Raw genomic sequence first — 144,179 nt, 5'->3', positions numbered from 1 at the left:
GTTGGCCAAGAACCCAATTTTTCATGCTCGCACGAAGCATATAGAGGTCCACTACCATTTTGTCAGAGAAGGTTTTGGCAGGTGACGTTGACCTTGTTTATGTCAGCACACAGGATCAGGTCGCTGACATCTTCACCAAAGCATTGGGTACAGAGAAGGTCCGCAGATTCAGGGATTCGCTTGGTGTACATGAGATGGAGTTGAGCTCGAGGGGGAGTGTTGAGATATCGAGCTCATCTAGTGATGCGGTGGACACTGATGACCCGCCTGGGGGATAGGCCCCACACTTACACCACTGGCATGGTTGGTGAGATCATGGGTGATATGCGGCCAGTGGGATGACAGGCTGTGTGATAGCCATTCTAGAGACTGGCATAGTTATAGCGCCAGCTCATTTAGTTGGGTTCACACTATAGAGAACCCTAGTATGTATTTGGTTGAGAACCTTTTCATATCGTGTGTACTCTTATCTTTGTATATATATGGTGTGTTGAGTGTTGTGAGAAGAAGAAGATTTTCAGCCTCTCACCTTGTGTGTTCTCTTTTAGGGTTTTGTGAGTGTGTGTGTGCTGTTGTAAGAGCTCAAGCTCTCTTCTCCCCTGTATCTTTTCAAAGAAGTGAGGGAGAAATTCCAAACTTGGAACCCATAAACAAGGAATCCCAGAGCGGAGGAAGGGTTTATAACCATAGAAGAGGAGGATAACCTAGCAAGAGTGGCGGGTGAAGTAGAGGACCATTTGTACACCAAAAAGGATATTGAGTAGATGATCAATCACCGTACGTTCCTACAAGGCATGGAACTTCTGATTCTGCAAAGACGTACGGAGGCGACTAATGATGAGTCACTCCAAGGTATAGCAGCTGGACCATCCCATGGACCATAAATACCTAGAAGATCCAATACAGGAAGGGGCGAGGTCTAGGAAGGGGGGGAGAAATTCCTCAAAGGTCTAGGATAGATCCAACCATGGACCTTAATGTAGCCACAAGGACAGACCTCCTAAATATGGCAGCAGAGATGGGACGGGGGATGGTTAGAGAACTAGGCACTACTTTAGAATCCCGCCGATGAAACCACATATCATTTCTAAACTTGTCCAAAAATTCTCTGGGGACGGGGATCCTATCCAATGTAGAGATTTTTGAATCCACATGTGAAACCTACGGGCCAGTTTTTTGAGGTGATAATGATTCATGCCTTCTCCACTGACCTTGGAAGGAAAAGCTCATCAGTGGTTTTCCGAACCCTCAAGCCGCCTGAGGATAAGGTTACTTCACAAGACTCAAGAACGTTTTTGTGCCAAGTTTTGCCCGAATTGGTGACAGATGGAGCCTTGTGGCACAGTTACATAATATCAAACAAAAGGAAGTTGAGTCGATGAGAGACTATGTGTCCGTCTTAAGCACTTAAATTCAAGGTGCAAACTTTGGGAAAGGTTAATTGATGATCAGTTATTACCTTGCCTCCGGAGAGGGGTTAGAGACCACAAAATACATGATTACTTGTGGTACTAGCCCGACCTGCTACTCTTGATGCATGTTTCAAACTGGCAATCGAATATGAAGATAATCTGTTGGAATTGCCGCAACCAGAATATGTCAAAACATCTTCAGCAAACTATGACTTCGCGTGTCTCGAGCCACCAAGAAATTGGAACTCGAAAGCAAGAAAGTCAGAAACATGACGGTGGATGAGCTCAATAATGCCATATTAGAGAAATTAAAAGTAAAAGAGGGAGAGAACCAAGCGGATGCAACTGTTTCCAAAACTGGCCGCCCGCAGGAGAAGAGTGAAAAAAGTGGGTAAGGGTGACACAAGGGGGTGACACAAGGGTCACAATCCAAAATGGATCCAAAGAAGATACAATCGACACCGGATCCACCCAATCAAAGGAAGATGGGGATCAAAGGAGCAATCACAAGGGGTCGGACCAAGAAGAGCAAAGAGAGAAACCAACTCCTAAGGGGGTCGGTGAATACCCCAATGCCGACGAGGAAATAAGAAAGCTCAAAGACGCTAGGGCCTTAGTCAAAGAGTGCCAACAGCTTCATGAAGCCAAGCTAGGGGCCTATCAGGTCATGGATACAGTTTATCCATGAAACGAGCCAACCAGGGATAGGGAATTGGACATGCCTACCCCAATTCCGAAAAAAATAGAAGAGGAGTCCCAAGCAAACACACTATATCCAGAATGTTTGAAGAAAATGGGTTGGGGGAGTCCATCCATTCCTTTCCTATGGAGGAATACGAGACACATACATGGGAAGAACCCTGTATCTCTAAAGAACCCAGAGACATAGGAAGTCTCGTAGAGCTGTGCTATCCACGCTTGTACAAATGACATTAGGGCAACTGTTACACAATTCACCAACCCTATGGACAGACGTAAAAGAATGGGTGTAGAAGGTAAAAGAATGAGGATCTACCACCTTTGGTAGAAAGAACCTTGAGACATACAAGGAAAACCTAAGTCGTTAAGATACCAGTTAATCAACTGGGACGCTACTACGAAAGCAATGACACAAATGCTACAATCCTGATTAATCATAATGGGTACTAGGCACTGGCTATCCTGGATGGTGGGATGGGGGTTAGCATCATCACAAAACATTACTGGGAAAACTGGGAGAAACCTGATCTAAAAAAAGCAAATCTAATCATTAAAATGGCTGACAGAACGTCTTCGAGGTCCATTGGGCTTATGGAAAATGTTAAATTCAAACTCTTTACATTTCTCTACCATCATACATTTGTGGTCATGGACTTCTTGCGCTAACCTAATTCATATGACATAATATTGGGGAGACCCTTCATGAGGGAATCCAAATTGGTGCATGATTGGGCCTCAGATCACGTGTATGTGTACGTAGGGATTCACAAATTTGAAATATTGATATGAGAACATGGAAAGCACACCCCATGGAAGGACAATTGTTCGGTAACGATTCGGTCACAAACGGAGCAGACCAGCTCTATACAGATATGCTAGCCCTTGGTGGGAGATCCCAAGGATGAAGAGGAAATGGAAATGTATGCGTCACTTCCTCCTCCGGATTTCAGTAAAAACTAGATGCGTGTGTTGGCCACCATTGATGTGATGCAACCCAGGGGGACCCAGTATGTGGAATTGGGAACCGTCCCCACGACCTCTATCTGTATAATTGGCAGACCATTGATGAAGAATCAAAAGTGTAGACAACGAGAGTACAAAAGGTACCATAGCACAAAGCCGTACTAGTGCTTAATGCCTCACACGGTGGTGAAAGTAGAAACGATATATAGCCCGACAAAATGCCCTGTTACGAAGAAAACCCATGGATGCCTAGTGGATGAGATACCTTGAGGCCACTAAGGTACATGATGAGTTCTCAAAGGATTGGGGTGAGGAGTTGAGTAACATTAGGTGAAATATGGACTCTCATTTTGGCCCCTTAAGGATTTCTACACCTCCTCTCTCTAGAGAAATGGGATTATGGTGGTGAAATTTTTACAAATCAACTCAAAAGTGAGCGGAGTTTGGACATTTAGAATCTACTCTTCGAGACCTTTCCAATGATATATAGCATGATAAGCAATTTTGAATATTCAAGAAGTCCCCAAATTGGTGATGCCACATCATCACCAATTTGGGGACTTCTTGAATATTTAAAATTGCTTATCATGCTATATATCATTGTCGAAGAGTAGATTCCACATGTCCAAACTCTGCTCACTTTTGAGTTGATTTGCAAAAAAATTCACCATGAGCCCATTTCTCTAGTAGAGAGAGGAGGTGTGGAAATCCTTAAGGGGCAAAAACATATTTCGCCTAATGGATATCGGTGGAGGGAAGGCACAAGGAGAAAGTCATCCTTCAAGAGCTAGAAACACCCAAGCTTACAAAAGCTGGGCACCAAAAATGCAATAAAGCCTTGGTAGAAGCAGAACGTGAGGCTAGAAAGATCATGGCTAAAACCAAAAGTGAAAATGAGGACAAACCAGACTTGCTCTCAGTACCCGATCACTTCAAAACCTATACTGTTGGCGAATGGAAAGTGATCTAATTGATAGCAATAAGGGAGAAGGAGGATGGGCTATCCACATCATATGATGGCTCGACATAAGTCAAGGAAGTGGATATTGCGAGACCAGGGGATGAAGCTCGTTCCGTATAAATTGCTAAGGACTTGACTTTGGCTGAAGAAGATGAGCTCATCGCTCTCCTTAAGGAATTTAAGGATTGTTTTGCCTAAAATTATAGAGAGATGAAGGGGGTACCACACCTGAGGTAGTACAACTTACGATTCCAATCATGGAAGGGTTGAGACCAACTAGGCAGAAACCATACCAAATGAATCCTAAGTATGCAGCAATTGTAAAGGAGAAAATAGACAAGCTCATTTCTCTAGATTTCATCTATGAAATCGAACATACAGATTGGATGTCACCAATCCTGATAGTGCCAAAAAAGAATGGAAAACTTAGGGTATGTGTTGATCTTAAAAAGGTCAACGCAGCCACTAGGAAAGACCATTATCCCCAGTGCCTTATACAAAACATGTTTTGGAAAGAGTGGCTGGGAGAGAAGCTTACAGCTTCTTGGATGGATTCTCCAGTTACAATCAGGTGTCCATAGCACCAGAGGACAAGCACAAGATAAATTTCAATACAATGGAGAGACATTTGCATACAAGGTTATGCCGTTCGGCCTCACCAACGCCCTAGCAACCTTTCAACGGTTAATGTGCACAGCCGTCAAGGACTACTTACAAAAGTGGTTGGTCAATTTTGGGTCAAGCATGGTGTGATATTGGGATATATTGTCTCAAAGAATGGTATATCCACGAACGATAGCAAGGTCAAGCTAATACTAGAGCTGCCACACAGCCTACCAACTACAAGGGTGTGCAAAGATTTATGGGCCATGTGGGGTATTATCGCTGCTTCATAATTTTCTATGCTAAAAATAGCCAGACCCTTGTACAAGCTCCTCATTGTCTTTGAGTGGAATGAGGAGTGTTAGGAAGTATATAATTGACTAAAAGCAAGCGTTGGCTAGCGCGCCAATTCTACGACCCCCCAATTGGGATCTCATATTTCATGTGCATATTGATGCATCAAAGTTTGCTATTGGTTGCGTACTAGCCCAACCTAGTGAGTTTAAATTGGACTATCCAGTCTGTTTCGCTAGTCATCAGCTAAATGATGTGGAGGTGAACTACACCACCACAGAGAGGGAAGGATTGGCCATGGTTTACGCCGTCAAGAAATATCGACATTACCTCTTGGCCAACAAATTCGTATTTTTCATGGACCATCAAGCCTTACTATACCTAGTGAATAAACCTTGCACCACGGGGAGAATCACACGATGGTTGTTATTGTTGTTGGGATTTGACTTTACAGTCACGATAAGAAAGGGAACAGAGCATGCGTTAGCCGATCACATGTCAAGAATTCTAAATGGGAAACTAGAAACAAGTGTTGATGATGATCTCCTTGATGCTTGTTTATTCAAGTTGGACATGGTACCCGAATGGAGTGAGAAAATCTCAGAGTATCTAGCTTATGGTTTTCTGTAGTAAAATACCTTTGTGAATAAAGATAAAATGCATTGGCTTATCAAGCTTGCTGCACCTTATCAACTGATTTACAGGAGACCTATATAAGCTAAGAAAAGATAATGTGATCAAAAGATGCGTTAAAGAAGATGAGTTCGTCTCACCATATTAGAAGAAGCTCATTCAGGGATAGCAAGAGGACATTTTGCTAGAGAAATCATAGCTCGAAAAGTACCTCACAGTTCGAAATGTGAGCCGCGATCACTAACTAATTCTAATGGGCCACGGACTATTTCACAAAATGGGCAGAAGCCAGAGTCTCAAAAAGAGTTGATGAACGAACAACATCAAAATTTTAATACGAGTAAATCATCTCAAGGTTCGGTTGCCCATTAGAATTGGTTAGTGATCGCGGCTCACATTTTATCAATGAGGTGATTGATCATTTACTTGTGGGATTCTTAATGATCCATTGAAAATCATCGCCTTATTATCCATACGCCAATGGTCAAGTAGAGAGTAAAAACAAGATTTTGTGTACTATCTTGACAAAAACCTTGGAAGCAAGTCAAACAGACTTGGAACACAAGCTAACAGTAGCCCTATGGGCCTATCGAACATCATATAAGGTAGCAACATGCTACACTCCCTTCCGTCTAGCTTATGGAATACCTCTTCCCAAGCTTAAGGATTGCCGTACAAGAGCATCTTGTAAGATTCCTCCCTCTAGCTTTTGAGGTGTACTAGTGTAAGAACCTCCCCTTTTGATCTTGTAATTATTCCCCTCTTTGAAATAAAAGAAAGATTTTGTTTTACCCTGTTTTAGACTAGAGAGAGAAAATGTCTAAAGAGAGGTAATCCAAAATTGAGATATTTTTGGATATGAAAATCCTCCTAGCGTCTAAAATGGTTTCCCTTGAAACATAAATTCAAGAAGAACTTTCAAATGTGCATTTCGAATAAATTAAAAAGAAGTATAAAGGACCTTAGCCTAAGGGTCTAGATTTTCAGAAATTTTTGGATTATGGTCCAATTAAGGTTCCTATGGGCCAATAGGATCAATCCAAGTGTGGGGAGGAGATAAATCCAATTTATAAAAGAAAAACTCCAAAAAATGAGTAAATTCTCACATAAGATGAAGAGTTGACTAAGGACAAGGTTTATTAGTAAAAAACTATGAGTATTACTAAAAAAATGAGATATTTTGGGTATAATGATTCAATTTTGACACCTTGGTAAGGAGAAGGGAGCTCTTCAAGGAGGCACCTATTTCACTTGTGTGGTGGAGTTTTAAACTCAAAAATATTGTGATATTTTTTTTTATATCTCCTCTCTCCTAGATCAAACCAAATCAAAAGGGAGCCAAACTAGGTCCAAATCTTGTCCAAACTGAACCTAAAAAATTCTAGAAACTAGTTGGACTTGGTTAGAGGGACTCCCTCACCTATAAATATATCCTTAGCCCTTTGTAAAAAAATATGAGAACTATACCATGCCAGTATTATACTGAAATAATGATATTTTCTATTATCCTCTAAAAATCCTCTACAAATTGAAGAGATTGGAGCTTCTCTCTCTCTTCAATCTTCCTTGGTGGCTCCAACAACATACCAAACCAATTGATTGGTTGGGGGCCTTTACTGTGATCAAAGAATCAAGTAATTTAGGAGGCAAAGTGTGGATTACTGTCTTCTTTTTCTTAAATCTCCAAATGTTTCTCTTCTCAACCCCTCTCAAGCTTGAGAAGCATTAATTTGAATGGCTTTTTAATACTATTGAAGTTCTTTAATGTATTGTAATGAAGATTTAATACATAAATGTCCATTCATGCTTAATTTATAATGGTTTTTAAGCATTTGTCTCTCCCCCCCCAAAGAATGGTCATTCCTATGACCTATTCTCAATTCAAATGAAGCTTCTCATGAAGCATTTCTCTAATCTAAAAGTAATTTCTATGCTTGTCTAACTGGAGGCCAAAATAATGGCTTTTAATACTTTTATGCTATTTAATTTATGGTAAAATTAAGAATCAATCCATAATTAGATAATGATCCAATTAGTGGTTATTGTAGTCACATGAATAATACTAAAATTTATAATTTTAAATTTATTGAGAATTATCAGTAATAGCACAGCGGAGCTATGGCAAAATTTTAAAAAAATAAACACATAAATCATTTTCATTTATATTATGAAAAGAGGACTTCCTACCATATTCTAGGATTAATCATCCTAGATTAATTGAATGATTCTCATTATAATCATGGAAAATTTTATTTTTATGTTTATGCATAAATAGTAATTAACAAAAGAGAAATTTCTAGTAATTCATTTTTAATGTTAAAAGAGGAATTCCTATGACATTTGGAATTCCATCATTGAGATGGGAAAAGAGAAATTCCTAGCATATTGGAATTAATGAGTATTTTAATTAAATTCAAAGATGAAATTTAGATAAATTTATTTTATCTATAAGAAATATTTAAATGTTAAAAGAGGAATTCCTATGACATTTGGAATTCCATCATTTAGATGGGAAAAGAGAAATTCCTAGCATATTGAATTTATGGGTATTTTATTTTTGATGAAATTACTTTATGAATGAAAGAGGAATACCCATGACATTGGAATGAAATTAATTAAATTCAAAAAGAGGAATTCCCATGGTATTTGAGATCCAAGAAATTAAATGGGAAGAAGAGGAAATTTTAGTATAATTCAATTTTTTTGATTACTTATCAAAAGTGAAAATATGGGTAGAATTGATTTCTGTAAATCCCATGAATTCTTCTATTCCAAAAGAGGAATATTGAATATAATTCATTTGAGAAATTGAGAATGAATATGGAACTAATCGTCAAGAAAAAGAACCTTTAATTAGGCCAAGCTATTGGCAAAAATTTAGAAGAAGTCCCATTATCGGGATCAACCTAGAAAAAGCTATTAAATGGAAATAGCATGTGATAGGATGTGATAAGATGAAAATATGATATGATAAGATGTGATGTAATGAGAATGGATGTGGATGTGTATATATGGATGTGGATGTGTATGGGGATGTGTATGTGGAAGAATGAATGTGGATGTGTATGTGGAAGAATGAATGTGGATGTGTATGTGGAAGTATGAATGTGGATGTGTATGTATGGATGTGGATGTGTATGAATGGGGATGTGTATGTGGAAGATTGAATGTGGATGTGTATGTGGAAGTATGAATGTGGATGTGTATGTATGGATGTGGATGTGTATGAATGGGGATGTGTATGTGGAAGAATGAATGTGGATGTGTATGTGGAAGTATGAATGTGGATGTGTATGTATGGATGTGGATGTGTATGAATGGGGATGTGTATGTGGAAGATTGAATGTGGATGTGTATGTGAAAGAATGAATGTGGATGTGTATGTGGATGTGAAAGAATGAATGTGAATGTGTATGTGAAAGAATGTATGTGGATGTGTATGTATGTATGGATGTGTATGTATGGATGTGGATGTGTATGTGGAAGAATGAATGTGGATGTGTATGTGAAATTATGAATGTGGATGTGTATGTGGAAGAATGGATGTGGATGTGTATGTGTATGTGTATATATGGATGTGGATGTGTATGTGGAAGATTGGATGTGTATGTGGAAGATTGAATGTGGATGTGTATGTGGAAGAATGGATGTGGATGTGTATGTATGGATGTGGATGTGGATGTGTATGTGTATGTGGAAGAATGGATATGGATGTGTATGTGGAAGTATGAATGTGGATGTGTATGTGGAAGAATGGATGTGGATGTGTATGTGGAAGAATGAATGTGGATGTGTATGTGGAAGTATGAATGTGGATATATGTATGTGAAAGTATGTATGTGGATATATGTATGTGGAAGAATGGATGTGGATGTGTATGGATGTATATGTGGAAGAATGGATATGGATGTGTATGTGAAAGAATAGATATGGATGTGTATGTGAAAGAATGGATGTGGATGTGTATGTGAAAGGATGTGATAGTGATGTGAGTGAATGAATGAGATGTGAATCGGGATGTGAATGAATGAGATGTGATGTCATGCGAATCGGATATAAATGTATGACATGGGATGTGAATGGATGAGATGTGATGTGATGCGAATCGGGAATGAATGAGATGAGATGTGAAATGAATGAGATGAGATGTGATGTAAATTGAGACAGATGTGAAATGAACGAGGTGTGATGGGATGTGAATATGGGTTGATGCGAGTGGATGAGATGTGATGAGAATAAATGAGGAAAGATGTGATGAGATGGAAAATGATATGATTGGATGAGAATGGGTATACATATGAATTGGATATGGATTAAGTAATGTGGATGGATGTGAAACAATGTGAAAGACGAGAGTTCATTATAGGAACTATATTTATGACCTGTTTTTAAATGACCGTTTTATGTCAAAAATGCTGGGGTAGCATTTTGACCGTCTTGTGAATGAGGTCCTGGTGACCTAACTGATAAAGTTACAATAGCTGACGAAGAGTCAACGGAGGACGTCTCGCGTAGCAAGGTCAGCTGAGGTCTTGACCAGCCTCGGTTTGATTTAAATGGTGAGCTTCCGATACGGTGGATGAGGGACCAAGGAAGCGGCCTATGAGTGAAGCGCTAGGTCACCTGCAAAGGATCCTAGAGGGTGCCGACCATACGGTGCTCGGGCTCTGGGTCGTCAAAGATACCCACACGTGCGTCAGGGAAGATATTGGAACAAGGAGTAAGAGTTGTTTTCTGAAACCGAGCATGGATCTGGTTGATTGACCTTGCTACTCCTCAATGGATGAGTCCATGGCTCTTTTATATGGAGCTATTGGTTGATCTTGCTGATCTTCAACGGAGATTCCATCTTGATTTTTATAAGTGATTATATTGTCGGGTACTATGAGCTAGGAACTATCGAAAAGGCCCCTGAGGGACAGGTGGTGAGCGTTCTGGTTGCCAATGATGCCATAGGTACACCGATGAAGGAATGATTAGAAATTAGGATTCAACCAGATATTTTGGAGGATTATGATCAGTGACACTATAGTTTCATTAAATGATTGTTTTAAAGATAACTGAATCTATGAAAAAGGTAATTTCATATTGGGTGTGTAAGTGGTGTGACTGGCGTTAAATTTGCATGAATATCCGGCTAGGGGGCCTGGGAACTCTTTTCCTAGGTACCCGGGACAAAACCTAACCAAATTCCTCATTGGATCCCATCACTACAGTGGTTGGGCGGTTGGCTAACCCATGGGATTGGATGGGGTTAGGCTAGACTAATGGATCCGTAAAATGAGACTCAATTCTATTATAGTACGATAGATGAAGGAAATCTCGGATAGTAATTGTTCTATAGAAAAAGAATCAACGGCTGTGCCTCTCGATGGGAAAAAAGCGTTGGTTTCTATGATCCAAGTGCAAGTTTCTTCCTTGATCTGGACGAAGAGACTCACACGCTCGGTTGGATCAGTTTGGTCAGTAATGACCCTGACTACGTTAGAGTAAAAATATCGTGGAGGAACCGCCCGTGCTTTCTGGGCGAGGAAAGTTTTTCCGGGTTCGGTTTTTAAAGAACCGAGGGATCAGTCTCTTGTCCGGATATCCGTGGGCGAGGCCTCGAGTGAGGGATCCTACCCCACATAAGGAGTGCTACTTCCGCTGCTAGCACCCTCGAATCCATTGCGCGGAGGGGGCAGGGATCTTTCAGCTGGTATTAGAGCGAATTCACTAAAGTGAATCAACTGAAAAGTCAAAAATGACAAAAAATTGTGAAGTAACAGTAAAAGGTTGTAATTGTGTGATGAAATTCATACAAATTGATATTTAGAATGAAGATTCATAAAATTGAAAGTGGGTCTTCAGATGAAGTACCGCAATTGTATGGAAATCCGTGACTTACTTGAGGCCTAGTCATGATGGTATTTACCTTATAATTTCAAGGACTGTGACTACTCGTATATACCGAGGGTATAACTGCAGCTCTTTACTGGTAGTATATATGAGTAAATATAAGACCTTGAAACTATAAGTAAAAATGCTATCTAGATGATGAATTCGAATGTGGTTGATATGATTTTAAGATTTTGGTTGAGAATTGATGATGAGTTGATTTGGATTCTGATTGAGATTATTCCTGAATTTTGGTTGAAAAGCGATTAGTTGAACAAAGCCACAATGAGGATGAATGGGACGAGTCCTTGTGATGATGTTCATAACTGGAATGACGATAAGGACTTCAGCAAATCACTACGAGATTAGTGGATTGTGCTGATAGATTGCTACTGTTACACTTGACCTAGTGGTGGATCCAGTTAAGGGATGACAAATTAAAAACCTGCATAACTGAAACCTGCATAACTGAAACTTCCATGGAGGAATGTTCAGATGGAATTTTCGATCTGATGGACCATTATTGTGTCGCTCGACGAATATTTGCTTTTACAGATTTCTAAAACATGATTTTCTTATGAGGAATAAAATAATCATTTATCTTGATCACCGACTTCGATAGTTTAATTGAATTTTCTCATTACCATCTTAGTGAATATGAAACGGTAGCATTTTTTCTCACAGATTATCTACTTATTCATTTTTCTAATTTTTGCGAAAATTAAACAGAGGATTAAGGAGAACCCTTATTTAATTATAAAGATTCTATATACATCTAATTATGCATAAAATCCAATTCTGATGAAAGTCACACTTTTATTATCATAAAAATTATTTATGTTGAAAATCACTCTTTTATCATGAAAGAATTTCTTTTATGCATATAAATCATTTATGATGAAAATCACTCTTTTAATATAAAAGAATTTCTTTTATGCATAACTATCATTTATGATGAAAATCACACTTTTAATATAAAAAAATATCTTTTATGCATAAAAATCATTTATGATGAAGATCACACTTTTAATATAAAAATATCTTTCATGCATATATTTATGCATAAAAATCATTTATGATGAAAATCACACTTTTAATATAAAAAAATATCTTTTATGCATAAAAATCATTTATGATGAAGATCACACTTTTAATATAAAAATATCTTTCATGCATATATTTATGCATAAAAATCATTTATGATGAAAATCACACTTTTAATATAAAAAAATATCTTTTATGCAGATATTTATGCATAAAAATCATTTATGATGAAAATCACTCTTTTAATATAAAAGAATTTCTTTTATGCATATGTTTATGCATAAAAATCATTTATGATGAAAATCACACTTTTAATATAAAAAAATATCTTTTATGCATATGTTTATGCATAAAAATCATTTATGATGAAAATCACACTTTTAATATAAAAAACAAATATCTTTTATGCATATGTTTATGCATAAAAATCATTTATGATGAAAATCACACTTTTAATTAAAAAAAATATTCTTTTATGCATAGAATTCAATAATGATAAAAGTAACACTTTTATAATAAAAAAATATTCTTTTATCCATACTTTTATGCATAAAAATCAATAATGATAAAAGTAACACTTTTATAATAAAAATATTCTCTTATGCATAAAAATCAATAATGATAAAAGTAACACTTTTATAATAAAAAAATATTCTTTTATGCATAGAAATCAAAGAAGTAACACTTTTATAATAATAAAATATTCTTTTATGCATAGAAATCAATAATGATAAAAGTAACACTTTTATAATAAAAAATATTCTTTTATGCATAAAAATCAATATGATGAAAGTAACTCTTTTATAATAAAAAAATATACTTTTATGCATTATTTTATGCATAAAAATCCATAATGAAGAAAGTAACACTTTCATAATGATAAAAAAAGTATTAATATGTATCTTTCTATACATAGAATTTAATTCTATTGAAAATCATTCTTTTATAAAAATTAATCAATATACATCTTTCTATGCATGAATGAAAATGACACTTTTAGAATACTCTAACAATGGGGATTACTCTTTTTGATTAATAAAAGATGAAATTTTTTTCATAAATTTTCAAAAAATTTTGCCATAATCTCCTTTGTATGGCTGACCATTTTTCAAATTTTAACTCTCTAAATTTAATTAGAAGTTTACCAAGAGTATTTAAATCATTCTAATGTAAACATTTTCTACTTATTTAAGAGAAAAATTATGAAAAACTTGATTTTATCCAATAATCAATCATCTAGGATAAAGAATGGTTGGATTTACTAAAGAAGAGAGGGGAATGCCTTTTTTCAATGAGCATAACATCATTTCATTTTAGAGAAGACAAAAATCATTAAAAACCATAAAAGAAATAAAAAAGAGAAGAATCTCCAACTTACATAGATAATTTGAGAGCTTTCCTTTGGCTTGATGGTTTGAGGGTTCTACTCTTGTTTGAAACAAGAGTGGCCACCAATCTTTTAGAAGAGGGAAGGTCAAAAACTAATGAATTATGAGTAAAATTTATAGTTTTTGGCACTTGGGAGAGGCAGGGTAATAGTGCAAAACACTATTGAGTTTCAACAAAGGAGAAGGCTTCTATTTATAGTAAAAATTGAGCTTCTAACCAAGCCAATTGATTCTTGAATTTTCCAGATCAGTTTGGTCAATTTTTGACCATTTTTGGGTCAGTTTTACTCACTTTTTGGATCTAGTTGAAACAGGAGAGAGGAGAGATAAAAATATCTCATTATTTGGGAGTTTAAAACTCATTGAAGCATGTGAAATAGGCACCTCCTTCATGAGGGGAATTCCCCCATACTGAGGTGTCAAAAATGCATCATTACTTCTAAATATCTCTCTTTCTTAACTATTAACCTTGTCCTTAGTCAACTCTTCATCTTATGTGAGTATTTACTCATTTTTGGGGGATTTTCCTTTTATTCTTCTATTTATCTCCTCCTTACATTTGGATGAATCTTATTGGTCCCATAGGAACCTTAATTTAAAATTTAAAAATAATCTTGACCCCCAGGATAATGCCTCTTGAACAGATTATACTTAATTTCTAATGCACCTTCTGAAAATCTTTTTGAACTTCTGTTTTAGGAAAACTTATTTTAATAAGATGAGGTATTTTTCTATCCAAAAATATTTAAAAACTGAATTACCACTCTCTAGAAGATTTTCTCTCTCTAGGCCAAAACTGGTAGAAACAAGATCTTTTATATTTCTGAAGAGGGATTTGATTACAGGGGAAGATGCTGGACATCTTGAGAGGCTGGGGAGGAATCTTACATTCTCTTCCACTTGAAAAACGCGAGATGCCCTCATCTCGCAAACTGGGGGTAATCCCGCAACAACAGATCGGCTTCATTCTCCCAGGTGGCATCTTTAAAAGGATAGAACTTCCATTTTACCAATAATTCTCTGAGAATTCTATTCCTGAGAATCTTTTCTCGAACATCAAGAATTTCTTCAGGTTGGAGTTCCATCTGCCCTTGGGTTGAAGAGGTTAGGATTTCATCATCAAGTACATGATTTGGGCTTGGCACATATTTCTTTAGAAGGCTTACATGAAATACATTATGAACTTTGAGATGAGGAGGCAGAAGAACCTCGTAGGCTGTCACCTACTTTCTTTGTAATCTGATATGGCCCACAATATCTTTGGGATAACTTCTTGTACTTCCCAAGAGATAAAGAACTTCTTTTGGGCCGTACTCGAATGAAGACCATATCTGCTTCCCAGGGCAAAACCACTTGCATCAGTTACTACCTCAAAGGGTAGAGAGAAATCTGGTAGCTTCAGAACGGGACTGGTTATCAAGGTGGTCTTCAGCTTATCAAAAGCACTCTGGCACTTGGCAGACCACTGAAATGGGGTATTCTTTTTGAGAAGGTTAGTCAGGGGGAAAGCTATGAGAGCATACTTTGGTATAAAAAATCTATACCAACCAGTCAATCCCAAGAATCCTCTGACTTCTTTCACTGTTTTTGGTTCAGGCCAATTTATGACTGCTTGGACTTTTGCCGAATCTGGAGAAATTCCATCTTTGGATACCAGAAAGCCCAAGTATTCAACATGGTCGGCAAAGAAAGTGCATTTGCTCTTTTTTGCAAAGAGTTGGTGCTTCCTTAGAATCTCAAGGACTTTTCGGACATGAGTCTCATGGTCAGCTGTATTCTTTGAGTAAATCAAAATGTCATCAAAGAAAACTAGAACAAAATCATCCAAGTATTCTCTGAGGATATCCTGCATTAGGCGATTGAATGTAGCAAGGGCATTAGTTAATCCGAACCAGTAAATTCATAATGCTCATAGTAGCGAGTATTGATGGCTGTTTTCGGTATATCTTGATCATTGATCCTAATCTGGTAATACCCAAATTTGAGATCTATCTTTGTGAAGATCTGGGCTCCATTTAGCATGTCCAGAAGCTCATCAATTCTTGGGATAGGATACTTATTCTTAACTGTCAGAGCTGATTTAGACCTCTGTAGTCCACACAGAGTCTAAGCGTTCCATCTTTCTTTTTCTGAAAGAGAACTGGCGCACCCCAAGGTGAAACACTGGGTCTTACAAACCCTTGTTCTAACAGCTGTCTAAGCTGTTCCTTGAGTTTGATGGCTTCAGGAACTAGCATTTTGTACGTGCGTAGGGCTACTGGTGGCTGAGCTCCGGGGGTTAATTCTATCACATGAGCTACTTCCCGAATTGGAGGCATCTCTGTTAATTCTGCTCTGGGAATAAATCATCAAATTCATTTAACCATTCTGGTTCTTTAGCCTTAAGCTTTGAGTCTACTGGGTTAATTTTGACAACATAAATTTGCTACTTCTTTTTAAGTCCTTTCAGCAACCTAGAAGATTTTACTAACTGAAGGTCTGGGGATCCAGAAACTCTAGTTCTTTGACTGTTGTTACCATGAAGGTCATGGAAGGAAATGGTTCCATTGTGGCAGTGTATGTCACCTTGATTTTTGTGGAGCCAATCCATTCCAGGATCCCGTCAAAAACTCCCAGAGGTCAGACTTTGAATTGACAGTCGGTTACATTACCATCTAGATTGAACTGGATAAGATCTGTCTCATGGTGAGTGAAAAGAGTCTTCCCACTGGCCAATTCAACTTGCATAGGTTTCCCTGATTTCTGTTCTAAGACTAGCTTACGCAAGCATCCAGGGGAAATGAATGAATGAGAACTTCCTGAATCAATCAAAAGCTTAAAAGGCTTACCCTGATATTCTGCTGGAGTATGGATGACTGAGAATTGACGGTTAGGTCCTTGGTTTTCAATTGCAGCAAAGATCTGCCCTCTTTCCTCTTCTACTACATCTGAAATTGTGACTGCTCTGCGTTGTGAGGTGGAACTCTTTCTCTTTGGTTGCCCCAGTTCTGGGAAGGAGTTTTGAGGTTACTCTAGATAGAGGTAGATGGCTGAGCTGGAGTTCTTCTGGGGTTACGCTGGCTTGGGCGAGACGAAACTGGTATGAAGGGGTTGGTCTCTGAACTCGGGGTCCTTGACTTCCTTGTCCCCTTGACATGGCAAGAGTCGGCGGGCAGTCTTTCAGTTGGTGACCAAAACCTTGGCATCCAAAACATCGGTTTTCACTTCTGAGCTCATCCCTCTGATTTCTTGAAAGAGGTGGGGCTCCTGAGAAAGTATTCTGGGGGAAGGGTCTTCCTTCACTTCGGAATCTTCCTGAATCCTGATTCTGATTTGGGCCTTGCTACCTCTTCGAGGGTGGAAAGTTTGAAGTACTTCCCTAGGCTTGGAATCTTTTAAAGTTAGAGGGTGCAGCTTTCGACGGACCTTTACTACAAAGGCTTTGGCAAAATCCTTTGCCATTCTTACAGCTTCAGCCATGGACACTGGCTTGGCATTTTTGACCAGTGTGTCCAAGGGTTCGTTCATTCCCTGAATGAACCTGGCCATGAGTTGTTCTTCATCTAGAGGTGGTGAATATTTGAGTAGAAGAGCAAAGGCCTGGTGATATTCCTCGATGGTTTTGCTCTCTTGCTTTAGCTCTAAGAATTCGTTCATTTTGATTTCCAAAAATCCAGGGGGACAAAATCTCGTTCTTAAATAGGTTTTTAGGTCGTTCCAGGACTGAGTATTTCTGTCCAGACTGTTGGTGTCACAGTGGTTCCTCCATGCTACCCTGGTTGTTTCCACTATTTTAAGCTGGGCAAGAGCCATTTTGCTCCGCTCATTGTAGCCTGTGACATCAAAATATTCTTCCATGGCTTCCACCCATTTCTCCACAGCCTCGCCCAGGTTCTCCCCTTCTCCTTTGAAGGGTTCTGGCTGAGTCCTATGAAGAGCCTTGCGAACATCACGATCAAGCTCGTCATCTTCAGAGAGAGGGTCTGGCTGACGGCCACGGTTTTCTCGTCTCATGATTCTACCAAAAATTTATATATTATTAAATTTTTATTTTGATATCATCCATGAGATCCTAAGACATTATGAGGTTCGAAAAACAATTTCTTAAACAAGACAATGATCTTATTGGAGATCTATGACATATGTCCGATAACAGATTTTTCTTTATCAGATCGTTCATCATAAATAATCACTTATACAACAGGGAATTTTTCTCCGAAAAACATTTCTTTATTTATATAAAAGTTGCAATATGTACATAGAGCAGCTCGGCTCCAGAATTCAAAATCTCCTCGGGAGTCGCATAAGACGACGGTACTGGGCCATAGCCATGCCCTGATACAAACGTTCACTTACTGACAAGGGAGCTATTATTTTCTCCTTAGGAATAAAATAACTAAGGAGTCTGTAGACTTGGCATGAAAGTCTGAAATTCCGAGGCGTCGAATGATATAGAATGATATAGCTTTAACAGAATCATAGCCAATGAGAGGTTCTGCCACAGCATTGCACGGCGGTCGCAAGAGGCGTGGACATACTGCCCTGCAAACCACTTATGCTGTAGTCTCTCCAGTGGGTTAGGAAAATATAAATCCTCGAAATGGCGTGCAAGTCTTGCTCGGCTTGTTCGAGTTGAAGTGAAAGAAATGAGATGCTCGAAGGCGAACGCAGTCATATCTTGAGACTGGGTGAGGTCGAGAATACCAAATAAATAGGGAACTTCCATCTATAAAAACAATTTCTTTGATTAAAAATTCTTCATTAAAGAAGCTTACGGAATGAAAATACATTATGATAATGCTTTTTCTGAGTTTTTATTATCAATTTCTGATAAGAATTTATTTATCTTTATTAGCTTTCAACAAGGCTTTGATACCAACTGTGAGATCCCTCTGCCCCCTCCGCGCACCAGACTCCCGGTAGAGCCGACAGCAGCGGAAGTAGCCCCCTCATGTGCGGGGCGCGGTTTCTCACTCGGGGCCTCGCCCACAAATGTTCGGGCACGAGACTAGGCTGGTGGTCACTTCGAAAACCAAAACCTTTTTGAATTTTCTTAACGAATTTTTCTAACGAGATCAATTCTATACTATCCTTCACCTGAATAAACCAGATAGAAGGAAACTATCACTGATATAATTTGATCATCTGAGTAATTTTAATGCTTTTTTCCTAATCAAGATCGAATCCTAGCGTAATCCTAAGATTTTTCAGTTTGATTATTAAAACTCCACTGATTCCAGCCTCCCATCCGGCCCATGGGTTAGCCACCACCCTACCACTGGAATCGGTAGAACCAAACAAGTACTCACCCACCCATAATTGAAATGCCTTTCTTAACTTTAGCTTTAGAAAACAGATATGCACACACTCCTCTTTAAAACTTTAATATAAAAATAATCCATTGACAAAATAGATATGATCACAGATTTCATAATTCAAAATTTCCATTCGATCCCTTGTTTCACAAAAACAGTACCACTCTGGACTCTCCGTTGGGACCAGCTGGTCAGCAACGAGATCCAGTAACAGATTATAATAATCACTTCGCCAACATACATATATATATCTTCCTTGACATACGTATGGGTTTCCTAAGCACTGCGAGCCCGTGCATCGCCTGGTCAGGACCCTCCAGGATCCTCCTTAGGTGTCCTGGTACTTCACTCAAGGATCGCTTCGTCGGCCCTCGCCCATCGTACCGGAAGCACACCATTTTTCACCATACCCAGGCTGGTCAAGACCTGGGCAAGTTTTTGCCACGTGAGCTGTTCCTCGAACACTCCTCACCAGCTGTTTGCAACGGAACTTCCCTTAGATAAACATATATGCCAAATGCTCCCTCCAGCATTCGGGCGTAAGACAGTCCTTTAGAAAACAGGGTTTCTATGCAAGTTTTCAGTTTTGGTTTTGATTGAATACCATGAATAAATCTTAAATCCGTATCCCAATACTTCTAGATCCAGGTCTGAATTCAAGACAGAATTCCTCAAATTCTGTTAACTTGATCCTCAGATCAAAATCAAAAGTCTTAACTTAGTTTCGGATTGGTGGGTGTTTTGAGTGCATTTTTCCTGAACTGGGCACATCATCATTGATTGAAACTGACAAAGGAATTAGGTCTTGGTCAATAGTCTGAATCAGAGTTTGAGTTTGGAAAGGTTCTTCTTAGACTATCATTCTCGAAAGGTACTATTTCAATTTCTCTTTTTCTAAAATTCGTTCGATGAATATTTGCTTACAGATTTCTAAACATGAATTTCTTATGAGGAATAAAATAATCATTTATCTCAATCTCCAACAAAGGGGAAGGCTTCTATTTATAGGAAAAAGTGAGCTTCTAACCAAGCCAACTGATTCTAGAATTTTCCAGATCAGTTTGGTCAATTTTTGACCATTTTTGGGTCAGTTTTGCTCACTTTTTGGATCTAGTTGAAATAGGAGAGAGGAGAGATAAAAATATCTCATTATTTGGGAGTTTAAAACTCATTCAAGCATGTGAAATAGGCGCCTCCTTCATGGGGGAAATTTCCCCATATTGAGGTGTCAAAAATGCATCATTACTTCTAAATATCTCTCTTTTTAACTATTAACCTTGTCCTTAGTCAACTCTTCATCTTATGTGAGTATTTACTCATTTTTGGGGGATTTTCCTTTTATTCTTCTATTTATCTCCTCCCTACATTTGGATGAATCTTATTGGTCCATAGGAACCTTAATTTAAAATTTTAAAAAAATCTTGACCCCCAGGATAATGCCTCTTGACCCCTAGGATAATGCCTCTTGAATAGATTATACTTAATTTCTAATGCACCTTCTGAAAATCTTTTTGAACTTCTGTTTCAGGGGAACTTATTTTAATAAGATGAGGTATTTTTCTATCCAAAAATATTTAAAAACTGAATTATCACTCTCTAGAAGATTTTCTCTCTCTAGGCCAAAACTGGTAGAAACAAGATCTTTTATATTTCTGAAGAGGGATTTGATTACAGGGGAAGATGCTGGACATCTTGAGAGGCTGGGGAGGAATCTTACATATAACGTTTTCATGGCTAGACATTTTCACGGCCAGACATTTTCACGTATAACTTTTTCACGGCCTGTGTCTTCACGCATAACGTTTTAACGGCCTGTCCTTTCACGCTTTTTCACGCTTGACATTTTCACGACCTCGCGAACTAACTCTAACCATGTACCTCCATGCCATAGCCTGACTATTAACACAACCCAAGATTGTTCCTACACTAACAAACTCTTCAATCAACTAACCTATTCCCCATTAAAATTTTTAAAAAAGGAGAAAAGAATAAGGAAAAGATGATATCAGCCCCACCAGTCATTAGACTGATCCGATGTGCTTGTATAGATGTTAGCCTCGGAGTTAGAAGCTCACGAGACACCAGCTGCAACTCAAGCCAACAGCACTACTGGATCCCTAGCAAGTCGAAGAAGGAGGACAACACAGTGGTCAAAGATAAACTTTTTGGGTCCTTATGCCCAAACCTTCCATGGGACCATCATCAGTAAGGAAGCTCACACCACCCAAGGAAAGGTAGCCCTTGAGTACCGCAGCCCGGAATGCCTAAAAATACTGGAAGAGGCCAAAGTTAAGGCAAAACTGGACAAAGTTGGTCTAGGTCAGAGATGGCGTAGATACTCCCAAGAAGTATCAAACAGAACTATGCGCAGAGTACCTCAAGACCTACAACAAGGGGACCAAAAGAGGAACAATCACCAAAGCACACGGCACCATCGAGTAACTCCTCATCATAGAGGAACTCATTCATGAGGCACTGCAACTTCCAGCCGCCGCAATCAAGGTCCACATACACACCATTGACAAGATGCCTCTCGATACCATGCTCCAGAAAAGTTCATACAATTTGAATGGGGTCGAGTATGAAAATATCCAAGATGAAGCTACAGAGAAAGCTTGTAGGGTCATGTCCTTGATGATGCAAGTAAAGCTAGTCGATGGATACAACAGAGTTGGTCTCAACAGGATTGCCAAAGCACATGAGGAGAAAGAAGACAATTGGGCATACTATCTACATATAAGGAGATAGAGAACTACTTGAAAGCCCACAAATCTAAAATATGTAACCCATACCTCCTCACGCACAGGTTCTCAATCACATAGCAAAAAGGCCTCTCAAGGAGCCCAAACCAGAGGAACACATGCAATTGGCACTAATACTAGAGCAGCCCAAGTTAGCTGAAGATGTGTAGGAAGGGCAGGCTATCTTGATGGGGACCAAGGAAATCATAAAGTAGATCAAGAAAGAGTGCAAGAAGAAAATAGATAAGAAGATGAGGGGAGTGCTTCCGGATGTGGCTGCTGAGTCACATAGATTAGAGGTAGAAGTGGCCAAGGAAATCCACACTTACCAAGAGGCAATTCAAGAGAACATTCTAAGCCATACAACACAGGATCCCCTGCAACAAATCACTCCTCCGACAAGCCCAACACAACTCATATTTACATATCTATCTCCTCTCAAAGAATCAAATCTCGTAGACACGCCAACAGAGATAGTTCCCGAACAAGCAACACCAATACAGGCTAAGGAAAGACAAGGTGTTAAGGGGGCCACAGATCCAGTATAAGAACCAGAGGCCTCAATGGACGTAGGAAAAAGACAAAGAACTCTAGAGCCATCCAGTCTAAGCAAGAGAAGAAGATTGGAAGACGAAGAAAGACTACCCCAGTTGGCCTCCCTAAAGAACATAGCTTATCAACAATTCTTACAGGAGACCATGGAAGGACTTGACGAGTTGCTCAACCAACCCCACAGACTGGGTTGGAAGTCGAATCAAGCACAAATGCAATGTGGGAACAAGAACAAAAGGTTTGGCAGTGTCACCTCTTGACAACACATATGCTCCCCGACCATAACGTCGCCCTTTGGAAGTAGGTAAAAGATGTATCCACACAAGTACAAAGGTTAAAAGCCAACTTGGAAGCAGCTGAGGCTACCCATAAGGATGTCATCATGAAGAGTTTGAAAGCTATAGAGGAGCAGGAGAAAAGGTATAATGCCCTATAAAATAATAACATGGTATTAAGCCAAACAATAGTGTGAAGAATCAAGGCGAATGTTGACCTCAATGCCAAATTGGAACAAGCAAAGGAGCAGCTCCAGAAAGAAGTCACCCACACAAAGGAGCTCACTACACTTCATGCACAACAAATATAGGAGTTCCAAGCCAATGCCAGGGCCAAAGAAGAAGAATTGCAATGCCAAATCCAGCAACTAACAGCACAGCTAAAAGTAGAGGAGGAAAGAGCAGACCATTTACAACATGAAAGGGAACAAACAAACAAGGCCCATTGAGAGAAGATGAGAGCACTTAATGAAACAATAAGTGCAAGTTAGGCTGAAGCACAAAGAAAAGAGTTGGCACACCAACAAGAGGCAGTGAGACAGAGCTTACACAACAACTACACGACACTCAGAGACTGGGTACCCAAAGGCTCCAACAGATTACCAAAGCTCAGGAGGAAAGAGAAGCAACGGCCCGGTGGGCCCAAGAAGACATAACAAGAAGATTTGAAGAATTAGATGCTGCAAGGATGGTTAGAGAAAGGTTTAGCAACACAGACTCCTGCCTACAAGCGTCAGCTGGTAGTCCAAGAAAGAAGTCAACGGCGGCCGGAGCCTAGTGATGATCTCCGTCTCCTCCTTGAGCATGCCTTCGAGTTGGGTCAGCTTGCCAATAACTCCTTGGGCCCCTCCTCAAACTCTTTCCTTATTTTTATCTACACTAACACTCTCTCTACTTTAGTATGACATAAATCTATCTGAAGATATAGGCCTAGGAGAACTAACATTAATCAAACAAAATAACTCTTTCCTTATTTTTATCTACACTAACACTCTCTCTACTTTAGTATGACATAAATCTATCTGAAGATATAGGCCTAGGAGAACTAACATTAATCAAACAAAATACTGAAAGAGATCCTGATCCTACCCTAATAATGGGAATTTTGAGGGGAGAATTAATATTAACTAATCCCCAAGACATCTTTTTCTACCCTCTACATCATATAGTGCTAAACCTTTGTAGTAGTTGGTGTCACATTCTCCAAAATTCAAAAATTTTGGACAACAATGTCGAAAAATTATACCTATTTGTCCCAGATGACATTCCAGAGATGCCCGCCAAATATGAGGTAGTAGCACATAGTTACCAATGGGTTATAAGTCATAGGTGGCTAGAGGTATATAACACTCACCAACGTCTAAATTTATGTGAGTTCACTCTCTATCATCCTTTTGGCATTCTAAAGCTCCACTCTAATATCTACAAACATTTAGAAGCCATGCTAACAAATGTACAATACAATTTTGATGCTATCCACATCGAATATCCCACTATCAATGCCGAAGAAATTCCAAACTTACAAGAATTTATTAAGTCTCATAAGACCCACCCCCTAGCATAGGTTAGAGTCAAGAAGAATCCTCTTCTTTATTTTCAAAATCAACTTACCTTGTCTATTCTAATGTCGCTACTAGTAAGCTACTTAACCCATATCCTAACACACCACCTACTAACACCTCTCAAGCTGACTGCATTTTCTCATCTTTCCATCCTCCCGAGATAGATTTTTCCACTAACCCTCTCGCCCCCGAGGAGGTACTGGCACCTCACCCATCTCCACCTCGGCACTCTCAAGAGTTACGACATCCTATCCTGCAAGATAATCTTGAAGCATTTATTGATGATACCATTTTGGATTCTTTATCAACTATAGAGTACAAGGGGTTCATTCATGCTGGCAACCATCTGTTGAAGCCAAAGTAAATGTTCAAAGTCCTCATGCAGATAATTCCATTTGAGCCCACAAGACAAATCATGCCAGAAGCTTATTCAGAAATCACTCCAATAAAATAACATAATGTACCATACTCTCTCCGGGCTCCATGCCCTGACTTAGAAGAACTACGTCCATTGGCTGGAGAGGGTACATTATGGGAGAATGTGGTGGCAAAGCACACAAAGCTGGAAAATCCTCAGTTAGCTGATTTGCTGGAGATACGGATCGTTACATTTATGATCTGCTTTTGAAGGTGGAGGAAAGCAAACCCTATGCACACTAGAGGTGGCTATGCCACCATAATCACCAATGAAGAGCACCCCCGAGAGTGGAAGACTTTGGAATACAATCAGACTAAAGAAAGGAGTACCCTGGCAATTCTCGAATACAGCCAAGTGTATATGGGCACACCACCAACACTGTGGGTCGATCCTTTATACATGCCAGTTAAAAGAAGATGGACACTGCTGGAATTTCAAGAATCCAAGAGGCGCGACTTACATGTGTGCTATAACTTCCCCATTTTCATACCAGCAACATTTGCAAACATTTAGGAACTGTTAAAACCCTAAGATCTCTCTAGATAATTGTTATGCATAAACATGCATAAATCAGGCATAAACTCATCCACCTGCTGACCACCCCAAGCCCAAGGGATGCACACATGAATTATAATGAAGTACATCATACCTTTACCTTAATGTCCCATACCATCAAGAGGTATAACTCCAATCCAGTAGCATGTAGCTATAGTGTGAAATGATAGGTGAGTAGATATAATCCTCTATACGAGAGAACATCATATCATAACCTAGCCTCAAGATAACAAAGCCTTAGCCTCCCTTGAGTGTTCCCCATGCCCCTATTATATAGGAGGTCCTCAAGTGACTCTTGACTCTCCATTTCCCTTAGAATGTGGTGGTTAGTAAAAATTACAAATCCAATGGTTGGATTTTTAATGATCTCTTTTCCAAAAAAATTCCAGGCTATCAGAAGGCCTGTAAATATTAATAATCTAATTAGTAAAATAACATTTTTGATGTAAATCATCTAAAATCTATAAGGACTAGTGTACCTGTAATGGTGCATCTATGGAAAAAAACATTGGATCACTGTATGGAAAGATCAAATTTTTATCATTTCATCATATTTTTATTTAATTTTAATTAATTAGACTAATTTATATTAATTTAAGTTATATTGAGCTAATTTAAGTACATGTGTACTTTCTATTAGTTGCTTGATCTCATTTGAAGTATCTTACCCCCCCAAATTTGCTCTCCAAGAATTGTCCCAGTCCAGCATAAACTAGACAAAACTGGACACCCTGATCTTGCAACAACCCTTGAATGTAATCAGTTTGATTTTCTACATCAACAGCGAAGTTTGTTGAGTACTTTGGAGTATCTGGAACACTTATTAGAGTGTGGTTGAGCTAAGGAAGGCTCGTTTATAGAATTGGACGTGTGCAAAAGGTGCATTTGCATTGAGCAAATATGTCAGACAACCCAGTACAGATTGTTGGTGAGAAGTTGGACAGAAAGAACTTCCAGGCATGGAAGTATAGGATTAAAAGCTTTCTGAAGGGATTGGACATGTGAACATACAAAGGTTAAAGAACATGCAAGCAAGAGGCATTGTTAGTGGGCTACCTGGATTCAAGTATGATGGGAATATGCATGTCTATGATGCTTGCCAATTTGGAAAGCAAGAAAGGTTGCCATTTCCTAAAGAAGGCAACATGAGTAGCAGGCCACTTGAGATAGTTCATAGTGATGTATGGGGTCGTGCACAAAACCCATCCATTAAAGGCAGCTTGTAGTATGTGACATTCATTGGTGATTTTAGCAGAATGACTTGGATTTACTTTCTCAGAGAGAAAAGTGAAGTGTTGGGAAAGTTTATGGACTTCAAAGCTTTTACAGAGAAGCAATATGGCTCTTGGATAAAATGTTTGAGGACAGATAGAGGTGGTGAATACACCTCACATGCTTTTGAGAATTTCTTGAGAAAACATGGCATAATAAGGTAGCTAACTTGTAGGCACACACCTCAGCAAAATGGTGTTGCTCAGAGGAAACATAGAGTCATTTGTGATGTGGCCAGGGCAATGCTCAATGAAAAGAGCATGCCAGACTATTATTGGGCCGAAGCATGTGCCACATCGGTGTGTGTACTTAATAAGACACCCACAACAGCCATACATGGAAGTACGCCAGAGATGCGTCTTATAGGTTTTAGGCTAGACATTGGACACCTCAAAGTGTTTGGTTGCATAGCCTATGTGCATGTGCCAGACGAGAGAGGGAAGAAGTTGGATCCTAAGGTAGAAAAGTGCATTTTTGTTGGGTATGCACAGGATCGCAAGGCATATAAATGTTACAATTCACAAACTGTGCATGTGAACTTGCCATAAGAAAGTTTTATTTCTATGTCTGGGCCAGCAGAGTTTGAGAGTAGCACTATACGTCCATGGTCAGGACGCTTTGAGACATGAGAGTATGAGCACTGGGAGTAGTGTTGTGGATATTAAAGGGAAAAAGAAGGTTGAAGGAATTGGCATTATAGGTTATGAGTCGTCAAGTTCAAAAAGTTTGGATGAGGAACTTGGGATACTAGTTTTACGCACACCAGGTGCAAGGCAGGATAGATACAGTAAAAGTTTCTCCTAGATTGGAGCTTTTTAAGTGTTCATCGGAATGCTGAGTGTGATCTCCATAATCCTGTATCCACCATGTCTTCAAAAGTGATATGCATGTAGCCAGGAAGACATCGCAGTCGGTGGTAGTAAAGAATGATACCCCTGTCAGATGGCCCTTGGTTCATTTTGAACTTCAGGTGTTCTGCTTCATATAGCCATCGTAGGGCTCCTTTGGTTGGTCTATCAACACCACCACCAATTTCAAAAATCTGACGCTACCCACAATAGTGGGGTCTGAAATTCTGTGCCATGCCCTTATCCATGTAAGCATCTGATGTCTTTGCTTTTGTTACATGCACATTATGTGTGCATATACTAGGAGGCTAACCCACATTAGGCCTGTGAGCATGGGAGCATGGGAACAAGCTCTAGTGGAGCATGGGTTAGGGTCAGGCATCCAAGGGTCACACATGGAAAATGGAGAGTAGAGAGTCACTCAAGGACCCTCCTATATAATAGGGGCATGGGGCACACTCAAGGGAGGCTAAGGCTATGTTATCTTGAGACTAGGTTATGATATGATGTTCTCTTGTATAGAGGATTATATCTACTCACCTACCATTTCACACTATAGCTACATGCTACTGGATTTGAGTTATACCTCTTGATGGTATGGGACATCAAGGTAAAGGTATGATGCACTTCATTATAATTCATGTATGCATCCCTTGGGCTCGGGGGTGGTCGGTCGGGGGTGGTCGGGTGGATGAGTTTATGCCTGATTTATGCATGTTTGTGCATAACAATTATCTGGAGAGATCTTAGGGTTTTAACAGTGGTATCAGAGCAATCTCTAGTTAATTGTTGTTGATTTTTCTTTCTTATTATAATTTCTGGCATTTTTTGAAGTAAATTTTAATATTTACTAAATAAAAATATTATTTTATTGATTTTTTTAATGATTTTACACGTGGATCATCGATATGGCAGTTGGAATGTGTGTTTCTTCTATTCAATGGATGAATCAACGTTGCGGGAGAATTTCGTGAATTTAATGCTATTTTTTTCTATTTTTGTGATTTAAACTAAGAATTAATGAAAATTTTTACCAAAATACCACACATTTTATTGTAGATATTTTTGGTAGAATGAATTCCTTGAATTTCTACAATTTTTAAGAATTTTTTCTAATTTTAAAGAAATTTTTAGAGCATTTTTATGGTTAAAAATGTATTTTTTATACATTTTTACGGGTTTTCCACGGGTACACTATCAAATTTCTACCAATTTTTTTACTAAAATGCAGTAGGGGGTAGCATGTTGATGCACAGAATGCTCTCCCATGTGCGTGGGACCCTCTTTGCCTCTCAATTCTGATTTTTCCTTCTTTTTGCATCTCCCACATATGAACGCCTCTTAATAGGCACAAGTTGATTAATTTTTAATCATACTTAACTTTTAATTATAATTAGTTAAAAGAATAATCAAATGTAATTAAATGGTTAATCCTCCTTTCTGATTACAGAGGAGGGGGTGGAGAGAGAATGGAATGGAGAAGAAGAAGAAGAGGAGAGAGGGAGTCCTCTCTCCCTCTGGTTTTTCGCGCACGTGGGGGGGGGAGGGTTTCGCTCTGCAGGTAGGCAAAAATAGCCACCCCCCCCAAAAAAAATTAATTTTTGTAAAGTTTTTTAAAACCTTAGTTAAAAAAAGTTTTTTTTAAGCTTTAAAATATATTTAAAAAAAAAGTTTTTTTACCAAAAAAAACTTTTGAGAGTTTTTCAAAAAAGCTTGGAAAAGCTTGAAAAAGATTTGAGAAAATATGAGATTTGAGAAAAAAAAATCTCTGAAATTTCTTAAAAAATTTCTCTTAAAACCCTTTGGCTTTTCGCATTCCCGGGAACCTATTGGCTTTCCGAATTCTGGAAAATCTTTTGACCTTTCAGATTCCGAAAACTTTTGACCTTTCACATTTCGATTTTTTTTTTGTCTTTTCATTTTCCCAAAACTATTGGTTTTCTGTATTCCGGGAAAACCATTAGGATTTCGAAATTTTTTGACCGTTCATATTCTAATGCGTTCGAGGTAAATTAAATTTTTTAAAAAAATCCTAAAAATTAGTGAAAAATTAGACAAAGGTTATTTTAAATTTCTGGAAAATGTGGGGTTGGTGATTGGCATGTGGTGTGTCCATTCGGGCACCGATGACCATTCAAATTCCTTTAAAAATATATTTTTTGACCCAGAAAATTAGAAAATCCATTCAAATTGTAAATTTTCATTGGATTTGAGAATTGTCGGGGCGGAATTGGAAATTTTGTGAACGATGGGATTCTTAGGAAAAATTAGGAATTTTTTAGAAATTATTTTTAGAAAACCTAGAAATTAATATTTATAAAATATCAATGGTATTCTCGCAAATCTAATTGCTAAAAATTTTCTAGAAAAATATAGGTTTGGAATGTCATAAGATAGGTTTGGTGGAATTCAAAATTATCATATTTTGAGGCCCAAGAAAATTAGGAAAAATTAGGAAAAAAATCATGATAGTTCTTTTTCTCGTCGAGAATTTAAATAGTTGAGGGTTATTTAATATTGAAGTATGTTTTCTCGTGCTGACATTAGATAGATGCGGATTATTTGCATATTATTAATACGATTGTATCTCGTATTAGTAGATATTTCTGTCTGGATTTATTCTAAACGATGTTTTCATGATTTTTTTACCATTGTTTAGCCATTATTTTTAGACATGTTCCATACTTTTGATGGCTATAATTTGTGTTCAAAGTGTGTCTCAACTTTGACACTTTTCCATGATAGTTTATTTTGCACTTGATTAAGTGTGGTCTATGCTTAATTTCTTAAGCCTAAGACAAATTCTATCATGGGTTAGTTGATCTCTTTGTTTTCATGGATTTTATTGGATGGTTTTCCAAGTTTTATTTGGAGTCATCAGGTTCTGCCTAAATCACTTATGTCTAGGGATTTTTTAATGAGTGTTACACACGTGTTTCACTTGCTTACTTTGGAGTTTTGCTTGAACGATACCACGTTCATATACTCTCGATTGATGAGTTAGCCACCAATTTGAATGCTTCTTTTGGCATGATTAATGTCCATCAGATGGTATGCATTGATTTTTATGATCAACTATGGTTTTCATGGATTCGAGGAGCTTTTATGCTTTTATCCATGGTTTTATAAGGATCTTTTGATCTTCTGGATAATTTCATGTGCTTTGAAGGTAGCATTTGCCTTCGTTTTTTGCATGTAATTTTGGAGTATATTCCTTGTACTCTTGTACATATTCAAACTTAGATACCTAGTTGCTTAGTGTCTAGGTGAGTTATTTTTCTACCCTAGCTTTATTGTGTTTATTCGGTAGTTATCATTAGAAAGGCGCCAATAATTCAATTTCTTTTCTAATGATGTACTCAGAAAGAGTTATTCCTTGATGTAGTCTTAGGTATATAGAGACAGGTTTTAGTATGTGAACGATAAGGCCATATTATTCCTTTTATATAGGATTTTATTTATTTTTCCTAGATGGCATACTAGGGAGTTTCAAATTGGTAAGGTATGTATGGGTGGTATCACGGTGGTATGGGACGCTAGCGATTCCTCGCATATATTATCTTATGGGATAATTTGGACTCAAGATTGTCGCTTTGCTTACATCACTTGGCATGTTGACCTCAACATTCAAAGACAATCTCATTTTCTTAATTCACTTGAGGTTGTAGTGTAGGCATTCTCTAGATAAACTTCTTTTATCCATAGCCTGCATGTTTTGATGAGTGTAATCTCATCGGCATATTCGCTTGTTGAAATCTCTTTCTTTAGAGTTCAACTAGTTTATCTTGTTATGTTCGAATTATGGAAATTTGGATTCTTCCTTTGTTGTTGGCATTTCTTTCTCTAGTTCCATACTTTAGGTGATTTATATAGTCCACCTGATGGTTTACAGATGTACATATGTGACTCATCGAGACGTTGATGACTCTCTATGTTGATATGGGTAACTCAAGCCGCCGATAATACCATGTGTAGATGTGGGTACGTCGGGTCGCCAATGGATACCTAGTTCTTGCCGTTATAATGCCATGTCTTCCTACTTTATTCTGAATGGTTTACAACGAGGAAACTACTTTGAGTATGAATTCCTCTGATCATCCGCAGTCTGATGGGCAAACAGAGCATATGAATCAGATTATAAAGGATATGCTTTGTGCACATGTCTTTGGAAAATCATCATATTGGAAAAAATATCTTTCAATGATGGAATTTGCCTATAACAGTTTTAAATATATGGCTATTGGTTTTAGTCCGTGCATACTTATGTATGGGTATCAACCTAGGGCACCTATTGATGTCGGTCTTAAGGACATCAAGCTTGATGCATCGAGGGATTTCTTGCATGATATGTAGAAAATGCTGACCGAAGCTTAGGATTCTAACAGAAGTGCTCAAGATAGGGCACGGTTCTTCTAATAGAGGACGCTCAACTTGGTCTTTTGAACCAGGAGCATTGGTTTATTTAGAGTCTCGAGGTTAGAGTTCATCATCCAGTCTTTTATATCAATAGATTGAAAGGGAAATTGGGAGGTGAGGATAACACAGTTACTCCTCAAGAACTCGTTGAAGTCAAAGTTTTATCCTATGTTCCACATGAACCTAATAAGGTACTTGAATTCAGGGAAAGGAAACTTTGTAGTTGACTAATCCCTGAGGTTAAAATTACGTGGAAAGATAGGGAAATAGAGGATTCGACAAGAGAGTCGGTTGAGATTGTTTAGCGCAGTTCTCCTTCTTTTCATTGCAAGAGTGCAATGTTTTGAGAGAGGGGAAGTATGTTATATGCACATTATGTGTGCATATAACAGGAGGCTAACGCACATAATGCTTGTGAACATGGGAGCATGGGAACAAGCTCTAGTGGAGCATGGGTTAGGACTAACCTTAAGGGTTAAGGTTAGGGTCAGGCATCCAAGGGTCACACAAATGTCTCACTATCTGCCACTCTTTTGATCTACAAGATTGAGCATTTTAAGTGGTAGTTATTGTGGGTACAAAAAATGGTATATATTATAACACTTTAAAGACCTTGAAATATTTAAAGAAAATAGACAAATAGCTAAAATTTTCTCAAAAAATCAAGTTAAGCTCTATATTATGTGAACATCTAAGGTACAAAGTGGGAATCACATATGAGTATATATGTAAAAGATATTAGCATTTTATGAAATCAGTCCAAATTTGGGATAGCATGTATACATTGACTTTGTACCTAAGGAAATGAGGACTTTTGACTATCTAATGCTTAATCAGATTCTGAAACTATATTCCCAACTTTGAATGTGATGTTCCAACAGAAGAACTTGAAAGGAAATTCCTTGATTTTCTAGGAGAGATTAGCCACTAAAGGTAAACAAATGCCTGTTTTTTTTACTGTTCACAGGGTGCCTGAGTGGACAAAACTGGGCACCCTGATCCTGTAACCACCCTCAAATTGAACTGGCATACATACATAGTTCAAAGTACCCTGTTCTGGCGCACTTTCCAAGGTTTAAAATTGTAATGTAGTGGTTCAATCAAGTTTGGATAACTTGCATTGACACCTAAACAAGCTCAATGTTGCATATCAACACCAACCAAGGTACGTATATACCAAAATTATCAAATCTCCTTCTCTGTTTTGAGAAAAACAAGTAAAACCAGGAAAACTAGTATAGTAAAAGTGCTCTAATTCCTTTGATTCTTGTCCAAATTAAGATACTAGGCATTCATTAGCTTAGCAATGATGTCTACTAACTCCATGTAAAAGGAACTAGACCAATTGTTTAAGTTGAGAGAGTAATTTGCCGATTAATAACCCTCTGTTTCACTAATCACTATAGATAGCCTGTTTAATCAGCTCATAATCAGCTCCATAATGCATAATTTCTCCAACCAACCACATAGCAACCTTCTCAAGTATGTGTATCACAAAATTGCTAAGCAAATTCCGAATTTAATCAATCACACCAAACTAGCATTTGACCTCCACTTTTCAAAATATTGAAAAATCTTCTCTGTTTCTTCCCCACAGGCTGCCCTGCCTACTCATGAGGAGAACTGGGTGGTTTGTTGTGGTATTTGAGGGTATATATAGTTACCCAACACTCCAAGGCATGTGCACAATCCACCAATTGCTTGATTTTTGCAAGAGGCCAGCTCCAATTTCATCAACAATGGACCTCACTTCTATGTTTTTGTGAGGGCTTCAAAACAGCGAATTCCAATCACTTAAATGCATCATCTTTGCTTCAAATTCATTGTAGGATTGCACATGAGTTGCCAATACATTCCCATTTGCTAGATACATGATTCTTTGTCAGATTTGCAATCATTTGTCTCATACATTCACCACACTCAAGCTTCAATGGAGAGCTTGCAAAACAAAATTTTTCTTTGCTTTGGGCAACTCAAATCTGGTGTTGTTTATGTTTTTGCACCTGCAATCCGCTCAAGGATGTTTAGTAGTCCTTACCCGGTAGGCCAAGCTCTCAGATTTGATGAAAATTGGTGTGCTCCAAGCTTCACAGCTCCAATGGCAAGCTTCACAACTTTTCTTCACAACTTCTTCTCCCTCTTCTCTCACTCACTCATAAACCCTAATAGAGAGCACCAGGCTCTGATACCATGATGAAAAACAGGTAGAGGGAGAGGAGACACACACACAAGAGCAAACCCTAATGTATTAAGCAAACCCTAACCATAGAGGGAAGCCATCTCCCTTCTCACACAATGCATAAAGCCATAATCCATAATCTACAACACACTACATGTGTTGTGTCCACACACTGCTATCCCTAGCTAATGTCCACACACTATGACTAGCTAGACACAGTCATTTATGTCTCACACATGTTACTACCTAACATGCCAGCACATAGTGAAATTGGCACAAGCTGACATCGAGCTTAAATCTCAACAGATGAAGCTCGGCCTTCAAAATAGCATGACAAAGAACTGAGGATGAAGAGGAGGCAAGGCTAAGAAAAATTCAACGAAGGTTCCAACTAAAGGGCATGCCATTGTAAATATTAGCCCTTGCCACACAGAGTTAAGCTTGCATAGTTACATGTCAGCCTGAGAGCATTGCTTGGGGGAGAAATATAGAGATGTGAACTCATATAGAGAGGACAAGGCACACAAAGATGAAGACACAAGCTCTTCTCATTATGTTTATGGGTTACTCTATGTGCATGGGTGTCTAGTGAAGTTCACCACTAATTGGTTCTTGCATTGCTTCACTTGTGGCAAGGGCATGTAAGGGAAATTTAATCAATATCAAGTCCCAAACCAACTTCAAATATATGTGTGCATGGGTGTCTAGTGAAGTTCACACCATTATTGGTTCTTGCATTACGTCACTTGGTGGAAAGGTAAAGTAAGGGAAATTGAATCAATCTCAAGTACCAAATCTATGTGTGGGAGAGGGTCTATTGAGATCCCATCCTTAGATAGAATAAATCCCAACTACTCTCAATGCGATCAGTGAAGGATGTATATTTACTTTTTTTTTCAAAGAGTGTGTTTCCTCAAGATGTTCATGACTTTTTGAACATGTGCCTCATGATCTGAAATATTCTTAGAATAAACCAGGATGTTATCAAAGAATACCAGAACAAAATCATCTAGATATTACTTAAAAGTTTATTAAATTACCTGATTGAAGGTAGCATGTAAGATTCCCCCCCTTTTCCCTCAAAATGTTAAGTTTCTCCCCCTATAATCAATCCCCCTTTTCAGAATAATAACAGATCTTGTTTCTATCTATTTTGGCTTAGAGAGAGAAAATATTCTAGAGAGAGGTAATTCAGTTTCTAGATATCTTTGGATAAAAAAATATCTCTTCTTATTAAAAGGATTTTTCCTTAAATAGAAATTCAAAAAGAACTTTCCAGTATGCAATTGGAATAAATTGAAAATAGGTAAAAAGGACGTTATCCTGATGGTCCAGATTTTTAAAAAATTTTGGATTAAGGTTCTTATGGACCAATAAGATTAATCCAAATGTAGGGAGGAGATAAATCAAAGAATAAAATAAAAATCCCCCAAAAAATGAGTAAATACTCACATAAGATGAAGAGTTGACTAAGGACAAGGTTTATTAGTTAAAAAAGAAGAGATATTTAGAGGAAATGATGCATTTTTGACACCTCAGTGTGGGGAATTTCCCTCATGAAGGAGGCACCTATTTCACATGTGTGGATGAGTTTAAAACTTACAAATAATGAGATATTTTCATCTCTCCTCTCTCATGTTTCAACTAGATCCAAAAAGTGAGCTAAACTGACCCAAAAATGGTCAAAAATTGACCAAACTAATTTGGAAAATTCTAGAATCAGTTTGCTTGGTTAGAGGCTCATTTTTCCTTTAAATAGAAGCCTCCCCCTTTATAAAAGGTTAATAGTGTTTATGCACTCTTACTCTACTCCTCCCCAGAGTCAAATACATTGAATTAAATTGATAATTCAATTATTTTTGACTAAATCCTCTCCAAAAGAACTGGTGGCCACTCTTATTCGAAACAAGAGTAAAACCCTCAATCCCTCAAGCCAAAGGAAAGCTTACAAGTTCCATGTAAGCTTAATTCTTACTTATTGTGAATTTTAAATCTATGGTTTTCTTAAATTTTATACTTTGTAAATGTTTGAATTAAAATCTGAAGTTATGCCTTGATGGAAAGGCCACCCCCTTCTCTTCTTTACAATTCAGCCCTTCTTAACCCTAGAAAGTTTAATTAAAAGATTGATTAAACTCTTTTCATTGTTTACTCTTTATTTTTAGAAAATGGAGTGGATTAGAGATATTAGAATTCGAATTGGATTAATTGAAGCCATAAATTGAATGTTAAAATTGCGAAATGGTCAGCCATACAAAGGAGGTTATGGCAAAATTTTCAAAAATTTTGTGGAACTGAAGTTTATCATTAGGCTATTCTAAAAGAGTAATTCCTTCCGTTTGTGCATTCTAAAAGAATTATTTTTATTTCAAAAGTGTTATTTCCATGAAAATTGAATTTATGCATAGAAAGATGCATAAAATAATTATTTTTATTTCAAAAGTGTTATTCCAATTAAGATTGAATTTATGCATAGAAAGATGCATAAAATATTATTATTTTATTTCTAAAGAGTTATTCTCATTAATTTTGATTTTATGCATAGAAAGATGCATAAAGGAATTTATTTTTATTTCAAAATAGATATTCTCATTAATTTTGATTTTATGCATAGAAAGATGCATAAAGGAATTTATTTTTATTTCAAAAGAGATATTCTCATTAATTTTGATTTTATGCATAGAAAGATGCATAAAGGAATTTTTTTTTATTTCGAAAGAGTTATTCTCATTAATTTTGATTTTATGCATAGAAAGATGCATAAAGGAATTTATTTTTATTTCGAAAGAGTTATTCTCATTAATTTTGATTTTATGCATAGAAAGATGCATAAAATATTTTTTTTTTATTTCAAAAGAGATATTGTCATTAATTTTGATTTTATGCATAGAAAGATGCATAAAGGAATTTATTTTTATTTGGAAAGAGTTATTCTGATTGATTTTAATTTTATGCATAGAAAGTTGCATAAAGGAATTTTTTATTTCAAAAGAGTTATTCTCATTAATTTTGTTTTTATCCTAGAAAGTTTAATTAAAAGATTGATTAAACTCTTTTCATTTTTTACTCTCTTGATTTTTAGAAAATGGAGTAGGTTAGAGATATTAGAATTCAAATTGGATTAATTGAAGTCATAAATTGAATGTTAAAATTGAGAAATGGTCAACCATACAAAGGAGGTTATGGCAAAATTTTCTTAAATTTTATGGAACTAAAGTTTATTATTAGGTTATTATAAAAGAGTAATTCCTTCCGTTTGTGCATTCTAAAAGAATTATTTTTATTTTAAAAGTGTTATTCCCATGAAAATTGAATTTATGCATAGAAAGATGCATAAAAGAATTATTTTTATTTCAAAAGTGTTATTCCAATTAAGATTGAATTTATGCATAGAAAGATGCATAAAATATTATTTTTTTATTTCAAAAGAGTTATTCTCATTAATTTTGATTTTATGCATAGAAAGATGCATAAAGGAATTTATTTTTATTTCAAAAGAGATATTCTCACTAATTTTGATTTTATGCATAGAAAGATGCATAAAGGAATTTATTTTTATTTCAAAAGAGATATTCTCATTAATTTTGATTTTATGCATACAAAGATGCATAAAGGAATTTATTTTTATTTCAAAAGAGTTATTCTCATTAATTTTGATTTATGCATAGAAAGATGCATAAACGAATTTATTTTTATTTCAAAAGAGATATTCTCATTAATTTTGACTTTATGCATAGAAAGATGCATAAAGGAATTTATTTTTATTTCAAAAGAGTTATTCTCATTAATTTTGATTTTATGCATAGAAAGATGCATAAAGAAATTTATTTTTATTTCAAAAGAGATATGAACTCATCATTAATTTTGATTTTATGCATAGAAAGATGTATAAAGGAATTTATTTTTATTTCAAAAGAGTTATTCTCATTAATTTTGATTTTATGCATAGAAAGTTGCATAAAGGAATTTATTTTTATTTCAAAAGAGTTATTATATTAATTTTGATTTTATGCATAGAAAGATATGCGCATAAAGGAATTTATTTTTATTTCAAAAGAGTTATTCTCATTAATTTTGATTTTATGAATAGAAAGATGTATAAAAGATTTATTTTTATTCCAAAAGTGTTAATTTCATTAAAATTGATTTTATGCATAGAAAGATGCATAAAGGATTTTTTTTAATTTTAAAAGTGTTATTTTTCTTAAAATTGAATTTATGCATAAATAGATGCATAAAAGGATTTTGTTAAAATTGTTATTCCCATTGAAGTTGATTTTATGCATAAATAGATGCGTAAAGAATCTTTATATCAAAAATTAGAATTCTCTTAAATTCTATGTTTAAACAAAGAATAGATGAGATGAGATGTGATGAGAATCAGATAGATGTGAATAAATGGATGGATGGATGGTGGATGTGATATGAATAGAAGTGATGTGGATAGATGTGATGAGATGTGATGTGAATCAGATAGATGGGAATGAATGGATGGATGGATGTGATATGAATAGAAGTGATGAGAATGTGATGTGGATAGATGTGATGAGGTGTGATGTGAATAAGATAAATGGGAATAAATGGATGGATGGATGTGATGTGAATAGAGGTGATGAGAATGTGAGGTGGATAGATGTGATGAGATGCGATGTGAATCAGATAAATGTGAATGAATGGATGAGATGTGAGGTCATGTGAATCAGAATGTAAATGAATGATATGGGATGTGAGTGAATGTATGTGATGATAATGAATGTGAATGTGTATGTGAGGAATGGATGTGAATGAGTATGTGAAAGAATGGATAAGGATGTGTATGAGAAGAATGGATGTGAATGTGTATGAGAAGAATGGATGTGAATGAGTATGTGAAAGAATGGATGTGGATGTATGTGAAAGAACGGATATAGATGTGTATGTGAAAGAATATATGTGGATGTGGATGTGATGTGATGTGATGTGATGGATGTGAATGGATGTGATGTATGAGAAAGAACGGATATAAATGTGTATGTGAAAGAATATATGTGGATGTGGATGTGATGTGATGGATGTGAATGGATGTGATGTCATGTGAAAGAATATATGTGGATGTGAATGTGATGTGATGGATGTGAATGGATGGAGGTGATGTGATGATGTAAAATGGATAGATGTGAATGGATGTGATGTCATGTGAATCGGGATGTGAATGAATGATATGGGATGTGAATGGATGTGATGTCATGTAAATGAATGATATGGGATGAGAATGGATGTGATGTCATGTGAATCGAGATGTGATGTGATGTGATGCGCGAAACGGGTAAATATGAATGGATGAGATGTGAATGAATGTGATGTGATGAGATGTGGATATGGGTAAATGCGAGTGGATGAGATCTGATGAGGATATTTGAGGAAAGAAGTGATGAGATGGAAAATGATGCGATTGAATGAGAATGGGAATTTATATGAAATGAACGTGAATTAAGTAATGTTGATTATTGTGGAAAGACGAGTTCGTTATAGAAACTGTATTTATGGCCTATTTTTAAATGATTGTTTTATGTCAAGAATGCTGGGGAAGCATTTTGACCATCTTGTGATTAAGGTCATGGAGACCTAGCTCATAAAGTTGCAACAGCTGACGGAGAGTCAACGGAGGACGTCTCGCATAGCAAGGTCGGTCGAGGTCTTGACCAGCCTCAGTTCGATTAAAATGGTGAGCTTCTGGTACGGTGGATGAGGGACCAAGGAAACGGCCTATGAGTGAAGCGCTAGGTCACCTGCGAAGGATCCTAGAGGGTGCTGACCATACGGTGCTCGGCCTCTGGGTCGCCAACGACGATACCCACACGTGCGTCGTGGAAGATATTGGAACATGGAGTAAGAGTTGTTTTCTGAATTCGGGCATGGATTTGGTTGATTGACCTTGCTGGTCCTCAACGGATGAGTCCATGGCCCTTTTATATGGATCCGTTTGTTGATCTTGCTGATCTTCAACGGAGTTTCCATTTTGATATGTGCATATATTGCCGGTTACTATGAGCTAGGAACTATCGAAAAGGCTCGTGATTAAGTGGTGGAGCATTCTGGTTGCCAATGATGCCATAGATACACCGATGAAGGAATGATTGGAAATAAGGATTCAGCCAGAGATTTGGAGGATTATGATCAATGAGACAATGGTTTCAGTAAATGATTGTTTTTAAATATAGATGATGCTGAGAAAAAGGCAATTTCATATTGGGTGTGTAAGTGGTGTGACTAGTTTTAAGTTTGCATGAATATCCGGCTAGGGAGCCTAGGAACTCTTTTTCCTAGTACCAAGGACAAAAACTAACCAAATTCTTAATTGGATCCCATCACTACAGTGGTTGGGCGGTTGGCTAACCCATGGGACTGGATGGCTGTCCCTAAATTGAGACTCAATTCTGTTATGGTACGATAGATGAAGTAAATCTGAGACAAAAATTGTTCTATGGAAAAGAATCAATAGCTGTGCCTCTCAATGAGAATAAAAAGCATTGGTCTCTATGATCCAAGTGCAATCTTCTCCCGGATCTGACTATGGGACTTATGGGTTCGGTCACATCAGTTCTGTTAGATAAGGCTTTTGACTACGTTAGAGAAAAGTTATCCTGGAGGAATCACCCGTGCTTTTCGGACAAGGGAAGTTTTTTCCGGGTTCCGTTTTGGAAGAACCGATGGATTAGTCTCTTGTCCGGATATCCGTGGGCGAGGCTCCGAGTGTGGGACCCTGCCCTGCGCAAGAAGTGTTACTTCTGCTGCTAGCACCCCTGAATTCGTTGCGTGGTGGGGACAGGGATCTCACATAGCAAGCACGTTTGTCAGACCAAACGGCATCATAGTAAACTCATAGAGCCCATATCTAGTTGTAAATGCCATTTTTGGTCTATCCTGTTTCTCTATCTTGATTTGGTAATACTCCAATTTTAAATCAATGTTGCTAAAAAATTGTGCTCCATGCAATCTATTTTGGTCTATCCTGTTTCTCTATCTTGATTTGGTAATACTCCAATTTTAAATCAATGTTGCTAAAAAATTGTGCTCCATGCAATCTATCCAAAAGTTCATCTATTTTGGCTATGTGAAACTTATTCTTAACTCTAACCTGATTTAATCCTCTATAATTGATGCACAGTCTCACGGTTCCATCCTTTTTTCTTTGAAAATGAATGGGTGCACCCAAAGGAGATACATTAAGCTAAATAAACTTCTATTCCAAAAGCTACCTAAGTTGTTCCTTAAGCTAAATTACTTCTGGGATGACCATTTTGTAAGCTTTTCTTGTTTGCAAAGGGCTCAATTCTAGGTACTAACTCAATCTCATGGTCCAATTTCCTTGGTGGTGGCATCTCAATTAATTCTTTCAGAAATATATCAGCATACTCACTAAGCCATTTAGGTTTATATGAGCCTGATTCTTTTCCTGTGGAATTCAACTTCACTAAATAGATCTCCTCTACTTTCCTAAATCCCTTAACATCTTGGATGGCTATAAAAGGTTTAGGGTTGGAGATATTGTTACTCCAATTCCTTGGAACTTATTCTCATGAAGATCTAGGGAAGAGAGAATCCCTTTCTAATAATGGATATCTGCTTGATTCTTGCTAAGCCAATCCATCCCAAGGATTCCATCATAAATCCCTAGTGATGAAAAGACCTTAAACTTACGTTGAGTTAGATTCCTGTCGAGAGAGAAATCCATGTTTTCATTCTCATGGGTGAGTGAGCAGTATCTTCCCATTGGCCAATTTGACTTACATTGGTTTACTTAGCGTTTGATGTATTTGTATTTTTTGCAAGTATCCAGGCAACATGAAGAAATGAGTGCTCCCTCAACCTAACAAGAACTTGAATTCCTTACCTCAAAAATTTCCTAGTAATTGAATGACGAAAAATTCTTGATTCTCACCCTGATGTTCAATAGCAACATGAATTTTCTCTCTATCTTCTTCTTCTATACAGCCATAGTAATTGCTTTAGAAGCAGTAGGTGGAACTACAAAGTTTCTCCACTAATTTTGCTTATTCTGGGGTAGAGGTTTCTCAAAACTTGGAATTGAGGGAGTAACTTGCTCTGTACAGATGCTATAGGCTAATAACGCAATCCATCAATATTTTGTGAGGTGAAAGTAATAGCTAGTTGCATTCAGACAATGATTCATAGTATGCCCTAGCTAATGGCATCAAAAACATCTTCTTTCCTTCTCTAGCTGTTTGAATAATCTCTCTAGGAGATTTAAATCTTTCCTTCTTAGTGTCACACTTGGGGTTCTTGGCTTGCTTCTTGGATTCCACCCCTCTTCAACCTTGAAGGGTTTTGACTTTTCCTCTGACTTATAGGTCTCTTTGGCCCAAGAGGAGTAAGATCCCTTGGTTGACCTATTTTTTGGGGGGAAAAATCTCTCAAAAAATCCTCGACCATGCGTGTACTGCTTCAACGAGATAGAATTGGGTTTTGCATTCTAGACCAGGAGGATCCAATTTCCTAATGAACTTGTTCAAGAGAGTAGTCTGATCAATAGAAGAAGGAGAAAAACACATGAGATTCATATAGGCTTGGTGATAAGCCTCAAGATGATTCTCTTTTGGTTAAAGCTCCAACAATTGATTCCTTTGGTCCTCTTCATACCCTGGTGTCTTCATACCCTGGTTGATAAAATCTTCTATATAGGTATGTCTTCATGTCTTCCCATCTCAACTGATCTTGATTGAGATGAATTGATTCTATATGGTTCTTCCATCCAACTTTTGCAACACTTGTAATATTCAGTTAAGCAAGTGCCATTTTTCTCATTGTATCCTAGAAATATTCATCCATGGCATCCACCAAACCTTGGATACAAGACATGATGATTCTGAGATAAGGCAAGATTGTCGTTTTTGATATAGTTACAACTCAAAAATTTCTCACCGCCACCAGATTGCTGCCCAGACTGACCATTGTGCAACAAACCAAGCCTTCTTGTTTTGTAACAAACTCGTAACAAATTCTTGATGAACGGGTAGTACTCGTAGTTGTAAAGAAAAGAAAGCGAAATTAGTGGGATAAGGGGTAGGAAGAGACTACTCGGCTAAGATTGTAGGGAAGGAGTGCATTCCTATATGGGTAGTGAAAGACTCATGTCGGGTCTAATTGGGCCCAAGGGAGAGGAATAGTATGGAATAAGGGAACATGAGAGTTGAGTGAGAAGTTCATGAGAAGCGTTCATAGTAAGGAATTGTACTATATACTATATTACTCAAGAATGGATTGGTCTTTGTCTTACTGTTGTCTATTCGAAATTCAATATTGTGTTAAGTTTGATCCTGTTTGAATGTGGAGTACTGTGCATATTTAGGGGAGCTTTAAGAAATGACCTACTTTGCATTCATAATCAATCTCCTCGTGCTTAGGCAAACATGTAGCTCAATGACCTATCGTTGTATTATTGTATTGGGCACAACTGCATTAGTCGTTGTGCTCCTTCAGAGCCAACTAAGTGGTCCAAAACCACGTCAGTGCCAAAATCTTGACCCGACACCAACACTTTTGACCATCCTACTAGGGAACTGGTACGCCAGGTAGGAGAGTAGGAAGATAGAGATTAGTTCTAGGTCAGTCCTCCTACACAGTGAATCAATAGAGTGAAGCTAGTTGAAATAGATTTGGAAAGGAAGTGTGCACACATTGGCATTAGGAATGTTAATGAGAGAGTCATAATAAGAGTACAATGGAGTATGCATGGAGAATGAAGGTAGCTTAAATAGAGAGCAATGTGGCACCGCCCATAGATAGGCCAAAGCTACAAAATATGAAGGATAACTGCATCATCCAAGAAGACTCCTAGAAGGGATTCCATGCCAGATGGAATGATAATTTTAGGAACCATTGAGAAATCAACAAAGAGATCACCAAGAACCACAAAATAGGAGGTAGGAAGCTCAAGAATAAGAAGAACCAAAAACTGTTGGAAGGATGTCTCTCAAGTACCCTAATTTCAAGGGCAAGAGTGAGGAGGCTCCAGATGCCCACATCTTTGCCTTTGAAACCACATTCATTGGCCACCAGAGCTATGTTGCCACAAAAAAACAGAGTATTTTGGGACAATGTTAGGTGGCAAGGCCACTAGCTATGTATGCACAATATGGTCTACAACACTTCTAGATATTTGAAGATTTGAAGAAAGTCTTCTTGAAAAGATTTAGGAAAAAGAAGACCATAATAAAAGTGATGGAAAAGTTGTAGAGGCTAACTCACAAGAAGAGGCCAAGAGAAGGCTATGCAGCTGAATTTCGAGCACTCCTAATGTACCTGGATTAGCCCAACCGACCTGCTCTAGCCACGCTGAGCCAGTGGTTCATGACAGGATTGAGGAAAAATCTCTAGACACCAGTGGCCTCATATGACTTAGATGCCCTCACCTTTGAACAAGTGGTGGTGGGAGTACCAGAGTTGAGGGGATCTTGAAGCAAACAAGCAAAGACCCCAAGAAGAAGAAAAAGGACAAAAGGAAGAAGGAGGAAGAAAATTCCAAATTAGATTTTGGAGAAGACACCTCGGAATTAGAGTCCAGTAGTCGAATGCCAAAGAGTGAAAGCCCTGAAAAAAAAGGCAAGAAGCAGGTGGTAAATGTTCAAGGAAGAACTAAAGGTTTTCCTAGCCAAGATTGTTGGAGGACACATAGGATCCGGACTCAGACCAGATATCTGGTGCACAAGGTGTAGCAATTAAGGTCACATGAAGGAGGGGTGCTAGTTGAAGAATGTGCACAACAGATATGCACTATCTGTGGGAAGGAACAATCACACTATAGAAACATGTTTCTACAATACTCAGAATAGGAATCCAAGAGTGATAGAAAGGTAGTAGCAGCAGCCCCAACTGTCAACCAAGTTGCAATAGGACCTAAAATAAAGAGACCGTATGGAAGAGGAGGTGGTAGATTGGGCCAAGGGGAGCTTGTTTCTACTGCCATGGTCTAGGACATAGACAAAATTACTACCCCATATTTCAGTGCTATCAACACAAATTGCAAGAGGCAAGGCTACAAAGGGAGGTGAACCTAACAGGAGCTGATGTAGCTGTAAACATGGTAAATGTGGACCATGGGGTAGGTAAAGAATAAGAAAAGCCACCAGAGGTGATGGTTTTGTGACAAGGTCACAAGGGCTTGCCAAGACGTGAATGGGTAGGAATGCCAAGATAGAACAAAAACAAAAGCCAGAACAGTGGGCAGGGCAATAGAGAGTCCGTGAACAAATCACCAAGTTGGTGCACAGTGCACAAAGAATGGTGGAGTACAATGTAGTAAAGCCCACTCCTAGGAGAGCATTCTGAGGACAACTCGGATAGGTTAAACCTGGTCAAGGAAAGAGAAGAAATCGAGCACGAAAGAAGCCGGTGTGCAATGGTAGAGCAACCAAAGAAAGGATGGTGAAGTGTTGATTGGAGCCAATTAAAGCCGAGAGCAGCGAAAGTGTCGCGGGTGAGAAAGGAAATGGAAGAAAATCTAGAAGGAATCTGGATAATGAAACTGACAAGGGAAAGTCATGAAAATGAAAGGGAAGCAAAGGAGGAACAAGGAAGAATGTACAAAGGCCAAGGAATCACTGACAAGGAGAAAAGTAGCAACTATGTAAAGGAATACGACCTATGGGAGGATCTCAGTAAGATGAAACTGAACATCACACTAGACCAGATGTTGAATCTGGTTTGTAATTACAGGTAAATGCTACTTCAAGCCATAGTACCAAATGAGAAACTGATGTAGATGCCCTTGCAGGAACCAAAACATCTGGCAGAAGAATGCAAGAATGTGCAAACAGTTCCAAGACTGTGACATGTCCATTTCGGAAGTGACCATCAAGATCAAAGGGAAGATATTGGGTCATTCTGGATGGAGGATCAGGATTGAACATAATATCAGATAGCCTGGCCAAAAAGCTAGGTATCAGAGACATGCAGCCATCTGTATTTCAGATCCACTAGGGTGACCAGAGAAGAGTCTCACTAGTTGGTATAATTAGGGGAGAACAAATAGAAGTGGCAAGATGTATGTACGTTGCCATGTTCATAGTCCTCAAAATGATAGATAGCGGGTGCATATTCCATGCTATTGGGACATTAGGAGAAATTGGGACTCATTTTTGGGCCCTCTAAGAAGTGCCAAGTCATCATTCTATTGAATAAAAGGAGCTTATGGATAACTCTACTCTTCGTACCTCAAAACTATATCATGTAACCTATCATCCGAAAGATTTCAATGAGAGGATTCTAACGCACTGACCTCCGACAAATTTGGACTTCATATGCTCAAGTTATGACCATCCCACCAAAAAGTAATCTCAAAAGTTCCGTAACGGAAGCTTCATCCTCATTGGTCCTCATGGAATATTCCTTAGAATCCCCAAGGGCTTAAAAGGCCCAAACTTGAGTCCAAGTTTCCCCTAATGAGACCGTGGCTCTGACATGGAAGGATAAAGTGTTAGTATACACTCAATGCCCACCTCTCAGCATGTATCTCACTTTGATGTATAATGCATATTTGTTAAGCCCCCATTATGAGGAGTAGCCATGGTGCATATGTCTTTAGTGGGAACCTCAGCTTAGAGGCCGATGGGGTCATTATTATGACCATTGATGATGGTTAGGAGATGGTCAGGGGTATGAGCATTAGTTGGGGTCCCAGGGGGGCTAGCAGCCCCCCTGTTCGTCGAGGGTGGGATACCAGGTCCATCATTAGTGGGTAGTGGTCAATAGGCTGCGTTCTTGATATGCGGGCGGTGACCATGTCTATGTAGTGCAACCGCCCTCGTTGTATACACGTCTACCACACCGCCTACAATACTATATATGGACATGGTTACCATGAGCTAAGGCATCCAATGCTTGTGAGTATCCATCCCCTTCTACACTTTGTACATACTCCATCTAGAGTCTGTCTAGATTGCCATCTAAGATCTACTTGAGAGTGCACGGGTGGACAACACCATCACTTGTACCTCTTTGGTATAGTAAAAATTTTAAATTCTCTCCATTTTGTATCTATTGCATTGTCTATTGTGCTTTGTCTTGCTATCTCTTTTCGTTGTGCCATATTCTTATATGGTATCAGATCTTAGGTGCGCTTAGCAAGAATAGTTCATAAAGTTTAGTCTTTCTTTGCATAAAACCCTAGGAGTGATGGCTTCTACCTCTGTTGTTGCTGTTGCTGCTCCAGTCTTGCGCATTCATCCACCTGCCTTCATGGAAGGCAAGCTTGATGGGATGAACTATACTCTTTGGAAATTCAAAATCAATGCCATTCTAGACTCTTATGAGCTCCTAGAAATTGTTCTGGGAATGGATGCAGAACCAGTGGTGGGAAGTCCCGACCCCAACAACCCTGCAAACATGCTTCCGCTAGATGCTACACCTCTTTGGGCATGGAGAAGGTGCAATGCTGACGCACTTTGTGCCATTGTCACTAGCATAACTGATTATGTTCTCACTCTGATTCAACATACTACTACCAAGGCTACGGAGGCTTGGATCATATTGAGAAATCAGTATAAGACTCACAATCAAACTAGGATTTTGAACCTGTGCCGTTGCTGAAAAGTTTGCTAAACGAGAAACTACTGAAGGGTGAAAGCATGGTACGGTGTACCCATTTAGTAGTGTTTTTGGCAAAACATTGACGGGTACTAAGCATATTTTTAGTACTAAATAAAGATCCATGGCAAGAAAATTTAGAACTCAAAAAATAGAGATCCTCTCGCAATTCAAAATTTTTTGGACGTGCATGGTAGTTTGCTTCGACTTCATTGCGTGCTCGATCTTCCCTGATTTGCGTGATCCTCGTTTCTCAAAAGCTCTCTCCTACTCTGCCACTACCACACTTCTGTACCTCCCCCCTCTCTCTCTTCCTCTCCCTTTGCCTCTCCCCCTACCCCGCTCGTTATCTCTCTAGATATCTCATTTGTATGGAACATTCAATTGAGCCATGCATGTCCACGGGATCATTAGGTGCTCGGACAAGAACAAGCATGGTCTTGCATTGTCTAGAGTGCGTTACTTCCTCAACGTTACTAGCAGTTTTGATAGAGAAGGACGATAAAAAATTCTTGGTAGGATTTTACGACATCTAGAACTACAAGAAATTGTGAAGAAGATAGTGTTTCCTAATCAGATGATTTCGGAGGCGATTTTAGAGAACATAAAGACATCACTGAGCATAGTCAAAGGCATGGAAAGTGAAGATAAGCTAGCTGCAAAGAGAGCAGCACAGTAACCCATCAATGTTGTTATTGGGAATAATTCTAAATGTCTAGACAAAGGGTCTGGAACCATATCTCTTATGGCAGCTATAGGTGAAGAGAAGAAGCTGTTAGATGTGCTCTATGTATCCCAGATAAAGAGAAATCTACTATCGATGCTGCGATGACAGATTGTGGGCTTGAAGTATGCTTCAAGAAAATTGAAGCAAAAATTCTAGATGCTATTGGTTGTAGGAAAATGAGTAAGGTGCAACAAACTCTACGAGCTAAGTTTCCTTTCTTACAGTGTCTGTAGATAAGAGCACAAGCAAGCTTTGGCACGAGTAATTCGGTCACATTGGATTTGCCATGCTAAAGGAGATGCAAAAAAAGGTTATGGTAGCTAATTTGCCTACATTTTCAGAATTGCGGGAACCATGTGAAGCTTGTATGATGGGAAAGAAACAATGCAGGCATTTCCACAGGAAAGCAGCCAATCGGGCAAATACTCCTCTAGAGTTGTTACATGTTGACCTTTGTGGTAAAATTTCTACTACTGCATTAGGGGGATCTTCTTACTTTATGCTGTTAGTCGACAATTATAATAGGAAGATGTGGGTTTATTTCCTTCGGGATAAGGCTGAAGCTTTTGGCAAGTTCAAACAGTGGCATAAGCTTGTGGAAAATGAGATAGGAAAGAAGGTGAAGAAGTTTCATACAGATCGAGGAGGAGAATTCATTTCAATGAAATTTGACAGCTACTACAAGGAGAATGGCATCAAACTACTAACCAGGAGCTGTGCCCCTTCATTTCGATGCATATCCGCTTTGTACTTGTCAACTTTTCTCGTAGCTTCATTGAGCTCTGATAGGGCATGAGCATATTTGCTTTCAAGCACCTCAATTATTCCGTCCAACACAGCAATTGCCTCTGAGTCCACATGCATGTTTTGTATTGTCTCCGATTGCTCAAGAGGCTTCACCTGTTCAAACCTGGGGGTATGCGGTGCAGAGGAAGTATGGAAAATAGACCATCGGTGCTTCTTTGCATCCATAGCCGCTATCATGCTCTCAGAAAATAAAGCCCAATCGACTGGCCCTTTTGTACACTCATGCAGAAAACCTCTTGCAAATGCCTTGGTCACCTCCATCCCATAGTTGCTGGGAGGTTCGTGATATACCGAAGTAAAAAGGGTGTAGAACCTCGGCCACAACTCTAGCTTCAAAGTCCTACATTTTACTTTACTGCCCCTTCTTGGCACCTCATCAAAACATGATAGCCAATCTGCATCATCTGTAAAATTAGCCTCACCTAATGTTCGCGCATCCACTCCAAAATTTGAAAGACCGTAGACTTCATGTGCTTGGGCTTTGGTCATACAGAAAATTGACTTTCTTTCAAACTGGACATATGGAGGGTACCAATGCGATTTGCCCTGTTAAAAAAAACATGGATCGAGGTCATCATGGTGGGAATGTTAACCCCCAACTCAATGAGGAAGAAGAGCATGATGGATCTTGAACCTTGTAGAAGCTTGGGTTTCTTGGCTCATGGGAAAAGGGAGAAAAATAAAAACTTCCCAGCTTCAAAAATACCTCAACATGGTGCTCTATGTGTTGCTAAAGATGAGCCCGACCAAATCCCCAAGGTTGTGTGTGGAAAACGGCTATTGTGTGATGAACCCTAGCCATGGAAAGCTTGAAGAAATTGGAAGAGAAAGTAAAAATTTGATTATCAAAAAATTACCACTAATCACTCCCACTTAGTTCAAATTTGGTCCACAATCTTTAAAAATTACCACTAATCACTCCCACTTAGTTCAAATTCGGTCCACAATCTTTTAAAATTACCACTTATCACTCCCACTTAGTTCAAATTTGGTCCACAATCTTTTAAAATTTGGTCATGTGCTCAAATTTGGTCCAAAAGATTGATCTAGTGCCCAATTCTTGCCCAAAAACCTTAGAAAAATTTCTAGATAAAGAAAAATTATGCAATCTCATCATTTTACATCTTCTTGATCAAGAAAACTCAAATTTTTTTAGAAAAATCCAAGAAAGTGGATCAAAATCAAAGCTTTGATACCAATTGAAATGGATCTAGATCAAATATCAAAGAAATCAACACATAAAGTCCACATATAGCATCCATTTAATGAGCATCAAAAAACATATGAGAAATCCTTATGAAAAGAGAATATATCCACATGCACATGTACCAAAGAAGGTATGTGCATAAGGCCTAAGTGGTTTAACCTCTCACCCCATGAGGATGGATATCAAGCTTGCCACCATGAGCCCTAGACCATGAAAGGCCGTCTCCATGAAAGAAGCCATGAGTACATGTAAGTTTCCAAGATAATAATGATCAAAAGATCTATACAATGAACCCAAGGCCCTATTTATAGTAGCCTAGCCCATGGCCCATTATTTACATATTTTGGACCTTAGTTTTGCTACATTACAATCACTATCCCTTACCCTTCACAAAGCACATGCTCGAATGAGTTGCAAGAAAGGAAGTCTACAGCTGCTTCTTGGATGGATTCTCTGGCTTCTCTGGCTACAATCAGGTATTGATCGACCCCAAGGATATAGCTGGATTCATGTATGCCGATATAGCTTGCCCTCTTACGGACTCCTAATCCTCTTTGAGTGGACATCGACGCCTCTACCTTTTCTATTGGGTGTGTGCTAGCCCAACATGGTGAACATAAAATGGATTTCCCCATCAACTTTGCTAGCCCAACATGGTGAACATAAAATGGATTTCCCCATCAACTTTGCTAGCCACCAACTAACTAAAGTAGAACAAAATTATACCACAATTGAGAGGGAAGGTTTGGTCATGGTTTACATGGTTAAGAAGTTTTGCCATTATCTTCTATGATTAAATTTATATTCTTCGTAGAACATCAAGCTCTTCTATATCTAGTAAAAAAGCCATGTGCACACAATAGGAAGAATCACTAGATGTTTGTTGATATTTCTTGATTTTGACTTCACCGTCACACACAGTGTAGACGGGCTCACAACATGTCTTAGAGGACCATATGTCATGCATCCCCAACAACGAGCCAGCAAGGTGGGAGTTGATGAAGATGATTTACCAAATGCCACCTTGTTCCAATTATGTTTAATTCTAGAATGGAGAGAAGAGGTTGCACACTTTCTAGCCAATGGATTACCAGTTGACCCCCTCCTCAACAAGGATCATTCCGACGCCTCATTAAACACGCGCCCCCTTTACCAACTGATTGTAGGCCAACTCTACAGGCAAGGAAAGAGAAAATTATCAAACACTGTGTCCGAGAAGCTAAATATGTCTTTCTTTTAGAACATTCTCACTATGTCTATGTTGGGGGGAACTTTGTAGAAGATATCACTGCCGCGCAAAGTCCTCATAGCTGGGTTATGGTGGCCCACATTAATGGCCGCAATGGAATATGTCAAGCGGTGTAATGAATGCCAACGAGCGGTAATTTTTCGCTTTAAGGACAATATGCCCCTGAACCTGTTGTGTCCTTATAACCATTCTGAAAGTGGAGCATTGATTTCATTGGACCCATTAGTCCTACGGTGGTGGTTAGATACACTCAAGCTCGATATATCATTGTAGCCACAGACTATTGTACAAAATGGGTCGAGCAAGGGCTACCAGTAAAGCTCATGCACGATCTACTGTAAAATTCATGTATGAATTAGTAATAACTCACTTCGGATTCCCCCTTGAGATTGTGAGTGACAAAGGAATACACTTTATTAATGAGGTAATCCAATTCCTCTTACAAGAATTCCTTGTCATTCATAGGAAATCTTCCCCGTATTACCCCCCAGCCAATGGCTAAGCAAAAATCACCGATAAAGTTATATGTGCCATTCTCACCAAAACAGTTGAAGCCAGCCACACAATTGGAAAGAAAAGTTGTCAAGGCAGCACTCTAGGCCTATTAAACATCCTACACTGCTACCAATGTGACACCCTTCAGTTTGACCTATGGTACTAAAGCGGTTATGCCAATGGAGTTCTTGGTCCCGATTTTAAAAATTGCTGTAAAAGAAAAACCCATGAGCAATGTCCTAGGATGTTGCCTATTAGATCTTGAAAAGCTTGACAAAACACACCTCCTCACTGTTTATAGCCTGATTGTAGAAAAACTAAGGCATAAACAATGGTTTGATGACTAGCTAAAGGACTAACAAACGAACAAGGGCAACATGGTCCTCCTCTTTAGCACAAAAAACCATAAAAGCAAACTCAAGCTCAGAGGCTTACGACCTTTCCTAGTCACTGAGATCACCTTGCAAGGCATAGTGCACATAGAAACTCTCGACGACATCGAGATGGCATGATATTTCAATGGTAGCAAATTAAAATTCTACTATGTCCCACTAAGCAAAACAACCCTCAAGGCCATTCATGACAAAAAACAAAGAAAAGATGACCACCACGAAGAAATGAAACAAGTAGTCTAACAAGAGGCAAAGGAGTGGCAAGCCAAACTTTAGGGGGAAAAAATTATGGTCAACATGGCCCAAGTTGTAGACCTCGAAGAAGAAGATTGGGAGGGGTGAAGCCTGCTTAGTTATGGTTAAGAATGACCAAAATGACAAACTTCACCCAAAAATTGACTTTTGTAGATACAAGGGCTAATTACAACTTAATCTCTTATGAGACATGGCTTTCTCTTGAGAAACCTCCATTGAAACAGACTCTTGCCCATGGTCACAATAGTGTCCTCTCAAGAAGTTCACTATTTAGGCACAATCACAATCTTGTTCCACATTGGAAATAATCCCTTGGAAGGGAAGTCTTATGTGATGCCTGCAGGAACCATGCAAGAGGAGAAGAGGTTGGATGGGACACAACTGTTGCAACATTGACTAGGATGCAAGGACTACCACCCTACAACTGACCTCTGGCCAAGTTACAGTCCTAATGACGGACGAAGAACCCATGCCCTCTGCTCCCTCATGCCAAGATGATACTCCTCCCCTCACCATCGTTATTCCACCCTCCAATCCACACCGATCCATACCGCTCAAAAAGAGGCCGCTCCCCGCTCTAAACACTCCACTACCTTGCGTATCCTCTCAACTACTCCACTTGGATGCAACCCAATCCGAACTCTCAAAGTCCACCACCACTATTGACACTCCAAAAAAACTAACAGCAGTAACCCTCCTAACAACTCTAAGAAACGCACACAGGGTAAGCACTCTTAACAATGGGTACATAAAATACTTCTCACAACTTAAGCGTATTATGAAGGTACTTCCACTCTATTGATCCCCCAACAATCCACTTCCCATACTCATATACTGGCAACACAAGCTCCTCGTCCCTCTCGAAGGCAACCAATTTGACAACCCTAAGCCCAAAGGGTACATGAACTCTTCGGCCCAAACACTCCACAAGGCCAAACCATCCTCACTCACACACTAAGCCTTGCCCAAGAACAAATTACCGGTCCATCCCAAAACCCCTGCTTTAGGCTCAACATTACTATGAGGGCAATCACCAAATTTGGGTCCCAAAATCACCAGGTACACACACCCTACTCTTGTCATTCCACAATTACCAACCTTCCAATGGAAGCCCAAAGTGGCCTCCACCACTAATATTGCACAGAAGAAAGGGAAGAAAAAACTTCGCGACGATGACCCCTTGTCCCCCAATGGAAGCCCATGGTCCATAACAATTGTATACCCTCAACTTCGGCTATTCCCCCACCCATCATTATTAGGCTACCTCTCAGAGTACTCCCACTCAGCCCTTAACCTCTCCATTCTGAGCTACTCCCTAAACTCCCCAGGGAGATACCACCCTCACCATCCCCTACCAATTGGAACCGTCTTCTCCATTTGGTGAATTGGGCACGAAATCAGTATAAAACCCGCAATGGGGTGCTAGCTACATAGGCCAAGGGTAGAAAACCTGTTTGCAGGGTTCCCAAAAAATAAAAAAATCAAACAATGCCATGACTGTACTAAAAGAAGCCACGATCGTACCATTCTCATCCAACTTTTCCCAGGGCCATACCAAAAGAAGCCACAGCCATACCATTCTGCACCTCAACTTTGCCAACGACTGTACCAAAAGAAGCCACGGCTGTACCATTTTCATTCAACTTTGCCACAACCATCCCAACTCAAAGCCATGGTCGTACCAACCTTAACCTCAACTGCCACACGGATGTACCAAACAAAAGACATGGCCGTACCAAAGGAAGCCATGACTGTACTAACCTCTACCTCCAATGCCACACCCGTACCATTTAAATTGTATGCCCATACAAATTCAGAAGCGTACGCCCATACCCTAGAGTTTCCATGCTTGTATCAAATTTTGCCATGGCCGTGTCCTTCTGAAAAGCTATAAATATGGGCCCATCAAAAAGGGCCTCCTAAGGATTCCTAATTTTAACGGATTAGAGCTTGAAAAGCTGGGCTTAAGGGAGACAAAGGCTATGATGACCCCCTATTTTTTACCTTGCCACATCAGCCATTTCACTTTTTAATAAAGGGAATATTCTCATACTCTCTCTCTTACTTTTTGACTTTTCTCATACTTTCTCTCTTACTTTTTAAATTTTTTATCTTCACTCTCTACAAATTGAATCTTTCTTGTCAGTTTGAAATCTCCTTTCTCATTAACTCCCACCATATCTTCCTTCCACAACATCAGCAAAACAGTCTCGTATTTAGGTGGGCCCCAAAAAGTGAATTTTTTTTATTTTTTATTTTATTTTACATTTTGAGGTGGAAAAAACACCACCCAACCAATATGTATGATGAAAATAAATTTTTCCCTCCAAAAAGCTTGTAGTTCAAGGGTCACGTTAGAAGCATGTCAGGAGCCAGTACATCCATAACTAACTGTCAGGTCCCCACAACCCCATAAACATAACTAACTGTCAGGAACCATTACATCCATGTGAGATCCCGAAATTGTGGGGACCCCAAAAATTATTATTTTTTAATTTTTCTCATAAATGTAATTTATTGAGATGAAAAAATCCATGTTAGTATATTTGTATATCAAAAATATCATTTTCTACTTAGAAAAACGGATTTGTGTTAAACCTGCAAACAGCAAAGTTTTACAGTCTCTCTCACTCACTCCCTCTCTCTCTTTCTCTCTCTCTCTCTCTCTCTCTCTCTCTCTCTCTCGCTCTCTCTCTCTCTCCCTATGAGGATCTCTTTGCTTTAGCTTCTTCCTCTACTTAGCTATGGAGCCTTTGCAAGCTGTGTGTGTAGCCCCTTTTGTGGAGCTAGAAAACGGAAGGTTGGTTTACACATTCGTATTCCTGAAAACTGTATGGTAGCTCTAAAAAAACCCATCCTACTGATGCACAATCTGTCCAAGCTCATAGGATAGCTAAGGAGAAAAATGTAGATATTTGGGTTGATGGGCATCTCTATCTAGGTGACCCTCCATTAAGAGTAAACCCTCCTTTCCACAATTTATCATCTTTTATGCAATTTGTTGGTGAAGAAGAGCTTGGCTTGTTAAGATACTCCAGAAGATTGACTACAAGTGGAGCTTGGCAAACCCATATTCTCCAATCTCAATTGCAAGCATCAAAATTCAGCCTTTTACAATGTCAAGAAGGACTTAAAACATCATCAGATAAAATGAAAGAGATCCTCGCAGAGAATGTGGAGAAGGATGCAAAGATTCAAAGGTTAGAGGAACTTATCAAACAACTCAAAGCAATGCCAAATGGTGATCGTGAATGCAAAAGTGTTCACCAAAAGTGTGTTAGGTTCTTGGGAAGAGAGAGTTAAGTAACACACTATATGGTAAGTTGTACAGTAAAAAAATAAACTGGTGTTTTAACCTTGACTTTTTCTAATTAAATTCTATTGTCATGTGTATAGCACATAGTTTATGCGCATGGTGCGTATTTCATGAACAAGTATGGATCGCTCGACATGTGGAGTATCCAAGGGATGGAGAAATCACATTATAAAGCAAGAGGAGTTTATTTCAAAAATACAAGACATGGAGGTGAAGCTTCTACAGGAGGAACACGTATAAACTATCTACAAGAGATGTTCAATTGGTTTTATCGCACAACCTTTGGAAGGGTATTGGTTAGGGAGGAACACTACAAACTATCTACAAGAGATGTTCAATTGGTTTTATCGCACAACCTTTGGAAGGGTATTGGTTATTAGGGAGCGGGCCCAATAATCTAAGCTTGCGTAAGAGGCACGCAAGGCTACAAAAAGTCATGCTCGGCTTGAATGGTTGTAGACCAATGCTCCCCATAGGCTTGGTGCTTGGTGTGCACGAATGGGGAGACAAGGGAGGTGTTGGGTTGTGCACGCACCAGCATAAATCTAGATGTAATAAGGCTAAGAAAATAAGTTTAGTAAGTTTTGTTTTTCCCTTAAAACAAACTATTAATAGTTCCTTCTCTCACTTCATTTTCATTTCACTTTTTTAGAGAGCTTGAGGTCAAGATCTACCTAGACACCCACGTAAGGACACCAGCACATCACCACGTTAACATAGTTGTACATGGATATGGCATGCACCAAGAACACCGCACATGTTACCATGCCTTCACAAAACACAGTCAAGGCACAAAACGACCACATACTGGGCGATACCACGGAAGAGAGTGACCCCTTGGATTCCAGGACATGCCCAATGGGATCACCAGAGTCCACCAACCCTCCTCCCACAGCAACACCAGCGCACACACATGTAGGCCCTTCTAGTGGGAGCAAGCGTGTGAAGAAGACCCCACAATGCAGCCACCCCAGAGATCAAGAGAGAGAGGTTGATGATGAGCAGTTCGACTGGGTTGGTGGAAACATTCCTACATTGCGCAGCACCATAGGTGGCAAGACCCTACTACTAGGAGAGGGTTTCCTACCTACCCGGGAGGAACTTGATACCACAGCAACAGGAGGAGGAGGATTCAGACTATGAGAGAGACCAAGAGGAGGTTCCTTCAAGTGCATGCAAGCGTAGAAAGGTCAAGCTCTTCAAGCCAAGGAAGTCCCAACCTCGCCAACGCACTAACACAACACAGAGAGCTCCAAGGACAAGGATGCGCCAAGGGCATAGGGCTCTACAAGAAATCAAGTTTTATCAGAGGAACACTGAGTTGCTGATAAAAAGAGCCCCTTTTGCTCACACACTAATTGTGAGAAACAATAGTTTATAAGATAAAATCATCATTTGTAAAATTATAGTGTTTATCATCCAATGCATCCGAATTGCTCCTAGAGGACTGGGAAAGCTATGCTTGAAAATTGCAAATTTAGGCTCTGCAGAGCGGGCGGTGCAGGCTCAAAATTCGCATTGTTCTGGCACTGCTCCCCCAGCCACTCAGGATCATTTCTGATGCATTTATAATGAAGTTGAGCACACTAATTGTGAGAAACAGTAGTTTATAAGATAAAAACAACTTTAATCATGTGTAAAATTACATTGTTTGTCATCCAATGCATCAGAATTGCTCTTGGTAATCTGGAGAAGCTATGCCAGAACAGTGCGAATTTAGGCTCTGCAGCGGCGGTGGAGGGGCTCAAAATTCGCACTGTTCTGGCACTGCTCCCCCAGCCACTCAAGATCATTTTTGATGCATTTATAATGAGAGTACGGTAATTGTGAGAAACAATAGTTTATAAGATAAAAACAGCTTTAATCATGTGTAAAATTACATTGTATGCATCAGAATTGCTCCTGGAGGACTGGGAAGCTATGCCAGAACAGTGCGAATTTAGGCTATGTAGTGGCGGTGCAGGCTCAAAATTCCCAGTGTTCTGGCACTGCTCCTGCAGCCACTCAGGATCATTTTTGATACATTTATAATGAAGTTGAGTAAATTAATTATAAAAACAGTAATTTATAAAATAAAAGTACATTTAATCATGTATAAAAATACATTATTTGTCATCCAATGCATCAGAATTGCTCCTGGAGGGTTGGGGAAGCTATGCCAGAATAGTGCAAATTTGGGCTCTACAGTAGCGGTGCAGGCTCAAAATTTGCACTGTTCTGGCACTGCTCCCCCAGCCACTCAGAATCATTTTTGATTCATTTATAATAAAAAATGATTCTGAGTGGCTAGGGGAGCAGTGCCTTCAAGAACCTGAAAGACACTGTAGAATCTACTACATTGCACTTATACACATCACCTTGATGTGACCCCTCATTAGCCTCCCAACCCTCTCCTAGTAATCCTTGAATGAGGTCTGACCGTACCTCCTTACAAATATACATTATTTTTGTTTGGTGCATTGGCATGGAATTGAACATGTGCACAAAAACATGTAAAGGACAAAACCAATTTAGCCCTACTGACCTAGATGCCTTTGAAAACTTGAGTGATGTCTTGATATCACTTACCATCTTAAACTTTAAGATAAGATGGTAAGTGATGTCTTGATATCACTTACCAATTTAGCCCTACTGACCTAGATGCCTTTGAAAACTTAAGTGATGTCTTGATATCACTTACCATCTTAAACTTTAAGATAAGATGGTCCAAGCATCAGGTTTGGGCCATTCAAGATTGTTAAGAGGGGGGGTGGGGATCTCTTCTAGCTTGCCAAATAAACCTGGTTTTTTATCTACAAAATATGAGTGAGAAAAGAAAAAGATATTGTTCTGTACAAGATCACTTGGGCTTTGATATACAAACATTGCCTCTCCAATGGATGCATACATAATAGTATAGAAAACTCCAGTGAGGCTTTGGAGTGGTTGTTCCCTCAACATAATTAGAGGGGAAAATATCTACAGAGACATAAGAAAATGGAGTCATAAGAAAATTTGAAACAAAAAAATATCTACAGTCATAAGAAAATTTGGAACAAAAAATCCAATATTAGCATGTTGTTAAAGCTGTGTTTATGTTACACTAAAAATTTGAAGGAAACCTTGGTCGTTGGCCTTGAATGTACAGGTCTCCAAGGGTATACACATGTTGCACTATGGCAACGAGTCCTTCCTTCTTAGTATGCTTGAAGCCACCCCTTCCAATGATGTAGCATATTCCCGAGTTGATGCACTCGATGTGGTCCCTTAGAGCTTGGCTGCATGTAGACCCAAGCCCCAACCCTGAATCTTGTTGGAGCCCAAACTCCATTCTCATCTCTTGTGTTATGCAGCACAAGCTCTTCCAGCTTCTCCCTAGGTCTTCTCACATTACTGGAAGAGGCCATGGTGGTAAGAAAAGAGAAGAAGGGAAAAGAAAAGCTTGTTTTACAACAGAGGAGTGGAGTGGAGTGGAGAGAAAGTTTAGGGTTTTCAGTGCAGCAATGGAAAGCTTAAAAGAGGGTTAGAGTTTGAGAATAGGCTTCCTAAACCTAGAGTAGACTAAAGAGGGATAGAGTTTCTACAACAATGGAGAGGGAGGGAGCTTGAGAGAGAGAGAGAGAGAGAGAGAGAGAGAGAGGGAGATTGAGAGGGAGATTGAGAGGGAGGGAGCTTGAGAAGGAGAGAGAGCTTGAGAAGGAGGGAGAGCTTGAGAGGGATGGAGTCTCTGCAGTAATGGAGAGCTTAGAAAAGGAAGAAAGAGGGAGAGGGAGAGACTGAGGGAGCTTGACAAGGAGGGAGAGCTTGAGAGGTATGGAGTTTCTGCAGCAATGGAGAGCTTAGAAGAGGAAGAAAGAGGTTCAAAATGAGATTTCCAAACCTAGAGTATGTTGGGGGGAAGTTTGAGAGGGAAAACACACTTTTGGAAAAAAATTGAAAATTTTCAATTTTTAGGGTTTTTAATCTGTGCAATTCTAGGTGGAGGGACCTCTAAGTTTGGGCCCAAGAGGTAGGAGGACAAGAGTAGTAATTAGGCCCCATTAGCAAACCAAATCCTAGGCCCCCTAGGGTTAAAGAAGTTAAAAATGTGCACCCAGCCCTCTTCCTATTGGTCCATTCCTAATCAAAAGTTAATCCAAGAGGCCCTCTTTGGGTCCAAAAAATTCCTAATGGATGAGGACGACAATGACAACAATAATGACAATAGCAAAGGAGGAGCCCCAGGTATCCAACCCTCTCAATAACCACCACTCTCATCTCCCCCCCATCAACCTCCTCCTCCCAGTTTCTTTGACCCTAGAACAAGCACAAACCCACCCCCACACCCACCTGACACCATAAAACTAACTCTCTTCCCCTCACATTCCTTTACACCCCCCGTCTCCCCCACTTCACCTCCCTCACCAATGCTACCCTCACCTACCACTTTATGCCTCTGCTGCCCAAAGCCATCACTGCTTTACTCTCAACATTGGCCATGCCTCCCCCATTACTTACTGCCAGTCTCGCCCCACCATCTCCTTGATATCAGCCATGCTTCCACCCTTGTCACACAAGCACCAACCAAAATCCCCTCCCCCCACCCTTGGAAGAAGGAGAAATCCCTCCACCACCACCATGAGAGTAGGAGGAGATCGACCTTTTGTTGAAATTTGAGCATAATGATGAGCTATGGTGGATCAAACACTAGAATCAACATCATTAATAAAGTGATTAGCAAATAATTAAGACATGTAATTAGTGGGTAATTAACAAATAGATTAATGTAGGCATGGATACTCAAAAACCAGCAAATTATCATTAGGGCTATGCCTCAATTTATAGAGTTTACATCAAGCATCTAATCCCATTGATTTCTCCATGATTCACTCCCAGAATATCTCCACCTTTTGCCTGATTCTCTCCACCTCTTCTCTTTTCCTAGAATATCTCCCAGAATATCTCCACACTCCTAAATTCTCTCATGCTACCCTTTATTCTCTCCCAGTAGATTCTTCTCACCTTTTCACAGGTTCTTTCACAATTACATCTCCTCTTTTACAGCCTCTATCCAAGAGCTTGTTCCCGCACACACCCTATTCACTTGTATATTTCAACACCTCCCCTCAAGTGAATACTCCTAGTACACCTAGACCCTATACCAAGTTTGCCTCCCCTTACTTGATAGTCCGCGACTAGTGTCTAGCATACCTCCCCTCAAGTTATCTTAGCACACGTGGACCCTATATCAAGTTTCTCTCTTACTTGACAGTTCGCGAGTGACCAGTGCCTCAAGTCCCTAAACTCCATAGTCCTTGACACTCTCTCTCTCTATGTGTCCAAGGCTACTATAAGTGCCCGCGACCTTGACTAAAGTGCTAACACATACATCTATCTACCACGTGGCCTACATCATCGGTGGCTCAGAGGTGGTTTTACTTTGTTGGGGCAGGTTACATTGGGTTGTGGGGTCTCTCTCTCTCTCTCTCTCAGAGATTTTCACATGGCTCCTTACTCTTTGGAGCCTCACATCTTCTCTTTTCTTCAGTCTTCTTCTCGTGGGAGCATCTCTCCACGCGTCCGTCTCTTCTTTCAGTCTTCTTGGGGCAGCTTCTCTTCTCATGGCAACTTCTCTTCTCGTGTCCATGTCTTCCTTTAGATCTTCTTCTGGTGTGGATCCTCTTCTTGGAAAGAGATATTCTTCTTCTTTCATGGCTGGGGCCATGAGCTCGTCCGTCAGGTCTTTTTGCTCCATGTGAGCAACATGTTTCAATGTTTTACTCACAGTTCCTTTGGGCTTTTGATGTTCATCTTTTGTCATTATGCAATGCAAACCCAAAAATATGCGGGAGGTCTTACCACTTGCCTTATTCTGGACAAGGGCAGTGTCTGTTCCCATTTTTACACTGATGCAATGTGCCCAATACATAATGTGTATAGCATTCATTCTCATGCACATTCCAAATGCAACTCTAGTTGTGAAGAATCTTGAATTTGAGTGAGATTTACAGGCATTAACCAAGGGTTAAATGCAAAATGATGTTTTTCACAATTTTATCAGCACAATTTTACCAGAAATTACATTAAATCAAGGGTAACCAATTTGTACGGGATGGTTGGAGTATCAAACCAACTCCGATTTGCAATATGAAGCTATAGGGATCTGTATCAGATACCTAATGGTTAATTTGAACCCTCAATTGCACCAAAGTACAGTGATTAGCACTGATTAATCACTGATTAGCAAATTAATGTTCTGTTTTGTGTGCAAAAAACAGAGTATGCGGGGAGTCCAGATCTGGTGCCTTCCACTTCAAATGAGCTCAAATGCTTTCAAAGGCATCAATAGCAATGAGTCTAGTAGAGGATTAAGCCAAGAAACACAAGATTTGACCAAATATTGAAAGCTTAATCTCTGTTTTACCAAAGTCACCTGCAGATTTGATGAAGAGCTTGGATCTCATTGTAGACTTGTTGAAACTGAATTCTGTCTTCACTAGCTTGTAGAGCATGCTTGAAAACCCCCAAGGCTAAGAGGAATTAGAGCAATTTGATTTGATGAAGTGGGAATTAGTGATTTACTGCAGAAAAACGTAGCCTGCTAAAATAGCGATTTCTCCCAGCTCCGTTGACGGTTTGCGCTTCTTTCTTAATGAGCTTGAAGAGCACTGTGATAGCTATCATGTGCTAGAAGGGTTTGGCCTAATTTTATGTGTGCAAGGAGAGGGAGCTCCTCCACTGGCTGGGGGTATAGAGGTGAGTTGAAAAAAGAGGGAAAATTATAATTTTTTACTAATCTTAATTAGCAAAATAATTAGCAAGATAATGGGCTCACAAATTAGCATGGCTCTGATACCATGTTGAAATTTGAGCATAATGATGAGCTATGGTGGATCAAACACTAGAATCAACATTATTAACAAAGTGATTAGCAAATAGTTAAGACGTAATTAGTGGATAATTAACAAATAGATTAATGTAGGCATGGATACTCAAAAACCAGCAAATTCTCATTAGGGATATGCCTCAATTTATAGAGTTTACATCAAGCATCTAATCCCATTGATTTCTCCATGATTCACTCCCAGAATATCTCCACCTTTTGCCTGATTCTCTCCACCTCTTCTCTTTTCCCTGAATATCTCCCAGAATATCTCCACACTCCTAAATTCTCTCATGCTACCCTTTATTCTCTCCCAGTAGATTCTTCTCACCTTTTCACAGGTTCTTTCACAATTACATCTCCTCTTTTACACCCTCTATCCTAGAGCTTGTTCCTGCACACACCCTATTCACTTGTATATTTCAACACCTTTTGCTCACCCCCCCTCAATTGGCACAATCCACTTGATCGCATGGATTTTGAGCAAGCCATATGAATCCTACTCGATTGACAACTCTAGGCAGTGCCCATCATCAAAGTCACTAATTTCATGGACCTCCACGTCCTGTGACCATACCTCAATGCCAAGCATTGTGGGTTAGAAGTGTGAGCACCCCCCTTGACAACGCGGAAACTACCAGGCCACCCGCCACATTGCTCCTCCCATCATGTTTGATCTCATGGGTGCGTAGCTGGCTTGGGGGTGTCCATTCCTTCTCAAACCTTATATCTCTGACTAATACTATAAAGCACTGCGTTAACTCAGGATCAACCCTGAGTATCTGTCGATCCGTCGCCCCGATGAGCACGAAATCTCTTCCACAAGGAGTAGGCCAAGAACCCAAAAATTCTTTACAATTTCTAATGGTTTTCTCCTACAACATCACAGAACTTGTGCATTGAAGCCAACATGCGCAAGTGTCTACATGAGCTCATCGGGTAGATACAAGCAAGCACCAGATCCCACTGTGGTCGCCACGATTAGATTCTTCAATCTGAGCATCATAGTGTTCGAGACCTTCCCATCTTGGAGCCATTACCATGAAGGCACTAAGGGCTTGACCTTTGACATTAACAAGGGCCCAACACTGAAGCAACTATTTGGCTACTACAAGCGCATCCAAGTGGATGCCTGCCTAATGCCTCCCAACCTTCGCGGATATGATGGAGACAACTTTCTAGATGAGTTACCGTGTCTTTCATCTAGTCCCCCCCCCACATCTTACATGATGGCGATGTGACTTTGTCCGGACATACTCAATCTGCCTACTGTTTGATTCTTTGGCAGCTCCAAGGATAGACCTGAATTAGGGAGGGGGGTATGTTAACTGTTCCGGTTAACATCATTTTCAAGCATGGACACGGTTCTTGTAGCTTATCCTTTGTAACCTTACAAAGATCTTATTGATAAAATATATTTGGGATGATCGAGCTTACGGCTTGTGTAGTAATACTAGTTGTAAGAATGAGCTAGATGTAAATAGAGCCCCAAAGGTAAATGGGTGGCCGGCCATTGTAAAAAGTGAGCTCATGTATATAAGTCATTTTATGGAATATGAAAGGGAAAAATACCATTTGTCTGAGTCTTTCTCTCTCTCTCTCTCTCTCTCTCTCACACACACACACACACACACACACACACACACACTCTTGAGCTTATGGTTGCATGCTTGTGTTGTGAATGCTCGCTTGCTTGATTGTTGTGTGTGCATGGATGGGATGGTGTCTAACTTCTCTTCTCCTCTCCCTTCTCTTGTCTTTCTACCAAGATTCCTCTTGCATGCACATTGGCATTGAGTGGAGGTAAAGATTTCCATAACTCCCTTCTTCTTTTCTCTTTGCCTAGCTTGTGAATCTCCACACTTAGGTGACACAAGTGGTGGTGGAGTGATCCCCTAGTGGCCTCACATATAGGGGAGTTAACCCTCATGAGGGTTGGCTAGATGCTAATCTGTGAATCGACCCTTGCATGGTTTCATTCTCTTCTTCTCCCCATCTCTTGTGCAAGGTAGTATGTTTAGGTTAACACTAGAGAAGTGCAGGAAGGCTAGAGTGAGCCTTAATCCAGCCAAGTGCACCTTTGCTGTACGAACTGGATCCCTCTTAGGGCACATAGTATTTGCAGAAGGGCTAGTTCTGGATCCGGCCAAGGTCAAAGGTCAATCATTGTAAAGCTAAAGCTGCCCAAGAATGCCAAAGAACTTGCCAGATTCTTGGGAGGACTAATCAAGTGGCATAGCAGATTCATTAGGTTCTTGGCAAATGTGGCAGTTCCCCTGTACATTCTAATGGTGAAAGATGTAGAATATGTTAGGTTAGGATCCTTTTAGGAGGCATTCTGAAATCTCAAGAGGATACTATCAGCAGCACCCATTCTCCATCAGCCGATTGGTGAAAGATGTAGAATAAGTCAGGTCAAGAACTTGCTAGGAGGCATTCCAAAATATCAAGCAGATACTATCAGTGCACCCATTCTCCAGCAGCCAAACTATGATCTAGTATTTCATGTATTTATTGATGCCTTTGATTTTGCTGCCAGTGGTAGTGCTATGATGCATGAAGTGCAAGAAGAAGGTTGGTTCATTAGTATCCTATGTAAGCAGTTGTCTATCCAGACGTGAAAAGAACTACTCCACTACAGAAAAGAAGTCATTGGGGATGATCTGCTCGATCAAGAAGTTTAGGCACTATCTATTGGGAAAGGTGTTTGAGGTTCATGTAGATCACAAAGCACTCTTCAACTTGGTGAAAAAACTAGACCTAGCAGGAAAATTGGCCAGATGGATGCTTTTGTTACAAGAGTTCAAGCTCACTGATACGCCTTCCCAAGCACACTAAAAAGACAGCAAATTCGGGCTCAAGCACGCAAAATATATGCGTGGAGCTTTGCTCCTAGCCATAAAAACTGCAAGAAGCTCTCAAGAAACACACATATACACACACACCATCTATTCTCTCATCTCTCTCTCTAGGAAAACACCATAGCCATATACCCACACAATGAAAAGCTACCTAGTGTAGAGCACACAGAAGATAGACAAGACAATCATCCTCACCATCCTCTTCTCCTTCCTCCATAGCTAGGAAATATTCAAGAACAAGGAAGAGACAAGAGAGAGGCAAGAGTTGTGCTCAAACCAAGAGAGTTAGAAAGGAACGTGAAAGAGGTTGATAAAGGAAGAGAGAAACTCTAACTTCCTCAACCACCCACATCCCATGACCCTTCTTTTCCTCTTTTCTTTATTTGATTCCAAATATTCAAAAGTACATAATGTTTGAACTTTAGGCTTGCTTCATTTTGTGAATACATGGCTTGGACCTTACAAAATACTTAAGAGAGAGTTTTCATGCTGTGGCTTTACAAATGCAGACCCGCTAAATTGCCAAGCATTTACATTAAAAAGGAGTACAAAAGATAAGTACAATTTAGGCATGAATTCCATGAAAGTGTGACTTTTGTCGATGAAGAACCTCCAAACATCACCATAATGCGCCAAAATTGGCACCAAAATCCAGGGTTGTCATTTCTCCTCCACTCAGCTGTGAGCGTCCTCGCGAACAAATGTTGATGAAAAACCTCCCATTAATGCATACTTTTAGCTCCTTCACACATCTTCCACACAACTCCCGTGTTCAAGAAACACCCACACTAACTTACACACTCATCACACTCACTCAGTCACTCATCTCTAAACTTACACACTAACACCGCCTCACTCAAATGACATAGGATAAGTATGTACAACATCAACCCATTGCTCAAAAGAACACTCACCCACCCTCATGGAAACAAAATGGAAACCCCTTCTTTTGACCCCAAATGAAACCCCATCCAAATTTTTTCACTATGCTCGCCCACACAAAACATTTAGTAATCAAGCCCTCCACTCGGCACATCCTAGCTATGGTGCAGAAAATTTCTCCGACGTAAGGATTATTTTTAGTACCCAAGCCCATATTGATAAAATGTGTGTGTGTGTTTCATTGCCTTGGTGCGAATGATCCCTTAGAATTAGGTGATGGTATTTTAATAAAAGACAAAAATGAACTTAAAGAATTGAAACCCTGCAACAATATGACGTGGAGCGAGCACACAGAATGATGTGTAGAGTGACAACTTTCTGTCCAACGCCATGACTGCAGCCTCAACTATTCCTTCTCCATCGACCTGCTCTTTCCTCTCTGCCATTTGTTGGAGCAGCATTCGAGTTTTTTTCTGCACTTCTTGCAACCAAGATTGCACCAGGTTCTTCCACAGGGTAGCATCGATTTTATGGCCTACCTTTGAGCACACATGGGCATGCTTTTGCCCTTCTATTGCAGCTTCCATGATTAGATCGGTCCCGGCCAGTGCACCAAGAATGCCTCCACTCCTCGTAGCTTCCATGGCTAGCCTCTCCCGGCGAACGCACCAAATGATACGCCTTCCCAAGCACACTAAAAAGACAGCAAATTCGGGCTCAAGCACGCAAAATATATGTGTGGAGCTTTGCTCCTAGCCATAAAAACTGCAAGAAGCTCTCAAGAAACACACATATACACACACACCATCTATTCTCTCATCTCTCTCTCTAGGAAAACACCATAGCCATATACCCACACAATGAAAAGCTACCTAGTGTAGAGCACACAGAAGATAGACAAGACAATCATCCTCACCATCCTCTTCTCCTTCCTCCATAGCTAGGAAATATTCAAGAACAAGGAAGAGACAAGAGAGAGGCAAGAGTTGTGCTCAAACCAAGAGAGTTAGAAAGGAACGTGAAAGAGGTTGATAAAGGAAGAGAGAAACTCTAACTTCCTCAACCACCCACATCCCATGACCCTTCTTTTCCTCTTTTCTTTATTTGATTCCAAATATTCAAAAGTACATAATGTTTGAACTTTAGGCTTGCTTCATTTTGTGAATACATGGCTTGGACCTTACAAAATACTTAAGAGAGAGTTTTCATGCTGTGGCTTTACAAATGCGGACCCGCTAAATTGCCAAGCATTTACATTAAAAAGGAGTACAAAAGATAAGTACAATTTAGGCATGAATTCCATGAAAGTGTGACTTTTGTCGATGAAGAACCTCCAAGCATCACCATAATGCACCAAAATTGGCACCAAAATCCGGGGTTGTCACTCACCATAAGGCACACCCTTGGCACACCCTAAAAAACAAGCATGTGTAGCAGATTTCATGTCAAGACTGGAGTCAAGAGAAGATCTAGAGGGGGTAGAAGATGATTTCCTAGATGTGCAGCTCCTCCTCTCATAGAGAAAGACCCAGTTGGATGGGCTTTGCAAATTGATCTAAATTTAGAATGATTGGCTCTACATTAGTCTATACACATGGATTCCTTAAAATAGCACACCAAGAATGATAATTGGAGACCATGGGATGAGTTCTTTGATGTGGCTACTCCAGATAGATGTCCCCTTTGAAGATCATCATATTCACGAGATGCATGTATTCTGGTGGCACTTTTCTATAAAGCTCGATCAACTTGTGCAAGTTCAAAACATGTGCAACCAATTCAACATTTTCCCCAACTGACTCGGCTGAGTCCAAGCTTGTGGGGGAACTTGGGCACTTTATTTAACTATCTCTTGCTATAGACTTCTTATGATGGCATCTTGTTTGCTCATTTTAGCTCTATGCAAGGCATTGGTAGTCCTTCTATTATCCTTGAGGTGACTGACCTTATCTTGTTGCTCTTGGAAATCTTGCAAGGTATTTTCTTTTGCAATTTTGCAGTGTCCTCATGGCTATGTATTTTTGTTCAAAATTTCTTAGTTTGCCAAGAGCTGGGTTATGACCCTATCAAGCTTTGCAGCATGTTATAATTATGCCTATGAATTCATTCTCTGCATCTCTTAGTTGCAATCAATGCATCTTTGGATTTAAAGATTTTGTGCATTTGGGCCTCCTACAATCTTATCAACTCGTGCAAAATGGGAATATATTTTGTAGTTTGCATCTCTTTATGCATGTACATTATGAACCTAGGAGAGCTGAGCTGCAAAATGCTGGATCAACTTGATACATCTAGCTTGGATGTTCGGTTGTCCAATTATAGCTAGGGCATGGCTCTCAATTGTTACCCAGATGGCACTTAAATCTTTGCTTGTGGCAATTTAGCAAGCTGCTTGGCATTTGGGACATTGATCCTATAGTTATGCTTGTCTCTCAAGCATAAATGACTTGACTATAAAAGACCTTGTGAATAACATATTGTGCTATGCTTAGGATTTACACTTGGGCACATTTTGGCCTCTAATGACTTGACAATTTAGCGGTAGCTCCTTGGTCTTTTCTTTTTGCTTTGTTTGCTTCGTGCTACTACTGAGTGAGCAACAACATCGGAGTACAATAAGCTTATGGTGGGAGTTTCAATTTCTTATACAAAATACATGGCCGGACATCAGATTTATAGTTAGTGTATTGACCAAGATCTTGAATCATCCCTAACATAACCATTGGAAGATAGAAATGTGGTTATAAATTGCATCCAATGTATACTAGAGTAAGGCATCACCTATACCTTAGGGATAACCTTAAGTAGGCATTAGACTCGAGCCGAGTAAAGATTGTAACAATAAGATATCAATATCTAGTTACCTCTTAGATTAGTAAGATAAAGGCTATAGTGGTACTTTATTCTTTAAAGGCTACTTGCTTTGCTTCATGTGAAGTTGTTCAATTAAGGAGAATTTTCAAGACATGGAAGATGCATAAGCGATACCATTAAAATTTATTTTTGATAATACAAAATACATGACAATTACAAAGAACCCCTTGTTTTATTCCTCTCTAAATCACATTGAGATATAATATCACTTTGAGTGCAATTTGATCATGTGAGATTCATAGGATTAGCCAATAAAAGTGTTATGTAATAATTAAAGTTACATGGAAATTTCAAAGAATCTAGTATTCCATGCTTGTATAAACTACATTGAGTCAATACAGTATCACTTTATGTATGAGTTAAATCATGAGTATACATTATAAAGTACATTGAGATATAATATCACTTTGTGTATGAGTTGAATGATCATGGAATCACATAAAATCTACATAGCTCCTCCTCCATGGAAAAACAATAGTAGGATTGAATGGAATTATTTGAGTTGGATCTGTGGGATCCGATATAGCAAACAACATTTCATTCACCCTAGTAACTCTCTCCCATAATGAATATGAAGAAAGAAAGTCCTTCATCTTGAAATTCCATACAATGTAAGCGATACCATCCAACTTTCCTTGATTGCCAAACATATCCATTTAATTACTTTAAAATGCATGCAACTAGCACAATAGCAAAAACAAAAAAAAAACTAACTAGAGGAAATCATGTTTTATATATAAGTCTAAGGCGGCACAAATCCCTTAACATCGATTTGGTATTAGGAAATAACAGTTTCCACTTTATCTCTTGTTAATTAAGAATTTTAATGGATATATTTTGTTAAGGCAAGGACACAAATGGTTACCATTTCACCTATATTGACTCAGTGAAGACTTCAAGAAACCTTATGCATTTTCTTGTGAAATATGCAAAAATATAGATATTAAGATATTCAAAAGATGAAATGTTTCTATTTCTAAAGAGCTTATGGAAAGAATGTCCATTTTGAACAAGCAGTGAGGGTATGGCTTAAGTATAGTTTTACTACAAGATTATAAGACATGCTTTCTTAAATTTTCTACTAAGAAAAGCATGTCATGGAATATCTTAAAAAGTCCATGCTTGTGGTTTATTGCTTGGTGGTTGGCGAAGGACTAAATCAAATGTAATTTCCTTGTATCCATATTTTTCATACAACTCCCACAGATATAGAGAGTTAACTAGTTAACTTATGCATTAAAACAAGTAGTGGATGAAATCCTATATATTATGAATACTTCACCTAACCCTTACAAAAAACATATTTACGTCGGATTAAGCGATCAAACTAGTATTAATTATGGATAGACCACACTATTTATAATGTTAAGTCATGAGATTTAACCACGGTTGTGGTGGTAACTTTAATCAATCAAATTTTAAATGGCACTAGCATCAAATCCAAGATGAGTAAGGTTTACTTACAAGGTGGGTAACCAAAAGGAATAAGTAGGGAACTCTACTGCTCTAGGAGTAAGTAGAGTAAGAACCTAATGTTAACATACTTTAATACCTAATGAAAATGAAATATTAAAAAGTATATTCACACTTTAAGAGAGAGAGAGAGAGAGAGAGAGAGAGAGAGAGAGAGAGAGAGAGAATGTACTATGAGAACAAAAAGAGAGAGATTTTATAGTAACAAGATTGTATAGTAATCATACAAAATAACCTTTCATTAAAAACATGAATAGCATAATGGAAAGCATTGATAAAGATTTTTGGTATAATCAAAACAAAGAATAGATCACACCATATGAAATTAGATCAGTAGTATTGTGTGAGAATTGTGAGGGTGTTTGGAAATCAAGAAATCATTGCTTGAAATGAGACAAGGAGTTAACAACATGTTCACATCAATGAGATAAAATTGCACATTTACTAATCATTGTTTTTATGCATTAAACTAAGAAATCCCTTAAACAACTACCGACTCTTTAAGTATATATAGTGACTCCTTGGAGGATAGTATGCAGCACTAAATTGAATATATTGAAAGGTCCTCAAAGTAAAGGTAAAAGCAAAGATAGGGGTTCAGAACGATTATAGAGTTTTTCAAGTGAAGCAACCAAAATTTTTAAAATTGGCCTCTACAAAGTTAGGTTATGAATTAGTGTTTTTTATGGAAGAATAAAATAAAAAAATGATATGTGTAGCAATCTCAATATTAGTATGTGCTTGAGTAAAAGTTTCTAAGATTGTGAAGAGCAAAAACTTAAACATAGTAAATTATATCAAAAGTATATCATAAGAAAGAGAAATTACGTTGTGATCACACACACAAATAATGGATTGGTAAATATATTAGGAACTCTTTCACCAAATATCATGTAGATGGGAGATAATATGTGCTTTGAACAAAAGAGATGGTAATGTCACACAAATATATTAGGAACTCTCTCACCTAATGTCACACAAATATATTAGGAACTCTCTCACCAAATATCATGTAGATAGGAGACAATATGTGCTTTGAACAAAAGAGATTGGTAATGTCACACATATCATATTACTAGGAAGCAAGATAGTTACATATGAGATTGATAGGAAGCAAAATGGCTAGGAAGCAAAAGAAGGAAGCTAAGCACATTGCTTGCCGGTGGAGAGGCCGAAGTCGACACTACACTGGGTGGAGATTTGGACGAGTGCGGTGGCAACGTCTAAGCCGTAGGGCTTGCCTTTGATTTGCGTCAAGGCTTGCTGCATGAACTGGCACATGCAATCGTCCCCCACGGGCAACGCAGCTCGGAGCGCATAGCAGCACGGGCAAGTCGAGTTGTTGCAGCATGAAGTCTCTTGGGCTATTGCAAAGCTCGACGGAACGTAAAACTGCTGCAGACACGGAGTGAGCTGGTCCACCTTCGCCAAGTCCTCACCAATGCAACCAGGTCCCGCTATTGCATGCGCACTAGTCCACACCATACTAACACACAGAAGAACCCTAGCAAAGGCGCGTCGCACTCTGTTGCTGTTATCCACCATCGCAACGCAGCTTGAACAAGACAGAAACACACAGACACACTCTTTCTCCTTGCTACTGTCTAAGCTTGTCTACGCTCTAGGTTCGGATTGATGCAGGGCCTAAGCTTGAAGGCCTATTTATGATATCTATGGGAACATTTGCTACACAACCACCGAGATAATCACAACGAACTAATAAACACACAATCCACAAGTCTAGTTGGGTCCGTATGCAGCTACAACCACCATCACGGACTTAGAAACAAACAATCTTGTCGAGTCACGCCTGTACCTAGGAAGTTCTAGAGCATTCTGTTTCAAAAATCCATGCCATAGCCCGACTTCCAATTGAGTTATAGTGGAGTTTGGAACGTGGAGCATAGGTGGCCGGTTGATGGTGTTGGAGTTCGTGCGTTTGTTGGCCACTAGGTTCCAAGGGCGGCTCGTGGTCAAACATGGCAGCCCAAAAATCAAGGTACAAGATGTTTACTTGCTGTTACTATCTCCAACATTAGTTGGAGGGTATACATAGAAGCAACTAGACTTACATACAGCTCTATATCTTAATGATGGGACGATAAACACTTTCTAAACTCACTATCAAACAAGCAATTTAAAGATTAAGTGTTGAATTTGAGGTTGATTAGTCTTTATTTGACCAAACCATGCAATATTGACTTGACTACGAAAGTAAAAGTTGTAAGGAAAAAGATAAGTTTCTCATTAGAGTATGTATTCTTCATCATCCATATGCAAGACATTTGGTCCCTTCACCTTGTTCTATGGTATACGGATACCAAACAAAATCATTATAAAAGGAAAACTTTACAAGTAAGTGTTTCTCTCGACAAAGGAGAACCCAAAGCCTAAATTCCTGGATGGGTACCCTCCCATTGTCTAGCTTATTTAGTTAACACAATTATCAAATTTACAATATATAAACATTACCATGTCATCAAGTTGAATAGAGTCCATATGTAAATATTAAATATGCATAAAATTTGATAATGTAAACTCAAACCTTCTACAAATATTTGACCTTGCCTATAATGTTAGCCCTTAATGTTTCTCAAAAGATGGGAGTTTGAGTAAAGATGTTGAAAAACAAGAAGATATGTTTTAGATGATGGGTTTAGGGTTTTGGAAGAGTCTTTTCTAATAAATCATTAAGTAATAGTGTTAAGTGGATCATTACAGATGTAAAAATATCATTTGTAAAGTTTTACATCACTAGCTAAAAATGTGGCTATTCTATTACACTAGTGCTTTTAAATAATACATCATAGGTGGTCCACTAGGCCTACATATTTATCCCTTTACTAGTTGCTAGAAGAGCTTGATAAGAGGTTAATGCAAAGGGTTTTGTAGGATTTCCTTCCATTTTTTAGGTTTTTCTTTAATTTTCTAGAAAAGCATATATCATAAATCTTAATATTCTAGTCTCTTCCTTCACTACTTCTCTACTCTTAAAATTCTACTCTACTCCTTCATTGCTTCTCTACTCCTTCCTCTACTGTTAAGATTCTACTCTACTCCTTCACTACTTCTCTACTCTTAACCAAAGCTAAAATGGATGTTTCATTGCCTACAAAACTCTTTTTTAAGTGAGACCTTGTCCTAGATGAGATTTGCACCATTTATCAATGAGCCTACTAATGTAGGAATGCTACCACTAAAGTGAAAAAGTTTTTGTCAAGGTAAGAATTTTACCACCAAGGTAGGATATCTCCCATTCAAGGGAATGTCACCTATGAAGAGGGTAAGTAATTGTGACTATTTTGGAGGAATTTTCTCTACACTCCCATTTCAGTCCTTGTGCTTTTCATAATAAGATGTTTTTTGTTTCCGGTAGCTCAAGTTTGGCCCCAAAATTGTGTTCTATTCCTCGATATAGCATACCCTTGTGCTACTTGTTTATTTCTCTCTTCTACTCCATCACAAGACTCATTAGCACACATAGCTTCCCATCCCCATTGAAAGATCCCTGCCCCCTCCGTGCAACGAATTCGGGGTTGCTAGTAGCGGAAGTAGCACTTTTTGCACAGGGCAGAGCCTCTCACTCTGGGGCCTCACCCACGGATATTCGGACAAGAGACTAATCCCTCGGTTCTTCCAAAACAGAACCCAAAAAAACTTTAACCAAACTGATCCGACCGAACCCGTAAGTCACATGGTCAGATCAAGGAAAAGACTTGCACTTGGATCATAGAGACCAACGCTTTTTTCCTCATCGAGAGGCACAGCTGTTTTCCATAGAACAAGGACTATCTAGGATTTACTTCATCGATCGTACCATAATAGAATTGAGTCTCATTTTAGGGATCCATCAGTCCAGCCTAACAGTCCCATGGGTTAGCCAACTGCCCACCAACCACTGTAGTGATAGGATCCATTTAGGAATTTGGTTAAGTTTTGTCTCGGGTACTAGGAAAAAGAGTTCCTAAGCCCCCTAGCCGGCGCTTCATGCAAACTTCAAGATAGTCACACCACTTACACACCCAATATGAAATTGCCTTTTTCACAGATTCAGCTGTGAAATTACCTTTTTCACAGATTCAGTTGTCTTTAAAACAATCTTTTAATGAAACCATAGTATCACTGATCATAATCCTCCAAAATATCCCGTTGAATTCTAATTTCCAATCATTCCTTAATCGGTGTACCTATGGCATCATTGGTAACCAGAACGCTCACCACCTGTTCACTTAGGGGCCTTTTCAATAGTTCCTAGCTCATAGTACCTGGCAATATAATCACATAAGAAAATCCAAATGGACTCTCCGTTGAAGATCAGCAAGATCAACCAATATATCCATATAAAAGAGCCATGGACTCATCTGTTGAGGACCAGTAAGGTCAATCAACTAGATCCATGCCCGAGTTTAGAAAACAACTCTAACTCCTTGTTCCATTTTCTTCCTCAATGCATGCGTGGGTATATTCGGTGACCTAGAGCCGGAGCACCGTATGGTTAACACCCTCTAGGATCCTTCGCGTAGGTCACTGAGCTCTTCACTCATAGGCCGCTTCCTTGGTCCCTCATCCACCGTACTGGAAGCTCACCATTTAAATCGAATCGAGGCTGGTCACGACCTCGACCGACCTTGCTACGCGAGATGTCCTCCATTGACTCTCTGCTGACTGTTGTAACTTTATCACTTAGGTCTCCATGACCTCATTCACAAGGCAGTCAAAATGCTTCCCCAGCATTCTTGACATAAAACAGTCATTTAAAAACAGGTCATAAATACAATTTCTATATAACGAACTCTCGTCATTCCACATTGTTTCATATCAATCTACATTTCTTAATCCATGTCCAAATCATATGTATTCCCATTGTCCTTCATCCATTCTCATCCAATCACATCATATTCCATCTCCTCACGTCTATCCACATTTATCCTTATCACATCTCATCCATTCACATGTACCCATGTCCACATTGCATCACATTACATTCATCCATATCTCATCCATTCATATCTACCTCGATCCACATCACATCACATCACATCCATTTCACATCACATTTATCCGGATTCACATCACATCCATTTCACATCACATATTGGGCTTGCACTATACATGCTATTTTGGAGGTGCATTATGATTGGATTCATGAGATACAAGAGGAGTATTTGGTGGAAGACATGGCTGTACAATGTTTCAGAAATAACAGCAAGGGTTATGTGATGAATAACCACAATTTGAGGTACGCAATGGGTTGCTTTGGTGCAAGGGAAAGGTCTACTTGGTTTCTCACTCATCCTTCAAGCTAAAAATCCTACAAGAGATGCACTCTTCACCAAGTGTTCAAGACCTATGATAAGATATGAAAGAGTTTCTTTGTGGAAAGGACTTTGGAAGGATGTGCATGACTATGTGCAAAAGTGTATGCCTTGCCAATAAAACAAGGATCCCAATCAATTGCCGGGAGGATTGTTGCAACCATTGCCTATTCCGGAAGGAAAGTGGCCCGACAGTCACGGATTTCATTACCGGGCTACCCACTACTAAGCAAGGGTGGAATAGCATCTATGTGGTAGTGGTGGATAGATTAACAAAGGCGGCTCATTTTATACCCACAAAGGTGCAATATACAGCTTCTATGGTGGCTCAACAATTTATGGAGCATGTGTTTAGGTTGCATGGAATGCCTAAGCAAGTGGTGAGTGATAGGGATATCAAGTTCATGAGCCATTTTTGGAAGAGTGTCTTTGATTCCACGGGGATCATCCGCAAATGGATGGCCAAACCGAGAGGGTGAACAAGTGGCTTGAAATCTATTTGAGACACTATTGTTATGACACAACACCCAAGCTTCATGGGATAAATGGCTACACTTAGCTGAATTTTTCCATAGTAAAACCTATCACATGAGTATTGGTATGTCTCCATTTGAAGCCATGTATGGGTATAAGGTGAGTGTACCTTCCATTACATTCAATGAGGAAAAGGTGAATCCTCAAGCCAAAGAGAAGATTGAGAAGATGTGTACAATATTGCAAAGGTGCAAAGATAACATGGCTAAGGCACAAAACCAAATGAAGCAATATGCCGATCAATCAAGAAAGCATATGGAGTTCAAGGAAGGGAATTATGTATTCTTAAGAATTCCTAAGTCAAGGTATGCTTATTTGAAGGGAGACACCAATACAAAGCTTGCTCATCGCTTTTATGGACCATACAAGGTGTTGAGAAGAATTGGTGAGGTTTCCTATCAATTGTTGTTACCTTCTACCACAAGGATCCACAATGTGTTTCATGTGTCACATTTGAAGAAGTATGTGGGACCTCAATTGGAAGTGATTAATGAATTTCTTCCTATGGATGAAGAGGGAATGATTCAATATGTGGCAGAGAAGGTGATTGGAATGAGGGAAAGACACGGTCTTCATAATAGGTCTATTGTTGAGTACCTTGAGAAGAAGTGGAGAGGCTTGCCTAATGAAGAAGCTTCTTAGTAGTCCGAAGGATTCATGAAAGATCATCCGGAGTTCCTACAAGCAATGAATCATAGTGGATAAAGTGGAACAGCTGTATGGTGTCTTTGGTGGACAACTATTTGCAAGGATTGGGATGTTGATATAAAGGGTGCCATTGCTGTAAATTTACTGTATGGACAGCCATGGCCATTGGTGTACTTCACTACTCATCAAAGTTCAACAAGACTCCGTGGGCTTATGGACATCAGAGAGTAGTCCATATGTACATCAAATAAGTGAACAGCTCTATGTGGAGCTCTCTTGTGTGAGACATTTTTGGAATTGCAACAAATTTACTTCCGCATTCATGAGGGAAGTCAAGAAGATTCCAAACAGCCCATACATTACTCCATACATGGTTTTGAGGATGAAACCTTTGGGTGGGGATGGTTTCTAATGAAAGGGACTTGGGTTTGAACATAACGAGGAGCCCATGGGCATAGTTATGGCTAGGCAAGTATGGGGGCCCAATATTAATAAGTTTGAAAAGGTGGGCAAGTATATAAGTGAACAAATTGTAATTAAGGCCATCTTATCATTTTGACTAATCAAATCATACTTCTTGGAGCTCCAAGCTTCTATGGCTATGGTGGTACTCCCTTGAGTGCATGTGGTACTCCATCATGAGTGCATTCTCTTTCTTTCTTTCCCCATCATTACAAAAGGACAAAGTTTTTCTACTCTAATTCTCTATAGCTTTGCTATTCAACACTTTGCCAAATTCTAAAAATTGGTTCACTAAATTTTATGCATTTTAAAAACATGGTTTACCACATCGAGTTGCCATCCAACAAAGAAGTTACATATCTAGGATTATCTTCTAACTCCACTACTACAAATGGCATGTAAAAATATGAAAATGAAATAAGGGGTCATCACAAATTTATCTATTTTTCAAGGTTTCCCTTTATGAGAAGGTATATTTTGCAAGGTCCTTCGTTTATGAGAATCCATGTTTGATTAACCACCCCCTAGCATGATCTATGACTAGGATGGTTGTGATGGATTTTTGGAGTCGTTCATGTGAGATAGGCTATAATAGATTTTAGAAACATTTTTTCACACTTGGGACATGGATGCAACCCTTGATAATCCATTCAAGTGTTATATCAGGTGCATTTAGGGTGGCTAGATGACCTCACACATACTTTTAAACTCACATACATTGTATTCTTTTTGTGAGCTATGTTAATGGTTGGAACTAAACATTTGAGCAAACTTCCACATTTGGAGCCATATATTTTAGCCAACCTTTACATACATCATATGATTTCTATGGGCTATGTTAATGGTTGGAGCTACACATTTGAGCCAACCCTTGCATTTTGGAGGTTAGCTAACATATTGATTACAAAGATTTAGGTGTACCTCTATAAGGAGCTTCTTACATGAGATAGTTTCATGTGATTATTTGTTAAAAGTTCAAAATTAGGCATGCATAATTTTCACAGTGTTGAAATCAAGGAGGTGGACATGTTCCCTCATTTCCCCATCTATAAGTTACTTTGTTAGTGGCAACCATCTCTAATAGAAGATATTTTTGTTGAAAATACAAGTGAATAGGGTGTGTGCGGGAACAAGCCCTTGGTTAGAGGCTGTAAAAGAGAAGATGTAAATGTGAAAGAACCTGTGAAAAGATGAGAAGAATCTACTGGGAGAGAATAAAGGGTAGCATGAGAAGATTTAGGAAGTGTGGAGATATTCTGGGAAGTGTGGAGATATTCTGGGAAAAGTGAAGAGGTGGAGAGAATCAGGGAAAAGAGGTGGAGTGAATCAGGGAAAAGAGGTGGAGAGAATCAGGGAAAAGAGGTGGAGTGAATCATGGAGAAATTAGTGGGATTAGATGCTTGATGTAAACTCTATAAATTGAGGCATTGCCCTAATGAGAATTTGCTAGTTTTTGAGTATCCATGCCTACATTAATCTATTTGTTAATTACCCACTAATTACATCTTAATTATTTACTAATCACTTTGTTAATGATGTTGATTCTAGTGTTTGATCCACCATAGCTCATCACAATGCTCAAATTTCAACATGGTATCAGAGCCATGCCTAGAATCCATCAGGTTTATGAGCCTATTATCTAATTAATTAGGATTAGTAGATAATTAAAAAATAATCAAAATTTTAGTTAGTTTTCAACTCACCTCTGTACCCCCAGCCAGTGGAGGAGTCCATTCACCTTGCACACATTAAATTAGGTCAAACCCTTCTAGCACATGATAGCCAACCCATAGCTCTTCAAGCCTATCCAAACAAAAGCGCAAACCGCCAAGCAACGAGGGAGAATTCGCGATTTTTGCTGGCGCCTTTTTTCTGAGGAGTTTTTGACATTATCACTTCATCAAATCAAAGTTCCTCTTAGCCCAAGGTGTTTTCAAGCATGCTCTACAAGCTGGTGAAGACAGAATTCAGTTTCATCAAGTCTACAGTGAGATCCAAGCTCTTCATCAAATCTGCTGACTTTGGTAAAACAGAGATTAAGCTTTAAATATTTGGTCAAATCTTGTGTTTCTTGGCTTAATCCTCTACTAGACTCATTGCTATTGATGCTTTTGAAAGCATTTGAGCTCATTTGAAGTCTAAGGCACCAGATCTGGACTCCCTGCATACTCTATTTTTTGCACACAAAACAGTGAATTAATTTGCTAATCAATGCTAATCACTATATTTTGGTGCAATTGAGGGTTCAAATTAACCATTAGGTATCTGATATAGATCCCTATAACTTCAAATTGTAATTCGGAGTTGGTTTGATACTCCAACCATTCCGTACAAATTGGTTACCCTTGATTTAATGTAATTTCTGGGAAAATTGTGCTGATAAATTTGTGATAATCATCATTTTGCATTTAACCCTTGGTTAATGCCTATAAATCTCACTCAAATTCAAGATTATTCATAGCCAGAGTTGCATTTGGGAATGTGCATAAGAATGAATGCTATACGCATTATGTATTGGGCACATTGCATCAATGTAAATAGGGTGCTCAAAGCAAGCCTATGCTCTGAATACATTAGCATGGAATAATGCGATAGGACTCTGGTCCAGGACTCGATGAAAGACACGGTAACTCATCTAGAAATTTGTCTCCATCATATCCTCGAAGGTTGGGAGGCATTAGGCAGGCATCCGTTGGATGCGCTTGTAGTAGCCAAATAGTTGCTTCAGTGTTGGGCCCTTGTTCATGTCGAAGGTCAAGCCCTTAGTGCCTTCATGGTAATGGCTCCAATTTGGGAAGGTCTTGAACACTATGATGCTTAGATTGAAGAATCTAATTGTGGCGACCACAGTGGGATCTGGTGCTTGCTTGTATCTACCCGATGAGCTCATGTAGACACTTGCGCATGTTGGCTTCGGTGCACAAGTTCTGTGATGTTGTAGGAGAAAACCATTAGAAATTGTAAAGGATTTTTGGGTTCTTGGCCTACTCCTTGTGGAAGAGATTTCGTGCTCGGGGCGATGGATCGACAGGGTTGATCCTGAGTTAATGTAGTGCTTTACAGTATTAGTTAGAGATATAAGGTTTGAGAAGGAATGGACACCCCCAAGCTAGCTACGCACCCATGAGATCGAACATGATGGGAGGAGCAACGTGGCGGGTGGCCTGTGGTAGTTGCCGCGTTGTCAAGGGGGGTGCTCACACTTCTAACCCACAATGCTTGGCATTGAGGTATGGTCACAGGACGTGGAGGTCCATGAAATTAGTGATTTTGATGATGGGCACTGCCTAGAGTTGTCAACCGAGTAGGATTCATATGGCTTGCTCAAAATCCATGCAATCAAGTGGATTGTGCCAATTGAGGGGGGGTGAGCAAAAGGTCGATCTCCTCCTACTCTCATGGTGGTGGTGGAGGGATTTCTCCTTCTTCCAAGGGTGGGGGGGAGGGGATTTTGGTTGGTGGTTGTGTGACAAGGGTGGAGGGGTGTTCCTACAAGGCATGGAACTTCGTATTCTGCAAAGATGTACGGAGGCGACTAATGATGAGTCACTCCAAGGTATAGCGGCTGGACCATCCCATGGACCCAATATAAAGAGTGGCCCTAGGGACATTCTTGGATGCTCCATGGCCATTTTCAACATGATCTATGTACCTTCACCCCCAGCCAGTGGAGGATCTCATTCACCTTGCACACATAAAATTAGGGCAAACCCTTCTAGCACATGGTTGCGACTTCAATGCTCTTCAAGCCTATCCAAACAAAAGCACAAACCGCCAAGCGATGAGGGAGAAATCGCAGATTTACTGGGCATCATTTTTCTGAGCTGATTTGGTGATTTCTACTTCCACAGATCAAAGGTCTCTAATTCCTCTTAGCCCAAGGTGTATTCAAGCATGCTCTACAAGCTGGTGAAGACAGAATTCAGTTTCATCAAGTCTACAGTGAGATCCAAGCTCTTCATCAAATCTGCAGGAGGTGACTTTAGTAAAACAGAGATTAAGCTTTCAATATTTGGTCAAATCTTGTGTTTCTTGGCTTAATCCTCTACAAGACTCATTGCTATTGATGCCTTTGAAAGCATTTGAGCTCATTTGAAGTCTAAGGTACCAGATCTGGACTCTCCGCATACTCTGTTTTTTGCACACAAAACAGAGCATTAATTTGCTAATCAGTGATTAATCAATGCTAATCATTATATTTTGGTGCAATTGAGGGTTCAAATTAACCATTAGGTATCTGATACAGATCCCTATAACTTCATATTGCAAATCGGAGTTGGTTTGATACTCCAACCGTCCCGTACAAATTGGTTACCCTTGATTTAATGTAATTTCTGGTAAAATTGTGCTGCTGATAAAATTGTGATAATCATCATTTTGCATTTAACCCTTGGTTAATGCCTGTAAATCTCACTCAAAATCAAGATTATTCACAGCCAGAGTTGCATTTTGGAATGTGCATGAGAATGGATGCTATACGCATTATGTATTGGGCACATTGCATCAGTGTAAATATGGGATCAGACACTGCCCTTGTCCAGAATAAGGCAAGAGGTAAGACCTCCCGTATAAATTTGGGTTTGCATTGCATAATGATACAAGATAAACATCAAAAACCCAAAGGAACTGTCAGCAAAATATTTAAACATGCTGCTCGCATGGAGCAAAAAGACCTGACGGACAAGCTCATGGCCCCAGCCATGAAAGAAGAAGAATATCTCTTTCCAAGAGGAAGATCCACACTAAGAAGATCTAAAGGAAGAATTGAAGGAAGACATGGACATGAGAAGAGAAGCTGCAACAACGAGAAGAGAAGCTGCCCTAAGAAGACTGAAAGAAAAGACGGACGCGTGGAGAGAAGCTGCCACGACAAGAAGACTGAAGACAAGAGAAGATGTGAGGCTCCAAAGAGTGAGGAGCCATGTGAAAATCTCTGAGAGAGAGAGAGAGAGAAGACAGACCCCACAACCCAAAGTAACCTGCCCCAACAAAGTAAAACCACCTCTGAGCCACTGATGATGTAGGCCACGTGGTAGATAGATGTATGTGTGAGCACTTTAGTCAAGGTCGCGGGCACTTATAGTAGCCTTGGACACATAGAGAGAGAGAGTGTCAAGGACTATGGAGTTTAGGGACTTGAGGCACTGGTCGCGGGCTGTCAAGTAAGAAAGAAACTTGATACAGGCTCCAGGTGTGCTAAGATAACTTCAAGGGAGGTGTAGACACTAGTCGCGGACTATCAAGTAAGGGGAGGCAAACTTGGTATTATAGGGTCTAGGTGTACTAGGAGTATTCACTTGAGGGGAGGTGTTGAAAATACAAGTGAATAGGGTGTGTGCAGGAACAAGCCCTTGGTTAGAGGCTGTAAAAGAGGATGTGTAAATGTGAAAGAACCTGTGAAAAGGTGAGAAGAATCCACTGGGAGAGAATAAAGGGTAGCATGAGAAGATTTAGGAAGTGTGGAGATATTCTGGGAAGTGTGGAGATATTCTGGGAAAAGTGAAGAGGTGGAGAGAATCAGGGAAAAGAGGTGGAGTGAATCATGGAGAAATTAGTGGGATTTGATGCTTGATGTAAACTCTATAAATTGAGGCATTGCCCTAATGAGAATTTGCTGGTTTTTGAGTATCCATGCCTACATTAATCTATTTGTTAATTATCTACTAATTACGTCTTAATTATTTGCTAATCACTTTGTTAATGATGTTGATTCTAGTGTTTGATCCACCATAGCTCATCACAATGCTCAAATTTCAACACTAAATATGGCTCCAGAGATGGGACGGGGGATGGTCAGAGAACTAGGTACTGCTTTAGAATCCCGACCCTCCCCCGATGAAACCACATATCATTTCTAAACTTGTCCAAAAATTCTATGGGGTTGGGGATCCTATCCAATGTAGAGATTTTTGAATCCACATGTGAAACCTGTGGGCCAGTTAGTGACGTGATAATGATTCATGCCTTCTCACTGACCTTGGAAGGAAAAGCTCATCAGTGGTTCCGAACCCTCAAGCCGCCTGAGGATAAGGTTAACTTCACAAGACTCAAGAACGTTTATGTGGCACAGTTACATAATATCAAACAAAAGGAAGTTGAGTTGATGAGAGACTATGTGTCTCGTCTTAAGCACTTAAATTCAAGGTGCAAACTTTGGGAAAGGTTAATTGATGATCAGTTATTGCCTTGCTTCCGGAGAGGGCTTAGAGACCAAAAAATACATGATTACTTGTGGTACTAGCCCAACCTGCTACTCTTGATGCATGTTTCAAACTAGCAATCGAATATGAAGATAATATGTTAGAATTGCCGCAACCAGAAGATGTCAAAACATCTTCAGCAAACTATGACTTCGCGTGTCTCAAGCCACCAAGAAATTGGAACTCGAAGCAAGAAAGTCGGAAACATGATGGTGGATGAGCTGAATAATGCCATATTAGAGAAATTAAAAGTAAAGAAGGGAAGAAAAACATCTGGGCATGTGCATAATCATCTTTACCCCCGCAGCAGCAGGGAATTCGTGTGGTGCTCTATGTGTAGATTCAATCACACTACCACCGAGTGTCCACAATTAAGAGCAAGGCCATTACTCTATTGTGCCTACTATGTAAAATTAGGAAATCATGACACTTCAATGTGCAGATATCCAAGATTTTAAAATGCTGCACAACTACCAGCACTTAGAGACCCATTGGCTTTACCTGCGCCACTTGTAGATTATCGCTACTATTGCTGGACAACCCAACTCTTCCTACTTACCTAGGGGGATGTTCTGGGTACAAGACGCTTCACCTTTACCACTACCAATTCTACAACCACAGGCTAAAATCAATCAGGTATTGATTGGAGAGCCATCAGAGAGCCATCAGATGTTGATATGGTGCGGAAGTAGAACTTAGCGGAGAGCACTACGAAGAAACGACAAAGGTCACGTCAAAATATTATGTCCTACAAAATAACACGCCAGTACCTGTGTTTCAAACCACGGTACAATGAAAGGGCAAGGTCATGAACTCGAACCTAAGAAGAGGACCGCTACAATGCTTTGGCTGCGGAGGGCTGCATCGAGTCGCCGAGTGTCCAAACAAGAATATGGTTTATACACACCTATATGAGTCACCTGTACTAAATGTGGGATTGATCATTGGATCAAGGATTGTCCATACCATTCAAGTGGTTTGACTTCTATTGCTAAATCAAGCCACCATCCAGACCATTAGTGTATAGCCTGGGAATATCACACCACTCAACGTCCTAATAAGAGCTCAACCTCAATTAGGAGACAAGGGAGAGAATCAAGCGGATGCGACTGTTTCCAGAACCGATCGCAGGAGAAGAGTGAAAAAAGTGGGTAAGGGTGACACAAGGGTCACAATCCAAGATGGATCCAAAGAAGATACAATCGACACCGGATCCACCCAATCGAAGGAAGATGGGGATCAAAGGAGCAATCACAAGAAGAGCAAAGAGAGAAACCAACAACTCCTAAGGGGGTAAGTGAATACCCCAATGCCAACGAGGAAATAAGAAAGCTCAAAGACGCTAGGGCCTTAGTCGAAGAGTGCCAACAGCTTCATGAAGCCAAGCTAAGGGCAAATCAGGTCATGCATACAGTTTATCCATGAAACGAGCCAACTAGGGGAGCTTGCGGTACGGTGGATGAGGGACTAAGGAAGCGGCCTATGAGTGAAGCGCTAGGTCACCTGCAAAGGATCCTAGAGGGTGCTGACCATACGGTGCTCGGGCTCTGGGTCCTCAAAGATACCCACACGTGCATCGGGGAAGATATTGGAACAAGGAGTAAGAGTTGTTTTCTGAAACCGGGCATGGATCTGGTTGATTGACATTGCTGGTCCTCAAAACGGATGAGTCCATGGCTCTTTTATATGGAGCTGTTGGTTGATCTTGCTCATCTTCAATGGAGATTCCATCTGGATTTTTATAAGTGATTATATTGTCAGGTACTATGAGCTAGAAACTATCAAAAAGGCCCCTGAGGGACAGGTGGTGCGCGTTCTGGTTGCCAATGATGCCATAGGTACATCGATGAAGGAATGATTGGAAATTAGGATTCAACCAGATATTTTGGAGGATTATGATAAGTGACACTATGGTTTCATTAAATGATTATTTTAAAGATAACTGAATCTATGAAAAAGACAATTTCATATTGGGTGTGTAAGTCGTGTAATTGGTGTTAAATTTGCATGAATATCCGGCTAGGGGGCCTGGGAACTCTTTTCCTAGGTACCACTTACACACCCAATTTCATACTGGGTGTGTAAGTGGTGTGATTGGTGTTAACTTTGCATGAATATCTGGCTAGGGGGCCTGGGAACTCTTTTCCTAGGTACCCGGGACAAAACCTTACCAAATTCCTCATTGGATCCCATCACTACAGTGGTTGGGCAGTTGGCTAACCCATGGGACTAGATGGGGTTAGGCTAGACTAATGGATCCATAAAATGAGACTCAATTCTGTTATAGCACGATAGATGAAGTAAATCTCGGATATTTGGAACAAGGTTTTCAGGGCGAGAAAATCAGGGATCAAGATTCAAGACTCCAGCTCCTTCCTTCCAGAGTAATCAGGTTTCTTTCTGCCAAAATCAAAGAAATCCCAGAGGTAGACCGTCTAACCAACCCGCAGTTTTAATCCAAAGTAATGCAAGACCTCCGCCTCAGAATAGGGGAAGTAAAGGAGAGATGTTTCCAAATTGGCCGTCCACTTCCAAGGCAATAACGCTGGAAGTGATTGAAGAAGAAGAAGAGGATGAAAGAGATCATACTCCACCTATGAGATGAGGACATCTCATGTTTTTTAGGTGGGGTAGGATGTAAGATTCCTCCCTCCATCTTTTGAGGTGTACAGGTGTAAGAACCTCCCCTTCTAATCTTGTAATTATTCCCCTCTTTGAAATAAAAGAAAGATTCTGTTTTACCCTGTTTTAGTCTAGAGAGAGAAAATGTTTAGAGAGAGGTAATCCAAAATTGAGATATTTTTGGATATAAAAATCCTCCTAGTGTTTAAAATGGTTTTCCCTTAAACAAAAATTCAAAAAGAACTTTCCAATGTGCATTTGGAATTAATTGAAAAGAAGTATAAACGACCTTAGCCTAAGGATCTAGATTTTCAGAAATTTTTGGATTATCGTCCAATTAAGGTTCCTATGGGCCAATAGGATCAATCCAAGTGTGGGGAGGAGATAAATCCAATTTATAAAAGAAAAACCACCAAAAATGAGTAAATGCTCACATAAGATGAAGAGTTGACTAAGGACAAGGTTTATTAGTAAAAAACTATGAGTATTACTAAAAAAATGAGATATTTTGGGTATAATGATTCAATTTTGCCACCTTGGTAAGGAGAAGGGATCTCTTCAAGGAGGCGCCTATTTCACTTGTATGGTGGATTTTTAAACTCAAAAATATTGTGATATTTTTATCTCTCCTCTCCTAGATTAAACCAAATCAAAAGGGAGCCAACAAACTAGGTCCAAATCTTATCCAAATTCAACCAAACTGAACCTGGAAAATTCTAAAAACTAGTTGGACTTGGTTAGAGGCCTCCCTCACCTATAAATAGATCCTTAGCCCTTTGTAAAAAAATATGAGAACTATACCATGCCAGTATTATACTGAAATAATGATATTTTCTATTATCCTCTAAAAATCCTCTTCAAATTAAAGAGATTGGAGCTTCTCTATCTCTTCAACCCTCCTTGGTGACTCCAACAACATACCAAACCAATTGATTGGTTGGGGGCCTCTACTGTGATCAAAGAATCAAGTAATTTAGGAGGCAAAGTGTGGATTATTTTCTTCTTTTTCTTAAATCTCCAAATGTTTCTCTTCTCAACCAAGCTTGAGAAGCATTAATTTGAATGGCTTTTGAATAAAATTGAAGTTCTTTAATGTATTGTAATGAAGAAATATATAAATTTTTATTTATGCTTAATTTATAATGGTTTTTAAGCATTTCTCTCTCTCTCCCCTAAAGAATGGTCATTCCTATGACCTATTCTCAATTCAAATGAAGCTTCTCATGAAGCATTTCTCTAATCTAAAAGTAATTTCTATGCTTGTCTATTTGGAGGCCAAAATAATGGCTTTTAATACTTTTATGCTATTTAATTTAAGGTAAAATTAAGAATCAATCCATAATTGGATAATGATCCAATTAGTGGTTATTCTAGTCACATGAATAATACTAAACTTTATTCTTTCAAATTTATTGAGAATTATCAGTAATAGCAGTGGAGCTATGGCAAAATTTCTGAAAAATAAACACAAATCATTTTCATTTATATTATGAAAAGGGGACTTCCTACCATATTCTAGGATTAATCATCCTAGATTAATTGAATGATTCTCATTATAATCATGTAAAATTTTATTTTTATGTTTATGCATAAATAGTAATTAGCAAGAGAAATTTCTAGTAATTCATTTTTAATGTTAAAAGAGGAATTCCTATGACATTTGGAATATCATCATTGAGATGGAAAAAGAGGAATTCCTAGCATAATGGAATTAATGAGTATTTTAATTAAATTCAAAGATGAAGTTTAGATAAATTTATTTTATCTATAAGAAATATTTAAATGTTAAAAGAGGAATTCCTATGACATTTGGAATTCCATCATTTAGATGGCAAAAGAGAAATTCCTAGCATATTGAATTTATGGGTATTTTATTTTAGATGAAATTACTTTATGAATAAAAGAGGAATACCCATGACATTGGAATGCAATTAATTAAATGCAAAAAGAGGAATTCCCATGGTATTTGAGATCCAAGAAATTAAATAGGAAGAAGAGGAAATTTTAGTATAATTCAATTTTTTTGAAAAGTGGAAATATGGGTAGAATTGATTTCTATAAATCCCATGAATTCTTCTATTCCAAAAGAGGAATAGTTAATATAATTCATTTGAGAAATTGAGAATGAATATGGAACTAATCGTCGAGAAAAAGAACCTTTAATTAGGCCAAGCAATTGGCAGAAATTTAAGAAGTCCCATTATATCGGGATCAACCTAAAAAAAGCTATTAAATGGGAATAGCATGTGATAGGATGTGATAAGATGAAAATAGGATATGATAAGATGTGATGTAATGAGAATGGAGGTGGATGTGTATATATGGATGTGGAAGAATGAATGGGGATGTGTATGTGGAAGTATGAATGTGGTGGATGTGTATGTGGAAGAATGGATGTGGATGTGTATGTATGGATGTGGAAGATTGAATGTGGATGTGGATGTGTATGTGAAAGAATGAATGTGGATGTGTATGTGGAAGAATGGATGTGGATGTGTATGTGTATGTGTGGAAGAATGAATGTGGATGTGTATGTGGAAGTATGAATGTGGATGTGTATGTGGAAGTATGAATGGGGATGTGTATGTGGATGTGTATGTGGAAGTATGAATGGGGATGTGTATGTGGATGTGTATGTGGAAGTATGAATGTGGATGTGTTTGTGGAAGTATGAATGGGGATGTGTATGTGGAATTATGAATGTAGATGTGTATGTGGAAGAATGGATGTGGATGTGTATGTGTATGTATGGATGTGGATGTGTATGTGGAAGAATGGATGTGGATGTGTATGTATGGATGTGGATGTGTATGTATGGATGTGGATGTGTATGTGGAAGAATGACTGTGGATGTGTATGTGGAAGTATGAATGTGGATATGTATGTGGATGTGTATGTGGAAGAATGGATATGGATGTGTATGTGGAAGAATAGATATGGATGTGTATGTGAAAGAATGGATGTGGATGTGTATGTGAAAGGATGTGATATCGATGTGAGTGAATGAATGAGATGTGAATCGGGATGTGAATAATGGAGATGTGATGTCATGCGAATCGGATGTAAATGTATGATATGGGATGTGAATGGATAAGATGTGATGTGATGCAAATCGGGATAAGAATGAATGAGATATGTGAAATGAATGAGATGAGATGTGATGTAAATTGAGACAGATGTGAAATGAACGAGATGTGATGGGATGTGAATATGGGTTGATGCGAGTGGATGAGATGTGATGAGAATAAATGAGGAAAGATGTGATGAGATGGAAAATGATGTGATTAGATGAGAATGGGTATACATATGAATTGGATATGGATTAAGTAATGTGGACGGATGTGAAACAATGTGAAAGACGAGAGTTCATTATAGGAACTGTATTTATGACCTGTATTTAAATGACTGTTTTATGTCCAAAATGCTAGGAAATCATTTTGACCGTCTTGTGATTGAATGAGGTTGAGGTGACCTAACTAATAAAGTTACAATAGCCGAGGGAGAGTCAACGGAGGATGTCTCGCATAGCAAGGTCTCGGCAGAGGTCTTGACCAGCCTCGATTCAATTTAAATGGTGAGCTTCCGGTACGGTGGATGAGGGACCAAGGAAGTGGCCTATGAGTGAAGTGCTAGGTTACCTACAAAAAAAGGATCCTAGAGGGTGTTGACCATACGGTGCTCGGGCTCTGGGTCGTCTCCAGTACTACAGAGGTCGAGTACAGAGGTGCTGCTATGGTAGCATGTGAGGTAGCTTGGTTGAGAAATCTACTTGCAGATTTGGATCTATTAGTGGTGGATAGACAAGTTGTCATTTTCTGTGACAACATTAGCAGTATACAGTTGGCCAAGAACCCAATTTTTCATGCTCGCACGAAGCATATAGAGGTCCACTACCATTTTGTCAGAGAGAAGGTTTTGGCAGGAGACGTTGACCTTTTTTATGTCAGCACACAGGATCAGGTCGCTGACATCTTCACCAAAGCATTGGGTACAGAGAAGCTCCGCAGATTCAGGGCTTCACTTGGTGTACATGAGATGGAGTTGAGCTCAAGGGGGAGTGTTGAGATATCAAGCTCATCTAGAGGCAATGGACACTGATGACCCGCCTGGGGGATAGGCCCCACACTTACACAACTGGCATGGTTTGTGAGATCATGGGTGATATGTGGCTAGTCTGCAAAACATTTATAGTGGCTAGCATGTGCATCCAATTTTCACTAAAGTCAAGAGGGGGCAGTGACACATACATTGCAATTTCTTCCTCTTCCTTTGAAAACTCTACCATTGGTTGTGGCAGATTTGTAGGATGCAGTTTGCTCCGTGGTGACCAAATGATTGGCAAGAAATTGCCCTTCCGTTGGATGTGCTTTCCATGTTCATAGATTTATCTTTAGGATTTACGAGTCCCTTTAAACATACATGCAATTTAATGCCCAATCATGCACCAATTTGGATTCCCTCATGAAAGGTCTACCCAAGATGATGTTGTATGAGTCTGGTTGGTGTAGAAATTCCATTACAACAAATGTCTCTGCAATTTTGACAATTAGATCTTCTCTTTCCAGATCTGGTTTTCCCTAATTCTCCCAACATCATTTGGTAATGATGCTCAGTCCAGCCCCTCTGTCCAGGATAGCCAATTCTTGGTACCCGTTTATGATGAATCGGGATTGTAGCATTTGTGTCATCACTCTCATAATATCGGCCCAATTTATTGATTGGTATTTTGATGAATCTCGGGGTTCTCACCTTTGCATGGTTAAGGTCTTTTTCTACCAGATGTGACCGGGTCTCGTCTACACGGTCATTGGGTTTAATCTTCCTTCTAGCCAATCTTTTATATCTTCCCATAATGTCGGTGAATTGCATAACAATGGTCCTAAGGGCATTTGAACCGTGGTGACAGTACGGTTTACGAGACTACCTATGTCTCTTGGCTCCTTGGAAAATGAGGGCTCCTTCCATGTTTATGTCTCATATTCAACCCTAGGGAATGAATGACTAGTCATATCTTCCTCTGCCTCCTCAAATATTCTTGCCATGAAGTCACTGTGTGTCCCTCCCTCAGACTCTTCTGGAATTGGAGTACGCACATCCAATTTCCTTTCCTTTATCAGCTTGTTTCTTGGATACATTGTATCCCTTGCCTTGTTAGCCCTTAATTTGGCTTCATGAATTCATCGTTGGCACTACTCCACTAGGGCTTTAGCTTCTTCAAGCTTTCTTATCTCTCCCTCAGCATTTGGGTATTCGCCAGTCCCCTTAGGGGTTGCTGGTCTCTTTCTTTGTGCCTCTTGGGTATGCTCTCTAATTTTGGCACTCTTTCACTTCCTTCCTTTGATTGGGTGGATCCAGTGTCAATAGTATCTTCTTTTGACCCATCCTAGATTGTGACCATAGTGTCACTTCCTTCCTTTGATTGGGTGGATCCGGTGTCAATAGTATCTTCTTTTGACCCATCCTAGATTGTGACCATAGTGTCACCCTTACCTAGTTTTTTCACTCTCCTTCTTATGCTAGTTCTAGAGGTTGTAGCACCTGCTGGGTTCTTTCCTTTGTCCTCTTGTTTGGCTTGAGCTCATGCTAGGAGGCATTCAGTGGTGTGATGTTCCCAGGTTGCACACTTATGATCTAGATAGTGGCTTGGTTAGAAGCGGAAACGAAACTATTAGTACGATATGGAGAGTCCTTAATCAAATGATCAACCCCACACTTAACACAAGTAAGTGTTGGCATGTCATTAGGTGGTGCTGCCATTGGATCTGAGTTTGATGCACATAAACCACATTCTTGTTAGCACAGTATGCTATTCGATGAGGTCCATTGAAACTAAAACATTGTAGTGGCCCCCTTCTCATATCTGACTTTACATCTTTACCTGTCCATTGCATCGTGGTTTGGAACACTAGCACTGGCACTGGTATGCTATTTTGTAAGACATAAAACTCTGGTGCAATCTCCATGGCCTCCTCATAATGATCATTATTAATTTCTACCTCACGCACCATCTAACCCTCTTCCAATGGCTCCTCAATTTACTACTTGGTTGATTTTGGCATATGGTGGTTGTGGCGGTAGAATAGGTGGCATGGGCAACGTATCCTGTATTCGGAACATCCCTCTTGGTAAGTAGGATGGGTTTGGCTACCCTGGAGCCGTGGTTTGCAGCACGGGTGGTGCTGGTAAGGCTAATGGCACTCTGGGTGCCGACAGTTGTGCTACGATTGGGAACCTCGGATACCTACACATAAAAGGGTCCTGGTTTCCTACAATGAGCATAATAGAGTAGCGACCGGACTTGAGACTCATGATGTTGTTGCTACTAAAGTTGCCTTGGCATATTTAGGCTATGGCAATTCAAGGATGTTGTGTTCATATTCTATTGCCAACTTACAACATGCATCTAAGGTAGCTCATCAGGCTAATACTAGATAATCATGCATTTTATGATCTCATACCCCTCTACAGAGAAGCAAGGCAATAACTGATCATCCGTTAGCCTCTCCCGTAGCTTACATCTTGAATTCAAGTGCTTGAACTAGGATACATAATCTCGCATAGAATCATTATCTTTCTGCTGAATATTGTGAAGATGAGCCATAGGACTCCATATGGCACCACTTCGAGCGAAGGTTGGTATGAACACATTCTTGAGCCGAGTGAAGTTGATTTTATCTTCTGGCTTCAAGGTTCGATACCATTGATGAGTTTTTTCTTCTAGGGTCCATGAGAAGGCATGGATCATGGTCACATCACTCATTGGCCCCCATAGGTTTTTCATGTTGACTCAAAGATCTCAACATGTTGGATCGGGTCCCCATCCCCTAAGAACTTTTGTATAAGCTTCGAAATGATATGCTACTTCATTTGGGATGGCTTGGATTCTAGAGCACTTCCTCATTCCCTAACCATTCCTTGGACCATTTCCAAAGCCATGTTGAGAAAATATGCCCTTGTGATTGTGTTAAGATCTACATTCGGATCCAGCATTGGTCTGTGATGAGGAGCTACTCCCTCCCTACCTAAAGCTCGTTCTCTTCTTGCATAGGCTCTTCTAGGCAATTCAAGTCTATGGGTAGGTCCAGCCAACTCATTATAGCCTTGCTCATTATTAATAGCCTCCACCCATCTTTGTTGAATTAAGAGCTCCATGTCCTACAACGTGGGATCATTAATCATTTTCTCTATGTCTTCCTTTGTAAAAAGGCGATCCTCAACTTTAGTAAGCTCCCTAGGTTAATTGTCTCCTTCATTGTGCGTATTAATGCCTCACTCCTCCTTTGGATCTTCATTGATGGGTTCTAAATTTAGGGTTGCTTCTTCAGTCATATTGAATTTCATACCATCAGTGGTGTTTCATGATTGAAATGGATTTACATTCTCCATTTCCTTCTGTTCATCCCTTGTTCTTTGAGTATTGAGATCTTGTTTCCTTAAGCTCAATAATCGTAGTTGTCACTCTACCTCAGCCCTCTTCAATTCTAATTCTATTTCTTTTGATGTTGGGAGGAGAACTTGACCAGTCCTAGCTGCACTTTCCTTGTCTCTCCTAACCCTAGGGGCTCCAATAATCCTCACAATGTTAGACAACCTGGTACTCAAAGGTTGGGTTGGTACTTCAGGTCTTAGACCTTGTCTAACACTGGTTGACGGGCCTATGCACAAATTGTACTTTGTCTTCTGTGCTAGGTTGGAGACCATAAAATCCCGTGGCTATATCAAAGATACCACTGGATCTTGTAGGGGAAGATGGTTTTTCTTCCTCTCCAAACCCAGAGAATTGTAGCCCTTCCTCCATGCACTCTTAACTACTTGTATCAATGGTGCTTAGATTTCTCTGAGCCGAAACACTCAATTGCAAGTGGCTTGAACCAACACTCTTTTGATAGGAAGATCCTGGGTGTTTGGATGCACTATCATTGGGAGTAAGGTCATGTCCAAGAAGTTTACCAGAGACGTCAAGTGCATGAGAATGTTATTTGATAGGCTAAATCACTAACCCAAGTTAAATTTTCATACGGTTCTGTCAATCTGAATGTTTTGGTTGTGTTAATCCCATTTTGAATTAACAAACATGATCCTCAATTGAGGACATTAATAAGTGTCATGAAACGGCACTATAAAAGTTATACATTATGAGATATTGGCCACCCAAGGCCTCGTAATAAGTAAGTTTTGGGCATCCAAGTGTGAATAAGGGTCAATTATATATAAGGCATTTTCTCATAAATGAAGAGATACCTTTGTGCTATTGAGAGTTCTCCCTTTGTGTCTTGAGAGAGATTGAAGGAGTGAGAGCATTCTAGCATTGTGCCACTATTTTGCTTGTATGATTCATTCTTGTGTGAGAGAGTGAGAGAGAGAGTGATTGCCATATGCAATGGTGTGAGCGACTCCATGGTGACAGTGTGGAGGTGGAGCTTGGAGTTTGGATCTTAACAAGCAAGCTTGGAGGCCTCAAGGGACTCAGAATCGAAGAATTGGTAAGTACCCTATGACAATTGTGATCTATTGTTCACCCATTAGGTGAATGTGTAGAGTTTTCTCTTGGAGGTGTGGTAGTCCATAACATTTTTGGCACTGCTGCCAGGGAAACACCTTTGTTTCTTTCAAAATCTTGGAGTTTCAGCTCCCATTGCATAGAATTCATTATTGCCCTTGCATCATTCTGGTAGTGCATTGTGTGGAAAATGAATGGATAAGATGTACATGGTAGAAAAAAAAATTGTGAGAAATTGGTAGTGATGTTGTGTGTGTTTGTAGTGGAGTGTTTCTAAGATAAGGCTTCACTAATTGTTTTTGTTAATTTTTATATTCACATCATTAAAACCACCAGCGTGAATGAGCAGGTTGGTGTGTTGTTTTCTTTCTATTTCAAAAACTTATAAACATAAAAAACATAAGGGACCATTGACTGTGCCAAGAACTTGCATTTTGTTCCTTAGGAGTGGCACACTTGATTTGCTATCAATTGGATAACTATTACGCACCCAAAGTCACCAAATGTGACAAGGGAAGCTTCACGACGTGAAAGTGCAAAAAAGTTGTTCACGTTGTAAACCATTTCCTTCAGTTTCATGCCGCGAATCCCTCATGAAATCAGTGCCATAATTAACACCAAAAATCACGGGATTGCCTTTCGAAAAATAGAAAACCTTACCCTGACACATCTGACACCTTGCAATCTGCCAAAAAATTTTGAGCACATGAAAGTTTTGGAAGGCGTTCATGACGTGAAACGGTTTGAAAGGATTTAAAGCTATTCACGGCGTGAAACCCTTAGTAATTTAGATCCAATTTAGGAATTTAGGAATTTTGGGAAATATGCACAATTTTGGGACAATTCTTTGTTAGATCCAATACAATGTTTACTGTGCGATATGCAAGATTTATTATTGGATGTTCTCAATAAGCATTCTTTGTTGTTAGATCCAATACAATGTTTACTGTACGATATGCAAGATTTATTATTGGATGTTCTCAACAAGCATTTGAATAATGCGATATGATTTATATACTATTGTACATTTGTAACAAGCGTATATGATGCTGGTGGTGGGATGTAAATTTAGGAATTTTGGGAAATATGCACAATTTTGGGACAATTCTTTGTTAGATCCAATACAATGTTTACTGTGCGATATGCAAGATTTATTATTGGATGTTCTCAACAAGCATTCTTTGTTGTTAGATCCAATACAATGTTTACTGTACGATATGCAAGATTTATTATTGGATGTTCTCAACAAGCATTTGAATAATGCGATATGATTTATATACTATTGTACATTTGTAACAAGTGTATATGATGTTGGTGGTGGGATGTAAATTTGCCTGCACACACACACACACATGCACACCAGGAATTAAGCTTGTTATATCACATAGCCTCCAGTTGACCATCAAACACAGAAACTTTAATAAAGAAAGGATATTCAATGTAACTTTAAGTTGTAAGAAAGTCTAGGTGATAGAATTAAAAAGATCACCATCTGTATTGAATCAAAATTCTTGAACAATGGGTGAACCATAAATCTAAAAGCTTAAGAAAGCCTTACAATCTGAATAATGATCGAACTATGAGTTTGGTAGCTTCATACAACATTGCTAAAAGATTACCAAGCTAGTTGCCCATATGCTAACAAATCATTCTGCTCAACTGCACTGACATGTTGATTCAATTGATTCTGTTTGGCCTTCAGTATTATAGCCTTTGGAATCTTGATTTTCTCTGGAAGTCGTCCACCCTTGGGCTTCCATGCCCAAATGATGCAGCTAGTATCTTCCCAGCGCTGAGGATCATTTCTGTTCTCTCGCCAATACTTGTTCCAGCAATCCTTATAAACCTCCACATCACTTGCATTCTTCTTCTTTGAAATTGGTGCCTAATATTGTATCTGAACTTGTAGGTAGTTTATCGAGTTGTTGTTTTGATCAACATCACTTGTTGTCACTCCCAACCATATTGGGTAATTTGCATCACAAGGTTGTACAAGCGCAAAATCTCCTTTAGACACATCAAGAGTCGGGTTGAACTCTTCAGCAGGTTTGTTGCGCATTGGACCACAATAATGGTCCTCATTTACATCAAACCCTTCATCTACATTATCCTCCACTTGAAGGTTAAGAGGCTCAGCTTTTTCGCATACACTCCTTGGCCAAAAGTCATAAAATCCAATGTCTTCCCTTGCACTAGGGGTTTGCATGTTTAGCATAAGATTCTCCCAATAGGCAAGGACCGGATTGATCCACTTAGCATAATCACTTTGGTCTCCTTTCTCTTGCAAGTGCTCTTTCCACCAATTGACATGTTTTTTTAAGCCCTCCACAACCTTCTCATTTTCCTTAACATACTCAAAGGGTGGCAATACTTTTGGAAAACCTTCAGGAACCTTGGGTCCTCCCTGGTCATTTCTCTTCCATAACTCTATACCGCTTTTTGGTAACCAATCAACATTTTTGGGATGTTCTTTGTATTGCATCAAAGGTATTCCATCACTCATATAAAACCTGAATTGCAATGGCTTTGAATGTCCAATCAAGCTATCGGCTCCATCGTGTAAGCATCCCTTGACAAAGCCTTTGAAGTCTGCCACCTTTTGTAGGAGAAAGGGTGCTGGATGCATGCTAACACACTCATTAAAGATCTTCATTAAATGTGGAAATGTGAAAATGGTTTGTTTCCTTAACTTCTCAGAGAAGCGACTGAACAATGCATCAATATCTTCATGAGTATGACCAACCATAAGAAAACCAAGCTGCACCATGTCAAACACTCCTCGTGCAACCAATAGGGATAGATAGGCAAATACATAACGGTTCTTATTTTCAGAACCACAATTGTCAAGTTGCAACAACAACGTCCTTGGCAATCTCTTAAAAAATGTCCTTGAATTTGATGGCATTAAACTTGACGCATTTCCATTGCCCCTATCTTGCACATGTGTGTTAGTATGAAAGACTGACTGCATATGTGAAGAACAATTTTCCTCTATATCCACATTTGTTTCTGTCTCTGCATCTGCATCCTCAATGCTCTGCTTGCAATATGCATTTCTCTCCTTCAGTACTTCCATATGCTGATACAGGGCCATAGTAGACAAAACACAATCAAAAAGATCTGTTCGTGGTTCAGCATCTGAGTTTTGTGAGCTCAAGTCACCATACATGTGTTGCTCTCCTCTTTCTAAGTTTCTTAAACATTTTGAGAGAGATGAAATTGTGAAGTTGGGATCACTTGGCCATAACCCCAAGGCAAAGTGACCATAAGCTGTTTGTCCATGTCCATGAGTGAGCATTCCTGTTAAGGATACTGGAAGCCTCTCAACCCCATTGAGAGATTTAGGAACTGGTTTAATTTGTGGTATGGCAGTCTTGCTTTGGTTCATCTTATCATGTATAATACACAAATACCTGTTTGGGTTCATTTCGGAAGAGCTCCTCCAAGCATAGTATAGATTTCTACAACTCATTTGTTTCAACATGTGTGCCCTTCTTTGTGCCATGTATCTGGCACGCTCCTCTTGATTTTTTGTTGATTCCAACTTGACCTTGATTGCCGTACAAATGTCGCATTTTGAGAAGGTGCTGGTTTTTGATAAACTAACTGTCTTGAACTCTGTGTTCCACAATCTTGAGAATGATGGTTGTGACAGTGGCCGGTATTTGAACGAGACAAGTGTGTCATTCACTTCACGCAATATGTCCACCTGTTTGTACATTGTTGGTAGAACACGTTGGGTCTCGCGGGCTCCATGCATAGTTGTCCTTGACCTATGTGGCATTTGATCGGCATTATTATCTATGAAGCCCTGTATGATTGATTTTGCCATCTCAACATGTGTCATGCCCTTCCGTATTATCCCACCGTTGCCATGACTGACATTACATGCACCATTCAAGAACTTCTTTCTGAGCCTATAGAACGTTGACTTACCGATGCCATGCATTACATACCATGCTTTACTACAAACCTTCTTCCCATCAAAGCACTCGTCATCTTGACCTTGTCTATAGGCCATGCCCATGCAATCTAGTACAAATGTGTATCGTGTACTATAGCTCTGTCCCCAAAAGTGTACCCTAGCTTGCATGATTTTGGATCTATCTCCAATTTGACAACATCAGTTCTCGCAACAATCAATGGTTGCGACGTTGTGAATGTTTGCAACATCACATTTTTTGCCAGCTCCATGGGTTTTATCGTAATTTTTCATTACCCTTACCCTATGGACATAGCTCCTTTTCTTATTTGTCCCTTCAATGATATCATAGTCAGTGATCATGGCATCATGATGTTTGTCATCAGAACTATCGCCATCATTGCCCTCTACATCATCATCCTCTTTTTCATCACTTGAATTGTTTAGGCTGTCAATATTTTTTTGCATGAAGTGATCTTGAATACCCTCATCAATAGAAGAAGATTCTGTGTCCTTCACTAATGGTTCACCATTCTCAAATGTGAGTTGCCTGATCGGCCAACTAACCAAATTCAAACCTGAAACACAAGTTGAACTTGGATGCAAAGATCCTTCTACAATGACACCCAAGCTACTCTCCCCTAGTTCTCTACAATTTATAGCCTCGTATGGGTGGACCAGCAATACTACTCCATTGCCAAGTTTTGTAGATCTGTTGTCATCCCAGAGGATGACACTTTTCTCTTTCCAGCTCTCCCTATCTATAAAGTGATCTTCTTGATCAACAAGAATTTTCGCAAAATTATCCTCTTTGGTATTAGTAATGTCTCTGTCCATAACAAGGTTGACCAATGGCCATTTGATGATGCTTCCAACTGCTTGAGACATTGTTCTTGCATCCATTGTGGCAAATGGAATGAGAAATGTGTCATCAAAGCTTTGTTGAACATGTATTGCTGCACATGTCTCACCAATGAATTGAAAACCACATGTTTGAGATGCATCAATGGAATGAATAACCCCGCGTGCCTTCCTTGCAGAACCATCAATGAGAAACACTGAAGCACCTTGTTTTAGACCCTCCAATCCCTGAAAAAATCAAAATCTCAATAAGAAAGACTGAAGCGATGTTTTTGCGGTAGTACATAAAACTATAAATGTAATTCAATCTCAACATGAGTTCACGCTCCAACCAAAGTTTGAATCTCACCTATCAATGCTAATTTGCTAAGAGGGAAGCTAGGATAATCCAATAGAACAAGTGGGGTGTGGGTGAAGATGGGTATATAACCAAAAGTGAAAGTAACTATAATCAAAAGACCTGGGACCTGGGCCTGGGCTTGGGGAATGAGCCATTGTGCATTATATAGATTTTAGTTGAATTTTTAATCGCATAGTTTATAAGTATATTTGGGTGTATGAGAAAAATAGGAAAGAAAACAAAAAATCTCAAGGTCAAGGTCAAGTTCAAGGCTCGAACTTGAGTTGGAGCCTTGTCTATTACACAAGTAAGTAAGAATAGAGAGGGAAGCTAGGATAATCCAATAGAACAAGTGGGGTGTGGGTGAAGATGGGTATATAACCAAAAGTGAAAGTAACTATAATCAAAAGACCTGGGACCTGGGCTTGGGCTTGGGCTTGGGGAATGAGCCATTGTGCATTATATAGATTTTAGTTGAATTTTTAATCGCATAGTTTATAAGTATATTTGGGTGTATGAGAAAAATAGGAAAGAAAACAAAAAATCTCAAGTTCAAGGTCAAGTTCAAGGCTCGAACTTGAGTTGGAGCCTTGTCTATTACACAAGTAAGTAAGAATAGAGAGGGAAGCTAGGATAATCCAATAGAACAAGTGGGGTGTGGGTGAAGATGGGTATATAACCAAAAGTGAAAGTAACTATAATCATGGGACCTGGGACCTGGGCTTGGGCTTGGGCTTGGGGAATGAGCCATTGTGCATTATATAGATTTTAGTTGAATTTTTAATCGCATAGTTTATAAGTATATTTGGGTGTATGAGAAAAATAGGAAAGAAAACAAAAAATCTCAAGGTCAAGGTCAAGTTCAAGGCTCGAACTTGAGTTGGAGCCTTGTCTATTACACAAGTAAGTAAGAATAGAGAGGGAAGCTAGGATAATCCAATAGAACAAGTGGGGTGTGGGTGAAGATGGGTATATAACCAAAAGTGAAAGTAACTATAATCAAAAGACCTGGGACCTGGGCTTGGGCTTGGGCTTGGGGAATGAGCCATTGTGCATTATATAGATTTTGGTTGAATTTTTAATTGCATAGTTTATAAGTATATTTGGGTGTATGAGAAAAATAGGAAAGAAAACAAAACATCTCAAGGTCAAGGTCAAGTTCAAGGCTCGAACTTGAGTTGGAGCCTTGTCTATTACACAAGTAAGTAAGAATAGAGAGGGAAGCTAGGATAATCCAATAGAACAAGTGGGGTGTGGGTGAAGATGGGTATATAACCAAAAGTGAAAGTAACTATAATCAAAAGACCTGGGACCTGGGCTTGGGCTTGGGCTTGGGCTTGGGGAATGAGCCATTGTGCATTATATAGATTTTAGTTGAATTTTTAATCGCATAGTTTATAAGTATATTTGGGTGTATGAGAAAAATAGAAAAGAAAACAAAAAATCTCAAGTTCAAGGTCAAGTTCAAGGCTCGAACTTGAGTTGGAGCCTTGTCTATTACACAAGTAAGTAAGAATAGAGAGGGAAGCTAGGATAATCCAATAGAATAAGTGGGGTGTGGGTGAAGATGGGTATATAACCAAAAGTGAAAGTAACTATAATCAAAAGACCTGGGACCTGGGCTTGGGCTTGGGCTTGGGGAATGAGCCATTGTGCATTATATAGATTTTAGTTGAATTTTTAATTGCATAGTTTATAAGTATATTTGGGTGTATGGGAAAAATAGGAAAGAAAACAAGAAATCTCAAGCTCAAGGCTCGAACTTGAGTTGGAGCCTTGTCTATTACACAAGTAAGTAGGAATAGAGAGGGAAACTAGCCTAATCCCATAGAACAAGTGGGGTGTGGATGAAGATAAGTATATAACCAAAAGTGATAGTAACTATTATCAAAAGACCTGGGACCTGGGGCGTGGGCCTGGGCCTGGGCTTGGGCTTGGGCTTGGGCTTGGGCTTCGGCTTGAAACCGAAACCACCTTTCTGTCGGGCCATCCCGGCGCTCCTCCGTCAACGTCCTCCTCCTCTCCCGGCGTCGACGCAGCCCTCTCTCGGCGAACAGACCCACCCCCCCTTCCTGCGGCCTCACCTCTCCGCCGTCGGCACCCACAGACCCGCCGCCGCCGCCGTCGGCGCCCACAGCCCCCCCTCCTCCTCCGTCGCGGCGCAGCACCCCCTTCCTCCGGCCTCACCTCTCCGTCGCCGTCGGCGCCCACACCCCCCCTTCCTCCGGCGCGCACCAGCCCCCCCTCCTCCTGCGTCGCGCAGCGCAGCAGAACCAGCCCCCCCTCCTCCGTCGCGGCGCGCCGACCAGCCGCCCAAATTCAAAATTCAAAATTCAAAAGTTTCCCCCCACGGCCGCCGAAATCGAATTCAAATTCAAAAATTCCCCCCAAATTCAAATTCGAAATTCCCCCCAACGGAATTCCGCCCGCACCTCGAAATTCCCCGCCGACCCCTAAAATTTTTTCGCCTTCTCTCTAAAAAAAAATCGCAAAAAACAGAATCGACCGACCTCGCAAACAAAACCTGCGCACCCGCCTTCGCCTTCCCTCGCAGAAAGAAAAAACGGCCGACCTCGCGTTTCGCCCATACAAAAAACCTGCGCACCCTCGAGCAAATCTCTCGCAGCAATACTCTCCGCTCCTTGTGTCTCTGCAGCCCTGCATTTCAAGCGCACCTTGGAGCAGATCCAGCCCTGCGTTTCAAGCGCACCCTAGAGCAGATCTCTCGCAGCAATAATCTCTGGAGCCCTGCGTTTCTAGCGGTTTCTTTTCCACGGATACCTCAAGCATCCGTCAGGATCAAGACTGTGCAACATCGGAGACTTCAGCAAGTAAGTCCTTCTTTAATTGATTGTCTACACTAATATAAACGCTTACTTGATTGCACGCTAAGTGTGTCATTTGTCGATCGTTGCTCGTCGTAGATGGTTTCCACCTCTTGCTGCTCTCTTTTGTATCTTCACATATGTCAAGAACCTGTAAAACTGATCCAAGATAGACTCCACAACTTGGATATAGACTCCACCTTAAGTTCTAGCCTCCCCTACATAGAACTTATGTGTTAATGCTCGACCTAGATTGAGACTTTGTTCTCCATACTAGTGCACCGGCCTTAAGGCTCGAACTTGAGTTTGAGCCTTTGCTCTCCATGCTAGTGTACCCCGCCCTAGCCTTAAGGCTCGAACTTGAGTTGGAGCCTTTGTTCTCCAATCTAGTGTACACCGGCCTTAAGGCTCGAACTTGAGTTGGAGCCTTGGCTCTCGATGCTAGTGTACACCGGCCTTAAGGCTCGAACTTGAGTTGGAGCCTTGGCTCTCGATGCTAGTGTACACCGGCCTGAAGGCTCGAACTTGAGTTGGAGCCTTGGCTCTCCCCAGCCTTAAGGCTCGAACTTGAGTTGGAGCCTTGGCTCTCGATGCTAGTGTACACCGGCCTTAAGGCTCGAACTTGAGTTGGAGCCTTGGCTCTTCCCAGCCTTAAGGCTCGAACTTGAGTTGGAGCCTTGGCTCTCGCCAGCCTTAAGGCTCGAACTTGAGTTGGAGCCTTGGCTCTCGATGCTAGTGTACACCGGCCTTAAGGCTCAAACTTGAGTTGGAGCCTTGGCTCTCCCCAGCCTTAAGGCTCGAACTTGAGTTGGAGCCTTGGCTCTCGATGCTAGTGTACACCGGGGCCTTAAGGCTCGAACTTGAGTTGGAGCCTTGGCTCTCCCCAGCCTTAAGGCTCGAACTTGAGTTGGAGCCTTGGCTCTCGATGCTAGTGTACACCGGCCTTAAGGCTCAAACTTGAGTTCGAGCCTTGGCTCTCGATGCTAGTGTACACCGGCCTTAAGGCTCGAACTTGAGTTGGAGCCTTGGCTCTCGCCAGCCTTAAGGCTCGAACTTGAGTTGGAGCCTTGGCTCTCGATGCTAGTGTACACCGGCCTTAAGGCTCAAACTTGAGTTGGAGCCTTGGCTCTCCCCAGCCTTAAGGCTCGAACTTGAGTTGGAGCCTTGGCTCTCGATGCTAGTGTACACCGGCCATAAGGCTCGAACTTGAGTTGGAGCCTTGGCTCTCGCCAGCCTTAAGGCTCGAACTTGAGTTGGAGCCTTGGCTCTCGATGCTAGTGTACACCCGCCTTAAGGCTCGAACTTGAGTTGGAGCCTTGGCTCTCCCCAGCCTTAAGGCTCGAACTTGAGTTGGATCCTTGGCTCTCGATGCTAGTGTACACCGGCCTTAAGGCTCGAACTTGAGTTGGAGCCTTGGCTCTCGATGCTAGTGTACACCGGCCTTAAGGCTCGAACTTGAGTTGGAGCCTTGGCTCTCGATGCTAGTGTACACCGGCCTTAAGGCTCGAACTTGAGTTGGAGCCTTGGCTCTCGCCAGCCTTAAGGCTCGAACTTGAGTTGGAGCCTTGGCTCTCAATGCTAGTGTACACCGGCCTTAAGGCTCGAACTTGAGTTGGAGCCTTGGCTCTCCCCAGCCTTAAGGCTCGAACTTGAGTTGGAGCCTTGGCTCTCGATGCTAGTGTACACCGACCTTAAGGCTCGAACTTGAGTTGGAGCCTTGGCTCTCGCCAGCCTTAAGGCTCGAACTTGAGTTGGAGCCTTGGCTCTCGATGCTAGTGTACACCGGCCTTAAGGCTCGAACTTGAGTTGGAGCCTTGGCTCTCGATGCTAGTGTACACCGGCCTTAAGGCTCGAACTTGAGTTGGAGCCTTGGCTCTCGCCAGCCTTAAGGCTCGAACTTGAGTTGGAGCCTTGGCTCTCGATGCTAGTGTACACCGGCCTTAAGGCTCGAACTTGAGTTGGAGCCTTGGCTCTCCCCAGCCTTAAGGCTCGAACTTGAGTTGGAGCCTTGGCTCTCGATGCTAGTGTACACCGGCCTTAAGGCTCGAACTTGAGTTGGAGCCTTGGCTCTCGCCAGCCTTAAGGCTCGAACTTGAGTTGGAGCCTTGGCTCTCGATGCTAGTGTACACCGGCCTTAAGGCTCGAACTTGAGTTGGAGCCTTGGCTCTCCCCAGCCTTAAGGCTCGAACTTGAGTTGGAGCCTTGGCTCTCGCCAGCCTGAAGGCTCGAACTTGAGTTGGAGCCTTGGCTCTCGATGCTAGTATACACGGGCCTTAAGGCTCGAACTTGAGTTGGAGCCTTGGATCTCGATGCTAGTGTACTCTAGCTTTAAGGCTCGAACTTGAGTTTGAGCCTTTGCTCTCCATGCTAGTGCACCCCGGCCCCTTAAGGCTCGAACTTCAGATTGAGCCTTTGTTCTCCATGCTAGTGTACTCTGGCTTTAAGGTTCGAACTTGAGTTTGAGCCTTTGCTCTCCATGCTAGTGCACCCCGGCCCCTTAAGGCTCGAACTTCAGATTGAGCCTTTGCTCTCCATGCTAGTGCATCCCGGTCCCTTAAGGCTCGAACTCCAGTTTGAGCCTTTGCTCTCCATGCTAGTGCATCCCGGTCCCTTAAGGCTCGAACTTCAGATTGAGCCTTTGATCTCCATGCTAGTGCACCGCGGCTCCTTAAGGCTCGAACTTCAGATTGAGCCTTTGCTCTCCATGCTAGTGCATCCCGGTCCCTTAAGGCTCGAACTCCAGTTTGAGCCTTTGCTCTCCATGCTAGTGCATCCCGGTCCCTTAAGGCTCGAACTTCAGATTGAGCCTTTGCTCTCCATGCTAATGCACCCCGGCCCCTTAAGGCTTGAACTTAAAACTCTGGCCTCTTAAGACTCCAACTTAAGTTCAAGTCTCCCATACATGGAACTTCGCCTTAAGGCTCAAACTTGAGTTTGAGCCTTGTCTCTCTATGCTAGCGTACCCCTAGCATATGAGTGCACAACTTGGATCTAGGCTCCAAGTCGAGCTTCTATATAGATTAAGTAAATGCAAGTGAGGCTCTTGCTATTCAAGATAACTTTTTGTAGCATGCATTAAGTTTTTTAAGTTTGATAGGTTTTGATTTGATATGTAGCATTTAAATCGATTTTTTTCTAAGGTTTTGAAACTTTTTTTTTTGCTTCACAGGAATGGAAGCTAGCAGAGCGCCCGCTACCTCGCAACCACATGGTGCACCAATCTTTACCCTGGATGCTCTCGAAACAACAACTCAAGCTAAAAGTGTCACTCCTAGAATTAAGGTGGATAAAACCTTCGAACTGAGTAACAAAGAAGGAGTAAAATGGTTTGTGGATAGCTACAATGCTAGTGCAAACTTTAAAGGAGTCCTCCATTTGTTTTTGTCTCAAGGTGATACATCATATGGAGATATGGGGATTGTGGTAGGCGCTAAGGATGATGTGGATGCAAGAGCAAATCCATGCTTCACATGCACTGTATTGCCAGAAGGAGAAACTACAAAAGCAAATAAGTTTTGCTTATCATTGGAAACTTTTCACCCACTAGCAGACATGACTGGCAGTAAACTAGGAAAGGACAATTGTATTGTAAAGTTAGGATTGAAGATCATTGACTTTTCCAATCAAGAAGACTCAGGGGTGGATAATGTGGAGGACCTGGTGAAAGCAGTGAGGCATGCAAAGAAGGCTTTGGATTCACGAAAAAAGTCCATACCTGAAAAGGAGACAACAACCACTCAAGTTAGGAAAATTGTGGAGAAAAAAGGCAGGGCCATAGTGAAGAGTGCACTTGAAGCATCTACAAATGCTGGTGCAACTTCTTCAAAACATAAAAAGGAGGGTGACAAAATAAAAGTCCTTGATATAAGCACAATAGCAGCTGAAGACATGGCAGGCTCTCAGGTGCAAGAAGAGGAGCAAGCACTTGCAAAGAAGAGAAAGGCAAAGCACTCTACAAAGGTTCAGGAAATCTCTTTAAAGAGGCAAAGGACAAAACCAGCAAGTGGTTCAAAGGAGATAGATGCGTCCGAGGACGAGCTAATGGAGGTTGAGACTCTAAACAAGGGCAGCAAAGCAATTATCTCATTAGAAATAAAGAAGGGATATTATCCCTTTGGTCTAAATGAGGTCTTCGGCATTGATGTGATGAAATGTTATCCTGCTCCTTCAAACTATGTGTATAGAAGGTTAAATAAGGATTGGGTTTGTATTTTGACCCAAGACTTTATTGAGGACCCAAAGCAAGAGGAGATACTTGTAATTTTGATGCCCTGTAATCGTGCTACAAAACAACCCCTTGATAAACTCGCAAAAGAAGATATTCATAAAGTTGAATATTGGATTATCTCTGGTCAACACTCCATTAGTGCTGCAAAAAGCTTGCAAGCTCTAAATATGGCTAAAGTGACCCCTCCACTGCGTCAGCAATTCAGGTTCAGGAGATGTAAGATAATTGTAAATTGCCCGCCCAAGATTTCTCGTGACATTTCCAAGGATGCGAATTTATCTGTTGCAAAGTCAATGCAAAAGGAGCCATTCCTCGATCAACTTCTACAAGCTCGAGCACAATGGCATGCAAACGGTCGTCCTAGTAAACCTTTGCCTGGTGTCAATCAACCCAAGATGGACGAGTCTTGGAAGGTACTCTTTTGATTCTTTGCTATATCTTGGTAAATCATAGACCTACATTACTTCTTCTTTACTTCTTCATAGATCTATAGTTTTAAGTATAGCAGTAGCATAAGAAAGATGCATGTAAGGCTTCTTCTCAAACTACATAAACTTAATAGTTTGGTTTGAAATTGAACTTCAAGCCTCACCTCTCTGTGATGGTGTAGCACTTGCATATCTAATTATGGCTCAAACTTAAGTTGGAGCCTCACTTGCAAGTGCTAGATTTGCATACGGAGGTGATGCTCAAACCTAAGATCGAGCATCACGATTATATACTAGTTTAGCACTGCAAGTGAGGCTCAAACTCAAGTTTGAGCATAAGCTCCAAATGATTGAAAACCCATAGATGCATAATTCCTCCTAATATTTTGTGATATCTATAGTGAGGGGGCTAACTTCTTACTTTGCAACTTTGCAGGCCTTTGTGGAGACCACGGAGCACACATTACATAAGAACTTTGTCAAAAATGATTTACACTTGCTTCTATGTGATGATGATGTATGGCAGAACTGGGTTAAGATCATGAGGCTTTATGCAAAAGGCTTGCTACCAAATACAAAGGGCGAAACTCAAACTAAAGGTCTTGATCAAAATCCCAGACTTCCAACTTTGAAGAGTGGGCAAATTCAGCAGGCACCAGGAACAGTCCAACTAGGCCCAATGTTGTTTAGGTGCATTTCAGGCATTCAGAAGAGTGAAGTTTTGGACATTCAAACATCACTTCTTGACAAGAGAATATTGCTTAAAAAGGGAAAGCAAACCCATCAAAGAATGGATATGGAGGAGATGGCTTGGAAGCTAAAAACAGATCGAGTTCTCAAAGATGCAATAACCGCCTTCTATTTTGATCTGACAAGGGAAAAGATGACTTGGGAACAGGTGTGTGAGACATATAAGCTAGGGGAGTATGAGTATAATCAATTGAGGAGCTACAGCCAGTCCTTTGTTAGGGATGTTCTCAATCCTTCAAAAAAAAATCCTTCACTTTCAAAAAGTGTAGTAACTTTACTGAATCACCTATATAGAGCATCTATGGGTATTGTATCTCAACAAGAGTCTATTCCTTGGAAAATTAGGGGGGTGGGTTTTGATATGACAAAGATTATAGCCTTCTGTAGTGAAGAGCATGTACCATTTCAGCTGGCAATCATGGACCTACATGGTACAAAGGAGCAGCTCTCGTCAAAATTTTTCTCCAAGTTGGCACTTGCTTTGAACACACTAAACTCACAATATGAATATATTCTTGTGTGTTTTGTTGATTTCATCACCATTGGAATGCTTATCGAAGGGATTTCTAGCCAGTCAACAAAGGTGCACTATGAATTTGGTGTGATCCACACACAAAAAGATGATGCCTGGACATCTGGAACAGTTGAGATTGCAACTGTTATTCTTTTCATCAGCAAGGTTGACAAGTTTGAGGCCATTGATAAGGTTCTCACAAAAAAAGTATTCATCTCAGGATCTAGTGGCCAAAATAGAGAATTCATCGACAAAGACTTTATTGATGGTCTCATCACAGGGTTTTGTCCTGAACAGAGCTATGTTGTAGAGATATATTGTGGTGGAGTTGTGCTAGAGGAGAGCTTGCTAAAGAAGAGACGATGTATTGCTTTATGCAAAGATGATTTGGAAGCGATGGCATTAGAATCAAAGTGCTCTGCTCTTTTAGATGGTCACCCGTCCTTGCAAGAGTGGTGTGGTGCAAGTGGCGGCACAAAAAAGCAAACACTAGATGATGTAGAAAAAGAGAACCTTCAAAATCTTCACATTGATGACCCACCAAGTACAGAGGACGAAGAGGAAGGTGATGATATTGACAACAAAAATGACACAGATGATGATAAAGAAGTTGGGGATGCTATAGACTTTGAAGATGCAGGGCAAAGGAATGAAGAGGACCAAGGGAATGATGCTCTATTCAATGAGGATGCCGAAGACAATTTTGAAGATATTGGAAGGCATGAAAATGATGATGAAGGTGGGAATGGTGATGATATATTGGATTCTGCAAAAGCCATGGAAGCTACAAATGTTGGGGTTGCTATGCCCGTTGAGAAGATTGGGGATACAGATGTCAACAAGGCTTTCCATGCTCATAGCCCATCAAGCTTTCAACCAAAGAAAGGTAGAAAAGTGCATTGATAGTGCTTATTATGAATGTACAACGAATCATTGAAAGGAGCTTATCAACAACTAATATTAGCAAAGGTTTTATTCAAAGTGTGGATTTGTTGAAATAATTATTTGTCTTTTGATTAATACATTGGCTTTTTTGGATTCACTTTTAACATTTTTCTATTAAAGTGAATATTTCTATTCCATTAGGACCTCAATGGAAGGCTTCTTGGGCCCTTTTATTTGGCAGTTTAAGGAGTCAAACCTTTTCTCTTAAGAAGAAACGTTTTCTAATTAGAAGCTTCAAAACGGCTACTTTATTCGAATTTGAATTTTGGGGGGAAAATGGAATTTAAAATCTAACGGACAAAACCATATCATGTAACATATCTATGGAAATCTCTTGATGCGTAGATCACGGATCTATAATCTCCTCTCAAATCGGAGCTTGTATGTAGAAGTTATGGAGGTCCGAAAATTGTAAAATTGCCTCCCCCCCTTTTTGGGAGAAAAAGTGCACCCTTTGACCACTCTTACACCTCTCTTACAAACCCAACATTTCAGTCCACATGGCAACCCCCCATTTGGCTATTCCTTAATCACCTTGATTAGGCTTGGGCAAATTAAAGGGCCCAAGAAGACCCCATTCACTTCCTAATGCTATTTATCCTTTATTTCATGCCAACGTCTAGTACAAATGATGATGCACACTTACTATTAAGAAATTACTCCATATCCTAGTGTAGCAGTGAGGCTCAAAATTAAGTTTGAGCCTAATACAAATGATGACGCACACTTACTATTAAGAAATTACACTTACTCCATATCCTAGTGTAGCGGTGAGTCTCAAACTTAAGTTTCAACCGTACCTCCACTTATGTCCAACCTTGGGGATGTCTTCCAACACAAGGCACAATCTCAAGTTGAGCGATCTTTACGTTGCCCTTGTAAGTGAGACTCAAACTCAAGTTTGACTCTTATGTTATGGTTCCTAATTCATTATGGTACATCAGTCGAAGTTTAGTAATCTAAGTTTGGATACAAAGTATATGTGTAGATATAAAAATGACTAGTATTGTATTAGCCTTGTTGTATTATTTAAATCCTAAAAGTAATAGCATTTTATTTTAATCTTACAGATATATACAAAGAAGGGAAAGACGAAGATAACATTGCTCAACTAGAACATCATCATGAAAGCCCTACTAGAGAGATCAACTCTCATGATTTAAATGCTAGAAATAATGAAGACAACATGGTGGAGGTAGATCACATCAATGATTCAGCTTTGCAAACATCTTCAAGGCCTTCAAGTGATAGGACTAAAGAGACTAAGGACATTCCTAATTTGCAAGTTAATGTTGAGGTTAGTGAGAATAAAGATAAAGTCAATGAAGAGCTTCAAGAGACTTCTGCAACTAAGGAGAGACAAGAAGAGATTGTTGAACAAATGGATGAGGCTACATATGCTACAAATAAAGGGAAAATAGTTGAAATCAAGGACTCTGTGGCAGAGGGTGTTGAAGAAATTGATGAGGCTACATATGCTACGAATAAAGAGAGAATAGTTGAAATCAAGGACTCTGTGGTGGCAGAGGGTGCCAAGAAAACTAAAGGTATATCTTTTTCAATAGGATGTTATTTAAGATGATTTATTCAGCAATTTTGTGTGTTAAAAAGTATGTTTCTCAGTGAGAGTTGTTTTTGCAGGTATAGCTGCTTCTAACAATCACAAGTTAAGTACGCAAGAAATAGAGCAACGTGTTGAGGAGCTACGTTCCGATACACAAAAGAGTAGGCCTCTAGAAAGTTTATATCTTTTGAGAGAGATGGAGATAGATTAGTATTTCAATCTTCACCAATCAATAGGGAAATGCAATCACGTCTAGGAGCCATCGTCATAGATGAATATGGGAGCATGAAACGAAAGTAAACTTGTGGATGTTTTGTTGTAATTAGCTCTCATTGATAATATAGGATCACTTGTTTTAATATTGTTAAGTATGTAAACACATTAAAGTGTTATCATTCTTCTGTATTGTATGCAGAAAATATTCCTCGTGCAATCACCATAAAGAAACATGCACTTATACTTGATATTAATGGAGTTTTACTCAACAAGGAAGAGAAGAGGCATCCACAAACAAATTGTATTCGAATTGATATTGGTAGCACCACAGTTGTTATTCGCCCCGGGTGTTTTGAATTTTTGGATGAGATTTGCCAGTACTTTCATGTTGGTATTTGGTCCACCATGCTACACAAGAATGTTTGTGCCTATGTAAACACTCTTGAACAGTATGCACATAAGAAATATCATTTCTTTATGGTGTGGGGACAAGAAGAATGTTATATCCATATTCTTCGAAAAGTGTATAGGCCAGATAAGCCTACTGTTGAGGCTATGTTTAAACCTTTACTCAAGGTTTGGAATCAGTTCCAAGATATTTGCAATAAGAAGAATACATTGCTTATTGATGATAGCCCTTTCAAGGGATGTGTTAATCCAAAAGACAACTGTCTCTTCCCTGAAAGTTTTCAAGGAGGGCACGACTACGTAGTGTGTAATGACCTTCTACCCTACCTTTTAAATCTAAATAATACAAATGACATTAGGTCTATTATTTTGCTTAATCGGCTAGGTCAATCTCCTATCACACATGGCCATAATTTATTTATCGATTTTCAAGATGTACTGGAAGAATGGCTCCAATTCACCTCCCTATTTTTGCGAGAAGAAGTGGAAAACTCATCTTCTGCATCTTCACACTTACCATTATATGGTGATAAGCTAAAGTATGTCCAATCAAGAGGGGAAAAAAGAGAAGTAGAATCTATAAGCAAGGATCTAGCAATGTTGGCATCCAAAGCTGGAGTACCATTACTATCCAAAGACCAGCTAAGCTTGTTAAAAGTGTGTTACAAAAGAAGGATTTTGAGTGATCAACACGCTATTGCTTATGCTACTCGCTTGGGATATGATCGTGGTCATCTCATAAGTGGAGTTGCAGCAAAAGCATACATATCAAGGCTACAAAAGGCTTACTTGAGCTTATGGGTAGGATAATTTCTGGTTTCATTAAACATTGAGTGACAGTATAATCAGATTCCAACCTAACCCAAACTAGTTATTGTTGTGCAGGTCGAAGGAAACCATTTCTGAGGTCTAAACGTGCAGTTTGAAGTATGAGATCTGTACAAATATCAAGACTTGTTGGGTGCAGAATGTTTGGAGCCATTTTGTACCTAAAAGCCCATAAGATAGACTTAAGATTTGGCCAAAACAATGTACTTAGATGGGTTTAATTTTTGGATTGTACGAGCCAAATCTTTACACTATTGTATCAAGAAATCAAATGCCTTCAAACTTACTGTCATTTGATTATCTCTTTTGTCAATATTTGCAATTCGATTGCAATAAAGATGTGTTTGTTTTTTATTGAATATATTGCCTTGTCAAGGTATAAGGCTATGAATATCATAATAATTTAATTTGGATAGACTCAATTATCTCAATAGTGAGAATCTTTTATACATCATATTCAATAAATTTGATGAAATTTAGCATTGACAATATACTCGCTCTTTTATTTTTTTGGTTGAACTAATGAGGTATTGGAGCATTTGTCTATGAAGGTTTAAGACCATCCATATCATGGATGAATTTATGTTGTTGGCACATAATATATTTATTCGAAATTTTGAATGTACATTAACCAAACATTTTGTTTTCAACAGGATATGTTGAAGCATATAGCTTTGATTTCAAGTGTACAGAAAACTTACTATTGAGGTGGCACCAATCATTGGTGACTTATGTACCTAGAGGCAAAAGAGTTCCACCACCCCCAGATACAATAAGAAAACAAAGAAGAGTATTGATACTTGAACTCAATGGTGTTTTACTTAAGACCATTGAGATGCAACATGGTGATGTATGTCCAGACTGGGCCAAACATATGCATCTTGTGGAAGAGAATACAAGTGTTTGGCATTTGATTCGCAAAGATGCATTCACTTTCCTTGATTTTTGTATGCAATGGTTTGAGGTATGGATCTGGAGCACTAATAGACTACAAAGGACTCGACGCATTCTTGAGTTGTGCTTTCCTCGGCACCATCAAAAGTTTAAGGTCGTAGCAGGGCATGCAGCATGTCAAAAGACGGATCTTCTTATTGGATATTGATTTGTATACCACAAAAACTTAGATGTAGCATGGAGAATTTTTCATGACCTGGATGGAAATAACACACTAATTTTTGATGATACCCTCTACAATGTAATGTGGAATATGCCCGGAACCTACTTGATTTTTCCAAAGATGTGGAATCAAAATATAGAGGAGCTTCAAAGTTTTTTGGAGACAACAATCAGCGCATGGTTACTTGGTTGGATTTATGCAAAGAACAAACGGGAGTATACTTGCGACACTTTAGTAAATGAAGCAGCTTATGATAGAGAAACTTTGTATGTATTGGAGCAATACATGAGAAAACGCTATGTTTGAGATACAATTTGTACTCAATTATTATCTTGACGAAGGATTTTTATCTTTAGATAAATTGTAAACTTGAATGTAACAATCTCATTGAATGTAACAAGTGTTCTTTGGCATTATCATCCCATGTTTTTACTTCAATGTCCCTCAAATTTGAGCATATATATCATGATTTATAATCTTGATATAGTGTCTAAGATGGGTTTTTATCTGTGGATCAATCGTAAACTTAGCATATTGTTACTGTCATTGAGATTTACTTTTTGTTTTGTTGTTTCTAACACCACACCCTTTAGAGATCTCTCATTTTTAAGGTTCCTTTTTATAATGATATTTAGAATTCTTTTGGCAAATTAAATAAACCCCATGTTTTTACTTCAATGTCTCAAAGTGGAGTATTTAACATTATCTTCTTCATATGAAAGGTGTTGTATAATCTCAATTAAGTTTAGTGTCACGTATGTATCTATACAACTACAAACAAATACGCCAAATAGTTGTGTCAAGATATAATCTATTGGCACAAAGAGTGCACCAACAAATAGATGTTAGCTCAAACTACACAAAAATACCGAGTTTCCAACCAATCCTATAAGAAATGGGACTCGAATAATTCCCAAAATTTACTAAAATTCCCAAAACTCGAATAATTCCCAAAATTTACTGTTTCTTCCTGACGTGAAACATTTTCTACTGATTCATGCGGGTAGGCCATAACTAACAATTGAACGGACCGAGGACACAAGGGTATCTTATACTTAAAAGAGGGAATCTAACCTTAAGGGTACATAATTTTTTGAGCACGTGAAAGTACAAGAGAACGTTCATGACGTGAACCATTTCTTGTAGTTTCACGATGTGAACCACCACTCTCTGTAGTTTCACGGCATCTAAAACAAAGCGATAGAATCAAAAGCAAAATCAAATTGGGTTGACAAATAGCTTAGCGATAGAATCAAAAGCAAAATCAAATTGGGTTGACAAATAGCTTATCAAATCATACATACATGCACTTAAGATCTGGAAAACTCATTAGAGACGATCTTACGCCCAACTATAGTGCATCAAATCACCCAGGATCTTCATACCAAAGAAGTGTGGGATCAGGGCATTCCGCAAGCACACATGTGAGTGTTTTAAGACACCTGACTACCGCTAAAGCTAGTAGTAAGAGTCCATGGAAGAAGGTCTGAGATGCGCTAGGTTTGGGGAAGAGGAGAAACCACCCTCCCCAACCAATTCCAGTGGTATCATTGATATTGCTCGGGGATTTTTTGGTCTCCAAACCAGCCACCATGAGGAAGAAGCACAATCAGTAGGCATGATGGGTCCGTCAACCAGCGCTGGACTCGGTCTCCATGACAAGAAGGGCCATTCCAACTGTCGAATTATAGGCTGTCGAATATTGGCACCCTTCAAATAAGATGAGGCATGGAAAGTGAGGCTAGGACGGGTCAAATATTCTTCCCAACTACCAAGGAAGTAGAGTTAGACCTCAAATGGAGTGAGGTGGAATAACAACTACAAGAGTTGAGCTTAAGGAAACAAGAGCTTGACATTCGTAGGACAAGAGATGAGAAGAAGGAGATGGGAAGTCATAACGCACTCCAATCACAACTCCAGTCACAAGGGAAGGAACCAGAAATAGTTATGGGTAGATGTGAGGGAGAAATGCCAAACTTGGAACCCATAAACGAGGAATCTAAGATAAAGGAAGGGTTTACAACCATAGAAGACGAGGGTAACCTGGCTAGCAGGGTAGGTGAAGTAGAGGACTGACTCTACACCAAAAAGGATATTGAGCGATGATCAATAATCCCACATTTCTACAAGACATGGAACTCCTGATTCTCCAAAAACGTACGGAGGCGATGAGTCATTGCAAGATACCACGGGGGGCTGGACCATCCCATGGATGCGAAATACCTAGAAGAGTCAATAAAAGTAGGGGATGTGGCCTAGGAAGGGGGGGAGAAATTCCCCAAGTTCCTAGGATAGACCCAATCATGGACCTTAATGTAGCCACAAGGGCAGATCTGCTGAATATGGCGGCCGTGGGATGGTCAGAGAACTAGGTACTACTGTAGAATCCTGACCTTCCCAGATGACTTATCCTAAAGTTCTCTAGGACGACGGGGATCCTATCTAACATGTAGAGATTTTGGAATCCACATGTGAAACTTGCGGGTCGGTCAGTGATGTGACAATGATACATGCCTTCTCACAGACCTTGGAAGGAAAAGCTCATCAATGATTTTGAACTCTTAAGCTTGAGGATAAGGTTAACTTCACAAGGCTAAAGAATGTTTTTGTGCCCAGCTTTGCCCATAGTGGTGACAGGTGGAGCCATGTGGCACAATTACATAATATTAAACAAAAGGAAGAAGAGTCAATGAGGTACTATGTTTCTCGTCTCTGAAGCACTTAAATTTGAGGTGCAAGCTTCGGGAAAAAGGTTAACTGATGATCAGTTGTTGCCTTGTTTTCGGAGGGGGGTTAGAGGCCATAAAATGCATGATTACATGGTATTAACCCGACCTGCTACTCTTGATGCATGGTGAAAATTGGCAATCGAATATGAAGACAATATGTTAGAATTGCCACAACCAGAAGATGTTAAAACATCTTCAGCAACTACAACTTTGCATGTCTCGAGCCACCAAGAAATTGGAACCCGAAGCAAGCAAGTCGGAAACATGACAGTGGATGAGCCAAGTAATGCCATACTAGAAAAATTAAAAGTCAAGGAGGGAAGAGAAGCATTTGGCATGGGCATAATCACCTTTACCCCCGCAAGGAATTGGTGTGGTGCTCTATGTGTAGATTAAGTCACACCACCACCGAGTGTCCAGAGTTAAGAGTGAGGCCCTTACTCTATTGTGCTCATTGTGTAAAATTAGGAAATAATGACACTTCAATAATATCCAAGGTTTCAAAATGTTACATAGCTACCAGCATATTAGAGCCCTATTGGCTTTACCGGCGCCACGTGTACTACAAATCACCGCGCTACTATGGGACAACCCAACTCTTCTTACTTACCTAGGGAATGACACTTCAATGTGTAGATATCCAAGGTTTCAAAATGTTACATAGCTACCAGCACATTAGAGCCCTATTGGCTTTACCAGCGCCACGTGTACTACAAATTAGGAAATAATGACTAGAGCCCTATTGGCTTTACCAGCACATAGCTACCAGCACATTAGAGCCCTATTGGCTTTTACCGGCGCCACGTGTACTACAAATTAGGAAATAATGACACTTCAATGTGTAGACTCTCCAAGGTTTCAAAATGTTACATAGCTACCAGCACATTAGAGCCCTATTGGCTTTACCGGCGCCACGTGTACTACAAATCACCGCGCTACTACGGGACAACCCAACTCTTCTTACTTACCTAGGGGGATGTTTCGGGTGCAAGATGCTTCACCTTTTCCGCCACCAGTTCTATTGCCACAACCACCACAGGCTAAGATCAATCAAGTGCTGATTGAAGAGCCATCAGAAGATGTTGATATAGTGCGGGAAATAGAACTTAGCAGAGAGTATTATGAGGATACGGCTGAGGTTATGCCGGAATACTACATCCTACAGAATAACACGCTAGTACCTGTGTTTCAAACCATGGTACAATGGAAGGCCAAGGACATAAACTCAAATTTGAGAAGGGGACACTACAATGCTTTGGCTGTGGAGGGCCACAATCGAGTAGCCGATTGCCCAAACAATAATATGAGTCATACACATCAACCACAACAAGTGGCGGTTTTGCCCAATGACATGCCAATGCTCACTTGTACTATATGTGGAATTGACCATTTGATGAAAGATTGTCCATACCAAGCAAGTAGCCCTACATCTACTACCAATCAAACCACCATCTAGACCTTTAGTGTACAACCTGGGAAGATCACACTATTCAATGTCTTGACAAGAGCTCAATCTCAACTAGAAGACAAGGTAAGAAATCAAGCGGATGCGCCTATTCCCATAATTAGTCAAAGGAGTCAGTAGGGGTGAGACACTAGTCACAATCCAAGACGGATTCGAAGAAGATACAATTGATACTAGATCCACCCAATTGAAGGATAATGGGGGGGTCAAGAGAACAATCATAGAGCATCATATCAAGGGAGGAAGTAAGGAGAGCAACTCACGACTCCTAAGGGCGTCGGTGGAATATCCCAATGCCGATGAAGAAATAAGAAAGCTTAAAGATGCCAAGGCCTTAGTTGAAGAATACTAATGGCTTCATGATGCCAAGCTAAGGGCCAATAGGGTAGGGGATACAGTTTACCCACGAAACGAGCCAAATCGAGATAAGGTATTGGGCAATGTAGCCTCCTAGGTGGGGGAGGACTTTTATGTGAACCCAAGTGTCTCATCACATTCTGTGGTGCTATACTCTTACAAAAGGGAGAGCAAGGGCATATGCAACTAGTGTATTATGCAAGCCGATAACTCATTGATGCACCAAGGAGAGGTATGGTGAAATGGAGAAAGGTGGTTTGTCTCTTGTTTTTGCAGTAAAGAAGTTCAGGTCATACTTGTTACCTCGCCCTTTTTCCTTCCTGACATCTCAACCTTCTTTACATTTCTTGGTCTGCAAACCCAATCTTGTAGGAGGGAAGTTTACAAAGTGGATTTGTGAGCTTCAAGAATTCTCTTTCACTTTTATTACAGAAAACACCACTAGGGCCTCTCTTGCAGATTTGCTTACAAGGAAGGAATTGGAAGAAGGAACAAGAACAAAGGAAGAAGTATATGAAGATTTGGAGACACCACCAACTGCTTTCACTATGCATTCTGATGGAGCCTTTAGCCCTTCCAGGCAATGTGGGGCTGGGGGGATAGTTTTATTTGATCCAGAAGGAAAAGAGGCATGGGCCAACGGTAGGGAATTTCTAAAGGCTATATCAAATAATGTGGCTAAGTACAATGCATTAATTTAGGGATTAGAAGATTGCATAAAAGATGGAATTAAAGAGGTAGAGGTTAAAGGGGATTCACAATTGGTCATCCAACAAATGAACGGAGAATATAAGGTAAGGAGTCCTAATCTCCATGAATTGTATAAAAGGGAAATGGAGTTAAAAGAAGCTTTTGAGTTTTGTAAATTTGTGCATGTTAACGGAAAGGATAATCAAAATGCTGATGAATTGGCTACTAAAACTTTGGGTTCTTTCAAAGTAGCTTTTCTTGCATTAATGGATACAGGCTGGCCTGAGCTCCAAGATGCTCAACACTATTTAGATACAGGATACTTCCCTCTTGGATTGAATCCTCAAAATAGAAGCAAAGACTTACAAGGAAAGCTCATCCTTAAACAATTCTAGGGGATGTTCTTTATAAGCAAGGTAAGGATAAGATTCTTAGGAGGGTAGTGAGCCTGGAAGAATCTAAAAGGATTATGGAATTATGTCATGAATGTTCAGGTCACTTTGCCTCAGCCAGCACAACTCAGAGGATCCTTAACACAGGTTATTATTGGCCTCGACTCAGCAAAGATGTGTATGAGTGGTGCACAAGTTGTGAAGTATGCCAGACATATGGGCATAAGCAATTAGTTCCCGGACCCTTAAACCCTATCCCAGTATATGGTCCATTTGAAAGGTGAGGATTAGATTTTGTGGGCCCACTTCCTCGTTCCTCACATGGGAAGTATTACATATTGGTGGCCACAGATTATGCAACAAGGTGGGCAAAAGCAAAGGCCATGGTCAATAATAAAGCACTGGCTGTGGCATCATTTCTCAAGGAGGAATACATATGTGCCTGATTTGGGTGTCCCCATTAGAAATCCCTATGGATGGGGGGAGGTCTTTCAAGAATGACTTGATTGAAGCTTTGGTGCAGAAATTAAAAATAAAGCATGCTATGTCAACTCCCTATTATCCCCAATGTAATGGTTTAGTAGAAAAAACTAATGGACTGCTTTGTGGATCTTTGTCTAAGCTAGTGGATACTATGAAGAGAAAATGGGATGTGCATTTGCCAGAGGTCCTATGGGCCTATAGGACAACTCATAAGCTCTCTCTTGGTTTCATACCTTTTGAGTTAGTTTATGGAATGGAGGCTATTTTGCCAATATAATTGGAAATCACATTCCTTCGCACATCTTTTGCACGCTTGAATAATGAAGAAGAAGCACATGCCCAACGCCTAGTACAACTGGAGACCTTGGATGAGAGATGACTTCAGGAACTTCAAAATTTGGAGGCTGCACAACAACGGTGCAAGGCAAGGCAAGGCATGACACTCTCACAAAGAAGAAGAAGAAGCCAGAACTCAAGCAAGGAAGCTTAGTCATGAGGCATGATGGCCGTATGGAGAAACGGCTAGATAAGAAGCTTCTTCAATGCTGGGAAGGCCCCTTCAGGATAATGCAAAAGCTCAAAAATAACACCTATCTTGTAGAGGATGCAAGTGGCCCCAGGAGGTTCCCGGACGTGCCAATGAGTATCGGCTAAAGATATTTTACCCTCGAGCACCATGGCCAGCAAAAGCAGACCCCCAAGACAAGCATGGATCTGCTGGGGGGAAAGATGTGACATGAAAAATTGATATCTTTCATTTTGAATTTTGTATATATTTTGATGGTTTCTCAATGGTAATACGGTGGAAGCTTTTCCAAGAAGATTACGGTGCCCACAGTGGAATAACGGCATGGTGATGCAACGGCTTGGCGGCTACCTTGATAACAACATTCTATCTTCAAATATAATGGTTTTATTCGATTTAGGGTGCACACATTGTAAATGCCACAAGTATGCTTGATAAATACTTTGGTATGGTAGATAGGCTAATGATGTGGAAAATAAAAGTGGGCATGTAAGATTCCTCCCCTAGCCCCTCAAGATGTCCAAGTTCTCCCCCTGTAATCAATCCCCTTTTCAAAATAATAACAGATCTTGTTTTTATCTGTTTTGGCCTAGAGAAAGAAAATATTCTAGAGAGAGGTAATTCAGTTTCTAGATATCTTTGGATGGAAAAATATCCCTTCTTATTAAAATGATTTCCCTTGAAACAGAAATTCAAAAAGAACTTTCGAGTGTGCAATTGGAATAAATTGAAAATAGGTAAAAAGGACCTTAGCCTAAGGGTCCATATTTTTTGAAAATTTTGGATTAAGGTTCCTATGGACCAATAAAATTAATCCAAATTTAGGGAGGAGATAAATTGAAGAATAAAAGAAAATCCCCCAAAAATGAGTAAATACTCACATAAGATGAAGAGTTGACTAAGGACAAGGTTTATTAGTTAAAAAAGAAGAGATAACACCATATTCGTGAGTTTGGGAATCTCCCAAGTCCCATTTTTGTAATACTAAAAAGGTGGGACCCGATTAACATGTCTATAAGTTTCTCAAAACCCTATCATGTGACCTATCATTGGAAATCGCTTGAAAAGAGAGATCTATTAAGCTTTAAAGCGCACAATTTGGAGTAATGGTGTTCAAGTTATGGCAAATCCAAAGTTTTGACCACGTGTCCCAAACTTATGAAAAATTCCCATATTCCCCAATATGGTGTTAGATATTTAGAGGAAATGATGCATTTTTGACACCTCAGTGTGGGGAATTCCCCTCATGAAGGAGGTGCCTATTTCACATGTGTGGATGAGTTTTAAACTCACAAATAATGAAATATTTTCATCTCTCCTCTATCCTGTTTCAACTAGATCCAAAAAGTAAGCTAAACTGACCTAAAAATGGTCAAAAAGTGACCAAACTAATCTGCAAAATTTTAAAATCATTTTTCTTGGTTAGAGACTCACTTTTTCCTATAAATAGAAGCCTCCCCCCTTGTTAAAGGTTAATAGTGTTATGTACTGTTACTCTACTCCTCCCTAGAGTCAAATCATTGAATTCACTTGATAATTCAATTGTTTTTGACTAAATCCTCTCCAAAAGAACTGGTGGGCCACTCTTGCTGCTGCAAACAAGAGTAGAACCCTCAATCCCTCAAGCCAAAGGAAAGCTTACAAACTCCATGTAAGCTTAATTCTTACTTATTGTGAATTTTAAATCTATGGTTTTCTTAAAATTTATGCTTTGTAAATGTTTGAATTAAAATCAAATGCTATGCCTTGATGGAAAGGCCACCCCCTTCTCTTCTTTACAATTCAGCCCTTCTTAATCATAGAAAGTTAGTGGATCAAGTTAAGGGATGACAAATTAAAAATTTATAAAATTGAAATCTCCCATGGAGTACTGTTCAGATGGAAATTTCGGTCTAATAGACCATTATTGTGTTAAAGATATGAATGCTATGTTCTGAATGAATTGTTATCTTCTGATAATGCGAGTATTCCATGATTCCGTGGGGAGCCGATCTATCTAAAGAACCCCAGAATCAGATGAATCAAAAATCAGATTTGAATCATAAATAAAGGGACTTAACAAGATTTTTCGTATTGATAGGAACATGGATCGAGGTCGTCGTGGTAGAAATGATAACCCCCAACTCGATGAGGAAGAGCTCGACTTGGATGTTCATAAAACACTTCATAGTTCGGAGCCTGGGCCTTTCAAGGGTGAAGGGGAAAACTTGGGCGAGGCTATGGAGAAGTGGATCGAAGCAATGGAAGAGTACTTTGATGTCACCAGGTACAATGAGAAGAGCAAAATGGCTCTTGCAAGGCTAAAGATAGTAGAAACAGCCAGAGTGGCATGGAGAAACCACTGCGAGACAAACCGTCTGGATCGGAATACCTAGACATGAAATGATCTCAAAATTTACCTAAGGACGAGGTTCTATCCTCCTGGACTTTTTGGAAATAAAGATGAATGAATTCTTAGAGCTAACCCGGGGGAGCAGAACTATTGAAGTATATCACCAAGCGTTCGCTCTCCTTCTCAAATACTCGCCACACCGCTGAATGAAGAACAGCTAATGGCGAGGTTCATATTCGGGGACTGAACGAACCTTTGAATATTTTGGTGAAGAATGCCAAGCTAGTTTCCATGGCCGAAGCAGTGCGGAATGGCGAAGGATTTCTCCAAGGCCTTTAATGTTAAGGTTCCACCAAAGCCAGCACCATCACCGTTCAAAAGGTTTTTAGTTCCAGAAGGTGATTCCAACCTTCCACCACCAAAGAGATATCAGGGTCAAGTCCAAGATATGGGAAGTTCTAGAATAGAAGAAATGTCCTTTTCCCAAAACTCAATCCCCTGGAATTCAACTTTAGAAGTTCCACCCTTGAACAAGGGAGTGAAATACTATAACTGTCAAGGATTTGGACATCGTAGTATGGATTGTCCAACTCCTTTTGGATCAAGGTTTTCAGGGCAGGGAAATCAGGGATCAAGATTCCAGACTCCAGCTCCTTCCTTCCAGAGTATACAGGTTTCTATCCGCCAAAATCAGGAAAATACCAGAGGTAGACCCTCTAACCAACCCGCAGTTTCAAACCAAAGTAATGTAAGACTTCTGCCTCAGATTAGGGGAAGTCAAAGAGAGTTGTTCCCAAATTGGCCATCCACTTCCAAGGCAGTAACATTGGAAGTGATTGAAGAAGAAGAAGAAGATGAAAGAGATCATACTCCACCTACAAGATGAGGACATATCGCGTTTTTTAAGTGGGGTAGGATGTAAGATTCCTCCCCCAATCCCTCAAGATGTCAAGTTTCTCCCCTTGTAATCAATCCCCTTTTCAGAACAATAACAGATCTTGTTTCTATCTATGTTTGCCTAGAGAGAGAAAATGTTCTAGAGAGAAGTAATTCAGTTTCTAGATATCTTTGGATGGAAAAATATTCCTTCTTATTAAAATGATTTCCCCTGAACTAGAAATTCAAAAAGAACTTTCCAGTGTGTGTGCAATTGGAATAAATTGAAAAAAGGTAAAAAGGACCTTAGCTTGAGGGTCCAGATTTTTTGAAAATTTTGGATTAAGGTTCCTAAGGACCAATAAGATTAATCCAAATGTAGGGAGGAGATAAATTGAATAATAAAAGAAAATCCCCCCAAAATGAGTAAATACTCACATAAGATGAAGAGTTGACTAAGGACAAGGTTTATTAGTTAAAAAAGATAAGATATTTAGAGGAAATGCTGCATTTTTGACACCTCAGTGTGGGGATTACCCTCATGAAGAAGGCACCTAATTTATATGTATGGATTACTTTTAAACTCACAAATAATGAGATATTTTATCTCTCCTCTCTCCTGTTTCAACTAGATCAAGAAAGTAAGCTAAACTGACCTAAAAATGGTCAAAAAGTGACCAAACTAATTTTGAAAATTCTAGAATCAGTTTGCTTGGTTGGAGGCTCACTTTTTCCTATAAATAGAAGCCTCCTCCCTTGTAAAAGGTTAATAGTGTTTATGCACTGTTACTCTACTCCTCTCCCTAGAGTCAAATACATTGAATTCACTTGATAATTCAATTGTTTTTGACTAAATCCTCTCCAAAAGAACTGGTGGCCACTCTTGCTGCAAACAAGAGTAGAACCCTCAATCCCTTAAGCCAAAGGAAAGCTTACAAACTCCATGTAAGCTTAATTCTTACTTATTTGTGAATTTTAAATCTATTGTTTTCTTGAAAGTTATGCTTTGTAAATATTTGAATTAAAATCTGATGCTATATCTTAATGGAAAGGCCACCCCCTTCTCTTCTTTACAATTCATCCCTTCTTAATCCTAGGAAGTTTAATTAAACTCTTTTCATTGTTTACTCTCTTGATTTTTAGAAAATGGAGTAGATTACAGATATTAGAATTCAAATTGGATTAATTCAAGTCATAAATTGAATGTTAAAATTGAGAAATGGTCAGCCATACAAAGGAGGTTATGGCAAAATTTTTCAAAATTTTATGGAAAATAAAGTTTATTTTTATGTTAATTCAATAGAGTTATTCTCATTATTTTTAATTTTATACATAGAAAGATGCATAAAGGAATTTATTTTTATTTCAAAAGTGTTATTCTCAATAATTTTGATTTTATGCATATAAAGATGCATAAAGGAATTTATTTTTGTTTCAAAAGAGTTATTCTCATTAATTTTGATTTTATGCATAGAAAGATGGATAAAGGAATTTATTCTTATTTCAAAATAGTTATTCTCATTAATTTTGATTTTATGCATATAAATATGCATAAAGAAATTTATTTTATTTGAAAAGAGTTATTCTCATTAGTTTTGATTTTATGCATAGAAAGATGCATAAAGGAATTTATTCTTATTTCAAAACTGTTATTCTCATTAATTTTGATTTTATGCATAGAAAGAAGCATAAAGGAGTTTATTTTATTTCAAAAGAGTTATTCTCATTAATTTTGATTTTATGCATAAAAAGATGCATAAAGGAATTTATTTTTATTTCAAAAGTGTTATTCTCATTAATTTTGATTTTAGCATAGAAAGATGCATAAAGGAATTTATTTTATTTCAAAAGAGTTATTCTCATTAATTTTGATTTTATGCATAGAAAGATGCATAAAGAAATTTTTTTTTATTTCAAAAGTGTTATTCTCATTAATTTTGATTTTATGCATAGAAAGATGCATAAAGGAATTTATTTTTATTTCAAAAGAGTTACTCTCATTAATTTTGATTTTATGCATAGAAAGATGCATAAAGGAATTTTTTTATTTCAAAAGTGTTATTCTCATTAATTTTGATTTTATGCATAGAAAGATGCATAAAGGAATTTATTTTTATTTCAAAAGTTTTATTCTCATTAATTTTGATTTTATGCATAGAAAGATGCATAAAGGAATTTATTTTATTTCAAAAGAGTTATTCTCATTAATTTTGTTTTTTTGCATAGAAATACGCATAAAAGAATTTGTTTTTATTTCAAAAGAGTTATTCTCATTAATTTTGATTTTATGCATAGAAAGATGCATAAAGGAATTTATTTTTATTTTGAAAGAGTTATTCTCATTATTTTTTATTTTATGCATAGAAAGATGCATAAAGGAATTTATTTTTATTTCAAAAGTATTATTCTCATCAAAATTGAATGTATGCATAGAAAGATGCATAAAGGATTTAATTCTATTTCAAAAGTGTTATTTTTCCTTAAGTTTGAATTATGCATAAATAGATGCGTAAAGAATCTTATATCAAAAATTAGGATCCTCTTAAATTCTATATTTAAATTCTGTGAATAGAGGTGATGAGATGTGAGGTGAATAGATGTGATGAGATGTGATGTGAATCAGATAGATGATTGGATAGATGTGATGTGAATAGAAGTGATGAGAAAATAAGATGAATAGATGTGATGAGATGTGATGTGAATCAGATAGATGATTGGATAGATGTGATGTGAATAGAAGTGATAAGAAAATAATATGAATAGATGTGATGAGATCATGGAATGATCTCAAAATTTATCTAGGGATGAGGTTCTGTCCTCCCGGAACAAAGATGATCAAATTCTTAAAGCTAACCCAGGGGAGCAAAACTATTGAAGTATATCACCAAGCGTTCGCTCTCCTCCTCAAATACTTGCCCCACCACTGAATGAAGAACAGCTGATGGCCAGGTTCATTCGGGGACTGAATGAACCTTTGAATATTTTGGTGAAGAATGCCAAGATAGTTTCCATGGCCGAAGCAGTGCGGATGGCAAAGGATTTCTCCAAGGCCTTTAATGTCAAGGTCCCACCAAAGCCAGCACCATCACCTTTCAAAAGGTTTTTAGTTCTAGAAGGTGATTCCAACCTTCCACCGCCTAAGAGATATCAGGGTCAAGCCCACGATATGGGAAGTTCCAAAATGGAAGAAATGTCCTTTTCTCGAAACTCAATCCCCTGGAATTCAACTTCAATAGTTCCACCCTTGAACAAGGGAGTGAAATGCTATAACTGTCAAGGATTTGGACATCGCAGTATGGATTGTCCAACTCTTTTTGGATCAATGTTTTCAAGGCAGGGAAGTCAGGGATCAAGATTCCAAACTCCAGCTCCCTCCTCCTAGAGTAATCAGGTTTCTATCCGCCAAAATCAAGGAAATCCTAAAGGTAGACCCTGTAACCAACCCGCAGTTTCAAACCAAAGTAATGTAAGACCTCTGCCTAAGAATAGGGGAAGTCAAAGAGAGTTGTTTCCAAATCCACCGTCCACTTCCAAGGCAGTAACGCTCGAGGTGATTGAAGAAGAAGAAGAAGATGAAAGAGATCATACTCCACCTGCGAGATGAGGACATCTTGCATTTTTTAAGTGGGGTAGGATGTTAGAATCCTCCCCCAGTCCCTCAAGATATAAGATGAGGACATCTTGCATTTTTTAAGTGGGGTAGGATGTAAGATTCCTCCCCCAGTCCCTCAAGATGTCCTGTTTCTCCCCCTGTATAATCAATCCCCTTTTCAGAATAATAACACATCTTGTTTCTATCTGTTTTGGCCTAGAGAGAGAAAATGTTCTAGAGAGGGATAATTCAGTTTCTAGATATCTTTGGATGGAAAAATATCCCTTCTTAATAAAATGATTTTTCCTAAAACAAAAATTCAAAAAGAACTTTCCAGTGTGCAATTGGAATAAATTAAAAATAGGTAAAAAGGACCTAAGCCTAAGGGTCCAGATTTTTTGAAAATTTTGGATAAAGGTTCCTATGGACCAATAAGATTAATCCAAATTTAGAGATGAGATAAATTGAAGAATAAAAGAAAATCCCCCAAAAAATGAGTAAATACTCACATAAGATGAAGAGTTGACTAAGGACAAGGTTTATTAGTTAAAGAAGAAGAGATATTTAAAGGAAATGATGCATTTTTGACCCCTCAGTGTGGGGAATTCCCCTCATGAAGGACGTGCCTATTTCACATGTGTGGATGAGTTTTAAACTCACAAATAATGAGATATTTTCATCTCTCCTCTCTCCTGTTTAACTAGATCCAAAAAGTAAGCTAAACTGACCTAAAAATGGTCAAAAAGTAACCAAATTAATTTAGAAAATTCTAGAATCAGTTTGCTTGGTTAGAGGCTCACTTTTTCCTATAAATAAAAGCATCCCCCCTTGTAAAAAGGTTAATAGTGTTTATGCACTGTTACTCTGCTCCTCCCTAAAGTCAAATACTTTGAATTCACTTGATAATTCAATTTTTTTTGACTAAATCCTCTCCAAAAGAACTGGTGGCCACTCTTGCTGCAAACAAGAGTAGAACCCTCAATCCCTCGAGCCAAAGGAAAGCTCACAAACTCCATGTAAGCTTATTTCTTACTTATGTTTGAATTTTAAATCTATGGTTTTCTTAAAATTTATGCTTTGTAAGTGTTTGAATTAAAATCTGATGCTATGCCTTGATGGAAAGTCCACCCCCTTCTCTTCTTTACAATTCAGTCCTTCTTAATCCTAGAGAGTTTAATCAAAAGATTGATTAAACTCTTTTTATTGTTTACTCTCTTGATTTTTAGAAATTGGAGTAGATTAGAGATATTAGAATTCAAATTGTATTCATTCAAGTCATAAATTGAATGTTAAAATTGAGAAATGGTCAGCCATACAAAGGAGGTTATGGCAAAGTTTTCCAGAATTTTGTGGAAAATAAAGTTTATTTTTATGTTAATTCAAAAGAGTTATTCTCATTATTTTGATTTTATGCATAGAAAGATGCATAAAGGAATTTATTTTTATTTCAAAAGAGTTACTCTCATTAATTTTGATTTTATGCATAGAAAGATGCATAAAGGAATTTATTTTTATTTCAAAAGAGTTATTCTCATTAATTTTGACTTTATGCATAGAAAGATGCATAAAGGAATTTATTTTATGTTCAAAAGAGTTATTCTCATTAATTTTGATTTGAATTATAGAAAGATGCATAAAGGAATTTATTTTTATTTCAAAAGTGTTATTCTCATTAATTTTTATTTTATGCATAGAAAGATTCATAAAGGAGTTTATTTTTATTTCAAAAGAGTTATTCTCATTAATTTTGATTTTATGCATAGAAAGATGCATAAAGGAATTTATTTTATTTCAAAAGAGTTATTCTCATTAATTTTGATTTTATGCATAGAAAAATGCATAAACAAATTTATTTTTATTTCAAAAGAGTTATTCTCATTAATTTTAATTCTATGCATAGAAAGATACATAAAGGAATTTATTTTTATTTCAAAAGAGCAGGGATTTCACTGACGTAAACGAGAACATGTGAACATGTTAATAACATATGTTAATAACACAAAAAATCTTGTGATCACATGTTGTATTCACAAAGCTTTCACAAGGGCTTAAAAAAATTATCTTTGTCGGGCATAAAAAATCTTCTTAGGTGGCCACTGACCTGCTATTATGTGAAGATGGTAACATGAGAACATGTGAATAGCTTATTCTCATATGTAGCCAAGCTTTTAAGGGGTTCCCAAATGACAAATGACCTGTTATTTTGTGAACGGTAACATGACAACATGTGAATAACTTGTTCACATGTGTTATTATCACAAAAAATCTTGTGATCACGTGAATATTAAATCCCTGCAAAAGCGTTATTCTCATTAATTTTGATTTTATGCATAGAAATATGCATAAAGGAATTTATTTTTTTAAAAAGAGTTATTCTCATTAATTTTGATTTTATTCATAAAAAGATGCATAAAGAAATTTATTTTTATTTCAAAAGTGTTATTATCATTAATTTTGATTTTATGCATAAAAAGATGAATAAAGGAATTTATTTTTATTTCAAAAGAGTTATTCTCATTAATTTTGATTTTATGCATAGAAAGATGCATAAAGGAATTTATTTTATTTCAAAAGAGTTATTCTCATTAATTTTGTTTTTTTGCATAGAAATACGCATAAAAGAATTTATTTTTATTTCAAAAGAGTTATTCTCATTAATTTTGATTTTATACATAGAAAGATGCATAAAGATATTTATTTTTATTTTGAAAGAGTTATTCTCATTATTTTTTATTTTATGCATAGAAAGATGCATAAAGGAATTTATTTTTATTTCAAAAGTATTATTCTCATCAAAATTGAATGTATGCATAGAAAGATGCATAAAGGATTTAATTCTATTTCAAAAGTGTTATTTTTCCTTAAGTTTGAATTATGCATAAATAGATGCGTAAAGAATCTTATATCAAAAATTAGGATCCTCTTAAATTCTATATTTAAATTCTGTGAATAGAGGTGATGAGATGTGAGGTGAATAGATGTGATGAGATGTGATGTGAATCAGATAGATGATTGGATAGATGTGATGTGAATAGAAGTGACGAGAAAATAAGATGAATAGATGTGATGAGATGTGATGTGAATCAGATAGATGATTGGATAGATGTGATGTGAATAGAAGTGATGAGAAAATAAGATGAATAGATGTGATGAGATCATGGAATGATCTCAAAATTTATCTAGGGACGAGGTTCTGTCCTCCCGAACTTTTTGGAAACAAAGATGAACAAATTCTTAAAGCTAACCTAGGGGAGCAAAACTATTGAAGTATATCACCAAGCGTTCGCTCTCCTCCTCAAATACTTGCCCCGTCGCGCTGAATGAAGAACAGCTCATGGCCAGGTTCATTCGGGGACTGAATGAACCTTTGAATATTTTGGTGAAGAATGCCAAGCTAGTTTCCATGGCCGAAGTAGTGTGGATGGCAAAGGATTTCTCCAAGGCCTTTAATGTCAAGGTCCCACCAAAGCCAGCACCATCACCTTTCAAAAGGTTTTTAGTTCTAGAAGGTGATTCCAACCTTCCACCACCTAAGAGATATCAGGGTCAAGCCCATGATATGGGAAGTTCCAGAATGGAAGAAATGTCCTTTTCTCGAAACTCAATCCCCTGGAATTCAACTTCAATAGTTCCACCCTTGAACAAGGGAGTGAAATGCTATAACTGTCAAGGATTTGGACATCGCAGTATGGATTGTCCAACTCCTTTTGGATCAATGTTTTCAGGGCAGGGAAGTCAGGGATCAAGATTCCAGACTCCAGCTCCCTCCTCCTAGAGTAATCAGGTTTCTATCCGCCAAAATCAAGGAAATCCCAGAGGTAGACCCTTTAACCAACCCGCAGTTTCAAACCAAAGTAATGTAAGACCTCTGCCTTAGAATAGGGGAAGTCAAAGAGAGTTGTTCCCAAATCCGCCATCCACTTCCAAGGCAGTAACGCTGGAGGTGATTGAAGAAGAAGAAGAAGATGAAAGAGATTATACTCCACCTACGAGATAAGGACATCTTGCATTTTTTAAGTGGGGTAGGATGTAAGATTCCTCCCCCAGTCCCTCAAGATGTCCTGTTTCTCCCCCTCTATAATCAATCCCCTTTTCAGAATAATAATAGATCTTGTTTCTATCTGTTTTGGCCTAGAGAGAGAAAATGTTCTAGAGAGGGATAATTCAGTTTCTAGAAATCTTTGGATGGAAAAATATCCCTTCTTAATAAAATGATTTCCCCTAAAACAGAAATTCAAAAAGAACTTTCCAGTGTGCAATTGGAATAAATTAAAAATAGATAAAAAGGACCTTAGCCTGAGGGTCCAGATTTTTTGAAAATTTTGGATTAAGGTTCCTATGGACCAATAAGATTAATCCAAATTTAGGGAGGAGATAAATTGAAGAATAAAAGAAAATCCCCCAAAAAATGAGTAAATACTCACATAAGTAAGGACAAGGTTTATTAGTTAAAGAAGAAGAGATATTTAAAGGAAATGATGCATTTTTGACACCTCAGTGTGGGGAATTCCCCTCATGAAGGACGTGCCTATTTCACATGTGTGGATGAGTTTTAAACTCACAAATAATGAGATATTTTCATCTCTCCTCTCTCCTGTTTTAACTAGATCCAAAAAGTAAGCTAAATTGACCTAAAAATGGTCAAAAAGTAACCAAACTAATTTGGAAAATTCTAGAATTAGTTTGCTTGGTTAGACGCTCACTTTTTCCTATAAATAAAAGCATCCCCCCTTGTAAAAGGTTAATAGTGTTTATGCACTGTTACTCTACTCCTCCCTAAAGTCAAATACAAGCATCCCCCCTTGTAAAAGGTTAATAGTGTTTATGCACTGTTACTCTACTCCTCCCTAAAGTCAAATACATTGTTACTCTACTCCTCCCTAAAGTCAAATACACTGTTACTCTACTCCTCCCTAAAGTCAAATACATTGAATTTACTTGATAATTCAATTTTTTTGACTAAATCCTCTCCAAAAGAACTGGTGGCCACTCTTGCTGCAAACAAGAGTAGAACCCTCAATCCCTAGAGCCAAAGAAAAGCTCACAAACTCCATGTAAGCTTAATTCTTACTTATGTTTGAATTTTAAATCTATGGTTTTCTTAAAATTTATGCTTTGTAAATGTTTGAATTAAAATCTGATGCTATGCCTTGATGGAAAGTCCACCCCCTTCTCTTCTTTACAATTCAATCCTTCTTAATCCTAGAAAGTTTAATTAAAAGATTGATTAAACTCTTTTCATTGTTTACTCTCTTGATTTTTAGAAAATGGAGTAGATTAGAGATATTAGAATTCAAATTGTATTCATTCAAGTCATAAATTGAATGTTAAAATTGAGAAATGGTCAGCCATACAAAGGAGGTTATGGCAAAATTTTCTAGAATTTTGTGAAAAATAAAGTTTATTTTTATGTTAATTCAAAAGAGTTATTCTCATTATTTTGATTTTATGCATCAAGGAATTTATTTTTATTTCAAAAGAGTTACTCTTATTAATTTTGATTTTATGCATAGAAAGATGCATAAAGGAATTTATTTTTATTTCAAAAGAGTTATTCTCATTAATTTTGACTTTATGCATAGAAAGATGCATAAAGGAATTTATTTTATGTTCAAAAGAGTTATTCTCATTAGTTTTGATTTGAATCATAGAAAGATGCATAAAGGAATTTATTTTTATTTCAAAAGTGTTATTCTCATTAATTTTTATTTTATGCATAGAAAGATGCATAAAGGAGTTTATTTTTATTTCAAAAGAGTTATTCTCATTAAATTTGATTTTATGCATAGAAAGATGCATAAAGGAATTTTTTTTATTTCAAAAGAGTTGTTCTCATTAATTTTGATTTTATGCATAGAAAGATGCATAAACAAATTTATTTTTATTTCAAAAGAGTTATTCTCATTAATTTTGATTCTATGCATAGAACGATACATAAAGGAATTTATTTTTATTTCAAAAGAGTTATTCTCATTAATTTTGATTTTATGCATAGAAAGATGCATAAAGGGGATTTATTTTTTTTCAAAAGAGTTATTCTCATTAATTTTGATTTTATTCATAAAAAGATGCATAAAGGAATTTTTTTTTATTTCAAAAGTGTTATTCTCATTAATTTTGATTTTATGCATAGAAAGATGAATAAAGAAATTTATTTTTATTTCAAAAGAGTTATTCTCATTAATTTTGTTTTTATGCATAGAAAGATGCATAAAGGAATTTATTTTATTTCAAAAGAGTTATTCTCATTAATTTGGATTTTATGCATTAGAAAGATGCATAAAGAAATTTATTTTTATTTCAAAAGATTTATTGTCATTAATTTGGATTTTATGCATAGAAAGATGCATAAAGGAATTTATTTTTATTTCAAAAGAGTTATTCTCATTAATTTTGATTTTATGCATAAAGGAGTTTTTTTATTTCAAAAGAGTTATTCTCATTTATTTTAATTTTATGCATACAAAGATGCATAAAAGAATTTATTTTTATTTCAAAAGAGTTATTCTCATTAATTTTGATTTTATGCATAGGAAGATGCATAAAGAAATTTATTTTTATTTCAAAAGTGTTACTCTCATTAATTTTGATTTTATGCATAGGAAGATGTATAATTTGATTTTATGCATAGAAAGATGCATAAAGGTATTTATTTTATTTTAAAAGAGATATTATCATTAATTTTTATTTTGTGCATAAAAAGATGCATAAAGGAATGTATTTTTATTTCAAAAGAGTTATTCTCATTAATTTTGATTTTATGCATAGAAAGTACATAAAGGAATTTATTTTTATTTCAAAAGAGGTATTCTCATTCAAATTGATTTTTTGCATAGAAAGATGCATAAAGGATTTAATTTTATTTCAAAAGTGTTATTTTCCTTTAATTGAATTATGCATAAATAGATGCATAAAGAATCTTTATATGAAAAATTAGGATCCGCTTAAATTCTATGTTTAAATTCTCTGAATAGAGGTGATGAGCTGTGAGGTGAATAGATGTGAATCAAATAGATGATTGGATAGATGTGATGTGAATAGAAGTGATGAGAAAATGAGATGAATAGATGTGATGAGATGTGATGTGAATCAGATAGATGATTGGATAGATAGATGTGAATATAAGTGATGAGAAAATGAGATGAACAGATGTGATGAGATGTGATGTGAATCAGATAGATGATTGGATAGATAGATGTGAATAGAAGTGATGAGAAAATGAGATGAACAGATGTGATGTGAATCAGATAGATGATTGGATAGATAGATGTGAATAGAAGTGATGAGAAAATGAGTTGAATAGATGTGATGAGATGTGATGTGAATCAGATAGATGATTAGATAGATAAATGTGAATAGAAGTGATGAGAAAATGAGATGAATAGATGTGATGAGATGTGATGTGAATCAGATAGATGATTGGATGGATGTGGATGAATGAGATGAGATGTGTATGAATGAGATGAGATATGATGTGGATAGAAGTGATGTGATATAATGGTGATGAGAATGAATGTGATGTGATGGGATGTGAATTGGGATAGTTGTGAATGAATGAGATGTGAGGTAAAATGAATGAGATGTGATGTGAGTGAATGTGATGTGGTCTGAATGGATGAGATGTGAGTGAATGTGATGTGGTCTGAATGGATGAGATGTGAATGAATGTGATGTGATGAGATGTGGATATGGGTAGATGCGAGTGGATGAGATCTGATGAGGATAAATTGAGGAAAGATGTGATGAGATGAAAAATGATGTGATTGAATGAGAATAGGAATACTTATGAAATGATTGTGGAATGTGGGTTGATGTGGAGCAATGTGGAAAGACGAGAGTTCGTTATAGAAACTGTATCAAGAATGCTGGAGAAGCATTTTGACCATCTTGTGAATGAGGTCACGGAGACCTAATCTGATAAAGTTGTAATAGTTGACAGAGAGTCAATGGAGGACGTCTCGTGTAGCAAGGTTGGCCGACGTCTTGACCAGCCTCGGTGAGCTTTCGGTACGGTGGATGAGGGACCAAGGAAGCGCTAGGTCACCTATGAAAGATCCTAGAGGGTGCTGACCATACGGTGCTCGGGCTCTGGGTCTCGGACGATACCCACGCTGCGTCGTGGAAGATATTGGAACAAGGAGTAAGAGTTGTTTTTTGAATTCGGGGATAGATCTAGTTGAGTGACCTTGCTGGTCCTCAACGGATGAGTCCATGGCCCTTTTATATGGATCGGTTGGTTGATCTTGCTGATCTTCAACGGAGATTCTATTTTGATATGTGAATATATTGTTGATTACTATGATCTAGGAACTAAAAGGCCCCTGAGTGGACAGGTGGTGAGCGTTCTGGTTGCCAATGATGCCATAGGTACACCGATGAAGGAATGATTGGAAATAAGGATTTAACTGAAGATTTTGAGGATTATGATTAGTGACACAATGGTTCCATTAAATGATTGTTTTTAAAGATAGCTGATTCTGTGAAAAGGGCAATTTCATATTGGGTGTGTAAGTGGTGTGACTAGTTTTAAGTTTGCATGAATATTGAGTTAGGGGGCCTGGGAACTCTTTTCCCTGGTACCCGGGACAAAACCTAATCAAATTCCTAACTGGATCCCACAGTGGTTGGGCGGTTAGCTAACCCATGGGACTGGACTGATGGATCCCTAAAATGAGACACAATGGTTCCATTAAATGATTGTTTTTAAAGATAGCTGATTCTGTGAAAAGGGCAATTTCATATTGGGTGTGTTAAGTTTGCATGAATATCTGGTTAGGGGGCCTGGGAACTCTTTTCCCTGGTACCCGAGACAAAACCTAACCAAATTTCTAACTGGATCCCACAGTGGTTGGGCGGTTAGCTAACCCATGGGACTGGACTGATGGACTGATGGGGTTAGGCTGGACTGATGGATCCCTAAAATGAGACTCAATTCTGTTATGGTTCGATAGATGAAGTAAATCCCGAATTAAAATTGTTCTATGGAAAAGAATACGCGGCTATGCCTCTCAATGAGGAAAAAAGCGTTGGTCTCTATGATCCAAGTGCAATCTTTTCCTTGATCTAACTTTGATACTATGGGTTTGGTCAGATCAGTTCAGTTAGTTAAGGCTTTTGACTACATTAGAGAAAAATTTATCATGGAAGAATCGCCCGTGCTTTCTGGGCAAGGAAAGTTTTTTCAGGTTTGGTTTTGGAAGAACCGATAGATTAGTCTCTTGTCCGAATATTCGTGGGCGAGGTCCCGAGTGTGGGACCCTAACCCGCGCATGAAGTGCTACTCCGCTGCTAGCACCCCTGAATTCGTTACGCGGTGGGGACAGGGATCTCATAGCCTTCATGCTTACATGGATTTTAATTCTATTATATATATAGTATTCAGCATAAGGCTACAAGTTGGGGAGTGTGGAAGGCATGTGGAGGAGTGTGTGTAGGTGCATAATTGGGAAAGATTCTTATAGAATGCCTACATGGAAGAGGAGAATTCTACCATGTGTAAGTGGGATCTCCACCTACATGCCACTTAGACTTGGCTATTATCTCATCACACTTTGAAAGTAAAAAAGTCTTCAATTTAATAATCAATAGAAGACTTAGCCTAAGAGGACAATTGATGGTACCCTTATGTCACTGAAGGGTTGAAGATTTTTATGTTGTAATTTGTAACAATGGAAGAGAGGGTGATTCTCCACCTATAAAAGGAGCCCTCCTCTCCCTTTCAAATCAAGGAATGAAGCCTCTCAATTGAGCATTTTGTGTCATTGCCATTCTCTTATCTTCAAACCCTTATTCAAACACTCTCTTTACATGTGAATGTCTCATTTAGCATTAGCTCTTCATGCTTAACCCAATTTTGGACCTCTTTAAGGATTCATGATAAGTGGGATAAGGAGTTATTATCTTGGTGGGCCTGTGACTTCTTAAGGTAGCCCTTGCCTTATTGCCACCCTCCTTTGGAGGTACCAATGTTTTAGCGGCGGATGATGAGCATGTGGAAAGACTTTGGGGACCATAGGTAAATCTTTACGATTGTGCGCTCAGCAATGTTAGCCCTTACCCTCTAGCTTGAATCATGAAGGAGATGAAAGGCAAGAGGCTATGTGAAAATTGAGGTTTCATGCAAAGAGAGGGAAGTGCAGTTTTCTGGTCTAATACCCAAATTTCAACCGGTAATTACTCGGGTATTGGTTTCTAAAATTTGATTATATGGCTAGGAATCTCTTTATATGCTCTTTCCACGCATGTAACTAATTTTTTAATCCTTTACTTCATTGATGATTAGAATTTCTCCCAAAGTTGCTAACTTTTAGGCAAATTTTGGCAGTTTTATAGTCTTGTAGTAAAATGCTCATAACATTTTGCTCTTTGGTTGTCTGTTTTTGAAAGTTTTTATATAGGCACGAAGCTCTCTTCAAGCTCTATGTATGTATGTAATCATCTTTTGTACAGTCTCTATGGATTTAAAACTGCAATTCTCTGTGTGTATCCCTATTTTTATAGATTTTTGGCCATTATTTCTTCTTAATAATGATTAATTCCTCTTAATCTCTTATCAAAAAGCAAATCCCATGTATCTTATCCTCTTGTAAGTGATTGCTATATTCTTTTACTTTAAGATGTTCCGTCCAAATTTCTCAATTCGAATGAATGAACCTTATCAACATTCCCTGTATATTTCTGTTCACATAATCCTGAGTCGGAAGATTTTCTTCCAACAAAGGATTGCCCTCTTGTTTGGAGCTGCAAGACTAGTAGAGATTCTTTCTTCTCCCGAGCCTTTAATCTTTCCTTCCATGAATTATGATCTCACCTTTGATGTTTTTATCTTCATCTTAACCTAGGGAGAGAAAGGGAGGTGAGGAGGCTGTGAGGTTTCATACAAGTGTGTTTTGATTCTAAGAAGTGACCGAAGTCAAAACCCCAACTTTGTGTCACAATACCTTAGGATCCGTTGTGTCAAAGGTGTCAGGATAAGATACCCTATTTTTAGTAAGGTAATCCCAAAAATTACGGCGCTCGAATTGTGGAAGACAGTGATAGCCATTTTTTGGCTATCCACATTACCACAAGGAGCTACCTCGACCAAGGAAAATCACATAAACTCTTTGTCATAAATACCTTTTCATTGTAAATAGGCGTGTGTGCGTTAGGCCTAGACTTTACCCATATCTTCTATATATTTTTTATATTATTATCAAAAAAAAAGTTTTTGCTAGCTACTCATCAAAAATAAATAAACTATTACAGCCCATTTTGTGTAAATATTTTCATTCATTTCATTTAAGGGCCTAAATATGGGGGTCTCTATTTTCTCTAGTTATGTAAATACTTCATTAGGTGTGTGTATTATAAAACCTAAATATATTTTTATTTATTTATTATTTTTATTATTATTCTTCATAATACTTTTGGACCATCATTGTATATATGCTTCAACTTCACCATGCATAAGTAAATCCTATGCCCTCACATTTCTACCCACACCATGTAGAAAGCCTACTACCCAAATCACTTTTTCCCTTAGACTATTTCATCTTTTATTCTCTCATCTACCCTAAAATAATGAGGGTCTCCCTTCCTTTTGACTTCCATAGTTTAATATTTTTGTATATATTTTTTACTATTAAATATTTTATATATTTTTATTAAATACTTTTTTATATATTAATTATTTTTATATATTTTATTTTAGTAATTTTATTCACAATTAGATCTTTTTGTTTATTTTATTTTCCTATCATAATAACCATATTATCATGATATGTTGACTAGATAAATACTAGCTTGTTTTTTTCTTATTATGTAAATCCTTTATAAAATGGAAAAAAATCTCCTCCATGCAAGTGTCCACATACACTTGAGTCTCTAAGGTCAGGGTATGATGTATTGGGGGGCTTACTCTTGGAGCTATCAAGAAATTCCACCAATGGGGACCCACACAAAGATTTTAAAAAATTCAGAAAATACATGATTCTGCTGAATTTTTTGCGTTGGACTGGTCATCAAAAGACAAAAGTTAGCTTGGGATCTATGCTCAATTTTTTTAAAAAGGTTGGAGCTAATGGCAGTGAGATATGAATTGTTTATTGGACCCCAGTCTGCCCACTTTTTGGCAAGGTACACCTAGTCTCTTCTCACCTCCCTTACACATTCATCACCTACACACTTACTCATTCCTTTCTCACTCCATCAAACCTGCAAACTTCATGTCCTCTCTCACCCTCTCCACCTTTGCCCTCTCCTTCCATCTCCATTTGCTCTCATATCTACTCTACACCCATACCTCATCTCCTTTTCTTTCCCTACTACTCCCATATTACTAAATTATTTTCCCAATCTCAAAAAATATATAAAAATTTAGCATGAATGTATCATATTAACCTCTGCAAATATGGGGTTTCCATCTACAAAAACCCCCATGTTCTTCACCTCAATCAACTTTTGTGGCGTCAAATGCAAGAAGGAGATCGGCGGTTAACTTGAAGATCTACACATGGGAGAATCTAAGCTTCTTCGAGCTTTCAACCACACAAAGGATATTTCCAAATCTTTACTCCTCTCACTCAACCTCTCAGCCCTTCTCACCCATTTTGTACATTGTATTACTCACTTTTTATAGTGATTACTAGCCACTAACATTTGCAAATAAGCACCCACTCTACTACTTTTGGAGTAGGCATTACTACAAGTTATCTGCTCAAACCTCTACATCACACTCTCCTCTCATCTTCAAAATTCTCTCACCTTGAGCCCACATCCATGTGACTCAAGGGATAAGAAGAGACCCACTCTCATTTCAAAATAAAAAATCCATAATCTATGATTTTCCATAATAAGATTGATTAGGCTTAATCCTAATTGGGGCTTCTCGAACCTATAAATAGAGCCCCCTCCATTCCTTGTAAAAGGGGGATTACACACATTGTACACCATTCCCAACTCTAGTGTGTAAGGAGATAGTGAACTTGTGAGCTCTCTCTATACATCAATACCTTTGATTGCATAGAGAAGCTTGAAGCTAGTTATGTCATTGTGAGGGCTTGAGTGATGCCATACTCCCTGTCATAATTGTATCTTGCCTTTGTGCATAAATAAGATTAGTAGTTTGGGTGCAATTGTGTACATAATCTTGGACTCCTACATCGCCAAAGTTGATTTAGCAAAGCGGTCTGATGTTTGATTTAAGGTAAATTCGATCCTTGTATTTTGTGGTGTGATTTTATGCTTGGCGGCTTAAGGGCTTGTTTTTGATTTGTTGCCTTTCATTCTCGTTCATTCCATGGTAAGAGGGTTGTATGGTGAGAGGGCTCCTGTAACCTTAAGACCATGTGTATACCGACAACAAAATCAAGCTTATAGTGTTTCTCTAAGTTCTTCTCCAAGCTTGGTGTGCATATATTTGTGTTATGCTAGTCTCCTCCACACATAATACCATATGTTATGAGTGTTTGTTGAGGGTGTGTGTGTCTTTTGATTGATGTATATGGTTAGCTTGTATTGATTGGCTACAAGGAAAGATCTTTGGTGTCCTAGTTCACACACATAACTAGGTGGTGCCCCTTTCTTGTTGAGTGTATGGTTTTGGGGTTCTTATGTTTGTGTTGCATTGTGCCCCAAGCCCATTGAGCAACACGGGAGCCTTGAGGAGTGCTTAGAGGCCGCTCTTCTTGTTGCCCACCCCGGATTGCCCCAATTTTGGTGCCCCCACTGAGGACGAGCAGTTTTTGAATGGGTATTTAAGGTACATCGATCTCTTTAACACATAAATTTCCTTGTGTGCTTGTTGGGTATCATATTTTAACAAGGAAAGTTGGTACTTTTGTGTGATCTTTCATGAACAATCCACCTCCTCCTATTTCTCTTGGTATTCAATTCAACCAGTTTCATTGGGTGCGCTCCATTAGAATGAATGTTTGCATTGATAGAAAAATTTTCTACCAACAACGCATGGTTCTTCTTTTTGGTCCAGAAAGACTAAGAGAGATTTTAGCATCACCTAATCGTGTCATACTTCCCATTGTAGATTACACCATTTCCTTTGATGTGCATATTTTCATCTTGTTTTAGCTTAGTTTTATGAATTAAGAAGACTTATACCGTAGGCCAATCTCTTATGCTAGGCAAGAAATACACATAGTTGTTGGTAGTAAGTTGCAATTTCATCGTGTCATTCGTCGTATGTTTGGACCTAGGCAAGTAGCAGCCATTAATGCCTCAGTTAATCCCTTTATTTTGCCTTTGATTCGTTATGACATAAGCTTTGACGTCTACATTTTCATTCTACTTTGAAAAAAAAAGGGAAAAAAAAAGAGTGAGAGAGAAAGAGAGTGAAGGAAGACCTTTGTGCAATCATATTTGTGCTTCTTCTTCTTAAGCATGGATACCACTAGGCAAATGAGTGGCTACCCCTTATTCTTTGGAGAGCCCGGTGAGGATGCCAAGTTGTTCTTATCAAACTTTAGAATGGCACTCCACATAAAGAGAGTGGTAGGAGACCAAGAATGCTTAGACATGTTTGAGTTGGTCCTACGAAGAGAGGCTTCCACTTGGTTTCAATCTCTACCTGCACCCGCACGAGTAGACTACAAGGGGGTCATGTAACTTTTTAGAGACAATTACTTCACTCCTTTGAACACACAAAAGCTATGGCAAGAAATAGTTGCTCATAAGCAAAAGGATCTAGAGGACTACTTGAGTTATAAGAAAGAATTCTTACGTCTTTGGACTCTTTGGTTGCGTAGTCTTCCTAACCCTGGAGATGGTGTAGAATTCTTGAAGAAGGAGAGATTTATTGCAGGGATGTACCCATCACTAAAATTGCAACAAGTAGAGTAAGAAGAGCCCACAACATTTGATGTTGCTGAGGCTAGGGCTACCAAGAAACTCCGAAAGATGAGGTGTATGCTTGGGGGGGCTTTATCTTTGATGACTCAAAGCCTAGGGAAGAGGTACAATCTTGCACTCATAGAGAATTACCTGAGGTCATAGTCGAGGTGATAGAAAAGTTAAATGAGTCTTTAAATAACTTGTCTATCCACTTTGCACAAGCTGTGGAATAGAAGGGCCAAGCTAAAAGGGTTGAAGAACGAGATCAACGACCTAGGCGACTCTTGCAATGTTGGAACTGCGGAGAGTCAGGACATGGGATGTATAATTGTCCTTGGCCTCATGGGGAGCTAGGGAAGCCTAACATGAATTATCCAGTGATGAATGCAGGTGAAGGCACTAGTCAACAAAAACCGATGATTTTGTAGAGGCCAATGCAACAAGACCACCTCCACGAGGAGTGGAAGGAATGCCGCCCTTGCCGGACCCAAATGTACATATGGTAGAGGTAACAAAGGCCAAGGAGGTAGACATGGAAGCAAATGGTGTCAAATGAAGGCGTGGAAAAGAGAAGGAAAAGGAGGGTGTGGCATCACAAAGTGACCATGGACGAGGAAAGAAAGTGAAGGAAAACAAGGAAGTCAAGAGGAGACGACGTCGTATAAACCTCCAAGATTTCCCCCTTGGACATGGTATGGCTGGCATACAACCTTTTGGAAGACATGAGAGGTAAGGGTTCTGATATCTCGTGGCCTCAATTTCTATCCTTATGTCCACAAGTTAGGAGAGAATTAACAAAGTCCGTGAGCACTAGGAGAAAAACAAAAGAGAATGTGCCTGTTGTAAAAATTTCACAAGCCGAGATGGATGAGGACATTACACCTATATTAGATTGCTACATCAAGGGAAGGCTAGTTAAGAAGGGTCTAGTAGATGGGGGTGCACAAATTTGCATTATGATAGAGGACCTTATGCAAAGACTAGGCATGCATATTCATGAAACACCTGAAATTAAGGTGAAAATGGCAAACAATAGCAAAGCAAAGTGTCTTGGGATTTGTAAGAATGTTTCTGTGGAAGTTTTTGGCATTAAGAAGGTTGTTGATTTTTATGTTATGTCTACCAAGGGAAGTGGTTATCCATTTATCCTAGGTAGACCATGGCTAATGAGAATGCAAGCTTTGCAAGATTGGGAAAATGGAAAGTTAATTTACAGGAATGAAAATCATAAGAAGATTATCTTTGACATGAAGGAGCAACAATGAGAGGAGATAAATGAAGAATCTACTCAAGGTGAAACAGAGGAGGATTGGACCGATGACACCTCAGAGGAAGAAAGTAGCAGTAGCACTATGGAAGAGGAGTCTTCCATTGAAGTCATGGGGGTAAGATTCAGAGCAAAAGACAAAGAGACACCCTGTCAAGGTTTGGAGGAGGGAGGCTCTCAAACAAGACCAAATTGTGCATGATGATTGATGCTATGCTCTCAAAAAAGCTTACATCGGGGAGGAAGGAGAGGAGTTTAAATGTGTACTAAGGAAATTTCCTAGGTTTTTTGCTAAAGATTACACAGATGTGCGTGGCGTAGAGGCCATTCAACAGAAGATCGAGCTAAAGCCAGAAGCCAAACCTAAGGCACAAAAGCTACGAATACCAGGAGTCATCAAGGAGCAAGCACTACTCAAAGAGGTGAGGAAGCTTCTAGCAGCGGGGTTCATATATCCTGTAGAAAATT

Source organism: Cibotium barometz, chromosome 51 (assembly GCF_041138505.1).
Source record: "Cibotium barometz isolate CiBa-2024 chromosome 51, ASM4113850v1, whole genome shotgun sequence".
In the NCBI taxonomy this organism is placed as follows: domain Eukaryota; kingdom Viridiplantae; phylum Streptophyta; class Polypodiopsida; order Cyatheales; family Cibotiaceae; genus Cibotium; species Cibotium barometz.
This window is presented reverse-complemented; position numbering follows the sequence as displayed.